This window comes from Myxine glutinosa, chromosome 5 (genome assembly GCF_964187855.1).
Source record: "Myxine glutinosa chromosome 5, kmMyxGlut1.1, whole genome shotgun sequence".
In the NCBI taxonomy this organism is placed as follows: domain Eukaryota; kingdom Metazoa; phylum Chordata; class Myxini; order Myxiniformes; family Myxinidae; genus Myxine; species Myxine glutinosa.
Window position 1 is genome coordinate 103,133,658 of NC_136265.1, and position 144,179 is coordinate 103,277,836.

The window sequence follows — 144,179 nt, forward strand, 5'->3', positions numbered from 1 at the left end:
GAGGTCCTGGGTCGATTCCACCCCGTCTATCTCTATCTCTCCCACCGGCATCCCGTCGCCTTGACCAGCCATGGCGCGATTTCAAAATTCGGGTTTTGCTTTAAAACACAAATTTTCAGCAGCTCGTAATTTTGAGCGCATTAAGCGCACTTCGGGCCTCGTATCTCACTCCCCAACACCAATTTGTTACTGTAATAACACAATTGGTGTCCAAAATTTGGGCTAAATAAATTTAGTCCCAGGTTCGAATCGCACTCCTGACACCAATTTGTTACGGTCCGCGGATTAGATGTTATTTTTACCGAGCGGTGGTGTAACCGCGGCCGAACAGTTATTCCCCGACTAAACCCGATTCAACCCAAACGTTGGCCGTATCGCGCCACAGATACTCAATCTGGAAAACTCTAAAGCGACCGAATGCAAAGAGGAAGAAGACGTACAGAAGAGTAACGGGGTTTATTATTGTCGTGAAAATCAAGCTCAGACACGACTTGACCTCTGGGTAGGTTTAATATCATTTAGATCTGAAGTACATCCTGTAAAAATACATTCATGCAACAGGCATTAAAATCAGAGTATTTCATGAGCAATGGTCGATTCAATATGGCAATGGTCCAATAGAGAGGACAGTCAGCGCAGCATTTAGGGGCGTACATACCATTCAAACTACAGGACTATGTCACAGTGAGTTCCGCTGGAGTGTCCGTGCGCCCCGGTTGTCCCGGGTCTTATAGACGCCCCTTTTGAAGCGAGCACACCCTGGGTTCACCTTGGTATAATTTCACTACATTCTCCCCGCCGTTAGAACTCTGCCGCTCGGCAGGTTGCAAGCAAGCATCAGCAATAATCAAATGGGTCACGTCAATCCACGTCAGTCGGTCCACCCGTAGCGGTCGGGGCGGCGAACTTCCCTGCCAGTTCGTGTTTGGAATCTACCGGGCACGGCGTCCCCAAGCCCGGAGTCCCCCGCGTCGGAATAGCCGCCGGAGGTGGGAGTCGGAGGGGGCGCCCCAGCGCCTTCGGGCACGGGAGTGGGGAACGACGGAAGTAACGGTGGTAGTTCCATAGGGGAAGCTTCGGTAGAGTCCATAGACTCGTAGACGGGTTCGTCGATATCCCTGTCGTCGTCCCCACATGGGGCGAGATGGCGTACGGAGACAGTAGACTCGCGGCCATCCGCCGTTAACACGCGAGCATGCTCGGGATTAGCCTGGAGGACCTGCACCTTGTCAACAAGGGGGTCGTACTTGCTAGCGCGAACCGCTCATTTGAGATTGGCGGGCCCCGGTTCAGCGAGCCAGCTGGGTAAAGATTGGATACTACCGGAGCCTCTAGGGTGGTGGAACAGTCGTTCGTGAGGAGTCTGGTTGGTGGTGGTACATAGGAGAGCCCGGATCGAGTTTAGAGTGGCAGGTAGCGACCACGCCCATTTATCGAGGCCTCGGCCGAGGGTCCGGAGGCTCAGCATGACGGCCCTCCATATAATCCCATTAAAGCGTTCGATCTGCCCATTCGCTTGGGCCGGTACGGGGTGGTGTAGCTCAAAGCGACATTATGCTGGAGCAAGTAGCCCCTCACCTCCTGGGACAGGAACACCGCACCCCGATCGGTATGCACATAGGCCGGATACCCGAACATAGAAAACAAATTCTGCAGGCACCGAATAACCGTGGCAGCCGACATATCCCCGCACGTGTAAGCAAAGGGGAATCGTGAATACTCATCGACGATAGTGAGCAGATAGCGAGAGTTGCTCGACATTGGCAGCGGCCCTTTGAAGTCCATCGCCAAGCGCTCCCACGGTCTAGTAGCCCTAACGAGTGTCCCCATAGGAGGGTTATAAAAACGCGGTTTGAGTTCCGCACAGATCGCGCAATCACGGCAGATGCGGCGGATGTCCTCAATCGAGTACGGCAGATTGCCCTCGCGCACAAAATGCGCGAAGCGCGTTACCCCGGGATGACACATAGTGCTGTGCAAAGTGCGCAGCCCCTCCAAAGTTACAACCCCCGCGCAAGTGGCCGGCCTCGATAAGGCGTCAGCGACCAGGTTATCCTTCCCCGGGCGGTATTTGATGGTGTCGCAGAAGTCGGCGAGTTCGATATGCCAATGGGTGATTTTCTCATTCTTAATGCGCTGAGCATGTAAGGTGTCGTACATAAACGCAATGCTCTGTTGGTCCGTGACGATTTGGAAACACCGCCCAAGCAGATACAGCCGCCATCGCCGAATTGATTCGACGATCGCGTACGCTTCCTTTTCGACAGACGAATGCCTCCGCTCGGCGGAGGTGAGAGTCCGCGAGAAGAAAGCCACAGGGCGGCCCCCTTGGGAGAGAGTCACCGCTATCGCATGATCTGAGGCATCACTCTCCAAAACGAAAGAGGCACTCTCGTCAATCGTCGTGACAGCGGCGCCAGCGATGTCGACTTTAAGGCCCTCGAAGGCCGCCAGGGCGGCCGGGCCCATGGGGAAAGTGTCGCAGGCCACGAGGGGGCGGAGCTTCGCGGAGAAATTTTGCACCCACTTTGAATAGTGGGCGAACAGCCCTAGAGCGCGTTTCAGCGAAGCCCGATCGCTAGGCGGAGCCATATCGAGCAAAGGGCGCAGACGCTCCTTATCCGGAGAGATGGAGCCATGGGTCACGGTGTACCCCAAAAGGTCTACCGTGCGTAGAGAGTATCGACACTTAGCCGCATTCATGGTTAGGCGATATTTCCGCGCGACCTCGAGGAAGCGTTTCAGATTAGCGTCGTGATGCTCCTGGTCATACCCACAAACCGTAAGATTGTCCAGATAGACAAAGACATCGGTCAAATTCTCCTTCGCAACGAGGTCATCCATAGCCCTCTGAAAACAAGAGACTCCGTTAGTTACCCCAAAGGGAAGTCGCGTGAACTGGTACAACCGCTGACCTGATTCAAAGGCTGTAAAGATGCGATCAGCCCTAGAGATGGGGACTTGATGATACGCACTACGCAGATCGAGAGTGCTATAAACGGAATACAGGGCCACCTGGCGTACCAGGGCGTCCATCCCCGGTAAGGGGTAGGCATCCAGCTGTGTAAAACGATTAATCGTCTGCGAATAGTCGATTACCATGCGCCGGCGGTGGGCCTCACTCCGCACCACTAAGACTTGGGCCCGCCACGGTGACCTACTGTGTTCTATAATACCGTCCTTTAAGAGCAGGGCCGTTTCTTCCGCAATGAATTGCGCGTCCGCGCGAGAGTAGCGCCGCGATTTGACGGCTACAGGGGTACAATCAGTGGTCAGGTTGGGGAACAGTGAGAGAGGCTCCATGTCCATTTGAGCGAGGGCGCACACAGCGAGCGTGTCCGGCCCACCAAAGTCTATTTCCAAACGTCCATGCCGCTTAAGGAAATCAAGTCCTAACAGAACGTCAGCGCATAAAGCAGGTAATACCATGAGATACACGTCCGGGAACGTGCGTCCCTTTATCACAAGTTTCAATCGACACGCCCCTTTTGTGCTCAACCGAAGTCCCTGAGAGGCCATGAAGATCCGGCGGGTTGTCCCAAGAACCGGCCACTCATGTTGATGCACGAGTCGCTGATCGATAAAACTATCCGTGGACCCCGTGTCAATCAAAGCTTGCGCAAAAACGCCCGCGACCGTGAGCGGAATGATGGCCTGCGCAAGGCCGGCAGACCCGGCAGGTATTGTACCGGCCGGGCGAGAAGATTGCGCCTCGCGGGTGGATCCCACGCCGGCTGCAATCCTTCGGGCAGCGTCGGCAGGTTGGGCCTCAGCAGGAGCATTGAAGTCAGTTGGCTCATCAGCAGATTCATTTGCTAGAGTGGGTATGTGTAGGTCGTAAGAGCCGCCGCCAGATGGCGCTCGAGTCACGTGAGAAAGATCTCTGCCGTCTGCAGATTCATATGCCAAAGTGAGTGCATGTAATTCGTAAGAGCCGCCGTCAGATGGCGCTCGAGTCACGTGAGAAGGATCTCTGCCGTCTGCAGATTCATATGCCAAAGTGGGTGCATGTAATTCGTGCTGCGTTTGCCGCACATCGAGAGGAGTTTCCACAGCAGTAGCATGTCGCTTGTTTGAAGTAGGCGTTCGAACGCCAGTCAAGGTCGGTCGCACTGCGGCCGGTCGCGTTCGTGCCATTTGTTTCGGCGGCCCGGTGTATCTCACCAAGGTCGGGCGTGCAGCCAGAGGCCCGCGAGAAGGAGAGCGGCTCATCAAAGCCGAGTGAGGCGCCCCCTCCGGCGCTCGATTCGTTGGCTCCGCGATGAGCCCATTCAAGGTCGCGCGGGGACGCGTGCCCCGAGTGGCCTTCCTGCAGACCTTTGCAAAATGGCCCTTGGTGGAGCACAGGTGGCATGTAGCCTCCCGAGCCGGGCATTCAGAGCGAGGGTGCTGCCGATTCCCGCAAAAATAACATTTTGCATACCGGTCAGGCCGTGGCCAGGCAGCGGCGGCAGCAGTGAGGCCGGAAGCGGAGTTCGCTTCAGGAGCACCCGGAGTCTCAGCCGTGATGGTCGGGTCCTCCTCCGTATCCTCGGCGGTAGCCCTCTCCGGTCGCGCGAGTTGAGAGGCCCCCGCCACGACTCGTGGGTGATCGTATGTGTTGGATTGTTCTCGGGCATCTGTATATACGCGCGCCAGCCGTAGTGCTTCCGTAAATGTCAGATCCGCGACCTCCAGGAGTCGGAGCCGCAAGACCCCAGAACTAATTCCGGAGATGAATGAATCTCGGAGCAAGTCGTCCTGCACTTGCTCGTGGGTCCGTACGTCCTGCACGCAGTCCGCCAACAGGTAGCACAACTCCTGCGCGTAGCGATCGATCGATTCAGATGGTTGTTGTCGCCGCTGGGAGAGTTGATGCCGGCCGTGCACAGCGCTCTGTGTTTTTACGTATAAGCGCTTCAGCTCGGCTAGTGCCGTAGCGTACGTCTCAAATCGAGCTATGTTCCGGAACACGGTGTGATAGACCTTCGACTGTAACACGGACAGCTTCATCGCAGCGGTGAGCTCTGTTTCGTGAGCAGCAAAATAATTCTCCAGCGTTTTGAGCCAGTGAGTGAACTCCGATGCTGATCCCTCAGCTTGAGAGTCGGCTCCGAGAATTGGTACCACGATCATCTTGTGGTCAGCCATTCCGGCGATCTAAATGATATTAAATGTCGTGAAAATCAAGCTCAGACACGACTTGACCTCTGGGTAGGTTTAATATCATTTAGATCTGAAGTACATCCTGTAAAAATACATTCATGCAACAGGCATTAAAATCAGAGTATTTCATGAGCAATGGTCGATTCAATATGGCAATGGTCCAATAGAGAGGACAGTCAGCGCAGCATTTAGGGGCGTACATACCATTCAAACTACAGGACTATGTCACAGTGAGTTCCGCTGGAGTGTCCGTGCGCCCCGGTTGTCCCGGGTCTTATAGACGCCCCTTTTGAAGCGAGCACACCCTGGGTTCACCTTGGTATAATTTCACTACAATTATTATTTACACACATAAGCAAAAAGAAAGCAGTCACGTTTATTTTCAGGGGACATGAGACGCAGGTGACACAGTGAATTCCTTATACAAGCTTAATTACCTACCCAGGACAGAACAAACAAAGACACTGACTCACACGGGGAATTGCAGAGTGGATTGGCTGGAAGGGGGTGTGTGGCTGGAGGGGGAGGATGGCACGGAGCTGGCTGGAGCTTGATCCCGCACGGGCCGTCGGGCTGGACCTCGACGGCCACTGATGCCACCGATCCTGTCGTGTGCGCGGGATCACGGGTCGGATCACGGGTCGGATCACGGGTCGGATCACGGTCGGAGCCGACGCGCTGGTGGGGGGTCTGGCGTGACGGGTTCTCTCCTCTCTCTTTCGTTTGTCCAACCACTCTTTCTCCAACGCAACCACTCAACGCAACCACTGACCACCCCTGACGACCAACTCAGCTCTTGTCATGGACCTCTCTTTTCGCCCTTGCTCTGATGACCCAGCTCTTTCCTTTGTACTCGTCTCTCCTCTGTAAAAGCTCATCTCTATGGGGAACGCCCCCGCGGCGGGTTATATAGGCCCCGCCCCTCAACCTTTGCGAACCTCCCCCAAACGCTCTTCCTCCGCCCTCTCAAACCAAACCCCTCGTGCTCGGTTGATTGTTCGGGGCTGGCTCACTCCTCCCCTCTATGACGAGGTGGAGACACGCCTTTCTTCCCCAACCCTGCCTCGTGGCCAATGGTGGTTGAAGAAAACCGCCCAAAATGCAGTTGGCCATTGAAATGAAATGAAAGGGGACCTATTCTTATTTCACTCGGTGCAATGGAGTATTTAAATTAATGGGAGACACAGCCTTACCCTAAGACACATAATAAGATATAAGCTACTGAACAAGGGTTTTATCGGGTCCTGCAATGTGGTGTTTATGGAATAACTACCGAGACGCCCTTTTTATCTTTACACAACTCCGGAGGCAGGAGGCGCAAAATAAACAATAATAATAATAAAGCACACAATAAAAAAAATACAGTCCTCATATCCGCAACAATATATATATATATATATATATATATATATATATATATATACATATATATATATATATATATATATGTATATATATATATATATATATATATATATATATATATATATATATATGTATATATATATATATATATATATATATATATATATATATATATATATATATATATATATATATATATATATATATATATATATATATATATATATATCAACGACATAACAGCGTGACGAGCGCTGTCCCGATCTCCTGTGGACCGAAGTCCTAGACCAAAGCGTCACCTCCGACCCAAAGGGTCTTCTGGAGGCCGCAGCCCGGCCACTCTGTCAACAGACAGAGATTTATTCATTGGTCCCCATTGGCTAAACATCAAGCAGAGCCGCCAATCCAGATTTCGGGCTTATTGACCCTCGTCAGGACGGCATACTGCAAAAAATCTAACCAATGAGGACCAAAATCGTCTTCAGTCCACAGGAGATCGGGACAGCGCTCGTCACGCTGTTATGTCGTTGATTATTATCCCCGCCGATCGCACCGCACCCCCTGGTTTTGGTTTGCACTGGTGGGAACGATGGTCTGTGTGGCAGACAGGCTGTTGGTTCCTTGCGGGTTATGCGGTATTTACCGTGTGAGACATAATTCGTGGCTAGTGCTCACCATTAAAGCTAGGAGGTGCCTTGATCATCTTAATAGACGATTTTGGTCCTCATTGGTTAGATTTTTCGCAGTGTGCCGCCCTGTGGCGACGCGAAAACTGCATGCAAATCGGACCTGGCAGGAGTAATGCCCTGCCGGTGGGGCTTAAGGGTCTCACTCCTATTAAGAGGAGTGGTCCCAATTGTATGACCATGCATTGTGGCCCTTCGGGGGGCATGATGCATGCGTTTGAATGACCATGCGCTTCCCCCTCGGGGTTGAGGCGCATGTGTATTGTTATGGGGACAGCCTTGTTGATGATGTGCCTTGACCATGGGGTCAAGGTGCACGTCCAAGGCTGTTCAAATGTTTGACTTTTTACCTTTTTTCTTTGTAAAAAAGGCAGGCCCTGTCCGGGGCCCTAAAACGGTGTACAAGTACTGCATGGAAATCGGACCTGGCAGGAGTAATTCCCTGCCAGTGGATTAAGGGGTCTCACTCCTATTAAGAGGAGTGGTCCCACCTGTATGACCATGCATTGTGGCCCTCCGGGGCATGATGCATGCGTTTGAATGACCATGCGTTTCCCCCCTCGGGTTGAGGCGCATGTGTATTGTTATGGGGACAGCCTTGTTGACGATGTGCCTTGACCATGGGTCAAGGCGCACGTCCAAGGCTGTTCAAATGTTTGACTTTTTACCTTTTTTCTTGTAAAAAGGCAGGGCTTCCCTGTGGCCCCCCAATACAGGTTCGTAGACCTGCATGCAAGTCGGACCTGGCAGGAGTAATGCCCTGCTGGTGGATTAAAGGGTCTTACTCCTATTAAGAGGAGTGGTCCCAATTGTATGACCATGCATTGTGGCCCTCGGGGGCATGATGCATGCGTTTGAATGACCATGTGCTTCCACCTTGGGGTTGAGGCGCATGTGTAATGTTATTGGGACAGCCTTGTTGGCGTTGCGCCTTGGCCATGGGGTCAAGGTGCACGTCCAAGGCTGTTCAAATGTTTGACTTTTTACCTTTTTCACAAGCAAAAAAGGCAGGCCTTTCCTGTGGCCCCAAAACAGGTCGGTAGACCTGCATGCAAATCGGACCTGGCAGGAGTAATGCCCTGCTGGTGGATTAAGGGGTCTTACTCCTATTAAGAGGAGTGGTCCCAATTGTATGACCATGCATGGTGGCCCTTCGGGGCATGATGCATGTGTTTGAATGACCATGTGTTTCCCCCTCGGGGTTGAGGCGCATGTGTATTGTTATGGGGACAGCCTTGTTGACGTTGTGCCTTGGCCATGGGGTCAAGGTGCACGTCCGAGGCTGTTCGAATGTTTGACTTTTACCTTTTTCACAAGCAAAAAAGGCAGGCCTTGACTGGGGCCCTAAAACAGTCGGTAGACCTGCATGCAAATCGGACCTGGCAGGAGTAATGCCCTGCTGGTGGATTAAGGGGTCTTACTCCTATTAAGAGGAGTGGTCCCAATTGTATGACCATGCATTGTGGCCCTTTGGGGGCATGATGCATGTGTTTGAATGACCATGTGCTTCCCCCTCGGGGTTGAGGCGCATGTGTATTGTTATGGGGACAGCCTCGTTGACGTTGTGCCTTGGCCATGGGGTCAAGGTGCACGTCCGAGGCTGTTCGAATGTTTGACTTTTTACCTTTTTTCACAGGCAAAAAAGGCAGGCCTTGACTGGGGCCCTAAAACAGTCAATAAGCCCGAAATCTGGATTGGCGGCTCTGCTTGATGTTTAGCCAATGGGGACCAATGAATAAATCTCTGTCTGTTGACAGAGTGGCTGGGCTGAGGCCTCCAGAAGACCCTTTGGGTCGGAGGTGACGCTTTGGTCTAGGACTTCGGCCCACAGGAGATTGGGACAGCGCTCGTCACGCTGTTATGTCGTTGATTATTATCCCCGCCGATTGCACCGCACCCCCTGGTTTTGGTTTGCACTGGTGGGAACGATGGTCTGTGTGGCAGACAGGCTGTTGGTTCCTTGCGGGTTATGCGGTATTTACCGTGTGAGACATAATTCGTGGCTGGTGCTCACCATTTTTTTTTTAATTTTTTTTTTTTTGTATACAAGATCGAGGCTCGTGAAAAGAGCATTAAAGCTAGGAGGTGCCTTGATCATATATATATATATATATATATATATATATATATATATATATATATATACATACATATACATATACATACACACACACATATACATATACATATATATTAAGTAATGACTCGGTTGGGATTAAAATTAAATGAATCCGGCTTGAGTTCTCCAACCTTTAATGAGCAAAATAAATAACTGCTCGACGTTTCGATCAGCAACACGGATAAGCGTGCATCCACTGACCTTTCTCAAGAGTAAAGAAAAACAATTCTACACCCCCCTTTATATCAAGGGGAAAAGGGGGTGGGGACACCGAAACCACCAATCAATGCCACTCTGGAACAAACTCGTGCCATTCAAATTTAAACCGTGAATCAAACCAAAAACCATTTATTTAACTGTTGTTTTGACTTAACATCGCAATATGTGGTTTCAGTTGGTTCAACGGTTTTTGGTTTTATTTACGGTGGGGCTTCTCGTTTATGGTTTGATAATTTGCTTCTGTCACGGCTCGGCCTCGAAGGGCCGAGCGATCCATGCGGGGGGTTGGTCGCCTGTATGGGTTATCCATCCGGCATTGACGATCCGAGGGGGGAGGAATTGATGGGCCCAGGTGCCGGGCTCCATCGCTGCGCGGGGTCCTTCGGTCCCACGCACGATGACCCAACCGGCCACGGTCAGAGCACCACAACCGGTAAGGTGCGTGGCTCCAAAAATCCAACCCTCCCCTCGAACCCGGCGAACCGCCCTTGCCGCGGTACGGCGACAACAATACCGTGCGGGTGCCGGAGGTACGAATCGTGCACGCCGGTCCTTGCGAGACCGACGCAGCACCGATTCCCAACGGTCCCCCCGGCACACAACTCACCGGGGGCTCGCGTACGCTACTCATCCCGCTAAGCACTACCCCGGTCTGCGTCGATGCCTGGGCCACGTCATCACACCTCGCGACCCACTCCACTCTCGCACACCCAGGAGCACACGCACACCCCACAACCTCCATCATCGCACACACTGGTGCACACTCTTTCTCCACGCACTCAGTCATCGCACATGCCGGTGCACACTCTTCTTTTGCACACTCAGTCATCGCACATGCCGGTGCACACTCTTCTTTTACACACTCAGTCATCGCACACTCTGGTGCACATTCTTTCTCCACGCACTCAGTCATCGCACACGCCGGTGCACACTCTTCTTTTACACATTCCAGTACGCACTCTCTCTCCATGCACTCCGGTGTGCACTCTCGCTCCACACACTCCGGTTTGCACTCTTTCCACACACTCCGGTATGCTCTCTCTCTCCACACACTCTGGTACGCACTCTCTCTCACACTCCGTACCACTACCAGTCGCACACCTCACAATGGGCCCTTCTCGAACGCCCGGTTCTCGCCCGACCCCCAAGCTCGCCGAGCACCCGTTCGCACCAAACACATTCCCGCCATTGCAACTCACCTCGGGGCTCTCCTACCCCCGCTTCTCCACCAGCACCTGCAAACCTTCCATTTGGTTAGCAAGCATGTCATCAGGGTGCGAACACAAACTTTGCACATGCTCCATAACCTCCTCCCTTAATTCACTCCCTGTCTCTCCTTCCGTCCCTTCAACCCCAATTATTTCTTCCTTTTCCAGGGTTACCTCCTCTAGCTTCTGTTCCACCTCTATTTCCCGTTTCACTACTTTCATAGCCCCAGTCAGTTTGGCCGTGCTCCGCTTTAACCCTCTCTCCACGCGCTCCTCGTACCACTTCACCCCGTCACGTACCACCGCTACTTCCCTGCTCATCCTATGCCCAATCTCGTCCCCCATCTTTTTCAGGTTGCAGTTTGATTCCTCCCTCTGGGTATCCATCCGTTCAGCCATCTTTTTCATATGGCCGTTTGTTTCCTCCCTCATTTCTTTCATTTCACTTCTTGATTTGTCCCCCATCTTTTCCATGTTGCGCCTTGATTCCTCCCCCTGGGTATCCATTTATTCACCCATTTTATTCATTTCTTCACTCGACTTGGCCATGTATGCCCTGATTTGAGTCATGAATAACTGCATATCAAAACCTGCTTGCACAGTGGGCTCGGCTTCCGCCGCCACGTGCGAGGCGCCGCCATTTTCTCTTCCTCCTGCTGCACCCTCATCAACTTCCCCTTCTAACAACTCTTCCTGCTGGTCCTGGGTCATTAATTCTTCCATATTTCCTACTCCCACCGGCACCTGGTCGTTTTGGCCAGCCATTGCACGAACTCAAAAAAAATTGGGTTTTACACTAAATTTTGTACGCTCGTAATTTTGTCATTTTGAGTACGTCAAGCGCACTCCAGGTCCAAATATCCCACTCCCAGACACCAATTTGTTGCGGATCTCGAGCTCGTCGACGTACTGAAGGGGGGTTAAGCCCTGCTCCCCCTCGAGCTTCGAGTCTATGAGGCTGCCCCCACACTATACTCGTGGTGGACGGATTGCTGGGCAATTCCAGCCGCCGAACCCACAGCTAACGCGTGGAAGGGTTAACGGTCACGACCCGAGTACCTTCGACACACGCAGCCGTGAGAACGGGGGCTGAACCTCGCACGAGTCACGCGGGTCTTGAACGCCCGAGCGGTTTGTGCGTCGTGTAACTCGTGCCGTTAACACTATGGAACCCGATCGAGCGGCTTTAACTCGTGCAATGCTAGGCCAATGGTGAAAGGACATAGATGGCCAGGTTGGAAACAAACCACAGGATTTATTCACAAATCTACAATATTCAGAGAAAAGGGACACAGTGGAGAACCTTAACGGCCTTACTTACGTTCCCAGGCAAGGGCCCTCAGACTCGTTCGGGGGAGGGGAGGAAGAGGGGAACGCGCACAAAGCGCGGCCGCTTGGTGCAGTTCACCTGGACGGGTTCGTTTGGCGGATACCCCCAAGGATGTTCGCGGCAGGGGCGTTGATCACAGTCGTGCACGTAACAGGAATCCGAGGAGCGTATCCCAAGGTCAGCGAAGCAGAGCGCATATGCAGGGAGTCCAGGCAGAGGTCGTCAGGGCAGAGAGAGCGTTCAGAGTCCCGGGCCAGAGAGAGAGAGAACGGGGGTCCAGGCCGGGTTTTATATCCCCCTCGGAGCCCCCCTCGAATGTTCCACGGGCCTCCGGCCACTCCCTTCAGCCTCCATTGGCTGTAACTTACTGGCCACTCCCTTTAGCTCTCATTGGCTGTAACTTCCTGGCCACTCCCTTTAGCTCCCATTGGCTGTAACTTACTGGCCACTCCCTTTAGCTCTCATTGGCTGTAACTTACTGGCCACTCCCTTTAGCTCCCTTTGGCTGTTTGCTGCTTACTGGCCACGCCCTCCAGCTCCTCCCTCGAGCCTGCTAGACTTGTCCTAGGCCCATGACACGGCACTTCAGGCTGCAATGAGGCCTACCATTACTCTACCTGCCTCAACGCATACTAACACTGGGAAGGAGACTATACTTCACATTTAATAAGAAATAACTAACTAAGCGAGGCTACATGTTGTGGTGTAACTAACTATAGGAGGGTTGTCTTTATTTACAAAACCGCAACAATATATATATGATCCACCATGCGGTAACCCGGGTTGCCCCGTGATTTTTAATCATTTTACATAATTAATTAATCGATTTAAAATAGATTAATTAATTATGTAAAATGATTAAAAATCACGGGGCAACCTGGGTTACCGCGTGGTGGATCATATATATATATATATGGATATTATTTTTATTTTTTAATAAACAGGAATTAAATTCCTGCATGGGGCTAGCGTGAAAAATTTTGACTTAACCCCGGACTCATTAAAGGTTGGAGAACTCAAGATGGATTCACATATCTACGTATATGCAGTATATAAAACAAAAGGAGAACACTGGCCCTAGAGGGTCATGGCAATGACATCATACACATAAATTATGTGTCAGTGTGATGTCAAATCTTGAATCAGTGTGCTCCTTTTGTTTAATTTGTTATTCCTGACTGCAAACCTCCGAACTGGGGATCAGGAGGACAGAGACAATGTGTCCGTGTGACAGGTGACACTTGTTGCTAACAGGTTGTGCAGCAATTGCTGGGGTGAGACTCAATGTGTGCCTTGCTTCCTAGTCAAGTTAGGGGGTTCAATCTGTGTGTATATATATAATTATCACAACACATGACAATCCACTGATGAAATAGGAGATGTGATGCAAAACATTTAAATATATCTGCCAAAGATACAGCCTCAGCCATCTGTCAACTTCGCATCTTCCATGGTGGAAGCACCCATGCCAGGTACAATACTGTAGCGGCTGCCGCTGGGTTTTCACAATCGCCTTGCACCTATCAAGGACGCGGAGCGATCACCATGCCGGGCTCGTCCAGGACGCCCGGGCAGGCCCGCGCTCAACTTGCCAGGCCTCGGTCGGGACGCCCGGGCATGCCCGGGCATGCCCGGGCAGGCTCGCCCTCAACTTGCCAGGCCGCAGCCAGGACGCTGGGCCACGCCCCCTGGCGCCGGGCCTGGGCAAACGCTCCGGGATAATTGGTATATATATTGCTGCCCGATAAACGGGTTTTCAGTGTGCCTGAGTGTTTGATTTCATTAAAGCAACTCGGATGAATTCTAGCTTTTTGTCGCGTCCATTCTTCCGATCGACGTGGGAGCCCCAGCTCCTTCATTGGTGACCTATCGACATGGACACGGCAGTCGCCCTTAAACTGCCTACCTTCTGGGAGGCTCACGCGGCGGTTTGGTTCGCGCAGGCGGAGTCCCTGTTCGCCCTGCGAGCCGTCACGGCCGACGACACCCGCTTCCACCATGTGGTAGCTGCGCTCGGGTCGGCTACCGCGGCCCGCGCCCTGAGCCTCCTCGAAAGCCCGCCAGCCGCTGACAAATACGGCGCGATTAAGAAGCTGCTCCTCGATGCTTTCGCCCTCCCATCGGCGGAACGCGCACGGCGCCTGCTCGAACTGCCTGAGCTCGGCGACACGCGCCCTTCCGAGCGAATGGACTACATGCTTTCACTGCTCGGCGAGCACTCTCCGGCATTCCTGTTCCGTGAGCTGTTCCTCCGTCAGCTGCCTAACCCGGTACGCCTCGCCCTGGCAAGCACGACGATCACAGATCCCCGGGCCCTTGCCAGAGAAGCCGACAAGATCTCCGCCGCAGGACAGCGCATCGCAGCGGCGACATGGGACCCACCGCCGTCCGACGCAACACCCATGGCGCCCGAGCACCCGGCACGGTCGACGGCCGAACTGCCGACGCAATTGGCGGCCGCTCTACCGAGCCGACCACCTCCAGCACGACGACCGAGGCCTCCACCTGACCAAGCGTGGTGTTACTATCATGCCAGGTTCGGACAGAAGGCCCGGACATGCCGACCCCCGTGCACCTTCGGCAGGCCGGGAAACGGCCGGGCCGGCGTTCATTACCAGCCATGAGCGCCGGCCACACGGGCAACTTACTGTTCATCACGGATAAAGCGTCCGGACGGCGCTTCCTGTGCGACACCGGCGCCCAACTGAGCGTCATACCCGCCTCCGACCAGGACAGGCAATCCGCGGTTTGCGGCCCCTCCTTGGTTGCGGCCAACGGATCGACTATCCGCACCTTCGGCCCGCGCAACGTCACCCTCTGCTTCGGCGGCCAATGCTTTGCTTGGACGTTTGTAACCGCCAACGTGCCCATGGCTCTGCTAGGCGCCGACTTCCTCTGCGCACACGGACTGCTGGTGGACGTCCAACGGCGTCGTTTAATCAACGCTGAAACCTTCAGCTCCCTGGTATGCACATTGAGCAGCTCCGCGCCGACCGAGCTGGCATGCACCGTCCCGGCGGCGAACGAGTTTGCTCGCCTGCTCACGGAGTTCCCGGCCCTCACGCGGCCGACGTTTTCGGCCGTCGCAGTACGGCATGGGATCGAGCACCACATACCAACCACGGGCCCGCCGGTCTACGCCAGGGCCCGCCGCCTCGACCCAGCCAAGCCCGCCGTAGCGAAGGCCGAATTCGACGCGTTGGAGCACCTCGGCATCGTGCGGCGCTCCGATAGCGCGTGGGCCTCGCCACTGCACATCGTGCCAAAGCCGGGGGGTGGATGGCGCCCGTGTGGCGACTACCACCGTCTCAATGACGCTACCACCCCCGACAGGTACCCGATCCCGCATATCCAAGACTTCTCCGCCCGTCTGGCGGGACGGGTCATTTTTTCGAAAATTGATCTCATACGGGGATATCACCAGGTACCTGTCAGGGCGGCCGACGTCCCTAAAACGGCAGTCATCACGCCGTTCGGCTTATTCGAATTCTTGCGGATGCCGTTTGGTCTCAAGAACGCGGCTCAGGCGTTCCAGCGCTTGATGGACGGCGTGCTGCGTGACCTGCCGTTCCTTTTCGTTTACCTGGACGACATCCTCGTCGCCAGCACGTCCCGGGCCGAGCACCTCCTCCACCTCCGAACACTGTTCGGGCGCCTCAGCGAGCACGGCCTCATCGTCAACCCGGCCAAATGCCACTTCGGCACGACGGCCGTTGATTTTTTGGGCCACCACATCACCAAGAACGGGGCCGTGCCGCTGCCAACCAAGGTCGAGGCCATCACCACGTTCCCGCGTCCCCGCACCATAAAGGCCCTGCAGGAATTCCTGGGAATGGTGAATTTTTATCACCGCTTCGTGCCCCGCGCTGCTCAACTCATGCGGCCCCTCTACGAAGCCCTCCGGGGCAAGCCGGCCAAGCACGACATCGCCTGGTCCGCAGCAATGGATGCGGCCTTCCAACGCTCAAAGCGGGCCCTCGCCGACGCAACACTGCTCGCTCACCCGGTGCTCAACGCTCCCATCGCCCTCACCACGGATGCCTCCGACTACGCGGTGGGCGCCGTACATGAGCAATGGGTGAACGGGGTTTGGCAGCCACTCGCTTTTTTCAGCCGGCAGCTCCGGCCGAACGAGCTCAAATACAGCACGTTTGACCGGGAGCTCCTCGGTCTACACCTGGCCGTCCGCCATTTCCGCCACCTCCTGGAGGGCCGACCTTTCACGGCGTTCGTCGACCACAAGCCGTTGGTTTACGCCATGGCCAAGGTCACGGAGCCATGGTCGGCCCGCCAACAGCGCCACCTCTCCGCCGTGTCGGAGTTTACCACGGACATCCGGCACGTCGCCGGCAAAAACAACGCCGTGGCCGACTGTCTTTCCCGGGCCAGCGCGAACGCGGTCCACCTGGGCGTGGATTTTGCGCTTATGGCGGCGGACCAAACCACCGACACCACGGTGCAAGCCCTCCGGGCGGCGGACACGGGCCTCCGCCCGGCCGACATCCCCTGCGCGGACACTGTCCTGCTCTGCGACGTCTCCCAAGGCCAGCCTCGCCCCATCGTGCCCGTCACCTGGCAACGCCGCATCTTCGCCTCCCTCCACGGCCTTTCCCACCCGGGCCGGAAAGCTTCCCAGAAGCTGGTGTCGGCGCGTTTCGTCTGGCACGGCCTTCGTCGGGACGTCCGCGATTGGACCAGCACCTGCACGGCCTGCCAACGGGCCAAGGTCCACCGACACACCCAGGCCCCGCTGGCACCTTTCACCGTGCCCGAACGACGTTTCGACCACGTCAACGTGGATCTGGTGGGCCCCCTCCCCCCGTCACGGGGGTTCACACACCTGCTCACCATGGTGGACAGGACCACCAGGTGGCCGGAGGCCGTTCCCCTCGTCTCCACCACCACCGCCGACGTGGCGCAGGCTTTCATCGCCACCTGGGTCGCCCGCTTCGGCGCACCGGCGGACATCTCGTCAGACCGCGGACCACAGTTCACCTCCGAGCTGTGGGGCGCGGTCGCCCGCAACCTGGGGGTCAAGCTCCACCGTACTACGGCCTACCACCCCCAAGCAAACGGGTTGTGCGAGCGATTCCACCGCTCCATGAAGGCCGCGCTCATGGCCGGCCTTCAAGACGGCGGTTGGGCCGACCGGCTGCCGTGGGTCCTTTTGGGCCTTCGCACGGCCCCCAAGGAGGACCTCCAGGCATCCACCGCCGAGCTTGTCTATGGCCAGGCGCTACGCGTCCCGGGCGAATTCGTGCCCGACGCTACCAGTCCCTGGTCCGCAGCTCACCAGCGCTCGGACCTCCAGGAGGCCGCCCGACGGTTTGCCCCCGTGCCAACATCCCGCCACGGTGACCCCCAGTCCTACGTCCCCCCAGCGCTCCGCACAGCGGAGTATGTTTTTGTGCGTCACGACGCACATCGGTGGCCACTCCAGCCGCCGTACGACGGGCCCTTCCGGGTGCTGCGACGGGACGACAAGTCGTTCGTCATCGACATCGGCGGCAGGTCGGACCGGATTGCGGTGGACCGCCTCAAGCCGGCGCACGTGGACGTCGACCACCCACCACGGGTGGCCCTTCCGCCGCGGCGAGGCCGCCCCCCGTCCACGGTGCCCCCCACTCGACCGCCCACCACCTCACCGGACCCCCTCCCACGACCCGCCAGGGGTCGCTTCGGCCGGGTCATCAGGACCCCCCTCAAATTGACCCTGCCGGTGCAAGTCGATTCTGGGGGGACGTGTGTAGCGGCTGCCGCTGGGTTTTCACAATCGCCTTGCACCTATCAAGGACGCGGAGCGATCACCATGCCGGGCTCGTCCAGGACGCCCGGGCAGGCTCGCCCTCAACTTGCCAGGCCGCAGCCAGGACGCTGGGCCAAGCCCCCTGGCGCCGGGCCTGGGCAAACGCTCCGGGATAATTGGTATATATATTGCTGCCCGATAAACGGGTTTTCAGTGTGCCTGAGTGTTTGATTTCATTAAAGCAACTCGGATGAATTCTAGCTTTTTGTCGCGTCCATTCTTCCGATCGACGTGGGAGCCCCAGCTCCTTCAATACCATCTGCACCTCGCAGCCATTATATATATATACTCTTCATTTCAACACATACCTGATAAAGTTGCAGTAAATACACATGTACCTGAAAGTGCAATTTTCTTCCCCCATAGTATACCCACCTCTTGGATGGCTTTTCATAACTTATTATATTAATTACAAGTTGATACATATCATTTTAATCCTTTAAATGCAGAAGGATATTCAATTCAAACACTGCAGAAACTTTTGAACTTCCACCAACTGATTTTCTCTACTTGAACCTCCATTGGTTTGTATTTTCGTTCTTCCTTCTGGTCCAATCAGGTTCTACGGATGCCTGTAGCAGCTGCGTTTGGTGCTAAATTTACTCTGAAGTTTTTTTTTAATCTTTTACTCCTGACGAATGGTCGGGTGGGACATCAGAGGTGCTCATCCTCGCACATCGCTGCGGAAGCGACACCAGGCCGCAAACCTACCGGCTATCTCAACCTGTGAGTGGAAGTGGATCCATGTTTTCATTTGCTGTTTTCTCATTGGGTGTTTAACTCTTTTTTTTTACCCATAATTAAAATAATGACCAAGGGAAAAGTTTAGGGTCAAAAAGACCATTCGATCCCGGGAATGTTACCAAATGAGATGCAAGTACTAAGTTTTGATTCGACAGCGAAAAATATTTGAATGCAGGCCAAAGGTCCGGAAGTCATTAGTGAAGGACACTCAGTGGATGTCATTGTGGTTAGAGCGTCCCTTCTGGGCCAGGGTGGTTGGCGGTCATACCAAAGACTTTAAATACGGTACGTGCTGCTTCCTGTCCTGACTTTCAGCATTTACAGGATAGAACGTGGATAAACCCCGTCTAGTTGGCATCCTTTGGGGAGGGAGATTTCTCCTTAAAAGGGCCTGCTGACGTCAGAGAGAAAGACTCCGCCCACTCCGTGGCACTGCTGGAACAGTTGTTGTTGTGTAGCCCCGGGCAGTTCTCTCGAACAAGCCCGCGGCACGGAGACAGCCGAACAATCTCGCAGGAGCGACCCAGAGACCCCCCACATCCAAGATGGCGTACGGTACACCGTGTACCCACACTTTCACAAAGTCAGGTCCACGACAAAGTTAAGAGAGTTGGAGAGAAAAAGAAAGAGAGAAAAGAGAGAAAGGGCCGGTCCGACGAATCCGGGCGGCAGGTAAGAATGGGGAGGAGTTGGCCTCCGACTTGTGTTGGGGGGGGTAAAACCACCACGTAGAGGCGTCCCCGATAGTTGTTCTGAGGCAGTGGTTCTCAACTCGTTTCGGTCCACGAACCAACAAGACAATCAAAAAAATGTTCGTGGACCACCTCCTTTTTGAGATATGATAAAAAAAGAATAGACAACAAACATTTTGGTTTGAAAATTGTGGATGGTGATGCGTGTGACTTTGGACAATGTTCCTGTGGACCACCAAAAAGGTCACCATGCACCACCAGTTGTCTATGGACCCAGGGCGGATGAGAGAGGGGGTCAGGCGGGGTCGTTGCCTCGGGACACGGGGTCCATTGAGGGGCCTGAGCTTCTCCTGTAGTTTTTTACATTTTTTTTTAACGTAATTTTTTACGAAAAATTTGGCTCGAGTCTAATGTTTGGGCAGGAATTTGTAATTTGACTAGGGTGCCGGCGATAACTTGCCTACTCTTCGCGAAGGACACCATGGGATCTTTAACGTCCACCAACTAATGTTGATGATGGGACGCCCTGTTTAACGTCCATCAGAGTGACAACACACACATTGATGAATCACCCAGTCTATAAAACACCGGGATGACAGTTTATAGCTGGGTCGGGATTCGAACCCAGATTAGAAAAACAAAAGCAGCACCGAAAGCGGCCGCCCACGCAAACTTCAACTGCGCTCGCTACGCTCGCATCACCACGCGTTACTGCAGAGGCACAGGCTTGTTTTAACTGAGGATAATGACTGTACTTGAGTTGCTGTGTTGTCATGATTTACACCAATCATAATACAAACAATTATTTTGCACAAATGTATTAGTAGTGTTTGTGATATTATTTATTTGTAATATATTTGGAATCAAAAAAGATCCAAGTGGTGTAAAGCTCGAAATGGTTAAAGTTCCAAGCTGTCTAATGGATCTGAAGGGTGTAAGGGGTCTAAATGGTGATAAGGTGTAAAGGGTCAAAAGGTACTTAATGGGTGTAAAGGTTTAAACGGTATAAAAGGTTGGAAGGGTGAAGGGATCTAAAGGTGTCGAAGGTATTGAAAGGGTCTTAAAGGTAAAAGTGGTCTAAAGGGTCTTGGGGGTCTTCAGGATCTTGGGGTCTAAGGGTCTCATGGGTCTTCAGGGTATTTTTGGATTTTTTGGTGTTTTGGATATTTTGGGTCTTCAAGGTCTTTTGGGTCCTCCGTGTCTTCTGGGTGTTCATGGTCTTTTGGGTATTTGGGTGTTCATGGTCTTTTGGGAGTTCGTGATCTTTTGGGTCTTCGGGGTCTTTTAGGGTATTTTTGGGTCTTTGTGGTCTTTTTAGTCTTTAGAGTCTTTTGGATCTTTAGTGTGTTTTGGGTCTTCGGGGTACAGTATTTTGGGCCTTTTGGGGTCTTTGGGGTATTTTGGGTATTTTTGGTATTTTGGGTCTTTGTGGTCTTTTGGGTGTTCATTGTTTTTTGGGGTCTTTTGGGTCTTCGGGGTCTTTTGGGGTATTCTGGGTCTTCATTGTCTTTTAGGTTTTCTGGGTCTCCAGATTATTTTGGGTCCTCTGGGTCTTTTGAGATTTTAAGGGTCTTCTGGGTCTACGTGGTGGTCTTAGGGATCTTGGGTGACTTAAAAGGTCTTCAAATGTCTAAAGAATCTCAGCAGTCTAAAGGGTCGAAAGGTATATTCCAACAATATGTAATTAATAGACGTACATAATTAATAGACGAGATGCAACCGGCGTTCAAACCGTTCGTAATTAATAGACACATTAACACAGCTTAACGGCTTTACTGGGGTCTTCAGGGTCTTTTGTATCTTTGGGGTCTTCTGGTTCTTCGGGGTGTTTGGGTCTTGGTGGCCTTTTTGGGTCTTGGTGGTCTTAAGGGTATTGGTGGACTTAAAAGGTTTTCAAAGATCTAAGGGATCTCAGCAGTCTAAAGGGTTGAAATGTATATTCCAGCAACACGTAATTAATAGACAGGATGAAACCGGCGTTCAAACAATCGGTGTTAGACCACCAGTTGAGAACCACTATTCTAAAGGTCATGTTGGTCATGTTGCGTCTGATGCCAAGTCCTATCGTTTTTCTCACAATCCCACATGTTGTCATTGTTTCTCTTCCCTCGATAAAGACAAACTGATGTTTGGTAATTTCAGAAATGTGTCTGCGGCTTTGTAGTGCCGTGTACAGCCGCTGTGGGCGGGGCTTAGTGAGGCCGCTGTGGGCGGGGCAGAGTGAGGCCGCTGTGGGCGGGGCTGAGTGAGGCCGCTATGGGTGGGGCTGAGTGAGGCCGCTGTGAGCGGGGCCAGAGTGAGGCCGCTGTGGGCGGGGCTTAGTGATGCCGCTGTGGGCGGGGCCGAGTGAGGCCGCTGTGGGTGGGGCTGAGTGAGGCCGCTATGGGTGGGGCCGAGTGAGGCCGCTGTGGGCGGGGCCAGAGTGAGGCCGCTGTGGGCGGGGCTTAGTGATGCCGCTGTGGGCGGGGCCGAGTGAGGCCGCTGTGGGTGGGGCTGAGTGAGGCCGCTATGGGTGGGGCCGAGTGAGGCCGCTGTGGGCGGGGCCGAGTGAGGCCGCTGTGAGCGGGGCCGAGTGAGGCCACTGTGGGCGGGGCCAGAGTGAGGCCGCTGTGGGCGGGGCCAAAGTGAGGCCGCTGTGGGCGGGGCCAGAGTGAGGCCGCTGTGGGCGGGGCCATAGTGAGGCCGCTGTGGGCGGGGCCAGGCCAGAGAGGCCGCTGTGGGCGGGGCCAGAGTGAGGCCGCTGTGGCCGGGGCCAGAGTGAGGCCTGTGTTGCCGTTGCCTGGAATAAAGATGGTGCTTGATCCTATCTGCGTGTCTGCATCTTTAAAACAAAGACATTACAAGCTTAATCACCTGAAATTTATCTCCTTTATTTTTCAGTCGCTGGAATGGCCACCCTGAAACCGCGGGTCCCAGAATAGGATTGACCCCAAAACCTCAGGATCTCGAGCTGGACAGCAGCAACCAGTGCATTTCCACAGGTACCAGGGAACGTACCGAATGGAGACGGACACCAGGGTTGTGGATTTGCAGCACCAAGTGTCACGGAACGTTGAGATCTTGAGAAAGAAAGCACAGGAAGTGGAACGCTTTGTGAATGAAGTTGAAGATGTATTTGTGCAGGTGGAGGTAAACATTTGTGCAGGTGGAGGTAAAATGTTAAATGACCTTTCTAAGTGCCAATTTGTCATCTTTGTGTTGTTGTACACTGCTCCTTTCCTATTCGATCTCCAGGTGCTGCATGACGTCATCGCTGGGCACCGAAGGGGACCCGGCGATGACGTGTGCCGAAAGGGCATACTCAGTTTTCACTCTTAGTTTTCTTGTTTTCTTTCTTGTTTTCGTTCTTGTTTTCTTTCTTATTTTCTTTCTTGTTTGTTTGTCCGGGCGATATCTTAGCCATCCTTTGATTTAGGAAGCTGATATTTGGGCCCAATAGTGAACAAGTGATTTGGTAAAAATGCTTTTTTGTTTTTTGGGGGATTAATTAATTAATTAATTATTTAATTGTTATTGATTTATTAAGTATTTATTTATTTCCTTTCTCATCTGGGCAATATCTCAGGCATCTTTTGAGTTAAGAAGCTGATATTTGGACTTGAGAATATCGAAGCGATTTGGCTGTAAAGGCTATTTTTTTATTTTTTGGATTAATCAATTAATTGATTAATTATTTAGTTATTGTTGATTTATTACGGTAAGTATTTATTTATTTCCTTTCTCATCTGGGCAATATCTCAGGCATCTTTTGAGTTAAGAAGCTGATATTTCGACACGAGAATGTCGAAGCGATTTGGCTGTGAAGGCTATTTTTTTATTTTTTGGATTAATCAATTAATTGATTAATTATTTAGTTATTGTTGATTTATTACGGTAAGTATTTATTTATTTCCTTTCTCATCTGGGCAATATCTCAGGCATCTTTTGAGTTAAGAAGCTGATATTTCGACACGAGAATGTCGAAGCGATTTGGCTGTGAAGGCTATTTTTTTATTTTTTGGATTAATCAATTAATTGATTAATTATTTAGTTATTGTTGATTTATTATGGTAAATATTTATTTATTTCCTTTCTCATCTGGGCAATATCTCAGGCATCTTTTGAGTTAAGAAGCTGATATTTGGACATGAGAATGTCGAAGCGATTTGGCTGTAAAGGCTATTTTTTTATTTTTTGGATTAATCAATTAATTGATTAATTATTTAGTTATTGTTGATTTATTACGGTAAGTATTTATTTATTTCCTTTCTCATCCGGCGAATATCTCAGGCATCTTTTGAGTTAAGAAGCTGATATTTGGACATGAGAATGACCAAGCGATTTGGCTGTAAAGGGTATGTTTTATTTTTTGGATTAATCAATGAATTGATTAATTATTTAGTTATTGTTGATTTATTACGGTAAGTATTTATTTATTTCCTTTCTCACCCGGGCATTATCTCAGGCACCTTTTGAGTTAAGAAGCTGATATTTGGACACGAGAATGACCAAGTGATTTGGCTGTAAAGGCTATTTTTGATTTATTGATTAAGCAATAAATCGATTAATTATTATTTAATTGTTTCGATTATTCACTTAATGAATTAATTAATTTTCCAAAACTTACAGATTCGGATGAAACAGTGGTGGTTTCGGTATACTATTAGCCAATTGATTAATAATATAATTATGTTACGATTATTATTTAATTATTTTAATTACGCAATTGATCAATCGATTATTGTACACCACTCCCTCCCTTTCTCATCTGGGCAATGTGCTGCACGGTGGCACAGCAGATGGCGCACACTGGAGGATATGTTATTTATTTATTTGGCATTGGGGCTGTCGTGAAATTGTGTCTAAGTCTGAACCCAGGTGTCATGCGACTTCTGTCCACTGCGCGGCAGTTATAAAGATCTCAGACATCCAGCGCAGCGATCATACCTGTGACATTTATTGTATGTCACGTAGGTGCATAATTAGATGGTACGTATAACCACCTTGTTCGATGCTTGCTTGTGCTCGATTGTGCACCCATTACTGATCCAGATGAATGCTGAATATTGATATGATGTTCGCTGCAGGTATTGCTAGGGATGTAGCGGCTACCGCTGGGTTTTCACAATCGCCTTGCACCTATAAAGGACGCGGAGCGATCACCATGCCGGGCTCGTCCAGGACGCCCGGGCAGGCCCGCGCTCAACTTGCCAGGCCTCGGTCGGGACGCCCGGGCATGCCCGGGCATGCCCGGGCAGGCTTGCCCTCAACTTGCCAGGCCGCAGCCAGGACGCTGGGCCACGCCCCCTCTCGCCTTTCCTGGGCAAATGCTCCGGGATAATATGTATATATATTGCTGCCCGATAAACGGGCTTTTCAGAGTGCCTGAGTGTTTGGTTTGATTAAAGCAACTCGGATGAATTCCAGCTTTTTGTCGCGTCCATTCTTCCGATCGACGTGGGAGCCCCAGCTCCTTCATTGGTGACCTACCGACATGGACACGGCAGTCGCCCTTAAACTGCCTACCTTCTGGGAGGCTCACGCGGCGGTTTGGTTCGCACAGGCGGATTCCCTGTTCGCCATGCGAGGCATCACGGCCGACGACACCCGCTTCCACCATGTGGTAGCAGCGCTCGGTTCGGCCACCGCGACCCGCGCCCTGAGCCTCCTCGAGAGCCCGCCAGCCACTGACAAATACGGCGCGATTAAGAAGCTTCTCCTCGACGCTTTCGTCCTCCCATCGGCGGAACGCGCACGGCGCCTGCTCGACCTGCCCGAGCTCGGCGACACGCGCCCTTCCGAGCGAATGGACTACATGCTTTCACTGCTCGGCGAGCACTCTCCGGCATTCCTGTTCCGGGAGCTGTTCCTCTGTCAGCTGCCTAACCCGGTACGCCTCGCCCTGGCAAGCACGACGATCACAGATCCCCGGGCCCTTGCCAGAGAAGCCGACAAGATCTCCGCCGCAGGACAGCGCATCGCAGCGGCGACATGGGACCCACCGCCGTCCGACGCAACACCCATGGCGCCCGAGCACCCGGCACGGTCGACGACCGAACTGCCGACGCAATTGGCAGCCGCTACACCGAGCCGACCGCCTCCAGCACGACGACCGGGGCCTCCACCTGACCAAGCGTGGTGTTACTATCATGCCAGGTTCGGACAGAAGGCCCGGACATGCCGACCCCCGTGCACCTTCGGCAGGCCGGGAAACAGCCGGGCCGGCGTTCATTACCAGCCATGAGCGCCGGCCACACGGGCAACTTACTGTTCATCATGGATAAAGCGTCCGGACGGCGCTTCCTGTGCGACACTGGCGCCCAACTGAGCGTCATACCCGCCTCTGACCAGGACAGGCAATCTGCGGTTTGCGGCCCCTCCTTGGTTGCGGCCAACGGATCGACCATCCGCACCTTCGGCCCGTGCAACGTCACCCTCTGCTTCGGCGGCCAACGCTTTGCTTGGACGTTTGTAACCGCAAACGTGCCCATGGCTCTGCTAGGCGCCGACTTCCTCTGCGCACACGGACTGCTGGTGGACGTCCAACGGCATCGTTTAATCAACGCCGAAACCTTCAGCTCCCTGGTATGCACATTGAGCAGCTCCGCGCCGACCGAGCTGGCATGCGCCGTCCCGGCGGTGAACGAGTTTGCTCGCCTGCTCACGGAGTTCCCGGCCCTCACGCGGCCGACGTTTTCGGCCGTCGCAGTACGGCATGGGATCGAGCACCACATACCAACCACGGGCCCGCCGGTCTACACCAGGGCCCGCTGCCTCGACCCAGCCAAGCTCGCCGTGGCGAAGGCCGAATTCGACGCGTTGGAGCACCTCGGCATCGTGCGGTGCTCCGATAGCGCGTGGGCCTCGCCACTGCACATCGTGCCAAAGCCGGGGGGTGGATGGCGCCCGTGTGGCGACTACCGCCGTCTCAATGACGCTACCACCCCCGACAGGTACCCGATCCCGCATATCCAAGACTTCTCCGCCCGTCTGGCGGGACGGGTCATTTTTTCGAAAATTGATCTCATACGGGGATATCACCAGGTACCTGTCAGGGCGGCCGACGTCCCTAAAACGGCAGTCATCACGCCGTTCGGCTTATTCGAATTCTTGCGGATGCCGTTTGGTCTCAAGAACGCAGCTCAGGCGTTCCAGCGCTTGATGGACGGCGTGCTGCGTGACCTGCCGTTCCTTTTCGTTTACCTGGACGACATCCTCGTCGCCAGCACATCCCGGGCCGAGCACCTCCTCCACCTCCGAACACTGTTCGGGCGCCTCAGCGAGCACGGCCTCATCGTCAACCCGGCCAAATGCCACTTCGGCACGACGGCCGTTGATTTTTTGGGCCACCGCATCACCAAGAACGGGGCCGTGCCGCTGCCAACCAAGGTCGAGGCCATCACCACGTTCCCGCGTCCCCGCACCATAAAGGCCCTGCAGGAATTCCTGGGAATGGTGAATTTTTATCACCGCTTCGTGCCCCGCGCTGCTCAACTCATGCGGCCCCTCTACGAAGCCCTCCGGGGCAAGCCGGCCAAGCACGACATCGCCTGGTCCGCAGCAATGGATGCGGCCTTCCAAAGCTCAAAGCGGGCCCTCGCCGACGCAACACTGCTCGCTCACCCGGTGCTCAACGCTCCCATCGCCCTCACCACGGATGCCTCCGACTACGCGGTGGGCGCCGTACATGAGCAACGGGTGAACGGGGTTTGGCAGCCACTCGCTTTTTTCAGCCGGCATACAGCACGTTTGACATACAGCACGTCAGCCGGCATACAGCACGAGCTCAAATACAGCACGTTTGACCGGGAGCTCCTCGGTCTACACCTGGCCGTCCGCCATTTCCGCCACCTCCTGGAGGGCCGACCTTTCACGGCGTTCGTCGACCACAAGCCGTTGGTTTACGCCATGGCCAAGGTCACGGAGCCGTGGTCGGCCCGCCAACAGCGCCACCTCTCCGCCGTGTCGGAGTTTACCACGGACATCCGGCACGTCGCCGGCAAAAACAACGCCGTGGCCGACTGTCTTTCCCGGGCCAGCGCGAACGCGGTCCACCTGGGCGTGGACTTTGTGCTTATGGCGGCAGACCAAACCACCGACACCACGGTGCAAGCCCTCCGGGCGGCGGACACGGGCCTCCGCCTGGCCGACATCCCCTTTGCGGACACTGTCCTGCTCTGCGACGTCTCCCAAGGCCAGCCTCGCCCCATCGTGCCCGTCACCTGGCAACGCCGCATCTTCGCCTCCCTCCACGGCCTTTCCCACCCGGGCCGGAAAGCTTCCCAGAAGCTGGTGTCGGCGCGATTCGTCTGGCACGGCCTTCGTCGGGACGTCCGCGATTGGACCAGCACCTGCACGGCCTGCCAACGGGCCAAGGTCCACCGACACACCCAGGCCCCGCTGGCACCTTTCACCGTGCCCGAACGACGTTTCGACCACGTCAACGTGGATCTGGTGGGCCCCCTCCCCCCGTCACGGGGGTTCACACACCTGCTCACCATGGTGGACAGGACCACCAGGTGGCCGGAGGCCGTTCCCCTCATCTCCACCACCACCGCCGACGTGGCGCAGGCTTTCATCGCCACCTGGGTCGCCCACTTCGGCGCACCGGCAGACATCCCGTCAGACCGCGGACCACAGTTCACCTCCGAGCTGTGGGGCGCGGTCGCCCGCAACCTGGGGGTCAAGCTCCACCGTACTACGGCCTACCACCCCCAAGCAAACGGGTTGTGCGAGCGATTCCACCGCTCCATGAAGGCCGCGCCCATGGCCAGCCTTCAAGACGGCGGTTGGGCCGACCGGCTGCCGTGGGTCCTTTTGGGCCTCCGCACGGCCCCCAAGGAGGACCTCCAGGCATCCACCGCCGAGCTTGTCTATGGCCAGGCGCTACGCGTCCCGGGCGAATTCATGCCCGACGCTACCAGTCCCTGGTCCGCAGCTCACCAGCGCTCAGACCTCCAGGAGGCCGCCCGACGGTTTGCCCCCGTGCCAACATCCCACCACGGTGACCCCCAGTCCTACGTCCCCCCAGCACTTCGCACAGCGGAGTATGATTTTGTGCGTCACGACGCACATCGGGGGCCACTCCGGCCGCCGTACGACGGGCCCTTCCGGGTGCTGCGACGGGACGACAAGTCGTTCGTCATCGACATCGGCGGCAGGTCGGACCGGATTGCGGTGGACCGCCTCAAGCCGGCGCACGTGGACGTCGACCACCCACCACGGGTGGCCCTTCCGCCACGGCGAGGCCGCCCCCCGTCCACGGTGCCCCCCACTCGACCGCCCACCACCACACCGGACCCCCTCCCACGACCCGCCAGGGGTCGCTTCGGCCGGGTCATCAGGACCCCCCTCAAATTGGCCCTGCCGGTGCAAGTCGATTCTGGGGGGACGTGTGTAGCGGCTACCGCTGGGTTTTCACAATCGCCTTGCACCTATCAAGGACGCGGAGCGATCACCATGCCGGGCTCGTCCAGGACGCCCGGGCAGGCCCGCGCTCAACTTGCCAGGCCTCGGTCGGGACGCTGGGCCACGCCCCCTCTCGCCTTTCCTGGGCAAACGCTCCGGGATAATATGTATATATATTGCTGCCCGATAAACGGGCTTTTCAGAGTGCCTGAGTGTTTGGTTTGATTAAAGCAACTCGGATGAATTCCAGCTTTTTGTCGCGTCCATTCTTCCGATCGACGTGGGAGCCCCAGCTCCTTCAGGGATCTATTTCGATTAAACTCACGAACTGAGCCAATGTTGTAACTGATTTTTACAACAGGGGCGCTGTACCATGAGTGTAGCTCTCCTTGTTTCTATTTTATTTATTTTTATCCTTGTGTATGGTCGCGTTTGCTGCATTCAGTTGAACATGCTCTGAGCTCAGTACAACTTTTGTCAGTCTTGAACAGAAGTTGCTCTTTCTTATTGATCTCCTCCATGAGCCCAAGCTTGATAGCTCGGCGGCTAACACAAAAAAAACCGTTCGCATTGCGATACAAACGTGAAACTTGGTAATGATGTTACCAAGAGGTACTCATTAAATCCATTCGATTAGCCAAATAAAAAATCCTACTTGGCGGCCATTTCTTTCAAAATGGCCGCCAACATTGCTAAGAACTGCCATAAACTTTTTTATATTGAATTTAGGACGTACGAGTATCAATACAAAATCACAGAACTACATATTATCTTTAAGAGGTCGTTAAATTTTTCAATTTATCTTAATTAGGTAAATTTTAATTTTAACTCTAATTTTGTGATTTTGTATTGATACTTGTGCATCATAAATTAAATATTTTTAAGTTTATGGCACATTTTCGCAATTTTGGCGGCCATTTTGAAACAAATGGCCGCCATGTTGAATTTTCGAATTGGCTAATCGACTGGATTTAAAGATCATCTATTGATATTGACATAAATAATAAGGTCTCATCTGAGATATTGATGGTCATGGAGCAAACTAATGAATTTCTGTTGTCTTTATCAATTAGACCAGCTTTCGGCAATGTCACATGTTTGAATTGATTGTTGCTAACATCCTTGTTTGTTGATACAGGAGTTTGCCTTGGCCCACAGAAAACGAATACTTGCTGAGCTTGCTAAGCTGTCTGAGCTGTTTGAGGAGAGCTTAGCAAAGTTGTCTCAGACAATAGATTATGAACACAAGGCCCGACTTGAGGCTCTGGAAGCTCAGCAGGTCAAGGTGCACATTGACCTGCAACACATCTCCAAAATGATGGACGAAGCCAGAGCTGCAAGCCAAACAAATGACAAAGTAAAATTTCTGGAGGTTGGTGTCTTCCTCTTAATCCAATCATAATTTCACTCTATTTGTTTGTTTATCTTCACTCGTTGTCTTTACATCCGTGCAGTACATGTGTCGTTAATCCTTTGGATGTACTCCATGGTGGTACATTCAACATACTTTAATAACTCCTTAGTAGGATACACTATATTTGTACAGCTTCAGAAGATGTAACATATTGTTACGTTTATGGGGGTAAGTAAGAGAATACAGAAGGAAAGGTGGAATTGTATAGAATTATTATGGACCCTGTGATGCGTAGGAGCATTTTGATGTACATAAGTAAGGAAAATGTAGCTTAAGGTTGTTTAAATATTCATCATGCGAGGGATGATGACATGTTAATTAGTAGTATGGTTTAAGGTTAATTTCCCCTGTTCGTGATACCCTCTGTCGTCATTCCTAACATTTTTTCCAGTACAGCCTGCTAAGTTATGCACGCTCCATGGACACAGTGCAGCAAAGCCCCGCACAGGAGAGGCGGAGTAACATGTTACGGTGGGCGGGGGACAGGACAGGTAGGCCGCGCCCCTCGAGTGACGTGTGTGTATGACGTAGGGGGTGAGGAAACAGAAGCATGTGGTTGGTCCTGGTGAAGAAGCTTGGCCATTTTGTGTGCTTTTGAGGACAGCGTTATTCTGCGGCGATCATGAGGGAGCTTGGACTGCTGGGCTCTTCGAGGGGCTGTCCTTCCCAAATGGAGGAGTTGCATCGATAAGAAAAGAGGGAGAGAAGAAAGAGGGCCGTCTTCACGACTCACCTCACGCCCATGGTGCCTTCGACGCGCGGCGGCGCCGCCATATTTTTGCCAGGTTTCCCGCCTGGTGGCTGAAGGTTTCAACAGCTGCCGACCTTAACAAAAGGGTCCATTTTGGGGCCGCAGCTAAGTGGCGGTCAGTGAATTATTATTTTGTTATTTTACTCTGTGTGTGTGGTTGTGACTGTGTGGAGGTACCTCACCATCGGATTTTACCTCAGCATTTATTTTCGTTATTTTCATCCGCGTTTATTTTCTTTGAAATCATTATCGTGCAATTTCTATTTGTCGTGTATTTGGTTGGGTTTCGGATGAAACCCGTGTTTTCGTGCAGTCAAACGCTTCGTGTTCCTTCAGTCCCGTGCGCATCAATAACCACCAAAATTGGAGATCGCCTCGGGAGTTAAAGCTGGTCTGGCTCATTCATCCAAGGCTGGTGTTAACTAGCTGCGGTCGCGACTATATATATATATATATATATATATATATATATATATATTGTTGTGGATCTGCCGCCGGCCTTCTCCCCTTACCAAGGGGGGATTAGTCCCCTTGTCTTGACTGACCTGGCGCAACCCGGGACCTATTACGTCCCTTCCGGACAGCGCTAAATAGGGTTGCAGGACCAAATTCGCTGTTACCTAAGTACTAGCGCTGCCCTGGAAGCGAGGAAATAAGCTTCGCACGAACCATGTGTGCTGACGATATGCCGAGCGGTTGCGTACACGTGATCCGCGCCGTTATTACTTACTAGACCCCGATTCAAGCGGTTCTATTCGTAACACGGTTAGTCAATGGCGAAATCACAAAGACGATCGAATTGGAAAGAAAGGAAGAACAAATGGTTTAATTACTATCACACGTATGTACAGTACAGGATGAAGAGATACAGAGCAGCTTATACAGTCTTATTCTTAATACCCAGGACAAACGGGCCCGTCTCACACACACACTCACATGGGGATTGCTGATGGGCAGGTTGATGTTCACCAGCGCGTCCAGGGATTGCTCCCGTGCAGCTCTCTCCGGCCCCCGGCACGTCCCTTGGAGATGGAAGTAGGTGAAAGCAGGAGCTCGCCGTGTGTCGTCTGAACGGAGTGGGTTATCACGGGGTAAATGGTAGGGAGCGGACTTTGGCGCGGCTGGCGGTTATTCACGTGCGGCTATGGCCGCGCTTACTCACGTGGCTGGAAATGCGCTATATGCGTTACCGGCGCGTCTGGCTGCGCCCGCGTACTTGTACGGTTCAACGCCTCTTCTTCTCTCTCTCTGCGCAAGTCCTCAAACAAATCCTTTACGAGCAGGTCCTTTTGCCACTGCCGTGTGCACGCGAGTCCTCTATCAAGCTCCCTTTCTGCAAGTCCTTTGCAACACGCTTATCCTCTGCAAGTCCTTCTCAATCAAGTGTTCCCGCGCTAGTCCTTTCGAGGGCAGCGGGTTATATAGGCACGCCCCGCGAACCTTCTGGAACTCACCAGACGCGCTTCACCACGCCCGCTCACGCCATGCCGCTCGAGCTCTGATTGGCTGGTGGCTCTTACCGTCAACAGGTGGTGGTGTGGAGCAACAGGGAGTAAGAATATTAGAGGTCCATGTGACGAAACCGGACCGGGTGTGTATAGATGAATACTGCATGTATTGTTTTAAGGGGAATTTGATTATGCTGGAGGTTGATACTGCAGCTCAACATGCACAACAACTAGCTTTAAAAAGTAGGATGTTTAGTAAAAAATGGAGAGGGGAACACAGGAAGCGAATTGTATGGCTTCAGAAGATGTAACATATTGTTACGTTTATGGGGGTAGGTAAGAGAATACAGAAGGAAAGGTAGAATTGTATAGAATTAGTATGGACCCTGTGACGCATAGGAGCATTTTGATGTACATAAGTAGGGAAAATGTAGCTTAAGGTTGTTTAAATGTTCATCATGCGAGGGATGACGACATCCAATCGGTGTTGATAAATAAAAGAAACCCAATCGGTGTTGATAGTGTATTGTAGGTGTGTTTGTTCCCTGGTGACAAGCTATCCTTAAGATTATTCTAAATGCGGGAAGACTCGGTCAGGAACACAAGACAAATATGAATGTTGACCATGTAGTGTATCTGTGTCCCTGGTGAAGCGTCGGGAGGCATGGTTCAGGCTGGTCTTGTCTGGTTGGCAGAGATGCCAAGGACGCTTCAGTGCAGGCATACCTTCAGATCCATTTCCACCGATGGCGCATCTTGTCTGGCATGCTGGCATCCCTCTGGTTTCTCCGCATCATCATGGGTGTCCGTGGCTCTCCCTCTCTATGTCTCTGGTGCTTGCACCTATCTGGTTCTCCACGCATCACCACCTTTTATAGCCAGGACCCCTGTTCCCCATCCATTGCTGAGAGGTCATTCCTCCACCATGCCAGTGTCTTGCATGTGGTGAGGTAACACACGTGTCAAAGCCAATTTGCCAAAGCGTATCCGAGGGGTGGTACTTGGCTCATGTGGACCCGCCATTTGAGGTACTGTTGTATGTTGTGAGAGGACAACGGGGTGATTTGAGAATTAAACACAGATGGTAAATGGAGAGGAGAGACCGACACAAAGGTGTACAATCAAATGTGTACAAATCGGGCACAAATGTTATCAGTGTGTGTGGAATTCCCATTGCCCATAAATATATTGAGATTGTTCGTGTTCGGTGAAGAAGACTCATGCTCGCTCTTAACTTTGCTTGCACATGCTCAAGGCCCATTGTTTGCATTATTTAGTAATTATGATGTAAAATGCTATTATATTGCCTTTGTGTAGATGTTGAAGTCTCCTTTTTGTTTTGTTTTTCTAGATCGCTCAAATGCTCAATGACAGGTGAGGTCGTGTGCTTCAGTTGAGATTTTGTTCAATCTACCCCTCAGCATATAATCATGGTCGAACTTCTCACAATAAGAAAAATTACAAACTATGGAAATTAACAAATAAATATTTATTTTAAATGAAAACACCTAATACCCATTACTACATTGTTTGAGCAATGTCACAAAACCCAAGATTCTTTATTAATACGGGACTTTCGAAATGACGAATGAATGCTAAATGAGGCAGGTTGCGCATCCGCTGTGTGAGTTTACACTGATTCGGTTTTGCTCGCCGGGCACTTTTAACCTGCCGTTGCTCGTGTGCAATATGTGATTCAAATCGTCTTTTAAACACAATTTTCAGCATTTAGATGAAAGAGTGGAAGTATAGGAAACAATATAGGATATACATGAAATATCCTTGGACGAGAGGTGTCCGGTTCATACCATTTTTTTTTTTTTTTTTTTTTTTTTTTTTTGTATACAAGATCGAGGCTCGTGAAAGAGCGAACATTAATCACACAGAAAGACAAACAGACACATAAAACAAATAACATCGGGAGCGGTAGACAAGATGGGGAGAGAGGGGGAAGGACACAAACACAACATTTGAGAGCAGGGACCGAGAGACATGGAGACATCGAGAGATCTGTGGGAGGGAGAGGGCTTTGGGGGGGAGGCATGTGAAGGGGGGGAGGCATGTGAAGGGGGGGAGGCATGTGAAGGGGGGGGGGGTGGGAGAGGTATAAACATATGGACACTGCCAGGATTTCCAGGAAATAAGTTGGAATTTCAAACAAGGTGGATCTGGGGTGAATTAGTGGGGGTAGAAAAGATCAAGGTTATGGATGGGGGAAGATAAGAGATGGTGGTGAACAGCTGTTTTAAAGACCTGGAGGGAGGAGAGGGATTGAAGGGAGTGTGGGAGTTTGTTCCACAGGCGGGAGAAAAGAGGAATGAAAGAGTGAAGGTGAGCAGAGAGCCGAGATTTCGGCAGTTTAACCATCAGAGGGTTGCTGGCAGATCTTGTGCGACCTGTAGGAATATTTGGGGGACAGAGCACAGAGAGAGCTGGGGGAGCAAGGCCGGAGAGGAGTCGGTAGAAGACAGAAAGACCACCTACCTGCCTGCGGTGAGTGAGTGAAAGGCCCTCAGAGATAGCTTCATCGCGGGAGATTCCAATGATTTTGAAAGCTTTGGATTCAACAGCGTGAAGCCGAGCCAGGTGTGAGGCAGGAGCACCAGCCCATAGGGGAGAACAGTATTCCATTGAGCTGCGGATGAAAGCCTTGTAAGTGGTGAGGAGCTCAGGTGTGCCGAGGAAGGACTTCGCACGACGGAGGATGCCCAGTCGGCGACTGGCTTTGGAGGCCAGCTTGGAAATGTGGTTTTCCCAAGAAAGATCATGGCAGATAGTGAGACCCAAAAGCTTGAGTGACAGAACTTCTTGGAGAGGATTGTTGAGAAAGTAGATGGGAGGGTTGTCCAGTCGATCTTTTCGGAGAGACATAGTAAGAGAGTGAGATTTGGCAGGATTGAAAGACATGTTCCACTTGTTTGACCAGTCTGTGATTTTGTCCAGGTCTTCAGAGAGTGAGGTACCATTCCCTGTTAATACAAGATAGCAGCGGTAGTGGATGTAACACACACACACACACACACACACACACACAAACACACACACACACACACACACACGTACAGACACACACAAACACACACACACAGAGACACGCACACACACACAAACACACGTACAGACACACACACACACACACAGAGACACACACACAAACACACGTACAGACACACACACACACACACACACACACACACACAGAGACACACACACACAAACACACGTACAGACACACACACACACACACATACACAGCAATATTTAAGGGGTAGGATATATTTTGTTGATTTTGCCATTTTGGTTAATAATTATAAACTTTTCATTAAAATTAGAGCTTCTTCTTCTTCTTCTTAATGTCATATTTTCCTCTAAATTGTAAATGTTTAAGAAACAAATGAATATTATGCAGACAGTACTCTGTTTTTCTTTTCCTGAAAATATGAAGTAATCCGACATACGGAATCACTCTTCCATTCGGTATAACGATCAATATTGAAGAGCGGACAAAGTGGACAAATTCGGTTAAACAAATAAAAACAATCATACACATGTATAGGCCTACATCAACTTATGTGTCTGATGGCATGTCCTGTTTGTTTCCTGTAGGGTGGTTGAAATATTCCAAGAATATCCAAACTGCTTCTCAGAGATGTGCATTTCTGAAGACCTGTCGGAGTTCCTGTTTTCTTTCAAACGATACAAGAAACTGTTCTCCTGTATTACTTCAGTTAAAGGTGAGTTTTTTTTTTTTTTTTACTTTAAGCACTTTTATTTATTTATTTATTTTACTGTAGAAAATTGCTCGTGTAATAAAAAGCAAGACGGCAAAAAGAAAACATAGGGGAAATACCCCTGGCGTTCACCTGGTAGAGTAAACAGTATACTGCACCGACTAAAGGTATTTTAAATAAACCAATCTCAATGATTACTAGAAGATAGGCCAGCATGTAGAATCATACTAACATAATCATAAGACTTTAAATAAACAAACAAAAAAATACCTATTTTGGGGGTCAACCCCTACCCTCCCCCAACCCCATATAACTCCGAAGACCCCGATATTTTTAATGCCAGGAACAAACGTTGGTACATCACGGGTGCTGAAGGTTGTGGTAAAGTTTCATCGGAATTGCGTGTGTAGTTTCTGAGGAAAAAGCAAATTCCCATTTTGGGGGGCAACCCTGGATCCACTTTGACCCCGATCTTTTTTAATGCCGTGAACAAACTTTAGTCACAACACAACAAATATCATTTGTGCCAAATTTGGTTGCAATCCCATCAGCGGTTTCGGAGAAGAAGTTTCAAGTGTTTACGGACGGACTGACGGATGGACTGACGGACTGACGGACTGACGGACGGACTGACGGACTGACAGACTGACGGACGGACTGACGGACAGACTGACGGACTGACGGACTGACGGACGGACTGACGGATGGACGGACAGACTGACGGACAGACTGACGGACTGACGGACGGATGGATGGACGGACGGACTGACGGACTGATGGACTGACGGACTGACGGACTGATGGACCGATGGACAGACGGACGGCTGGATGGACGGACTGACAGACTGATGGACAGATTGATGGACTGACGGACTGACGGACTGACGGACTGATGGACTGATGGACTGATGGATGGATGGATGGACGGACAGACTGATGGACTGATGGATGGACAGATGGACTGACGGACTCACGGACTAATGGACGGACGGACTAATGGACTCACGGACTCACAGACTAAGGGACTGACTGACGGACAGACTGACGACGCGCCATCACATAAGCTCACCTGAACTTCGTTCCAGGTGAGCTAAAAACGTTCACATTGTGATACAGGCATTAGACATGGCAATGATGTTCTTGTATGGATGATATTTAAATCCAGTCAATTAGTCAATTCAAAATTCAAAATGGCGACCAGAAATGCTGAAATGACACAGAACTACATATTATCTTTCAACTGAGGACGTTAAAAATTTCAATATAACTTAATTAGGAAAACTGATAATGGATTAAGACGGAAGCCAAACAGTTCAATCTTGGTTTCATCAGACCACAGAATCTTGTTTCTCACAGTCTGAGAGTCCTTTAGGTGCTTTTATGCAAACTCCAACCAGGCTTTCATGTATCTTTCACTGAGGAGAGGCTTTCGTCTGGCCACTCTGCCATAAAGCCCAGATCGGTGGAGTGTTGCAGTGATGGTTGTCCTTCTGGAAGTTTCTCCCATCTCCACACAGGATCTCTGGCGCTCAGCCAGAGTGACCATCGGGTTCTTGGTCACCTCTATTACCAAGGCCCTTCTCTCCCGATTGCTAAGTTTGGCAGCTTTAGGAAGAGTCCTGGGTGTTCCAAACTTCTTCCATTTAAGAATTATGGAGGCCACTGTGCTCTTGGGAACCTTCAATGCAGCAGAAATTTTTTGACGGCTTCCCCAGATCTGTGCCTCGACACAATCCTGTCTCTGAGCTCTGCAGGCAGTTCCTTTGACCTCATGGCTTGGTTTTTGCTCTGATATGCATTGTCAGCTGTGAGACCTTATTTACACAGGTGTGTGCCTTTCCAAATCATGTCCAATCAATTGAATTTACCACACGTGGACTCCAATCAAGGTGTAGAAACATCTCAAAGATGATCAAGAGAAATGGGAGGCACCTGAGCTAAATTTCAAGTGTCATAGCAAAGGGTCTGAATACTTATGTCAATGTGATATTTCAGTGTTTTCTTTTTAATAAATTTGCAAATCTTTCTAAAATCCTGTTTTCTCTTTGTCATTATGGGGTGTTGAGTGGAGATTGATGAGGGAAAAAATGAATTTAAACGATTTCAGCAAAAGGCTGCAACATAACAAAATGTGAAAAAAGTGAAGGGGTCTGAATACTTTCTGAATGCACTGTATGTTACCATGGCAACCATCTCAGTAACTTGGCTCATGCACACGATATTTCAAAAAATGTTTAAGATTTAGCTTTCATATTACAGATATCTATTCCTCCTACCACCCAAAAGGGGGACCGAGAGTATCAGTTCCTTGTTCATGTAATTTTTGTCCGCTTTTTCAAAAGGCTGATATGTCTATAAAACATCAATGGAGGCAGTCACTCGTGTTTTTTCCCCCATTTATTCCTCTATTCCAACTTTCACATTACCTCCAGTTCCTGATGCTCCATTCCTAAGACCGCAGGAGGTAGGAGGCCGAACCAGCAGCAGTTTCAATGTCCGCTGGGCGGTGTCACCTCTTGACACAGTCCTGGGTTTCCAGGTGGCCTGGAGAGCAAATGATGCAGGTGTCACAGGTATTGTAGAAAATCATTTGAAACATGTGGATTTTTTTCCCAACACCTCACCACATTCTATGCAAACAACTCCATATCTGACAAGCAAGAGTCGACATTTGTGGAAGGTTATGGCACTAAAGGTGCATGTGCTGTATTTTTGTGTTAACAGGTGTGTATTTCAAGATTTGAAGGATGTCATTATCAGGTTGTTTAAAATAACAGTTTTCAGCAATGTTGCTGAATATTAAATTGATGGATTAATTTGATATGGAGAGGATGTGGTAATGGAAGTAAGAGGTTTGGAATACCATATACAGCGAGAGCAGAAGTAGTAAAAAATACCACGATAAAAATAAATAAATAGGAAGCTTTTGTTTTTGTGCTCGATTGGTGAAAGAGCTCGAAAATGGGAGGTTATATATTTAACAGCAAAGAAAAAAAAAATTTCCGAGAGCAATCGAGGAAGCGTTCGGCTACCTATACACCGCCCGGGTTCAATTTTTTTCTGTGATTGAAAAAATTGTTATTTCCCCGTAGTTTTGGATTAATCTGAAGCAACTTTTACCTAATATATTTTTCTTTCCGACGAGAGTTTCCGTGTTTTAGGATGGGACAGACAGACAGATCCGTCAGCCCGGATTTTGAAACTTTAACCAGAAGGGGGTTTTCTGGAGGAATATGTACCTGCAAGAATGTGTACCTTCTGGAGTCGTTGGGTAGAGTCAGAGAGCTGAGAGAGAAAAGAGTGCTTAACCAGGGGAGAGGGGATAAAACTACCTGCGATATGAGAGCAGCAGACGCTTTTACTATTTTGTTGAATATATTCTGGTGAATGTGTCGTTCATCACGTTTCTGAGTAAAGTGTGAGCCGATCAGGAAGAAGAAGAAGCCTTACCACCAACTTCGTACACTTCCGGAATTGTTCGATTTTTTTGTGTTCAAATGTCTGGTGATTGTTTTCTATTTATTTATGCGAATGTGTACTTGTGTATAACTGTCTTTAATCAAAAACACTGTGGTAGACGCTGTGGATCCCGCATTGGACAATACAGGCATCACACAACAAACAATGCTTAGTGAGCACACCATTATTGGTCCAAGTCTCCCCCTATTTTGTCCAAGTCTCCCCCTATTTCGTCCAAGTCTCCCCCTATCTCGTCCAAGTCTCCCCCTATTTCGTCCAAGTCTCCCCCTATCTCGTCCAAGTCTCCCCCTATTTCGTCCAAGTCTCCCCCTATTTTGTCAAAGTCTCCCCCTATTTTGTGCATGTCTCCCCCTATTTTGTGCAAGTCTCCCCCTATTTTGTGCAAGTCTCCCCATATTTTGTCCAAGTCTCCCCCTATTTTGTCCAAGTCTCCCCCTATTTTGTCCAAGTCTCCCCCTATTTTGTCCAAGTCTCCCCCTATTTTGTCCAAGTCTCCCCCTATTTTGTCCAAGTCTCCCCCTATTTTGTCCAAGTCTCCCCCTATTTTGTCCAGGTCTCCCCCTATTTTTTCCAAGTCTCCCCCTATTTTGTCCAAGTCTCCCCCTATTTCGTCCAAGTCTCCCCCTATTTCGTCCAAGTCTCCCCCTATTTTGTCCAAGTCTCCCTCTATTTTGTGCAAGTCTCCCCCTATTTTGTCCAAGTCTCCCCCTATTTTGTCCAAGTCTCCCCCTATTTTGTCCAAGTCTCCCCCTATTTTGTCCGAGTCTCCCCCTATTTTGTCCAAGTCTCCCCCTATTTTGTCCAAGTCTCTCCCTATTTTGTCCAAGTCTCCTCCTCTTTTGTCCAAGTCTCCCCCTATTTTGTCCAAGTCTCCCCCTATTTTGTCCAAGTCTCCCTCTATTTTGTCCAAGTCTCCCCCTATTTTGTCCAGGTCTCCCCCTATTTTGTCCAAGTCTCCCCCTATTTTGTCCAAGTCTCCCCCTATTTTGTCCAAGTCTCCCCCTATTTTGTCCAAGTCTCCCCCTATTTTGTCCAAGTCTCCCCCTATTTTGTCCAAGTCTCCCCCTATTTTGTCCAAGTCTCCCCCTATTTTGTCCAAGTCTCCCCCTATTTTGTCCAACTCTCCCCCTATTTTGTCCAAGTCTCCCCCTATTTTGTCCAAGTCTCCCCCTATTTTGTCCAAGTCTCCCCCTATTTTGTCCAAGTCTCCCCCTATTTTGTCCAAGTCTCGCCATATTTTGTCCAAGTCTCCCCCTATTTTATCCAAGTCTCCCCCTATTTTGTCCAAGTCTCCCCCTATTTTGTCCAAGTCTCCCCCTATTTTGTCCAAGTCTCCCCCTATTTTGTCCAAGTCTCCCCCTATTTTGTCCAAGTCTCCCCCTATTTTGTGCAAGTCTCCCCCTATTTTGTCCAAGTCTCCCCCTATTTTGTCCAAGTCTCCCCCTCTTTTGTCAAAGTCTCCCTCTATTTTGTCCAAGTCTCCCCCTATTTTGTCCAAGTCTCCCCCTTTTTCGTCCAAGTCTCCCCCTATTTCGTCCAAGTCTCCCCCTATTTCGTCCAAGTCTCGCCCTATTTCGTCCAAGTCTCCCCCTATTTCGTCCAAGTCTCGCCCTATTTCGTCCAAGTCTCGCCCTATTTCGTCCAAGTCTCGCCCTATTTCGTCCAAGTCTCCCCCTATTTTGTCCAAGTCTCGCCCTATTTTGTCCAAGTCTCCCCCTATTTTGTCCAAGTCTCCCCCTATTTTGTGCAAATCTCCCCCTATTTTGTGCAAGTCTCCCCCTATTTTGTCCAAGTCTCCCCCTATTTTGTGCAAGTCTCCCCCTATTTTGTGCAAGTCTCCCCCTATTTTGTCCAAGTCTCCCCCTATTTTGTCCAAGTCTCCCCCTATTTTGTCCAAGTCTCCCCCTATTTTGTCCAAGTCTCCCCCTATTTTGTGCAAGTCTCCCCCTATTTTGTCCAAGTCCCCCCCTATTTTGTCCAAGTCTCCCCCTCTTTTGTCCAAGTCTCCCCCTATTTTGTCCAAGTCTCCCCCTATTTTGTCCAAGTCTCCCCCTATTTTGACCAAGTCTCCCCCTAGTTTGTCCAAGTCTCCCCCTCTTTTGTCCAAGTCTCCCCCTATTTTGTCCAAGTCTCGCCCTATTTTGTCCAAGTCTCGCCCTATTTTGTCCAAGTCTCGCCCTATTTTGTCCAAGTCTCGCCCTATTTTGTTCAAGTCTCGCCCTATTTTGTCCAAGTCTCGCCCTATTTTGTCCAAGTCTCGCCCTATTTTGTCCAAGTCTCGCCCTATTTTGTCCAAGTCTCCCCCTATTTTGTCCAAGTCTCCCCCTATTTTGTCCGTCTCCCCCTATTTTGTCCGTCTCCCCCTATTTTGTCCAAGTCTCCCCCTATTTTGTCCAAGTCTCCCCCTCTTTTGTCCAAGTCTCCCCCTCTTTTGTCCAAGTCTCCCCCTATTTTGTCCAAGTCTCCCCCTATTTTGTCCAAGTCTCCCCCTATTTTGTCCAAGTCTCCCCCTATTTTGTCCAAGTCTCCCCCTCTTTTGTCCAAGTCTCCCCCTCTTTTGTCCAAGTCTCCCCCTATTTTGTGCGTCTCCCCCTATTTTGTGCAAGTGTCCCCCTATTTTGTGCAAGTGTCCCCCTATTTTGTCCAAGTCTCCCCCTATTTTGTCCAAGTCTCCCCCTATTTTGTCCAAGTCTCCCCCTATTTTGTCCAAGTCTCCCCCTATTTTGTCCAGGTCTCCCCCTATTTTGTCCAAGTCTCCCCCTCTTTTGTCCAAGTCTCCCCCTATTTTGTCCAAGTCTCCCCCTATTTTGTCCAAGTCTCCCTCTATTTTGTCCAAGTCTCCCCCTATTTTGTCCAAGTCTCCCCCTTTTTCGTCCAAGTCTCCCCCTATTTCGTCCAAGTCTCCCCCTATTTCGTCCAAGTCTCGCCCTATTTCGTCCAAGTCTCCCCCTATTTCGTCCAAGTCTCGCCCTATTTCGTCCAAGTCTCGCCCTATTTCGTCCAAGTCTCGCCCTATTTCGTCCAAGTCTCCCCCTATTTTGTCCAAGTCTCGCCCTATTTTGTCCAAGTCTCCCCCTATTTTGTCCAAGTCTCCCCCTATTTTGTGCAAATCTCCCCCTATTTTGTGCAAGTCTCCCCCTATTTTGTCCAAGTCTCCCCCTATTTTGTGCAAGTCTCCCCCTATTTTGTGCAAGTCTCCCCCTATTTTGTCCAAGTCTCCCCCTATTTTGTCCAAGTCTCCCCCTATTTTGTCCAAGTCTCCCCCTATTTTGTCCAAGTCTCCCCCTATTTTGTGCAAGTCTCCCCCTATTTTGTCCAAGTCCCCCCCTATTTTGTCCAAGTCTCCCCCTCTTTTGTCCAAGTCTCCCCCTATTTTGTCCAAGTCTCCCCCTATTTTGTCCAAGTCTCCCCCTATTTTGACCAAGTCTCCCCCTAGTTTGTCCAAGTCTCCCCCTCTTTTGTCCAAGTCTCCCCCTATTTTGTCCAAGTCTCGCCCTATTTTGTCCAAGTCTCGCCCTATTTTGTCCAAGTCTCGCCCTATTTTGTCCAAGTCTCGCCCTATTTTGTTCAAGTCTCGCCCTATTTTGTCCAAGTCTCGCCCTATTTTGTCCAAGTCTCGCCCTATTTTGTCCAAGTCTCGCCCTATTTTGTCCAAGTCTCCCCCTATTTTGTCCAAGTCTCCCCCTATTTTGTCCGTCTCCCCCTATTTTGTCCGTCTCCCCCTATTTTGTCCAAGTCTCCCCCTATTTTGTCCAAGTCTCCCCCTCTTTTGTCCAAGTCTCCCCCTCTTTTGTCCAAGTCTCCCCCTATTTTGTCCAAGTCTCCCCCTATTTTGTCCAAGTCTCCCCCTATTTTGTCCAAGTCTCCCCCTATTTTGTCCAAGTCTCCCCCTCTTTTGTCCAAGTCTCCCCCTCTTTTGTCCAAGTCTCCCCCTATTTTGTGCGTCTCCCCCTATTTTGTGCAAGTGTCCCCCTATTTTGTGCAAGTGTCCCCCTATTTTGTCCAAGTCTCCCCCTATTTTGTCCAAGTCTCCCCCTATTTTGTCCAAGTCTCCCCCTATTTTGTCCAAGTCTCCCCCTATTTTGTCCAGGTCTCCCCCTATTTTGTCCAAGTCTCCCCCTCTTTTGTCCAAGTCTCCCCCTATTTTGTCCAAGTCTCCCCCTATTTTGTCCAAGTCTCCCCCTATTTTGTCCAAGTCTCCCCCTATTTTGTCCAAGTCTCCCCCTCTTTTGTCCAAGTCTCCCCCTCTTTTGTCCAAGTCTCCCCCTATTTTGTGCGTCTCCCCCTATTTTGTGCAAGTGTCCCCCTATTTTGTGCAAGTGTCCCCCTATTTTGTCCAAGTCTCCCCCTATTTTGTCCAAGTCTCCCCCTATTTTGTCCAAGTCTCCCCCTATTTTGTCCAAGTCTCCCCCTATTTTGTCCAGGTCTCCCCCTATTTTGTCCAAGTCTCCCCCTATTTTGTGCAAGTCTCCCACTATTTTGTCCAAGTCTCCCGCTATTTTGTCCAAGTCTCCCCCTCTTTTGTCCAAGTCTCCCCCTCTTTTGTCCAAGTCTCCCCCTCTTTTGTCCAAGTCTCCCCCTCTTTTGTCCAAGTCTCCCCCTATTTTGTCCAAGTCTCCCCCTATTTTGTGCAAGTCTCCCCCTATTTTGTGCAAGTCTCCCCCTATTTTGTGCAAGTCTCCCCCTATTTTGTGCAAGTCTCCCCCTATTTTGTGCAAGTCTCCCCCTATTTTGTGCAAGTCTCCCCCTATTTTGTGCAAGTCTCCCCCTATTTTGTGCAAGTCTCCCCCTATTTTGTGCAAGTCTCCCCCTATTTTGTGCAAGTCTCCCCCTATTTTGTCCAAGTCTCCCCCTATTTTGTCCAAGTCTCCCCCTATTTTGTCCAAGTCTCCCCCTATTTTGTCCAAGTCTCCCCCTCTTTTGTCCAAGTCTCCCCCTATTTTGTGCAAGTCTCCCCCTATTTTGTGCAAGTCTCCCCCTATTTTGTGCAAGTCTCCCCCTATTTTGTCCAAGTCTCCCCCTCTTTTGTCCAAGTCTCCCCCTATTTTGTCCAAGTCTCCCCCTATTTTGTGCAAGTCTCCCCCTATTTTGTCCAAGTCTCCCCCTATTTTGTCCAAGTCTCCCCCTATTTTGTCCAAGTCTCCCCCTCTTTTGTCCAAGTCTCCCCCTCTTTTGTCCAAGTCTCCCCCTATTTTGTCCAAGTCTCCCCCTATTTTGTGCAAGTCGCCCCCTATTTTGTGCAAGTCGCCCCCTATTTTGTGCAAGTCTCCCCCTATTTTGTGCAAGTGTCCCCCTATTTTGTCCAAGTGTCCCCCTATTTTGTCCAAGTCTCCCCCTATTTTGTCCAAGTCTCCCCCTCTTTTGTCCAAGTCTCCCCATATTTTGTCCAAGTCTCCCCCTATTTTGTGCAAGTCTCCCCCTATTTTGTCCAAGTCTCCCCCTATTTTGTCCAAGTCTCCCCCTATTTTGTCCAAGTCTTGCCCTATTTTGTCCAAGTCTCCCCCTCTTTTGTCCAAGTCTCCCCCTCTTTTGTCCAAGTCTCCCCCTATTTTGTCCAAGTCTCCCCCTATTTTGTGCAAGTCTCCCCCTCTTTTGTCCAAGTCTCCCCCTCTTTTGTCCAAGTCTCCCCCTATTTTGTCCAAGTCTCCCCCTATTTTGTCCAAGTCTCCCCCTATTTTGTGCAAGTCTCCCCCTATTTTGTGCAAGTCTCCCCCTATTTTGTGCAAGTGTCCCCCTATTTTGTCCAAGTCTCCCCCTATTTTGTCCAAGTCTCCCCCTATTTTGTCCAAGTCTCCCCCTATTTTGTCCAAGTCTCCCCCTATTTTGTCCAAGTCTCCCCCTCTTTCGTCCAAGTCTCCCCCTATTTTGTCCAAGTCTCCCCCTATTTTGTGCAAGTCTCCCCCTATTTTGTGCAAGTCTCCCCCTATTTTGTCCAAGTCTCCCCCTCTTTTGTCCAAGTCTCCCCCTCTTTTGTCCAAGTCTCCCCCTATTTTGTCCAAGTCTCCCCCTCTTTTGTCCAAGTCTCCCCCTATTTTGTCCAAGTCTCGCCCTATTTTGTCCAAGTCTCGCCCTATTTTGTCCAAGTCTCGCCCTATTTTGTCCAAGTCTCGCCCTATTTTGTCCAAGTCTCCCCCTCTTTTGTCCAACTCTCCCCCTCTTTTGTCCAAGTCTCCCCCTCTTTTGTCCAAGTCTCCCCCTATTTTGTCCAAGTCTCCCCCTATTTTGTCCAAGTCTCCCCCTATTTTGTCCAAGTCTCCCCCTCTTTTGTCCAAGTGCCCTCTTTTGTCCAAGTCTCCCCCTATTTTGTCCAAGTCTCCCCCTCTTTTGTCCAAGTCTCCCCCTATTTTGTCCAAGTCTCGCCCTATTTTGTCCAAGTCTCCCCCTATTTTGTCCAAGTCTCCCCCTATTTTGTCCAAGTCTCCCCCTATTTTGTCCAAGCCTCCTCCTCTTTTGTCCAAGTCTCCCCCTATTTTGTCCAAGTCTCCCCCTATTTTGTGCAAGTCTCCCCCTATTTTGTGCAAGTCTCCCCCTCTTTTGTCCAAGTCTCCCACTCTTTTGTCCAAGTCTCCCCCTATTTTGTCCAAGTCTCCCCCTATTTTGTCCAAGTCTCCCCCTATTTTGTCCAAGTCTCCCCCTATTTTGTCCAAGTCTCCCCCTCTTTTGTCCAAGTCTCCCCCTCTTTTGTCCAAGTCTCCCCCTATTTTGTCCAAGTCTCCCCCTCTTTTGTCCAAGTCTCCCCCTCTTTTGTCCAAGTCTCCCCCTATTTTGTCCAAGTCTCCCCCTATTTTGTCCAAGTCTCCCCCTCTTTGTCCAAGTCTCCCCCTCTTTTGTCCAAGTCTCCCCCTCTTTTGTCCAAGTCTCCCCCTATTTTGTCCAAGTCTCCCCCTATTTTGTGCAAGTCTCCCCCTATTTTGTGCAAGTCTCCCCCTCTTTTGTCCAAGTCTCCCCCTCTTTTGTCCAAGTCTCCCCCTATTTTGTCCAAGTCTCCCCCTATTTTGTGCAAGTCTCCCCCTATTTTGTGCAAGTCTCCCCCTATTTTGTGCAAGTGTCCCCCTATTTTGTCCAAGTGTCCCCCTATTTTGTCCAAGTTTCCCCCTATTTTGTCCAAGTCTCCCCCTCTTTTGTCCAAGTCTCCCCCTATTTTGTCCAAGTCTCCCCCTATTTTGTGCAAGTCTCCCCCTATTTTGTCCAAGTCTCCCCCTATTTTGTCCAAGTCTCCCCCTATTTTGTCCAAGTCTTCCCCTCTTTTGTCCAAGTCTCCCCCTATTTTGTCCAAGTCTCCTCCTCTTTTGTCCAAGTCTCCCCCTCTTTTGTCCAAGTCTCCCCCTATTTTGTCCAAGTCTCGCCCTATTTTGTGCAAGTCTCGCCCTATTTTGTCCAAGTCTCACCCTATTTTGTCCAAGTCTCACCCTATTTTGTCCAAGTCTCCCCCTATTTTGTCCAAGTCTCCCCCTATTTTGTCCAAGTCTCCCCCTCTTTTGTCCAAGTCTCCCCCTATTTTGTGCAAGTCTCCCCCTATTTTGTCCAAGTCTCCCCCTATTTTGTCCAAGTCTCCCCCTATTATGTCCAAGTCTCCCCCTATTTTGTCCAAGTCTCCCCCTATTTTGTCCAAGTCTCCCTCTCTTTTGTCCAAGTCTCCCTCTCTTTTGTCCAAGTCTCCCCCTCTTTTGTCCAAGTCTCCCCATATTTTGTGCAAGTGTCCCCATATTTTGTGCAAGTGTCCCCCTGTTTTGTCCAAGTCTCCCCCTATTTTGTCCAAGTCTCCCCCTGTTTTGTCCAAGTCTCCCCCTATTTTGTCCAAGTCTCCCCTTATTTTGTGCAAGTCTCCCCCTATTTTGTGCAAGTCTCCCCCTATTTTGTCCAAGTCTCCCCCTATTTTGTCCAAGTCTCCCCCTATTTTGTCCAAGTCTCCCCCTATTTTGTCCAAGTCTCCCCCTCTTTTGTCCAAGTCTCCCCCTCTTTTGTCCAAGTCTCCCCCTATTTTGTCCAAGTCTCCCCCTCTTTTGTCCAAGTCTCCCCCTATTTTGTCCAAGTCTCGCCCTATTTTGTCCAAGTCTCCCCCTATTTTGTGCAAGTCTCCCCCTATTTTGTGCAAGTCTCCCCCTATTTTGTGCATGTCTCCCCCTATTTTGTGCAAGTCTCCCCCTATTTTGTCCAAGTCTCCCCCTATTTTGTCCAAGTCTCCCCCTATTTTGTCCAAGTCTCCCCCTCTTTTGTCCAAGTCTCCCCCTATTTTGTCCAAGTCTCGCCCTATTTTGTCCAAGTCTCGCCCTATTTTGTCCAAGTCTCCCCCTATTTTGTCCAAGTCTCCCCCTATTTTGTCCAAGTCTCCCCCTCTTTTGTCCAAGTCTCCCCCTCTTTTGTCCAAGTCTCCCCCTATTTTGTCCAAGTCTCCCCCTATTTTGTCCAAGTCTCCCCCTCTTTTGTCCAAGTCTCCCCCTCTTTTGTCCAAGTCTCGCCCTATTTTGTCCAAGTCTCCCCCTATTTTGTCCAAGTCTCCCCCTATTTTGTCCAAGTCTCCCCCTCTTTTGTCCAAGTCTCCCCCTCTTTTGTCCAAGTCTCCCCCTATTTTGTCCAAGTCTCCCCCTATTTTGTGCAAGTCTCCCCCTCTTTTGTCCAAGTCTCCGCCTCTTTTGTCCAAGTCTCCTCCTATTTTGTCCAAGTCTCCCCCTATTTTGTGCAAGTCTCCCCCTATTTTGTGCAAGTCTCCCCCTATTTTGTCCAAGTCTCCCCCTATTTTGTCCAAGTCTCCCCCTCTTTTGTCCAAGTCTCCCCCTCTTTTGTCCAAGTCTCCCCCTATTTTGTCCAAGTCTCCCCCTCTTTTGTCCAAGTCTCCCCCTATTTTGTCCAAGTCTCGCCCTATTTTGTCCAAGTCTCCCCCTCTTTTGTCCAAGTCTCCCCCTCTTTTGTCCAAGTCTCCCCCTATTTTGTCCAAGTCTCCCCCTATTTTGTGCAAGTCTCCCCCTATTTTGTGGAAGTCTCCCCCTCTTTTGTCCAAGTCTCCCCCTCTTTTGTCCAAGTCTCCCCCTATTTTGTCCAAGTCTCCCCCTATTTTGTGCAAGTCTCCCCCTATTTTGTGCAAGTCTCCCCCTATTTTGTGCAAGTGTCCCCCTATTTTGTCCAAGTGTCCCCCTATTTTGTCCAAGTCTCCCCCTATTTTGTCCAAGTCTCCCCCTCTTTTGTCCAAGTCTCCCCCTATTTTGTCCAAGTCTCCCCCTATTTTGTGCAAGTCTCCCCCTATTTTGTCCAAGTCTCCCCCTATTTTGTCCAAGTCTCCCCCTCTTTTGTCCAAGTCTCCCCCTCTTTTGTCCAAGTCTCCCCCTCTTTTGTCCAAGTCTCCCCCTATTTTGTCCAAGTCTCCCCCTCTTTTGTCCAAGTCTCCCCCTATTTTGTCCAAGTCTCCCCCTATTTTGTCCAAGTCTCCCCCTATTTTGTGCAAGTCTCCCCCTATTTTGTCCAAGTCTCACCCTATTTTGTCCAAGTCTCCCCCTATTTTGTCCAAGTCTCCCCCTATTTTGTCCAAGTCTCCCCCTATTTTGTCCAAGTCTCCCCCTCTTTTGTCCAAGTCTCCCCCTATTTTGTGCAAGTCTCCCCCTATTTTGTCCAAGTCTCCCCCTATTTTGTCCAAGTCTCCCCCTATTTTGTCCAAGTCTCCCCCTATTTTGTCCAAGTCTCCCCCTCTTTTGTCCAAGTCTCCCCCTCTTTTGTCCAAGTCTCCCCCTATTTTGTCCAAGTCTCCCCCTCTTTTGTCCAAGTCTCCCCCTATTTTGTCCAAGTCTCACCCTATTTTGTCCAAGTCTCCCCCTATTTTGTCCAAGTCTCCCCCTATTTTGTCCAAGTCTCCCCCTATTTTGTCCAAGTCTCCCCCTCTTTTGTCCAAGTCTCCCCCTCTTTTGTCCAAGTCTCCCCCTATTTTGTGCAAGTCTCCCCCTATTTTGTCCAAGTCTCCCCCTCTTTTGTCCAAGTCTCCCCCTATTTTGTCCAAGTCTCCCCCTATTTTGTCCAAGTCTCCCCCTATTTTGTGCAAGTCTCCCCCTATTTTGTGCAAGTCTCCCCCTATTTTGTGCAAGTCTCCCCCTATTTTGTGCAAGTCTCCCCCTATTTTGTGCAAGTCTCCCCCTATTTTGTCCAAGTCTCCCCCTATTTTGTCCAAGTCTCCCCCTATTTTGTCCAAGTCTCCCCCTCTTTTGTCCAAGTCTCCCCCTATTTTGTGCAAGTCTCCCCCTATTTTGTCCAAGTCTCCCCCTATTTTGTCCAAGTCTCCCCCTATTTTGTCCAAGTCTCCCCCTATTTTGTCCAAGTCTCCCCCTATTTTGTCCAAGTCTCCCCCTATTTTGTCCAAGTCTCCCCCTCTTTTGTCCAAGTCTCCCCCTCTTTTGTCCAAGTCTCCCCCTATTTTGTCCAAGTCTCCCCCTATTTTGTCCAAGTCTCCCCCTATTTTGTCCAAGTCTCGCCCTATTTTGTCCAAATCTCCCCCTATTTTGTGCAAGTCTCCCCCTATTTTGTCCAAGTCTCGCCCTATTTTGGCCAAGTCTCCCCCTCTTTTGTCCAAGTCTCCTCCTATTTTGTCCAAGTCTCCCCCTCTTTTGTCCAAGTCTCCCCCTCTTTTGTCCAAGTCTCCCCCTATTTTGTCCAAGTCTCGCCCTATTTTGTCCAAGTCTCCCCCTATTTTGTGCAAGTCTCCCCCTATTTTGTGCAAGTCTCCCCCTATTTTGTGCATGTCTCCCCCTATTTTGTGCAAGTCTCCCCCTATTTTGTGCGTGTCCCCCTGTTTTGTGAAAGTCTCCCCCTATTTTGTCCAAGTCTCCCCCTATTTCGTCCAAGTCTCCCCCTATTTCGTCCAAGTCTCCCCCTGGTGTGTCATCACAGGGCAGTGAACGTTGTAACCATGACAGGTACATTTCAAAGTCACATGTCGTGTTTCTTTCCACACTAAATGACATGTTAATCAGTTCATGTATGTTTGGTCCTCCATGCTTGTAGAGCGCAGTGCTCATTTGGGAGAGACATATTTTTTCACCATCGACGGACTCGGTGCAGACACGGAATACTCCGTATGGGTGGCAGCTTTCACCAATGCTGGTTTGGGTCCTTGGAGTGACCCAGAGGTCTACCTTACAGGTATATAACACTGGCACACAATGTGGACCGATGTTATTGTACCGGTGTTCAGAATGCATTGCTTTCACTCTTGGTAACATCTATTATAGTAACTCTGAACCTCCGGACAGGAATGCGGTCTTGCGTTGACATCGTCCCCTGGATCTTTGGTGATGTTGGAACAATTTAACAAACATCGGAGCAGCACTAACATTGAAGATAAATCTGTGTGTGTCGAGAATCCATTGGTAACGTTTTGTTATCAAACAGGACGAATGTTATGTCCACTATTTCAGTAAAAGTGATTTACAGTAGTTTGTGCAAACAACAACCTTTTTGTGTTTGTGTGAGATGTTCATTTGGAGTTGTTGGGTAGAAGAGTTTTTGTAACAATTCCACAACTAATGCTCCACCAACCAACTAACATCTCAGTAAAGGTGGTGTGTGTACAGACGTAGTTTATACCAACCAAGTAAACGTTACCAAGTGAAGATAATCTTAGTAAGGGAAAGAAAGTTAACACTGAATGTTAGCTAAACCTGAGTGACAGCACAACTCAAACGACGCACTCCTGAGATGTTTTTCTCTTGTTGACCCTGTACACCTTGGGGCCTTGTACTAACATCATCGTTGTGGTCTTTCTTCTCACTCTCCCCTCCTCTCACTCTCGCCTCCTCTCACTCTCCCCTCCTCTCACTCTCCCTTCCTCTCACTCTCCCCTCCTCTCACTCTCCCTTCCTCTCACTCTCCCCTCCTCTCACTCTCCCCTCCTCTCACTCTCCCCTCCTCTCACTCTCCCCTCCTCTCACTCTCCCCTCCTCTCACTCTCCCTTCCTCTCACTCTCCCCTCCTCTCACTCTCCCCTCCTCTCACTCTCCCCTCCTCTCACTCTCCCCTCCTCTTTCTGCCCTCCTCTCATTCTCCCCTCCTCTCACTCTCCTTTCCTCTCACTCTCCCCTCCTCTCACTCTCCCCTCCTCGCACTCTCCCCTCCTCTCATTCTCCCCTCCTCTCACTCTCCCCTCCTCTCACTCTCCCCTCCTCTCACTCTCCCCTCCTCTCACTCTCCCCTCTACTCACTCTCCCCTCCTCTTTCTGCCCTCCTCTCATTCTCCCCTCCTCTCACTCTCCCCTCCTCTCACTCTCCCCTCCTCTCACTCTCCCCTCCTCCCACTCTCCCCTCCTCCCACTCTCCCCTCCTCTCACTCTCCCCTCCTCTCACTCTCCCCTCCTCTCACTCTCCCCTCCTCTCACTCTCCCCTCCTCTCACTCTCCCCTCCTTTCACTCTCCTCTCCTCTCACTCTCCCCTCTACTCACTCTCCCCTCCTCTCACTCTCCCCTCCTCTCACTCTCCCCTCCTCTCACTCTCCCCTCCTCTTACTCTCCCCTCCTCTTTCTGCCCTCCTCTCATTCTCCCCTCCTCTCACTCTCCCCTCCTCTCACTCTCCCCTCCTCTCACTCTCCCCTCCTCTTTCTGCCCTCCTCTCATTCTCCCCTCCTCTCACTCTCCCCTCCTCTCACTCTCCCCTCCTCTCACTCTCCCCTCCTCGCACTCTCCCCTCCTCTCATTCTCCCCTCCTCTCACTCTCCCCTCCTCTCACTCTCCCCTCCTCTCACTCTCCCCTCTACTCACTCTCCCCTCCTCTTTCTGCCCTCCTCTCATTCTCCCCTCCTCTCACTCTCCCCTCCTCTCACTCTCCCCTCCTCTCACTCTCCCCTCCTCTCACTCTCCCCTCCTTTCACTCTCCCCTCCTCTCACTCTCCCCTCTACTCACTCTTCCCTCCTCTCACTCTCCCCTCCTCTCACTCTCCCCTCCTCTCACTCTCCCCTCCTCTCACTCTCCCATCCTTTCACTCTCCCCTCCTCTCACTCTCCCCTCCTCTCACTCTCCCCTCCTTTCACTCTCCCCGCCTCTCACCCTCCCCTCCTCTCACTCTCCCCTTCTCTCACTCTCCCCTCCTCTCACTCTCCGCTCCTCTTTTTGCCATCCTCTCTCTCTCCCCTCCTCTCACTCTCCCCTCCTCTCACTCTCCCCTCCTCTCACTCTCCCCTCCTCTCACTCTCCCCTTTTCTCACTCTCTCCTCCTCTCACTCTCCTCTCTCTGCCCTCCTCTCATTCTCCCCTCCTCTCACTCTCCCCTCCTCTCACTCTCCCCTCCTCTCACACTCCCCTCTACGCACTTTCCCCTCTACTCACTCTCCCCTCCTCTCACTCTCCCCTCCTCTTTCAGCCCTCCTCTCATTCTCCCCTCCTCTCACTCTCCCCTCCTCTCACTCTCCCCTCCTCCTACTCTCCCCTCCTCTCACTCTCCCCTCTACTCACTCTCCCCTCCTCCCACTCTCCCCTCCTCTCACTCTCCCCTCCTCTCACTCTCCCCTCCTTTCACTCTCCCCTCCTCTCACTCTCCCCTCCTCCTACTCTCCCCTCCTCTCACTCTCCCCTCTACTCACTCTCCCCTCCTCCCACTCTCCCCTCCTCTCACTCTCCCCTCTACTCACTCTTCCCTCCTCTCACTCTTCCCTCCTCTCACTCTCCCCTCCTCTCACTCTCCCCTCCTTTCACTCTCTCCTCCTCTCACTCTCCCCTCTTCTCACTCTCCCCTCCTCTCACTCTCCCCTCCTTTCACTCTCCCCTCCTTTCACTCTCCCCTCCTTTCACTCTCCCCTCCTCTCACTCTCCTTTCCTCTCACTCTCCCCTCCTCTCACTCTCCCCTCTACTCACTCTCCCCTCCTCTCACTCTCCCCTCCTCTCACTCTCCCCTCCTCTCACTCTCCCCTCCTCTCACTCTCCCCTCTACTCACTCTTCCCTCCTCTCACTCTCCCTCCTCTCACTCTCCCCTCCTCTCACTCTCCCCTCCTCTCACTCTCCCATCCTTTCACTCTCCCCTCCTCTCACTCTCCCCTCCTCTCACTCTCCCCTCCTTTCACTCTCCCCGCCTCTCACCCTCCCCTCCTCTCACTCTCCCCTTCTCTCACTCTCCCCTCCTCTCACTCTCCGCTCCTCTTTTTGCCCTCCTCTCTCTCTCCCCTCCTCTCACTCTCCCCTCCTCTCACTCTCCCCTCCTCTCACTCTCCCCTCCTCTCACTCTCCCCTCCTCTCACTCTCCCCTTTTCTCACTCTCTCCTCCTCTCACTCTCCTCTCTCTGCCCTCCTCTCATTCTCCCCTCCTCTCACTCTCCCCTCCTCTCACTCTCCCCTCCTCTCACACTCCCCTCTACGCACTTTCCCCTCTACTCACTCTCCCCTCCTCTCACTCTCCCCTCCTCTTTCAGCCCTCCTCTCATTCTCCCCTCCTCTCACTCTCCCCTCCTCTCACTCTCCCCTCCTCCTACTCTCCCCTCCTCTCACTCTCCCCTCTACTCACTCTCCCCTCCTCCCACTCTCCCCTCCTCTCACTCTCCCCTCCTCTCACTCTCCCCTCCTTTCACTCTCCCCTCCTCTCACTCTCCCCTCCTCCTACTCTCCCCTCCTCTCACTCTCCCCTCTACTCACTCTCCCCTCCTCCCACTCTCCCCTCCTCTCACTCTCCCCTCTACTCACTCTTCCCTCCTCTCACTCTTCCCTCCTCTCACTCTCCCCTCCTCTCACTCTCCCCTCCTTTCACTCTCTCCTCCTCTCACTCTCCCCTCTTCTCACTCTCCCCTCCTCTCACTCTCCCCTCCTTTCACTCTCCCCTCCTTTCACTCTCCCCTCCTTTCACTCTCCCCTCCTCTCACTCTCCTTTCCTCTCACTCTCCCCTCCTCTCACTCTCCCCTCTACTCACTCTCCCCTCCTCTCACTCTCCCCTCCTCTCACTCTCCCCTTCTCTCACTCTCCCCTCCTCTCACTCTCCGCTCCTCTTTTTGCCCTCCTCTCTCTCTCCCATCCTCTCACTCTCCTCTCCTCTTTCTGCCCTCCTCTCATTCTCCTTTCCTCTCACTCTCCCCTCCTCTCACTCTCCCCTCCTCTCACTCTCCCCTCTACTCACTTTCCCCTCTACTCACTCTCCCCTCCTGTCACTCTCCCCTCCTCTTTCTGCCCTCCTCTCTCTCTCACCTCCTCTTTCTCCCTCCCTCTCTCTCCCCTCCTCTCACTCTCCCCTCCTCTCACTCTCCCCTCTACTCACTTTCCCCTCTACTCACTCTCCCCTCCTCTTTCTGCCCTCCTCTCTCTCTCTCCCCTCCTCTCTCTCTCTCCTTCTCTTTCTCCCCTCCTCTCATTCTCCCCTCCTCTCTCTCTATTGTATCACTTCCCCTCTCTCTATTACCCCACTTCCTCCCCCCTTCCTTCCCTCTTTCTCTTCCCCCTCTCTTCCTACCAAAGTGAAGGCTAATAGATGAATCGACAGGTCAACAGATTGAAAGAGAGCAGAGGGGAAGAGGTGAATAAAGACTCACAGGTACCCTGGTGTCAGTAGTGGTGTGGCAGTGAGGATGTGATCATAATGATGATGTTAACCCAAGGCCCCAAAGGGTACAGGGTCATCAAGAGAAAAACAGATGATTAGGAGTGCGTAGTTTGACATTCGCTGTCATTCAGATTTAGCCAACATTCAGTGGTAACTTCCTTCCCTTAAACAGACGAATGGTGTATTCAAGTGGAACTTGTTAACTGGTGTTATCCAAAGGTCATGGCCTGTGCACCATGCCATCATCAAAGGAGAGGAAGAAATAGATTTTTTTCAAAATGGGGGGTCGATCACGCGCTGCACAAGTTAATTATAAAATGGGACATGATGATTACACAAAAATGCAAACTGAGAAAACAATAATCCAGACACCGCGGAACAGTAACATCAGACACTAATACTAAAATGAGAATCTGGATATGATAAACGAGGAACTGGACATCACAAAAGAGGAAGTGGCCACGGCAACCAGATGCTGTGGCAAGACAGTGTGGAAATGGGATCCCAATTACAGGAATCTAGTATTGGGCAGTTTGGACTACCAGGCCTTGCATTTCCTCCCACAAATGGTTGGTTTCTCTGAAGGCCTACATCAGTTAGGCTGCTTTGCACTCCAGCTCTCTGACATGGGCTTCCTGCAGCTGAATAGTTATTGTGTCGTCTACGCTATTATCCGAGAAATTCTGTGTGGTTGAGGTGCCCAGGTTGGTCACATGTGCATCGGATAGCCGTTTTGGTCCCATCAACCTAAATGTTTCTTGAAGAGATCAGTGTTCACTTTGGGTGATGATCCACCTGGCAGTTGCTCTCTTGCATATTTGGCATCCTCGGAATACTGTTCTCTTGCCGCACGTGCCCCAGGTTCGTCAGAATCTTCCTCCAAGTGAGTTGGCTGAACGAGTGTGCCACAGAAATGTCCACCAACATATCAGTTGCAAAGAGAGGCGACAACATCTCAGCAGATATAGTAAAGCTCAGTGGTCGGAATAAGAGAGTCGATGAGGATTGGACAGAGGTAAGAAAGCAAGAAAAGTAAAACCTGAACGGAGCTAGCAAAAGACAGCGAGGTCACCAACCTGCCTCCTTCAAGGTAGACGCACACCCGGGGACTCGACTTCTGTTGTGAGATACCAATTAGATGGAGGTCCTTTGATTCCAGCATCTCAATTGGAGACGTTGTAAAGCAAGAGCAACTTGCAGTACATCCACAAGGAATACTATATTCCATGTCACTTCAAATGAAGGCCTTGTACAGAATTATAAGCTCAGGATGGCAGACGAAGGAACTAGCCTTGATGTGGGTAGCGACATCTGTAGATATGATCCACCGAAGACAGATTGTATTTGATGATGAAGCCTAAGGCCTCCAGAAACTTTACCTCTCCTGGAGCGTGACACAGGAAAATATTGCTTGATTTGCCAAATCGCCCTTATGGAGTTAAGATGATAATATTGGTCTTTCTTGCATGTTGAGAATACTCCAGGTTGATGACCTTGTTGAGAGGGATTTTGCACCGGCTTGTGTATCAGAAGGTTGAGGTCAAGGACGTGTCACACAGCAAGATGATGGAGCAACGGGCTGGGATGCGAGTTGAATTGCTCCGTGCAGCGTAAAAAACAGGTTTTCGACCGTTCAGAAACCTCTAACAGGCAACTTCCTTGTGCGAAAAGTGTTCCCCAATAGAAAAACCGTGTTACAGCGAAAATAACTCCATTCTGTGAAACTGTGTTAAGCAGGAATTACTGGGTACACCAATTGGTTCCAGAACATTCTCTTGAAGGACGCCAGACTCCAGAGATGAAACATAGGAGAGAACGTTATCCAAAGGTAACCAGCTGCTTGTGAGTACAAAGGAAATCTGCTATCCAGTCTATGAGGGATCAACCAACAGACTGTTGCACGGATCGACGCATTAAACATGGAGGATCACCACGTTAACGGCACCGAAATATCAACAGAATGTAGAACATCTCAAAACAACGTTTTAAACTATTGTTGACAAATACTTGTACATGTCCGAGAGGCGTACGATTAACAGCAACACCTGAAATCGTGTCACGAGCTTCTTTAACTGCTCAATGCACACAACTATCGGGGATGCCTCTTTGTGGTGGTTGCACTACCCAATGCAAGTCAGGGGCCAAATCTTCCCCACTCTTCTTGCTGCCCGGATTTGTCAGGGCAGCGCGGTCATGGTCAGAGTGCGAATCGGTCGCCATGGACCGGCCCTTTCCCTCGTCTCTCCCACTTTCTCCGACTCTGTCGGTGCCATGGACCGTCCCTTTCCCTCTTATCTCTCCCTCTTTCTCTAACTCTGTCGTCGTCATGAACCATCCCTTTCCCTCTTATCTCTCCCTCTTTCTCTAACTCTGTCGTCGCCATTGACTGGCCCTTTCCCTCTTATCTTTCCCTCTTTCTCTAACTCTGTCGTCGCCATGGACCGTCCCTTTCCCTCTTGTCTCTCCCTCTTTCTCGAACTCTGTCGTCGCCATGGACCGTCCCTTTCCCTCTGGTCTCTCCCTCTTTCTCTAACTCTGTCGTTGCCATGGATCGGCCCTTTCCCTCTGGTCTCTCCCTCTTTCTCTAACTCTGTCATCGCCAAGGACCGTCCCTTTCCCTCTTGTCTCTCCCTCTCCCTCTTTCTCTATCTCTGTCGTCACCATGGACCGTCCCTTTCCCCCTTGTCTCTCCATCTTTCTCTAACTTTCTTTCTTGCCATGATCTTTCTTGGGAAAACCACATTTCCAAGCTGGCCTCCAAAGCCAGTCGCCGACTGGGCATCCTCCGTCGTGCGAAGTCCTTCCTCGGCACACCTGAGCTCCTCACCACATACAAGGCTTTCATCCGCAGCTCAATGGAATACTGTTCTCCCCTATGGGCTGGTGCTCCTGCCTCACACCTAGCTCGGCTTCACGCTGTTGAAACCAAAGCTTTCAGAATTATTGGAATCTCCCGCGATGAAGCTATCTCTGAGGGCCTTTCACTCACTCACCGCAGGCAGGTAGGTGGTCTTTCTATCTTCTACCGACTCCTCTCCGGTCTTGCACCCCTAGCTCTCTCTGTGCTCTGTCCCCCAAATATTCCTACAGGTCGCACAAGATCTGCCAGCAAACCTCTGATGGTTAAACTGCCGAAATCTCGGCTCTCTGCTCACCTTCACTCTTTCATTCCTCTTTTCTCCCGCCTCTGGAACAAACTCCCTCACTCCCTTCAATCCCACTCCTCCCTCCAGGTCTTTAAAACAGCTGTTCACCACCATCTCTTATCTTCCCCCATCCAAAACCTTGATCTTTTCTACCCCCGCTAATTCACCCCAGATCCACCTTGTTTGAAATTCCAACTTCTTTCCTGGAAGTCCTGGCAGTGTCCATATGTTTTATACCTCTCCCACCGCCCCCTTCCCATGCCCCCCCCCCAAAGCCCTCGCCCTCTCTTAGATCTCTCGATGTCTCCATGTCTCTCGGTCCCTGCTCTCAAATGTTGTGTTTGTGTCCTTCCCCCTCTCTCCCCATCTTGTCTACCGCTCCCGATGTTATATGTTTTATGTGTCGGTTTGTCTTTCTGTGTGATTAATGTTCGCTCTTTCACGAGCCTCGATCTTGTATACAAAAAAAAACAAAAAAAAAACTGTCATCGCCATGGATCGTCCCTTTCCCTCTTGTCTCTCCCTCTTTCTCTAACTCTGTCGTCGCCACGGATCGGCCCTTTTCCTCTTTCTCTATCTCTGTCATCGCCATGGATCGGCCCTTTCCCTCTGGTCTTTCCCTCTGTCATCGCCATGGACCGGCCCTTTTCCTCTTTCTCTATCTCTGTCATCGCCATGGATCGGCCCTTTCCCTCTGGTCTTTCCCTCTGTCATCGCCATGGACCGGCCCTTTTCCTCTTTCTCTATCTCTGTCATCGCCATGGATCGGCCCTTTCCCTCTCGTCTTTCCCTCTGTCATCGCCATGGACCGGCCCTTTTCCTCTTTCTCTATCTCTGTCATCGCCATGGATCGGCCCTTTCCCTCTCGTCTTTCCCTCTGTCATCGCCATGGATCGGCCCTTTCCCTCTCATCTCTCCCTCTGTCATCGCCATGGATCGGCCCTTTCCCTCTCGTCTTTCCCTCTGTCATCGCCATGGACCGGCCCTTTTCCTCTTTCTCTATCTCTGTCATCGCCATGGATCGGCCCTTTCCCTCTCGTCTTTCCCTCTGTCATCGCCATGGACCGGCCCTTTCCCTCTCATCTCTCCCTCTGTCATCGCCATGGATCGGCCCTTTTCCTCTTTCTCTATCTCTGTCATCGCCATGGATCGGCCCTTTCCCTCTCGTCTTTCCCTCTGTCATCGCCATGGACCGGCCCTTTCCCTCTCATCTCTCCCTCTGTCATCGCCATGGACCGGCCCTTTCCCTGTCATCTCTTCCTCTTTCTCTAACTCTGTCGTCGCCATGGTCAGGCCCTTTCCCTCTCGTCTTTCCCTCTGTCATCGCCATGGACCGGCCCTTTCCCTCTCATCTCTCCCTCTGTCATCGCCATGGACCGGCCCTTTCCCTCTCATCTCTCCCTCTGTCATCGCCATGGACCGGCCCTTTCCCTCTCATCTCTCCCTCTGTCATCGCCATGGACCGGCCCTTTCCCTCTCATCTCTTCCTCTTTCTCTAACTCTGTCGTCGCCATGGTCAGGCCCTTTCCCTCTCGTCTTTCCCTCTGTCATCGCCATGGACCGGCCCTTTCCCTCTCATCTCTCCCTCTGTCATCGCCATGGACCGGCCCTTTCCCTCTCATCTCTCCCTCTGTCATCGCCATGGACCGGCCCTTTCCCTCTCATCTCTCCCTCTGTCATCGCCATGGACCGGCCTTTTCCCTCTCGTCTCTCCCTCTTTCTCTAACTCTTTTGTTGCCCTGACTTCGTGAAGGTGTGGGCACACCATTCCAGATGTGGGGGAGCTCTTGGTCGTTCCTGCAAGATCGATCGGCTGTCTCTGTGCCTTAGGCTTGTACGAGAGAACTGTCCGGGGCTGTACAACAACAACAACAACAACAACAACAGCGACTCAAAACATATTTCGTTTTTTCATTGAAACCCTGAAACAAACTTGGAAGCTGTGCTATTGAAACACAAGTGATGACCACCACCAAATTAGTTTAGCACCCAACCATCAGCCGGAAAGATGGTGGCCTCTTCTCCTTGTGAAGAAATTAAATGAAAATGTAGTTCTCTGAAAACGCAGAAATCGGAGTCAATATTTGTGCAATACAATCCAATCGCCAACTGACGCTCTCCAAATTATTTTGTTTTCTTATCATATGTGCTACCTGTGTATTTTAGTGAAAGCCGCCCCTAAAAGGTTTAGCACACAACTCCTCGTAGATTGTAAATTATGGCTTTGTAGGTTATGGAACCCCAGGCCAATAAGACGCGTCTTATTCAGGACTCGTTTGGCAGAAGCTGTAGATTCAAAACTATTTGGGGTTTTTCATCCATTTTTAGTTAAAACTACAAATTCCACTGTATGAATGACTAATTTTTGTTAATAATAATCACCAGGTCCACTGCCACCCACTGTGAAAGTGTCAGAGAGCGGATGGTGTAATGACGGGGCAAAGATCTGCTGGGAGCCAATGCCCGGATATTCAAGTCAACCTCTCAGCTACTCACTGGAGTTCGACTCGCTGCAGAAAGCAAACATGGGAGCGACACTCAAGTACAGTAGGAGCAGACAATATGGCGGCTAAGCTCAGCAGGGGACTTTATTTTATTCACTTTTTGATAAGTCAGATGTTTACCTATTGATGAGTTATGATTCACATTGTAAGTACGTGAATGAATTATAAATGTATCCACGTAAAAGGGTGCCAACGTTTCTGTGTCATTCTGCTCACACATAATGCTTAGAGAGTCAGCTCTGAGTCCGGGAGGTCGGTGGCTCGAACCCCGACCGAGTCCTACCAAAGGCTTCCTCGTTTGATGCTCAGCATTTTAAAAGGATAAGAGCAACCTCTCGTCTCTCTATGGACAGTCCCTTTCCCTCTGGTCTCTCCCTCTTTCTCAAACTCTGTCGTCGCCATGCACCAGCCCTTTCCCTCTGGTCTCTCCCTCTTTCTCTAACTCTGTCGTCGCCATGCACCAGCCCTTTCCCTCTTGTCTCTCCCTCTTTCTCTAACTCTGTCGTCGCCATGCACCAGCCCTTTCCCTCTTGTCTCTCCCTCTTTCTCTAACTCTGTCGTTGCCATGCACCAGCCCTTTTCCTCTGGTCTCTCCCTCTTTCTCTAACTCTGTCATCGCCATGCACCAGCCCTTTCCCTCTTGTCTCTCCCTCTTTTCCTATCTCTGTCGTCGCCATGCACCAGCCCTTTCCCTCTTGTCTCTCCCTCTTTCTCTAACTCTGTCATCGCCATGCACCAGCCCTTTCCCTCTTGTCTCTCCCTCTTTTCCTATCTCTGTCGTCGCCATGCACCAGCCCTTTCCCTCTTGTCTCTCCCTCTTTCTCTAACTCTGTCGTCGCCATGCACCAGCCCTTTCCCTCTTGTCTCTCCCTCTTTTCCTATCTCTGTCGTCGCCATGCACCAGCCCTTTCCCTCTTGTCTCTCCCTCTTTTCCTATCTCTGTCGTCGCCATGCACCGTCCCTTTCCCTCTGGTCTCTCCCTCTTTCTCTAGCTCTGTTGTCGCCATGCACCAGCCCTTTCCCTCTTGTCTCTCCCTCTTTCTCTATCTCTGTTGTTGCTATGGACTGGCCCTTTCCCTCTCATCTCTCCCTCTTTCTCTAATTCTGCCATCGCTATGGACCGGCCCTTTCCCTCTCCTCTCTCCCTCTTTCTCTAACTCTGTCGTCGCCATGAACTGTCCTTTCCCTCTTGTCTCTCCCTCTTTCTCTATCTCTGTTGTCGCTATGGACCAGTCCTTTCCCTCTCATCTCTCCCTCATTCTTTATCTCTGTCGTCGCTATGGGCTGGCCCTTTCCCTCTCATCTCTCCCTCTTTCTCTAACTCTGTCGTCGCCATGGACTGTCCCTTTCCCTCTTGTCTCTCCCTCTTTCCCTAACTCTGCCATCGCTATGGACCGGCCCTTTCCCTCTTGTCTCTCCCTCTTTCTCTAACTCTGTCGTCGCTATGGACCGGCCCTTTCCCTCTCATCGCTCCCTCTCCCTCTTTCTCTATCTCTGTCGTCGCTATGGACCGGCCCTTTCCCTGTCATCTCTCCCTCTTTTTCTATCTCTGTCGTCGCTATGGACCATCCCTTTCCCTCTCATCTCTCCCTCTTTCTCTAACTCTGTCGTCGCCATTCACCGTCCCTTTCCCTTTCATCTCTCCCTCTTTCTCTAACTCTGTCGTCGCCATTCACCGTCCCTTTCCCTTTCATCTCTCCCTCTTTCTCTATCTCTGTTGTCGCTATGGGCCGTCCCTTTCCCTCTGGTGTTGGCTTAGCGGTTGGGGTGCTGGCTTGGGATCCTAGGATCCTGGATTCGAATCCTGGTCGATCACTGAATTAACGCCAGGGGAGTTGACTCAGTCTGTCATCCTTCCGAGGTCGGCAAATTGAGTACCAGTTCACTGGTAATTCCCTGTGTGTCGCAAGAGTTGACCACAGGGTTGGTTGTAGGAAAGGCATCCGGCCATAAAATATTGCTTCAAAAAGGGGTCCACGGTGCCCGAAAAAGGCAAACCCCCGCCTTGCGGGGGAAAATGGCCTCTAAAGGTGGTTCTTCTATAACTGTAAACTGTGAAATAAAAATCTCAATGAAAATTTACGTAAAAACCATAAACGCATCCGTAAAATAAATAAATAAATCACCTAAATTGATATCTATCGGCAGGTTGGTGATGCTTGCCTATAATCATAATGCTTCTATTTATTATGTACATACAAACAAAGCACGGTTTGTTATTGCTTACACAATGTGTAGCATACCCCACTGGTATATATATATATATATATATATATATATATATATATATATATATATATATATATATATATATATATATATCTTCCAGCTGTATAGTAATTGCATATGGAGTCCCATGACGGGTCACCCACCACATGGACGCGTTGCTTTTTGCATTACCATAAAACAGTCTGAAAGCTATGATATGCAGTTGGGAAATAAAAGAACAAAAGTCAGTTCTCCAACCGGAGCGTCACGATGACGTCACCACCAGCATTGAGTTTACTTGTGACAATACCTGGGCACCTGTAGCCGTACGGGCTAAACCTCGTTTTTCTCAGCAACCATATGTCCGATTGAGACAAAACTTTCAAGGAAGGAGTGACACCCATGCAGAATGTTTTTATGATAATTGTGATGTCATAGGTCACGTGGTATGGCAGCCATCTTGGATTAAAAGCAAAGAATTCAAAAATTAGTTCTCAGAAACCACTGAATGGAAAAATTTTAAACTTGGCACATTGTCAAGTACTCCCAATGGGGAATAAAAGCATGATAATGATGAAATCATAGGTGAAGTGGTATACCAGCCAAAATATCGGAAATTGCATGCACATGATCTATGACCCATTTGTATGGACCGGCCCTATCTCTGAAACCGCTCACTCTAGTGATGCGAAATTTTACAAATATCATCTAACACCATTGTTGCATATAGTTTGAAAATGATGATGTCATCGGTCACGTGGTTTGGCAGCCATCTTGGATTGAAGGAAAATATGAAATAATTATATCTCTGAAACCGCTCACCCTATCGATACGAAATTTTACAAATATCTAACGGCATTATTGCATATAGTTTGTAAATGATGATGTCATAGGTCACGTGGTTTGGCAGCCATCTTGGATAGAAAAATGAACCTTATCCGATCAACACGAAACTTCACAAACGTGATCCCCTACCCATACGTATGCAGATTGATGGCATCTACCTGTTGTGTGACTTTGCGTAGGCATATTGGCGACACGGTTGCATTGTTCTAGTTGTTGTTTTTTCTAAGCCATGTCGGTGGGGTTATTTTGCCACATGCAATGGTGTCACGTGTCTGTGTGGTATAAGCGCAACTCTGAGCATGTTTCACCCTCTTTGTATCTTTCATCCTCAGCACTATGTCGTGTCTTCTACCTTCTTGCTTTAACGTGAACATCCAGAAGGTATCGTCTGATCCTCAAAAATAACCCAGGTGCTGCGTGCATCTGCATTTCTTTCCTTCAAAGGTCTGTGAAGGGGATTGGGTCTTGTGAATTCACCATCCCCCTTGAACCACGTGACACTTACCTGATATATGTGAGGTCAGAGAATAAGGGAGGCCTAAGTGCACGCAGTGATCCCTTCTTTCTGCAATGCCCAGGTGAGGAAGATACCTTTATAATTATTTTGTCTATCTTTGATATAAATAAGTATGTGAATGCTGTTGCTCTATTGCAGTTTATAATTACCCATGTTAAGTTGCCTTGAAATATGTTGAAGAGTCAACCCTGGAACATGAAATGATGCCACCTGCAGAACTTCCCAGGTCGGACAGGCAGGCTACCTGCTCTTCGAACGTCTTGGGTGCCAGATGTTAGGGCTGTGAGGGTTATCGTTAGTTGACGTTAGTTAATTATCATATTGACTATCTGATACTAACATAGCGAATCTCCTGAGACTCACTTTACTTCCAGAAGCTTCGAAGCCAAATTCTTAAGAGATTCTGACTTTGGCCAGATTTGAACCCTTTCTCGTATCGCGACGTCATGTTTTGTAACACACTGAAGTCTGCGTTAGATTTATTGTTTTGGATTTATTGTGTCCATGTTTCTTTGGCTGCATGTTTCTCTTTCACCTTCCTTAAATCTGCAAACTTGATTTCAAAAATCTGTTGGTAAGTTTTCCCTGTTTTTCAGCTGGGAGGAGTTAACTAGTCTGCTTCGAGACAACAGTGCCCCAACCACCATTTTTGGTAGACTTCCGGCCAAGGCCAACGAGTACCACCCACCCGGGTTTGAAATCAGAGTTGTCCTTCTCCTTGGCAGATTGCCGACCAAGACTAACAAGTGCCACCCACCCGGGTTTGAGATGAGAGTTGTCCTTCTCCTTGGCAGATTGCCGACCAAGGCTAACGAGTACCACCCACCCGGGTTTGAGATCAGAGTGGTCCTTCTCCTCGGCAGATTGCCGACCAAGGCTAACGAGTAACACCCACCCGGGTTTGAGATCAGAGTTGTCCTTCTCATTGGCAGATTGCCGACCAAGGCCAACGAGTATCACCAACCCGGGTTTGAAATCAGAGTGATCCTTCTCCTTTGCAGATTGCCGACCAAGGCTAACGAGTACCACCCACCCGGGTTTGAAATCAGAGTGGTCCTTCTCCTTTGCAGATTGCCGACCAAGGCTAACGAGTATCACCCACCCGGTTTTGAGATCAGAGTTGTCCTTCTCCTTGGCAGATTGCCGATCAAGGCTAACGAGTACCACCCACCCGGGTTTGAAATCAGAGTGGTCCTTCTCCTTTGCAGATTGCCGACCAAGGCTAACGAGTACCACCCACCCGGGTTTGAGATCAGAGTGGTCCTTCTCCTTGGCAGATTGCCGACCAAGGCTAACGAGTACCACCCACCCGGGTTTGAAATCAGAGTTGTCCTTCTCCTTGGCAGATTGCCGACCAAGGCTAACGAGTACCACCCACCCGGGTTTGAAATCAGAGTGGTCCTTCTCCTTGGCAGATTGCCGACCAAGGCTAACGAGTACCACCCACCCGGGTTTGAAATCAGAGTGGTCCTTCTCCTTTGCAGATTGCCGACCAAGGCTAACGAGTACCACCCACCCGGGTTTGAGATCAGAGTGGTCCTTCTCCTTGGCAGATTGCCGACCAAGGCTAACGAGTACCACCTACCCGGGTTTGAAATCAGAGTTGTCCTTCTCCTTGGCAGATTGCCGACCAAGACTAACGAGTACCACCCACCCGGGTTTGAGATCAGCGTTGTCCTTCTCCTTGGCAGATTGCCGACCAAGGCTAACGAGTACCACCCACCCGGGTTTGAGATCAGAGTTGTCCTTCTCCTTGGCAGATTGCCGACCAAGGCTACCGAGTATCACCCACCCAGGTTTGAGATCAGAGTGGTCCTTCTCCTTGGCAGATTGCCGACCAAGGCTAACGAGTACCACCCACCCGGGTTTGAGATCAGCGTTGTCCTTCTCCTTGGCAGATTGCCGACCAAGGCTAACGAGTACCACCCACCCGGGTTTGAGATCAGCGTTGTCCTTCTCATTGGCAGATTGCCGACCAAGGCTACCGAGTATCACCCACCCGGGTTTGAGATCAGAGTGGTCCTTCTCTTTGGCAGATTGCCGACCAAGGCTAACGAGTACCACCCTCCCGGGTTTGAGATCAGAGTTGTCCTTCTCCTTGGCAGATTGCCGATCAAGAGTAACGAGTACCACCCACCTGGGTTTGAGATCAGAGTTGTCCTTCTCCTTGGCAGATTGCCGGCAAAGGCTAACAAGTTCCACCTACTCTGAGCAAGCCTGGTTTTAAGGCGCCAGACAACCACCTTTCACACCTCCGCATTTAGTTAAAAACAGGGGTCGGCATGAGAAGCCATGCAGTAGTAGTTTGATTAGGAGAGGGTATCTGATTGCAATTTCAGATTTTTGGGATAAGGAATTCAATTAAAACATTTTTGTCTGGTGTACCACTTCACCATTGATGACATCATTATCATGCTTTTGTTCCCCATTGGAAGTACTTGACAATGTGCCAAGTTTCAAATTTTTGCATTCAGCGGTTTCCAAGAAATATTTTTTTTATTCTTTTGCGTTTCATTCAAGATGACTGCCATACCACGTGATCCATGACGTCACAATTATTTTTAAAAACATTCTGCATGGATGTCACTCCTACCCTGAAAGTTCGCCTCAATCGGACATATGGTTGCTGAGAAAAACGAGGTTTAGCCCGTAAGTACGGACGGACAACCCGAAAACATAATGCCTCCGGCCACCTTCAAAATAAAATATTATGACTACTGAGCATCCAAGAGGAAATCCACTTCTTTACAAGAGGAGGGAAGACTGGGGGCTAGGGTGGAGCCCCTCAGGGGATGCGTGACTATGGCAACGCCCATGTGTGTGTGTGTGTGTGTGTGTGTGTGTGTGTGTGTGTGTGTGTGTGTGTGCATCGATATATTTTCGCTTTCAGAATGTTCTCTGCAACAGCATGTCTGATCGATGCAAAACTTTAAACATATTAAGGACTCCCCATGGAGAATATTGTATTGATAACTCTGACATCATAGGTCACATTGTATGGCAGCCATATTGGATTAAAGGAAAAATTTGGACATTCTCTCCAAAACCACTCAACAAAAATAATTGAAACTTGGCATACGTCATCATCTCTCCATGGGGTATATCGGGTGTTAACGGTGATGTCATCGGAGAAGTGGTATTCCAGCCATATTTGGTTGAATAGAAATCCTTATCCGAAAAATCTGAAGCTTCATACATCTTATCTACATGTTGTGTGGGTCATGTGTCATCGGTCATGTAGTCTGGTGGTCATATTGGATTGAAAATAAAAACGTTTAAAAAAAACCTTCTCCAGAACCGCTTAACAGAGCGATGCAAAACTTCATACATATGATCGACGAGCCATGGGGAATGTATCGTTTGAATTATTTTTCATATTCACCTTCACTGATGCAATTTAGCCTTAACGAACACAAAAGTGGTTGTTAAATAGCCTAATTAATTAATCAATAAATCTGTGGATAATGGCGATGTATATGGCATAATAGGGTACATGGATGATGTCGTATATGGAGAATAATAATAGTGGCATGTTCAGTTAATGATGGTATTTTTGTTCAGAATGAGTGGGCGAGGTGAGACTATATGCACTCCATGAGTGCCGTTCTGGTTCTTTCATTGCAATCTCTTACAAAGTTATGATGTTTTTTGAATATGGGATATCGAGACCTTCTTCATCCATGCATGATTCTAGAGAGTGTTATTATTATTATTATTTTTTTGTATACTGAATCGAGGCTCGTGAAAGAGCTGACATTTATTTCACAAACAAATCAACCAGACAAACAAAATATATAAAAAGAGGGAGCGGAAGACAAGAGAAGGGGAAACACACAAACACTTGAGGGCACACAACATTTAAGAGCAGGGAGATGTGTGGGAGGGAGAGGGCTTGGGGGGAGGGGGGTGGCAGAAGTATCGGACACCAAGGACTTCCAGGACAGAAGTTGGTATTTCAAAAAAGTGGAATTGGGGTGAAATTAGCAGGGATAGAAAAGATCAAGGTTTTGGATGGGGGAGGATAAGAGATGGTGGTGAACAGCTGTTTTAAAGACCTGGAGGGTGGAGTGGGATTGAAGAGAGTGAGGGAGTTTGTTCCAGAGGCGGGAGAAAAGAGGAATGAAGGAGTGAAGGTGAGCAGGGAGTCTTGATTTTGGCAGTTTAACCATAAGAGGGTTGCAGGCAGATCTTGTGCGACCTGTAGGAATATTTGGGGGACAGAGCCCAGAGGGAGCTGGGGGAGCAAGGCCGGAGAGGAGTCGGTAGAAGACGGAAAGACCACCAACCTGCCTGCGGTGAGTGAGTGAGAGGCCCTTGGAGTTAGCTTCATCGCGGGAGATTCCAATGATTCTGAACGCTTTGGTTTCAACAGCGTGAAGACGAGCCAGGTGTGAGGCAGGAGCACCAGCCCAGAGGGGAGAGCAGTATTCCATTGAGCTGCGGATGAAAGCCTTGTATGTGGTGAGGAGCTCAGGTGTGCCAAGGAAGGACTTCGCACGACGGAGGCTGCCCAGTCGGCGACTGGCTTTGGAGGCCAGATTTGAAATGTGGTTTTCCCAGGAAAGATCATGGCAGATAGTGAGACCCAAAAGCTTGAGTGACAGAACTTCTTGGAGAGGATTATTCAGAAAGTGGATGGGAGGGTTGTCCAGTCGGTCTTTTCGGAGAGACATCGTAAGAGTGTGAGATTTGTCAGGATTGGAAGACATACATTTCACTAAATTTATTTTTTCACCAAATTTCACCAAATTATTCAAATTTATTTATTTCCTTGCATTTCCACCTCCTCCCCGGGAGTCAGACCCCAGGGGTTACACGTTTCCTCATGCATCCCATTTACCTGAACACGTAATATGTAGATGGTCCATTAGTGATCCATTATCTTATTCACAGCTGGTGACGTCATCATTGATGAAACTTCCGCTCACTTACTCCAACTATCTGATGACCGGAGAACCATTACTTTATCTACTGCAGCTTGGGGACAAGACAATGATCAGGGCGGAACCCACGTTTGGCAATTTACAAGGTGAGATATTGATCCAATTCACTGCAGGTGTGGATTATGAGCAGGTCACCACATTATCATGCTGTTGAGTTTTAGTTGTTAGATTATTACATGTTGTGTTTTATTTAATTTCCAACAATCTAAGCAGGTATTGTCACTCACCAAATGTGCACCTTTGTCAAGATTGATACACCAAACAAAGTTTAACGTTGATCCTCACCTTCCCTCATTTCTGTACTGAACTTCATGGAATTTAATTGGAGTGATAAATACAGCATTTGGGGCATGAACCCTCATACTGTACCCACACACAATCCAAACAAACTGCAACTCTTTGCTGACTTCCCACTTACCCCACTTCCTTTTTTCCTTCTTCCTCCTCCCAGCCTTCCTTGATAAGGTCCGAACACCATGATCACGATACCTGTACTCATCCTTACCTTTATCATACATCTATTTGCTAATTGAATGAGCCTTATACACACCTCTTCTTCTTTAAATGGACCTTAGACACCTCTTCTCCATTGAATGAGTCATATACACCTCTTTTGCTCACAAATTTACATTTCCAGCTTTGGCTTCAAAACAAATTTACATTTCCAGCTTTGGCTTCAAAACAAATTTACATTTCCAGCTTTGATGCAAAACGTCTCCCTCACTACATGGCCTAAATTCACATTCATTCCACCCCTCCTCCATCGTTCTGAATCGGATCGCTAACTTGAAAATCACAACAAACCCAATTTGTTATCAATGTTCGTCTTTCATTAATCATCCACTTTCGAAACTCCCCTCTTGCCCCTCCCCTCCAAATCCCCCCCCCCCCTTGCACCTACACTCCTAAACTCCCCCCTTGCCCCTACACTCCTAAAATCCCCCCTTGCCCCTCCACTCCTAAACTCCCCCCTTGCCCCTCCACTCCTGAACTCCCTCCTTGCCCTTCCCCTCCTAAACTCCCCCCTTGCCCCTCCCCTCCAAATCTCCCCCTTGCCCCTACACTCCTAAACTCCCCCTTGCCCCTCCACTCCTAAACTCCCCCCTTGCCCCTCCCCTCCTAAACTCCCCCCTCACTCCTCCCCTTCAAAACTCCCCCCCAACCCCTCCCATTCAAATCTCCCCCCATACCATTCCTCTCCAATTCTCCCTCCTCCCCCCATCCTCCTCAAAGCTGCCTCCTCCCCACTTCGTCTCCCTTCTATCTCATACCTCCACCCCGCCCCCCCAACCTTCTACTTTCCTCTGCCCCCCCTCAAACAACCCCTCACTGTGCCTCATCCCTTCACCATCAAACCTTTCATCCTCCTCATCCTTCCCTTTCTTGGAACTCTTCTGTAATCTCTGACACACTATCAACTGCTCTCCCTACCTCCCCCTCTCATCCTTCATCTTACCCTACTACCCCCCCTCCCCTGTCCTGTACCCGATGCTCCCCCTCTCTCTTCATTAACGGTATGGACCTCAAACATCCGGGGCCTTCGCTCAAACCTGACTGATCTCTCCATACAGGTTGCTTCTGACAATCCAGACTTGTTCTGCTTAACAGAGACTTTCCTCCCTCAAGATGTCTCTGATTCCTTAATATCTCTTCCTGGTTACTCCCTCCTCCGGTATGATAGACCTGAGCCTCGTCCTGGTGGTGGGGTGTCTATCTTTATCAAAAACTCTCTTCCTCACTCAAATTGCACTGCCCTCTCTCCTCCTCACCCCCAGGAGTACCTCTGGCTACGGCTTCCTCTCCGCTCCCACCTTTTGTTCATATGTGTTCTGTACCGTCCTCCAAACAGTGATGACTCCATTTACATTTCACTGTCTGACAACATGGACCAACTTCTATCCACTCATCCCAACTCTCTCTTCCTCATATGTGGTGACTTCAACTGTCATCATGCCAGCTGGTTGGGTGTGGGTTCCTCTCTCACCAGTCATGGCACCTCAGCAAAGGACTTCTGTGACTCACTGGGATTGACACAATCTGTCAATTTCCCGACCCGGATCTCAGCCAATGGAGTATCTTCTCTTCTAGACTTGGTTATGACAAACTTCCCTGCTAATGTCTGCTGCTCTTCTTCTGCTCCAATCGGTTCTTCTGATCATGTGCTTGTCAAAGTGGACATCTCTCTGGCCATTCTCAGAGAGCCTCCTCAGCGTCGACGAGTCTGACATTTCACTCAGGCCGACTGGGACGGTCTTCAAGCAGCCATCAATCGTCTGGATTGGTCTCCCATCTCCACTGCCTCTGACATCAATTCTTCCTGGGAATTCTTCCAAAGCAAACTGCTCTCTCTCATGCACAGATTTATCCCATCTCGTCTTCAGTTGTCTTACCCTTCCTCCCGTCCATGGTACACCGAATCTTGTGGTGAGGCAGTTGCCCTGAAACAACTTGCCTTTGCCTCTTGGAAGGCAAATCCAACTGAAGGCAATCTCAGTTCCTTCCACCAAGCTCAGAACAAGTGTGTTTCTACCCTCAGGAGTGCCAGGAAGCACTATCTCTCCACACTCAAGAATGAATTCTCAAACCTGTCTCCTTCCTAAGAAATCCTGGTGGCGTCTGGTCAAATCTGTTTCTGGTGTTTGTTCCCCCTCCATCCCCTCCCTTACCTCAAATGGCCACACAGTTGACATTGCACGTGACAAAGCCGAATGCCTCAACTCTGTGTTTGCCTCAAAATCTTGTGTCCCAAACCCATCTCTCTCTGTTCCCACCCTTCCCAGTCGAACCCAACTGCTCCTGGACTCTGTGTCCTTCTCTCCTGACATGGTGGAGGAGTTTTTGTCTAACCTCGACTCTGATTCTGCAACTGGACCAGACGGCATCAGCCCACAGGTCCTAAAATCCTGCTCTGCTGCTCTATCTCACCCTCTCTCTGTCCTTTTCACCCTCTCTTTTGCTCAAGGTCATCTGCCAGCATCCTGGAAATCAGCAAACATTACCGCTTTACACAAAAAAGGTGCAAAAACAGATCCTTGCAACTACAGACCAATCAGCCTGCTCCCAATTAATCAGCAAAGTCATGGAATCCATCATTGCTTCGGATATGAAATCTTTCCTCTTCTCCAACGGCTTGATCTCTGATCATCAATTTGGTTTCAGACCAGGTCACTCTACTCTGGACATGCTGCTTCTGCTGTCTCAACAATGGATGGAGGTCCTCAATGCCAAACAGGAAATCAGAGCTGTCTCCCTCGACATATCACGTGCCTTCGATACGGTCTGGCACCCAGCTCTGCTCACCAAACTCTCCTCCTATGGTATCCATGGAAATCTCCATGCATGGCTTGCGGACTTCCTCTCTGGTCGTAGTCAACGTGTGGCCCTGAATGGATTTCTCTCAACTCCCCTTCCTGTTCAGGCTGGAGTTCCCCAAGGCAGTGTTCTGGGCCCTGTGCTTTTTCTGGTCTTCATCAATGATCTCTCCGACTCTCTGGAAAATCCTCTCTATCTTTTTGCTGATGACTCCACTCTCTGCCGCTCCATTCCTCTGCCCTCAGATCGGCAGTCTGCAGCCTCCTCACTCTCTGAAGACTTGGACAAAATCACAGACTGGTCAAACAAGTGGAACATGTCTTTCAATCCTGACAAATCTCACACTCTTACTATGTCTCTCCGAAAAGATCGACTGGACAACCCTCCCATCTACTTTCTCAACAATCCTCTCCAAGAAGTTCTGTCGCTCAAGCTTTTGGGTCTCACTATCTGCCATGATCTTTCTTGGGAAAACCACATTTCCAAACTGGCCTCCAAAGCCAGTCGCCGACTGGGCATCCTCCGTCGTGCGAAGTCCTTCCTCGGCACACCTGAGCTCCTCACCACATACAAGGCTTTCATCCGCAGCTCAATGGAATACTGTTCTCCCCTATGGGCCGGTGCTCCTGCCTCACACCTAGCTCGGCTTCACGCTGTCGAAACCAAAGCTTTCAGAATTATTGGAATCTCCCGCGATGAAGCTATATCTGAGGGCCTTTCACTCACTCACCGCAGGCAGGTAGGTGGTCTTTCTGTCTTCTACCGACTCCTCTCCGGCCTTGCACCCCCAGCTCTCTCTGTGCTCTGTCCCCCAAATATTCCTACAGGTCGCACAAGATCTGCCAGCAACCCTCTGATGGTTAAACTGCCGAAATCTCGGCTCTCTGCTCACCTTCACTCTTTCATTCCTCTTTTCTCCCGCCCCTGGAACAAACTCCCTCACTCCCTTCAATCCCACTCGTCCCTCCAGGTCTTTAAAACAGCTGTTCACCACCATCTCTTATCTTCCCCCATCCAAAACCTTGATCTTTTCTACCCCCGCTAATTCACCCCAGATCCACCTTGTTTGAAATTCCAACTTCTTTCCTGGAAGTCCTGGCAGTGTCCATATGTTTTATACCTCTCCCACCCCCCCCCCCCTTCCCATGCCCCACCCCCAATGCCCTCTCCCTCTCACAGATCTCTCGATGTCTCCATGTCTCTCGGTCCCTGCTCTCAAAATAATGTTGTGTTTGTGTCCTTCCTCCTCTCTCCCCATCTTGTCTACCGCTCCCGATGTTATATGTTTTATGTGTCGGTTTATCTTTCTGTGTGATTAATGTTCGCTCTTTCACGAGCCTCGATCTTGTATACAAAAAAAAAAAAAAAAAAATTTTTTTTTTTACATTTCCAGCTTTGATGCAAAACAAATGTACATTTCCAGCTTTCATGCAAACCAAATTCACATTTCCAGCTTTGATGCAAAACAAATTTATATTTCCGGGTCTGGCTGCAAAACAATTTACATTTCCAACTTTGATGCAAAACAAATTCACATTTCCAGCTTTGGATGCAAAACAAATTTACATTTCCGGCTTTGGATGCAAAACAAATTTACATTTCCAGCTTTGGATGCAAAACAAATTTACATTTCCGGCTTTGGATGCAAAACAAATTTACATTTCCAGCTTTGATGCAAAACAAATTTACATTTCCAGCTTTGGATGCAAAACAAATTTACATTTCTGGCTTTAGCTGCAAAACAATTTACATTTCCAACTTTGATGCAAAACAAATTTACATTTCCAGCTTTGGATACAAAACAAATTTACATTTCCAACTTTGATGCAAAACAAATTTATATTTGCGGGTCTGTCTGCAAAACAATTTACATTTCCAGCTTTGATGCAAAACAAATTTACATTTCTGGCTTTGGCTGCAAAACAAATTTACATTTCCAACTTTGATGCAAAACAAATTTACATTTCTGGCTTTGGCTGCAAAACAAATTTACATTTCCAACTTTGATGCAAAACAAATTTATATTTCTAGGTCTGGCTGCAAAACAATTTACATTTCCAACTTTGATGCAAAATAAATTCACATTTCCAGCTTTGGATGCAAAACAAATTTACATTTCCGGCTTTGGATGCAAAACAAATTTACATTTCCGGCTTTGGATGCAAAACAAATTTACATTTCCAGCTTTGGATGCAAAACAAATTTACATTTCCGGCTTTGGATGCAAAACAAATTTACATTTCCAACTTTGATGCAAAACAAATTTACATTTCCAGCTTTGGATGCAAAACAAATTTACATTTCTGGCTTTAGCTGCAAAACAATTTACATTTCCAACTTTGATGCAAAATAAATTCACATTTCCAGCTTTGGATGCAAAACAAATTTACATTTCCGGCTTTGGATGCAAAACAAATTTACATTTCCGGCTTTGGATGCAAAACAAATTTACATTTCCAGCTTTGGATGCAAAACAAATTTACATTTCCGGCTTTGGATGCAAAACAAATTTACATTTCCAACTTTGATGCAAAACAAATTTACATTTCCAGCTTTGGATGCAAAACAAATTTACATTTCTGGCTTTAGCTGCAAAACAATTTACATTTCCAACTTTGATGCAAAACAAATTTACATTTCCAGCTTTGGATACAAAACAAATTTACATTTCCAACTTTGATGCAAAACAAATTTATATTTGCGGGTCTGTCTGCAAAACAATTTACATTTCCAGCTTTGGATGCAAAACAAATTTACATTTCTGGCTTTGGCTGCAAAACAAATTTACATTTCCAACTTTGATGCAAAACAAATTTACATTTCTGGCTTTGGCTGCAAAACAAATTTACATTTCCAACTTTGATGCAAAACAAATTTACATTTCTGGCTTTGGCTGCAAAACAAATTTACATTTCCAACTTTGATGCAAAACAAATTTACATTTCTGGCTTTGGCTGCAAAACAAATTTACATTCCAACTTTGATGCAAAACAAATTTATATTTCCGGGTCTGGCTGCAAAACAATTTACATTTCCAACTTTGATGCAAAACAAATTCACATTTCCAGCTTTGGATGCAAAACAAATTTACATTTCCGGCTTTGGATGCAAAACAAATTTACATTTCCAGCTTTGGATGCAAAACAAATTTACATTTCTGGCTTTGGATGCAAAACAAATTTACATTTCCAACTTTGATGCAAAACAAATTTACATTTCCAGCTTTGGATGCAAAACAAATTTACATTTCTGGCTTTAGCTGCAAAACAATTTACATTTCCAACTTTGATGCAAAACAAATTTACATTTCCAGCTTTGGATACAAAACAAATTTACATTTCCAACTTTGATGCAAAACAAATTTATATTTGCGGGTCTGTCTGCAAAACAATTTACATTTCCAGCTTTGATGCAAAACAAATTTACATTTCTGGCTTTGGCTGCAAAACAAATTTACATTTCCAACTTTGATGCAAAACAAATTTACATTTCTGGCTTTGGCTGCAAAACAAATTTACATTTCCAACTTTGATGCAAAACAAATTTATATTTCCGGGTCTGGCTGCAAAACAATTTACATTTCCAACTTTGATGCAAAACAAATTCACATATTCCAGCTTTGGATGCAAAACAAATTTACATTTCCGGCTTTGGATGCAAAACAAATTTACATTTCCAGCTTTGGATGCAAAACAAATTTACATTTCTGGCTTTGGATGCAAAACAAATTTACATTTCCAGCTTTGGGTGCAAAATAAATTTACATTTTGAGACAGTGAGTTATGGGTGGGTTAATTTTATGAATAACCTTGCTGCCCACTGTGCTCTTCAGATGTCCCAGGGTGTTTGGTCGTGCACTCACCAGTCATGCCAACTGGCAGCTTGATGTTCGGCAAGCCAAGGATTACTTTGTGGGTCTTGTACACCTGGACATGCCTGATGCAAGTTCTCCCTCTGTTCCCGATTCTTATTGGATAGTCAGACGTGTTTCTTCTCATGCGTCTGCTTCTTCTTCTTCTTCTTCTTCTTCTTCTTCTGCGTGAGTATCAAATTCTTATCTATATTGCTTTAGTGTATTGAGATGTTGTTTTTTAAAGTGATACTTGAAGGTGGTTAGAGATGTCACTTTTTTACACGATGACCGCTAAGGTATGACACACTTGTCATTGTGCCTGGAAAAAAAATACAAAGTCAAGGCTCATGGAAGAGCTAGAACACTGAATGGGTGCACCAGAATAAAAGGAACAGGAGAAAGAGAGAGGAAAACAACAACAAATAGGGTCGAAGGACAAAGTAGAGGGAGACTTGAACAAATAATGGATAGAAGGAAGAATGAGGGGTAAGGAAGCATGCACACAAGTGGACAAGGTGGAGACAGAAGCAGATTCTCAAGGAAGGAAAAACTGGAAATTTGGAAGGAGATGGGCTTGGGGGGGTGGGGGGGGGGGGGGAGTTAACGTTCACGCATGGCTTGCGGACTTCCTCTCTAGTCGTAGGCAACGTGTGGCCCTGAATGGGTTTCTCTCATCTCCTCTTCCTGTTCAGGCTGGAGTTCCCCAGGGTAATGTTCTGGGCCCTGTGGTATTTCTGGTCTTCATCAATGATCTCTCTGACTCTCTGGAAAATCCTCTCTATCTCTTTGCTGATGACTCCACTCTCTGCCGCTCCATTCCTCATCCCTCAGATCGGCAGTCTGCAGCCTCCTCACTCTCTGCAGACCTGGACAAAATCACAGACTGGGCAAACAAGTGGAACATGTCTTTCAATCCTGACAAATCTCACACTCTTACAATGTCTCTCTGAAAAGACCGTCTGGAAAACCCTCCCATCCACTTTCTGAATAATCCTCTTCAAGAAGTTCTGTCGCTCAAGCTTTTGGGTCTCACTATCTGACATGATCTTTCCTGGGAAAACCACATTTCAAATCTGGCCTCCAAAGCCAGTCGCCGACTGGGCATCCTCCGTCGTGCGAGGTCTTTCCTTGGCACACCTGAGCTCCTCACCACATACAAGGCTTTCATCCACAGCTCAATGGAATACTGTTCCCCCCTCTGGGCCGGTGCTCCTGCCTCACACCTAGCTCGTCTTCACGCTGTTGAAACCAAAGCTTTCAGAATCATTGGAATCTCCCGTGATGAAGCTACCTCCGAGGGCCTTTCACTCACTCACCGCAGGCAGGTTGGTGGTCTTTCTGTCTTCTACCGACTCCTCTCCGGCCTTGCTCCCCCTGCTCTGTCTGTACTTTGTCCCCCAAATATTATGCATAAATAAATAAATGTCCCTATTCTCTTCAATTGTTGTGCTTGTGTGCTTCCCTCTCTCTCCCCATCTTGTCTCCCGCTCCCTTTATCTTATGTTTTACGTGTCAGTTTGTCTTTTAGTGATCAATGTTAGCTCTTACATGAGCCTCGATTCTGTATTATAGAATAAAACGGGGTTAGAAAAGATCATGGTTTGGATGAGGGATGATCTGAGATGGCGATGAAAAGGTGGGAGAAAATAGAGACGAATACGTGGAGGTGAGCAGTGATTCTGGATTTTGGGAGTTTCACCGGAAGAGGGCTGCTGGTGGACCATGTGCACCCTGTAGGAACTCTGGGGAACAAGCACGGAAACAGCAGAGGGTGCAAGACCAGAAAGGTGGTGGTAAAATATATATAAACCACCGACCAGTTCATTGTCATCACCGGAGATTCCAATAATCTTGAAGGCCTTGGTTTCCACGGCGTCAAACTGAGCAATGTGTGAGTCAGGGGCCCCAGCCCAGAGGGGAGAGCAGTACTCCATCAATATTCTTTGGAGATTTAGTTAATGAACAATACATCCATTATGAGGCTGGGCAGGCTGGATTGGATAGTGGTTATAGGTAGTGAGCGGCTATCCTCACTAGCGCTCGACATCTTGACTTGGTTGACAAAATGTAAGCATCATTAGTACACAAATGTGATAATGGCAGCTTCCCCATGCACCATCCTCCCCTTAGTCGACCACACTTTTGCTAGAACTGGTGAATAACGCACATTCCCTGCCATTTTGGCTGTTTCTGATTCTTCTTCTTTTTCTCCTTCTTCTTTGGGATGCTGCACATGGCTGCAGGTGGCATCATTATCTAGTTTGGAGCTGGGTCGAATGTTTGCCACATGCGAGTATTTAAGGCACAGACAAACGCTGATGAGTGGCCTACCCAGGAGGCCATATATGGTCGTACCACAGGATTCTTGAAATCTGGATGGAGGAGGAATGAGGGGTAGGGAAGGATGCATCCTCTTCCCTCTCCATGCCTTGTCCCCAAAGATCCTGCAGGGCGCACACAGTCCACCAGCAACACTCTTCTGGTGAAACCCCCAAAATCCAGGATAAATGCTCACCTCCACTCATTCTTTCCTCTTTTTCCCCAACTTGTGGGACCAACCTCCACATTCGACAACTATTGGGGATGCCTCTTCATGGTGCATGTACCCCCCAATGCAAGCCGGGGGCCAAATCTTCCCCATTCTTCCCTGCTGCCCGGATTCATCAGCCGCGGGTGATGAAGTACTGCAGGCTTTTTCCAGAATGGTCTATACAACAACAACAACAACAACAGCAACAACAATAACAATAACAACTTCCGCATTCTCTTCCATCTCATATCCTTCCCTACAGGTTTTCCTCCCCTACCCCTCATTCTTATCCACATCCATTATTTGTCCAAGTCTCATTCTATATTGTCCTTCATCCCTGCTGTTGATGTGTTTCCCCTTTTCTTTCTCCTGTTCCTTTTGTTTTGTTGCTTCCTGATCCGTTCTGTGTTCTAGCTCTTCCAGGAGCCTTAACTTTGTAGACAAAAAAAGCCTCAAAAGAGTTGAGTTTAACATGTTATATTCTTAATAAAAATTACTTTTTTTTGACTATTCATGAAGTGAGCATTCCGCATGGTCCCTCACCCTTTCTTCTTGTACACCCTGTGTGCACGCAGGTGCAAGTTTGAATTCTGGGACAGTGGCACACACGTTGATCTCTACCTATCTGTGCCGCCAAAACATGTCGGCCTCTCTTTCGACCGATCAACGAAACAATTCTCCATCGTCAATGCTGAAACCCAGCAGCTCTTAATAAGCACGTGTGTGCGAGGTGCTCACCTGTTCCAACCTGTATTTGGCCTCCAAGTACCTGGGAAGTTGTGTCTTGGTGAAGATACTGCTGTTTCTCTTCCAACATGATGCGTTTCAAAAATTGTTTTTTGTTGTTGTTGTTGTTGTTGTTGCAATCAAGCTGGAATATCTCAATATGAAGAGAGATAATTAGGCATCAACATCAAATTAGGCAAAAAATCTCATCAAAATGATTGCTTGACTTATCAAAAAGGACATCGGAAGGGTCTTTTAAACTCTTGCCTTGCGTTTCCAACCAAGATGTATATTTTCCACCATTTTTGATTTTCCACCTACAAGCCGCCATTTCGGATTTTCCGCCTACAAGCCGCCATTTTATCGGAATCTCGGTATTCCGCAACGTTGAGAGTGAGTGGCAAATTTGATTGGTCGAGACGAGAGTAAAATGGCGTAATATTTTGTCTGCTAAACTGCCGGTTTTTGAAAGTGGCAAGAAGGCGATTTGTTTTCGGCAATGTTCAAGAACCGAATTCAATTGAAACTAGAAGGGCACTCTGTAGAGCGCATACCTACGCCTGGTGAACAGTTTGTTTTGTATCCACCGATAGGCCGGATCAGGATTTGAATCTGAACCAAAATCAAATCGGCTAGTTCTCGTCACCAAACCAACTCGTCCACCAAGTTTCGTCCAAATCCGGCCATAACTTTTTGAGATATCCTGCTGCATATAGTTTTGGCCCCGATCTCTCAATGGTGAAGAATCACTTAGAAAATTCTCGTAGCCGGATCCGAATCTAGATCTGCACCAAAATCTAATCATTTCGTCCTTGTCACATCCGCTACATCTCCGCCAAATTTAGTCCAAATCCGTCCATAACTTTTTGAGATATCCTGCTATGTATCGTTTTTGGCCCTGTCTCCCATTGGTGAAGAATCACTTTAAAAACTAGAACGCCACTCAGTAGAGCGCATACTCCCGCCGTGGGTCAAGTTGGAATAGTACGATTTCACAAAAGTTTTAGGGAGTAGTTCAATGACAACACAAGACAAGACAACACGAGACAGACACTGCACAGATATATATTTAGAATATATAGAAGATAATGTTAAAAAAACAAGGCAATTTCACTTACATTTTCGGATTCAGCGTTCAATTCTATATAAGTGAGTGTATGTTGAGGCATGTGTGACTTCAAATAAAATTGTAAGCCAAGAAAACGTTCGTTTCATTCCTTAGGGATACAACATGTAAAACTGGCCCAAACGTGAAAACAAAACTCGCTCATTTTAAGTCGTACAAGCTAATGCGACCACTCATTCTTCTGGGAAGAATCCCGTGCACATGCTTGTCACACTTATAACTCACCTAAGTCTTTATAAGTTCATCAAATACTGACACCGCGATTGACATTCGCTGAGGTAAATGTTGATATCTCTTCTGAGGTAAAAACAAAAACAAAACAAAAAACAGTTTTAAAGCATTATACGTATCAAGCGATACATTTTATGAAACGGGGAAACCTAATACACACTGTGGTGGTTTTAAAATGACAGAATATGTCTTTATTAGAAACAAACAAAAAATAACCTTGAAGACGACGTTGCGGACAAAATACACCGCTCTAACGCATAACCACGAGTTTAAACTACATTTACAACAAATATGAAAACTATTTTCATATCACAATGTTAAATCTATATATATAAAACACAGTTTGTGTGTGTGTGTGTGTGTGTGTGTGTGTGTGTGTGTAATGTTACTGATAGACTCCTAAACGGAGAGGCTCACGTGCTTGATATTTGGCATAGACATGGCCATTGAGCCTGGGAAGGACATGGCCTACCTCAAAATATTTGACGAGATCCATATTTTTTATTCATATTTACCTCAGCGCATTTCAGCGAAGAATATTATACACGGAATCTGAGCCGGTGGCAGAGCAGCGCGCTGATTCGCTCAGAGCGATCACGTGATGTTCCATCCCCGCCGCCAGACCATTGAACATAAAACAAAGTTTGTGTGTGTGTAATGTTACCGATAGACTCCTAAACGGAGAGGCTCACGTACTTGATATTTGGCACAGACATGGCCATTGAGCCTGGGAACTACATGGCCTACCTAAAAATATTTGACGAGATCCATATTTTTAATTCATATTTACCTCAGCGCATTTCAGTGAGGAACATTATACACGAAATCTCAGCCGGTGCCAGAGCAGCTCGCTGATTCGCTCAGAGCGATCACGTGATGTTCCATCCCCGCCGCCAGACCATTGAACGGAAAATATATCGAATCAATGACCATTGCCATTCACACCACATAGGTGGAGATGCAGCTACCGGGCGCCATCTTGGTTGGCACTCGATGCTGGGCGATGGTGATTTCCGTCACACGTTTGCACGTAATTCAGAGCGAAAAGCGATTGCGTTTTTTCACCTTTTGTGTGATCGTGTTTTGTGTCGATTTTGTGCGATATGAATTAAACGTCTTTGAAACAGCTGTGAAACGTCTTTCCACAACCCTTTCGTAACCGATTGGAGCCGTTTATTGCCGCTCAAAATGGCATTTTAACAGTTGTCTGGCTTTTAAAATCTGGGACACGTTCAAAACAAACGAGATCCGCGAAGCGAGTTTGTCGAGTCGTGCTAACCAAGATGGAGACACGGCGGCTACACTTTTCATGGAGTATGAGCGTTCTATATATTTTCAATTCAGTGCGCCAGACTCGCTCATGTACTTGATTTGTGGCATAGACATGGCAATTGGGCCTTCACGGTGTAATTTGTGCGAGGCTTTTGTCCGAGTGAGCTTGAGTCGAGAGGGTGAATGTACGGGTTGGGAATGTACGGGTCTCCCTTCCCCCGCCCGGCAACGCCGGTACTGGAGGACGTCACAGGATCGGTGAGTCTCCAAAATCCGCTTCGTGCTGTTGTCGCGAAGATGCTGGACGATGTCGCGATTGTTGTGCTGCTCTCCTACCATGAGAACTGCAACGTCATTGTTGACTGGCCCTCCCCTTCCTCCCCTCCCCCTCCCCTCTCTTCCCCCTCCCCCCTCTCCCCCTCTTCCCCCTCCCCCCTCTCCCCCCTCTTCCCCCTCCCCCCCTCTCCTTCCCCTCCCCCTCCCCTACCCCTCTCCTCCCCTCCCCCCCCCTCCATCCTCCCCCCTATCCCTCCCCTCCCCCCTCCATCCTCCCCTTCCCCCCCTTCCCCTTCCCCCCCTTCCCCTTCCCCCTCCACCCTACCCCCTCCACCCTACCCCCTCCATTCCCCCTCCACCCTACCCTTCCCCTCCCCCTTCCCCACTTACCCCCCCACCTCCCCTCCCCCTCGTTCCCCTCCCCTTCCCTTCCCTTCCCCCTCCCCCGCCCGGCAATGCCGGGTACTTCTCTGGTATAGAATATATAGAAGATAATGTTAAACAAAAATGAGCCCTATCTTCCAATGGTAAACAATCCTTCAAAAAATTCCTGGATCGGGAATAATATCCTGAGCTTCACCAAAAACTAATCAATTCTCCCTTATCCCTAGGGCAATCATCCCACCAACTTTCATCCAAATCCGTTCAGAACTGTTCCAGATATCTTGTTCACAAACACACGAACACACACACACACGCACACACGGACACACACGGACACGATCGAATGCATTACTCCCTATAATTCTCATATCCAAATCCATATTCAGATCTTCACCAAAATTGAATCGATTCTTCCTTGTCAGACACCCAATCGGTCCAACAAGTTTCGTCAAAATCCGTCCATAATGTTTTGAGATATCCTGCTATGTATCGTTTTTGGCCATAACTCCCAATGGTGAAGAATCACTTTAAAAATTAAACGAACCGGATCCGAATCCAGATCTTCACCAAAATCTAATCATTTCGTCCTTGTCAATGCGCTCCATCTGCGCCAAATTTCATCCGAATCCGTCCACAGCCTTTTGAGATATCTTGTTCTCAGACAAACAGACATGGGTGAAAACATAACCTCCATCCACCTTCCGTGGAGGAAATAAAGGAAATAAAGGAAATGTTTTAAATATTGTAGGGAAAAAAAAATCTTTTTTTTGACGTTTACCGCCGATGACGCACCGCCTTTTACACCACTTTATTTAGCACATTGATTTAGTTATTGGCCGCTGTTGTTTGTGTCCTTTATGGTGTCCCTATGAAAAGTAAGTTTCCTGTTTGGAATGATTTTTAAATGTGTTTTGATGACCAGACAACCTTACTTACTCCTATCTGCGCATGCGCGATCGGGACAAGATTCCAAACAATTTGCCCAATTCAGAGGCAAACGTTCGTGTTCCGATCACGTTCCGAGCCGTGTTCAAAATAAAACATTCAATTGAAATCAAGTTGTTCCTCGATCATAAAGTGACGTTTGTGGACGGACGGACAGTCGTGCTAACCAGTTCACACAAAGTGAACCGATTGATTAATCCCACTTTTTCTTTTTCTTTTTGTCACACTGAGGTTGTCACACATGGAGGTTGTCACACATGGAGGTTGTCACACATGGAGGTTGTCACACTGGGAGGTTGTCACACAGGGAGGTTGTCACACATGGAGGTTGTCACACATGGAGGTTGTCACACTGGGAGGTTGTCACACATGGAGGTTGTCACACTGGGAGGTTGTCACACAGGGAGGTTGTCACACATGGAGGTTGTCACACTGGGAGGTTGTCACACATGGAGGTTGTCACACTGGGAGGTTGTCACACAGGGAGGTTGTCACACAGGGAGGTTGTCACACATGGAGGTTGTCACACATGGAGGTTGTCACACTGGAAGGTTGTCACACTGGGAGGTTGTCACACTGGGAGGTTGTCACACATGGAGGTTGTCACACTGGGAGGTTGTCACACTGGGAGGTTGTCACACATGGAGGTTGTCACACTGGAAGGTTGTCACACTGGAAGGTTGTCACACTGAGAGGTTGTCACACAGGGAGGTTGTCACACAGGGAGGTTGTCACACTGAGAGGTTGTCACACATGGAGGTTGTCACACTGGGAGGTTGTCACACAGGGAGGTTGTCACACTGGGAGGTTGTCACACTGGGAGGTTGTCACACTGAGAGGTTGTCACACTGGGAGGTTGTCACGCTGGGAGGTTGTCACACTGGGAGGTTGTCACATATGGAGGTTGTCACACTGGGAGGTTGTCACACAGGGAGGTTGTCAGACTGAGAGGTTGTCACACAGGGAGGTTGTCACACTGAGAGGTTGTCACACTGGGAGGTTGTCACACATGGAGGTTGTCACACTGGAAGGTTGTCACACTGGAAGGTTGTCACACTGAGAGGTTGTCACACAGGGAGGTTGTCACACAGGGAGGTTGTCACACTGAGAGGTTGTCACACATGGAGGTTGTCACACTGGGAGGTTGTCACACAGGGAGGTTGTCACACTGAGAGGTTGTCACACTGGGAGGTTGTCACACTGGGAGGTTGTCACACTGGGAGGTTGTCACACTGGGAGGTTGTCATACAGGGAGGTTGTCATACAGGGAGGTTGGCACACTGGGAGGTTGTCATACAGGGAGGTTGTCACACTGGAAGGTTGTCATACAGGGAGGTTGTCACACATGGAGGTTGTCACACTGAGAGGTTGTCATACAGGGAGGTTGTCACTCTGGGGGGTTGTCATACAGGGAGGTTGTCACATTGAGAGGTTGTCATACAGGGAGGTTGTCACCCTGAGAGGTTGTCAAACAGGAAGGTTGTCATACAGGGAGGTTGTCACTCTGGGAGGTTGTCAGTCTGGGAGGCTGTCATACAGGGAGGTTGTCACCCTGAGAGGTTGTCAAACAGGAAGGTTGTCACACAGGGAGGTTGTCACACTGGGAGGTTGTCACACTGAGAGGTTGTCATACAGGGAGGTTGTCACACATGGAGGTTGTCACACTAGGAGGTTGTTACGCAGGGAGGTTGTCACACAGGGAGGTTGTCACACTGGGAGGTTGTCACACTGTGAGGTTGTCACACAGGGAGGTTGTCACACTGAGAGGTTGTCACACTGGGAGGTTGTCACACAGGGAGGTTGTCACACTGGGAGGTTGTCACACAGGGAGGTTGTCACACTGAGAGGTTGTCACACAGGGAGGTTGTCACACTGGGAGGTTGTCACACAAGGAGGTTGTCACACTGGGAGGTTGTCACACTGGGAGGTTGTCACGTTGGGAGGGCCTTTTCACATCCACAACTTGTCCACAAAAGTTAGTCCGAATTTGTCCACAACTTTTTGGGATATCATGCTCATGGACAGGCAGACAGCGGTGAAAACATAAACTCCAGCTACCTTGGGTAGTGGGTACAGAAAAATAGTAGACCTCGGTCGAGCACATACCTCCGGCAGGCTGAAGAGTTTACATTTTGTATTCCACTGATTGGCCAGATCTGGATCTCGATCAGAAGAAGAAGAAGAAGACCACTCTTTTTGCATCTTCAAATTTTTATGGCTGCCATCGCAGTTTAAAGGCTATTGGGCACAATCCTGGACAGGTAACCACTCCGACACAGGATACTCGAATGGCTCATTCATCCCAAGAAGCAGGTACTCATTTTTCACACCTCAGAAGGATGACAGGCCGAGTCAACCCACCTGGTGTTAATTCAACGTCATGACAGGGGCTTGAACTTAGGACTTTGCGATCTTAAGCCGGCTATCTTAACCGTTAAAACAACACCATGCTTATCTGGACCTTTTCTGGAATCGAAAAGGCTTCTGGTTGTCAAACACCCAATTAATCCATTAATTATCTTCAGTAAAACAAAGGAAGAAGTCCCCTTTATGTTGTCATAGTTACGGTAAGCAATGGTATTGTCCTCCTGGCACAATCAAACAACACCAATGTTTTTTTGTGTTTTTTTTTTTGTGAACCACATTCCTCGTGTTGCAATCGAAGAAAGTACAGAACAGAAACTGCTGCGTCACATTGGAAAGTTGCGCTTTGTGACATTTTTACTGAAATGTTGTTTCTAAAAGTCTAAAACGACCTTTTCCGTGAAGGTAAAGGTGAGGGTAATTTATGGGATTGTGCGTCCAACGTGCTCCGTGGGATTTGAAAAATGAATGTGGAGGAAGTGGGTTCCATGTTTCGATTTGGTGTAAATTGTTGTTGTTATGAGTCACGTGACTGTGACATGCGCGAGGATGATGCTTGTTTTCTGTCGCATTTGGAAGCTGCTGCTGGACGATGATGGACCCTGAACACCAAGTGAGACTCTTCCTTTCACCGTGAACACCAAGTGAGACTCTTCCTTTCACCATGAACACCAAGTGAGACTCTTCCTTTCATCCTGAACACCAAGTGAGACTCTTCCTTTCATCCTGAACACCAAGTGAGACTCTTCCTTTCATCCTGAACACCAAGTGAGACTCTTCCTTTCATCCTGAACACCAAGTGAGACTCTTCCTTTCATCCTGAACACCAAGTGAGACTCTTCCTTTCATCCTGAACACCAAGTGAGACTCTTCCTTTCATCCTGAACACCAAGTGAGACTCTTCCTTTCACCGTGAACACCAAGTGAGACTCTTCCTTTCATCCTGAACACCAAGTGAGACTCTTCCTTTCATCCTGAACACCAAGTGAGACTCTTCCTTTCATCCTGAACACCAAGTGAGAATCTTCCTTTCATCCTGAACACCAAGTGAGACTCTTCCTTTCACCGTGAACACCAAGTGAGACTCTTCCTTTCACCGTGAACACCAAGTGAGACTTTTCCTTTCACCGTGAATACCAAGTGAGACTCTTCCTTTCACCGTGAACACAAAGTGAGACTCTTCCTTTCATCCTGAACACCAAGTGAGACTCTTCCTTTCACCGTGAACACAAAGTGAGACTCTTCCTTTCACCGTGAACACAAAGTGAGACTCTTCCTTTCACCGTGAACACCAAGTGAGACTCTTCCTTTCATCCTGAACACCAAGTGAGACTCTTCCTTTCATCCTGAACACCAAGTGAGACTCTTCCTTTCACCGTGAACACCAAGTGAGACTCTTCCTTTCATCAATAACTTGAACATCTGTTGGCAAAACATCATGGAACTCTTCCTGATTCCTTGCCTGGTTTTATCCTCACTCGTTCTTCATGTTGGTAAGTTTTCCTCGTTTTCTTCGAGGAGTCTGAGTTGACGTGAGTTTGAAGAGCTGATTCTGTGTCAATGGTTTAACCTTTTACAGGAATAATCGAAATTCTTCTTTGCTCAAAGTTAAAAAAGGTAAAACGATTGAAATTTTCTTCCTTCATTCATAAATACCGGTACAGACCAAACAAAGTTGCGAGTTTGGGGTTTTTCGGATGACACTTTGAGAGCAGGTGTCTTGCAAAATAAGGACATAAACACTAAAGGTAAATTGTAATCGACCAACCTACCTGCAATACCTTCGTCTTATTTGTTTTCTTTCATCCTCAAAATTATTCACACTTTGCGGGATTAGTCTTGGAGGGGAACAGTTCTGGATTGTGTGTTTCGGATCCCGTTGGCCAAGGCTGACGATCGCCAACAGAAGGTGATTTTGGTATAAATTTGTCATTTTTACAGTTTGTCGCCGATAACTCACCGACTCTATCCAAAAGATCCCGTGACATCTTTAACGTGCGCTGAACAGGTGGTCCTCCGGTGTAACGGTGTTACCTGTCCTGCCGACCTTATGTGTAATATGTTCCGCAGAGGCAGATTTCAGGTGTTTCAAATGTCCGTTACCTGGCACTTGTGTGATCCATTTTCTGGTTAACATGTGTGTGAAACGTATGGAAAGGGACCACGTGTTCATTTCCGAGAACTCTTGTTTCGATTTTAATATCCTTAAGGCAAAAACTTTGTTTAACTGGAAGGAAATTCCACTAATTTTCCTGTGAGGCATTTTACATGATGTTCAAATTTCACATTATTCTGGGTTTTTTTAACCTTTGTTATGGAAGGAAGGTAGATGGAGGGTATCTATGGATTCAGCCCTCCTTGTTTGTTTACCTGTATGTGAGCAGGTTATCTCAAAAACTTATGGACTGATTCAGATGAAACTTGGTGGAGAGGCTGGGTGAGTGACAAGGAGGAACTGATTCGATTTTGGTGAAGATCTGAATATGGATTCGGATATGAGAATTATTTAATTTTTTAAGTGATTCTTCACCATTGGAAGAAAGGGGCCAAATACGATACATAGCAGGATATCTCAAAAACTTGTGGACTGATTCAGATGAAACTTGGTGGAGAGGCTGGGTGAGTGACAAGGAGGAATTGATTCGATTTTGGTGAAGATCTGAATAAGGATTCGGATATGAGAATTATTTAATTTTTTAAGTGATTCTTCACCATTGGAAGAAAGTGGCCAAATACGATACATAGCAGGATATCTCAACAACTTGTGGACTGATTCAGATGAAACTTGATGGACAGGCTGGGTGAGTGACGAGGAGGAATTGATTCGATTTTGGTGAAGATCTGAATAAGGATTCGGATATGAGAATTATTTAATTTTTTAAGTGATTCTTCACCATTGGAAGAAAGGGGCCAAATACGATACATAGCAGGACATCTCAACAACTTGTGGACTGATTCAGATGAAACTTGATGGACAGGCTGGGTGAGTGACGAGGAGGAATTGATTCGATTTTGGTGAAGATCTGAATATGGATTCGGATATGAGAATTATTTAATTTTTTAAGTGATTCTTCACCATTGGAAGAAAGGGGCCAAATACGATACATAGCAGGATATCTCAAAAACTTGTGGACTGATTCAGATGAAACTTGGTGGAGAGGCTGGGTGAATGACAAGGAGGAACTGATTCAATTTTGGTGAAGATCTGAATATGGATTCGGATATGAGAATTATTTAATTTTTTAAGTGATTCTTCACCATTGGAAGAAAGGGCCCAAATACGATACATAGCAGGATATCTCAAAAACTTGTGGACTGATTCAGATGAAACTTGGTGGAGAGGCTGGGTGAGTGACAAGGAGGAATTGATTCGATTTTGGTGAAGATCTGAATAAGGATTCGGATATGAGAATTATTTAATTTTTTAAGTGATTCTTCACCATTGGGAGAAAGTGGCCAAATACGATACATAGCAGGATATCTCAAAAACGTGTGGACTGATTCAGATGAAACTTGGTGGAGAGGCTGGGTGAATGACAAGGAGGAACTGATTCAATTTTGGTGAAGATCTGAATATGGATTCGGATATGAGAATTATTTAATTTTTAAAGTGATTCTTCACCATTGGGAGATAGGGCGAACAACGATACATAGCAAGATATCTCAAAAAGTTATGAACTGATTATTACAAAACTAGGTGGATGTGTTGAGTGTCTGACAAGGACAAATAGATTCGATTTTGGTGAAGATCTGAATATGGATTCGGATATGAGAATTATTTAATTTCTTAAGTGATTCTTCACCATTGGGAGATCGGGCCAAAAACGATACAACAACAACACAACATGCATTTTAAGGCCATGTTCCCTGCTAGAGCGGGGGTTAGCCTTGCGGTCCCCATGACAATCTTCTCCATTTTGCCCTATTTTCTGCATCTCTCCTTGTTAACCCCCTTGCCCGCATTTCTTCTTCCACCATCTTTAGCCAAGTCTTTCTCGGTCTTCCCCGTCCTCTACTTCCTTCTACATTAACTTCCACCACTCTTCTCAACCAGTCACTTTCATCCTTCCTCAATACATGACCAAACCATCTCAACCTGTTCCTCTTCACAGCATCAATCACAGGCAATATTCCCATCATCTTTCGCAATTCATCATTTGTCTTCCTCTTTCTCAACGATACTCCGCACATCCATCGAACCATTCGCATTTCCACCCTTTCCAGCCTTCGTTGCTGCTCTACGTTCATTACCCATGTCTCGCTCCCATAAATCATAACACTTCTCACACATGCAGCATACACCTTTCCCTTCAGCTTCAGCGACACTCTCCTCCTCATCAGCACGCCACTCAGTTCCCGAAACTTCTTCCATGCACATCTCACTCGAGCAACCGTTGCCGAGTCTGATCCACCTTCTCCATTCAGCATGTCTCCGAGGTAGCAAAATGTTTTCACACCTTCCAGCTTCACGCCGTCTCCAAGATCCAACTCAACATTTCCTCCATCTGCAGCTCCCTCTGTGCACACCTTACATTTGAATGTAGCTGCCACACTGGTTAATGACCCTCTCAGACCACTACATTTTTGATGAACCCACTCAGCACACATTGTACATTGAATGGAGTTCACCCCGACACCCTTCCTACACACAGCACACGGCCACTTCCCAGTTCTTTCCACCTCACCACATGCTTTACCACTTGCCATCACCTTTGTCTTTCCGATATTCACCTTCAGACCTTTTGTCTCCATACATTCCTTCCACTTGTTCATCTTTTCCTTCAGTCCATCCATACTTTCCGCAATCAACACCAGATCATCTGCATACAACAACTCCCATGGTAAACCCTCCTTTACGGTCTGAGCCAGCACCTCCATCACAGCTACAAATAGTAGTGGACTTAGTACCGACCCCTGATGCACTCCCACCTTCACCTCAAACTCACCACTGTTCCCGTCCTTCGTCCTTACAGCTGTGCATGCTCTTTTGTACATTGCCATCACTACTCTGATCAACCATTCCTCCACTCCTAACTTCCTCAATGCCCATGTCAATACTTTGCGTGGAACCCTATCGAATGCTTTCTCCAGATCAACAAACCCAAAAAACAACTTCTTCCTCTTATCCATGTACTTCTCCTGCAACTGCCTCACAATGAAAAGCGCATCTGTCGTTCCTCTTCCTGGCATAAATCCAAACTGCATTTCGTCGATCTTCACTTTCTTCCTTATCCTCCTCTCCAACACCCTTTCCAATACCTTCATTCCATGCTCCAATAACTTTATCGCTCGGTACGAGCCACACTCCAGAGGGTCACCTTTCCCCTTGTATAGAGGGACGAGGGTACTCACTTCCCAATCCACTGGAATGCGGCCTTCTTTCACCACCAAATTACAGATCTCTGTCATTCTCTTCACACCCCAACTTCCTGCTGCCTTCAACATATCTCACACAACTCCCGTCGGCCCTCCCGCTTTTCCACTCTTCATTGCTTTTATCGCTTCCTCAACTTCCTTCTCAGTTATCTTCTCTGCCGGTCCTAAAACTGGGTTACTCTCTATGTTGCCATCCCATTCATTCTCTGTATTCAACAGCATTTCCATATATCTTTTCCATCTTCCTTTAATTCCATCTGGGTCGACAACGATTTGTCCCACTTCATCCTTCAAGCAACTCACCCCCATCACATCACACCTCTCTTTCGCTATCTGCTTTGCAATCCTGAAAAAACGATACATAGCAGGATATCTCAAAAGGTTGTGGACTGATTCAGATGAAACTTGGTGGAGAGGCTGGGTGAGTGAGAAGGACGAATTGATTCGATTTTGGTGAAATCTGAATATGGATTCGGATATGAGAATTATTTAATTTTTTAAGTGATTCTTCACCATTGGGAGATCGGGCGAACAACGATACATAGCAGGATATCTCAAAAAGTTACAAACTGATTATTACAAAACTAGGTGGATGTGTTGGGTGTCTGACAAGGACAAATAGATTCGATTTTGGCGAAGATCTGAATATGGATTCGGATATGAGAATTTTTTTTTTTTTAAAGTGATTCTTCACCATTGGGAGATCGGGCGAACAACGATACATAGCAGGATATCTCAAAAAGTTATGAACTGATTATTACAAAACTAGGTGGATCGGTTGAGTGTCTGACAAGGACAAACAGATTCGATTTTGGTGAAGATCTGAATATGGATTCGGATATGAGAATTATTTAATTTCTTAAGTGATTCTTCACCATTGGGAGATCGGGCCAAAAACGATGCATAGCTGGATATCTCAAAAAGGTGTGGACTGATTCAGATGAAACTTGATGGACAGGCTGGGTGAGTGAGAAGGACGAATTGATTAGATTTTGGTGAAGATCTGAATATGGATTCGGATATGAGAATTATTTAATTTTTTAAGTGATTCTTCACCATTGGGAGAAAGTGGCGAAATACGATACATAGCAGGATATCTCAAAAACTTGTGGACTAATTCAAATGAAACTTGGTGGAGAGGCTGGGTGAGTGACAAGGAGGAATTGATTCGATTTTGGTGAAGATCTGAATATGGATTCGGATATGAGAATTATTTAATTTTTTAAGTGATTCTTCACCATTGGGAGAAAGTGGCCAAATACGATACATCGCAAGATATCTCAAAAAGTTACGAACTGATTATTACAAAACTTGGTGGATGTGTTGGTTACGTGACGAGAACAAGCCGATTCGATTTTGGTTCAGGTCCGAATCCAGATCCAACCTATCAGTGGGATGCAAAATGTCAAATGTTCACCGGGTGGAGGAACGAGCTCTGCCGAGTTCCGATCTAGTTCTAAACTTGTGTCTTGGTTTCCTTTTTGATGTTTTCAGTTTTGTTCGACTTTGCATTTCTTCTTTTTAATAACTTGATGTTTAATCTTCATGATTGTAAGATAGTCCCTGCCCTCCATTTTGTCCATCTTGGCCAGATCATGAATGTTAAGACATTCCAAAGGATTCAAGGCAGGAATCTGGTTAAATAAGTTGATTTTTTTTCTTTTTAATAGGATATATCTGATTTATACAAACTGCCATTTTGGACCTCCACAGGCAGGGAATTGCACAATAAAGCACAGCATCCTTTAATCATGGATGCCTGCTGCTCAAATTTTAATTGTTAACATTAAGTATCCCATTGTCATCTTTCAAATGGTTGCCATAGCAATTTAACTCAGCCAATCACAGCCGTGATCCAATCAGGTTGAGATGATGTCATGAGGAACAGAAATCTGTAATACGAGAGCTAAATGTTGAACGGTTTTTCAAATATCTCATACACAAAGTACAGGGACGGATGATCGGTCGGTCAGACGGACATCATTTTAGTGTTCCCCTGTCTCGAACCTTGATGGAGGGATGGATGTGGGACAAAAAGGATCTCGTGGTTGGTATTCTGGAAAGGTCACCAAACTCCTCCATACCTGAAACTCTGCGCAGGCCAATACATAACATCCAATTATTAACATAGTGGTGGCTTTAATTATCATCACAACTGACATAAAGTGTTTTCTTTTATGAAATGGCCATGATCTCTGGTCCTGCATTTAGACTTGGTCCCAGGCACTCAATTTTGGAGAATCCACAACTTCTCTCTCAACAATGAATGGAGGCCTTGAATCGAAACCAGTTTTGTGTCTCTGGACATAACTCGATCTTTCGACTCAGTCTCGCAACCCGCTCTATTTGGCAAGCTAGCTTTCTACCTGTGGCATCCATGGTCACCTTCAGTCCTGGCTCATTCACTTCCTCCAGTCAGCACTGATTACCTTCGCAAAAGCGGAAGGTTATGTTTTGATCGCTGTGTATTTATTTGTATGTCTGTGTGTGTGTGTGTGTGTGTATGTTATTCGCATAACTCAAAAAGTATTCAACCGAATTGCATGAAATTTGGTGGGATGATTGGTTATTATACGGGACACATTTGATTAGATTTTGGGAGCAATCGGGTCAAAGGTCAAGGTCAAGGTCACGAAAAGGTCAAAATCGTATTTTTACCATAGCGCGGTCAATTTTTATCCAATTGGCATGCAACTAATGCCAAAATGTTCAGAATTCAATGCCCGATCTTGTGATATACGACATGACCCAGTGAAGACATTACCCTTGTTAGCGGTTGGGGGTCAAAGGTCAGGGGGTCACGACCTTGCAAAATGTGCGTTTTTTGTCATAACTCGGTCAATTCTTATCCGATTTGCATGAAATCAGCACCAAACTGTTCACTGTTCTGTTCCCTACACTCCCATGCCAAGTACAGAACAGTAGCTGCGGCGAAGGTATGCGCTCTACCGAGTGCCCGTTCTAGTTGTTATTATTATTATTTTTTTGTATACAGAATCGATGCCCGTGTAAGAGCTAACACACTGAACATGAAAACATGAACAGACACATAAAATATACAATGAAGGGAGCAGGAGACAAGAGGGGGAGAGAGGAAAGCACACAAGCACAGCAACAGGAGAGAACAGGGACGTCGGTAGATCTGTGGAAGGGTTGGGGAAGGAGGGAGGGGTACACGGTTTAAAGCAAACAAACACTTCTAAGAATTTCACTTCTAGGAATTTCAGGAAAGAAGTTGTGGATTTAAAGAGGCGGATTTGGGTGTTTTAACAGGGTAGAAAAGATCAAGGTTTTGGAAGGGGGAAGATAAAAGATGGTGGTGAACAGCTGTTTTGAAGACCTGGAGGGAGGAATGGGATTGAAGAGAGTGAGAGAGTTTGTTCCAGAGGTGGGAGAAAAGAGGAATGAAAGAGTGAAGGTGAGCAGAGAGTCTTGATTTTGGCAGTTTCACCATAAGAGGGTTGCTGGCAGATTTTGTGTGTCCTACAGGAATATTTTGGGGACAGAGCACAGACAGCAGGGGGAGCTAGGTCGGAGAGGAGTCGGTAGAAGACAAAGACCACCTACCTACATGCCGTGAGAGAGAGAGAGAAAGGCCTTCAGAAACTGCTTCATCGTGGGGGATTCCAATGATTCTGAAAGCTTTGGTTTCAACCGCGTGAAGCCGAGCTAGGTGTGAGGCAGGAGCACCGGCCCAGAGGGGACAACAGTATTCCAATGAGATGCGGATGAAAGCCTTGCATGTGGTGAGGAGCTCAGAAGTGCCTAGAAAGGACTTTGCACGACTGAGGATTCCCAATTGACGACTGGCTTTGGAGGCCAGCTTGGAAATGTGGTTTTCCCAGGAAAGATCATGGCAGATAGTGAGACCCAAAAGCTTGAGTGACAGAACATCTTCAAGAGGATTGTTGAGAAAGTAGATGGGAGGGTTGTCCAGATGGTCTTTTCGGAGAGACAAAGTGAGAGTGTGAGATTTGTCAGGATTGAAAGACATGTTCCACTTGTTTGACCAGTTTGATATTTTGTCCAGGTCTCCGGAGAGTGAGGGGGCTGCACACTGCTGATCTGAGGATTGAGAGATAGAGAGGCAGAGCGTGGAGTCATCAGCAAAGAGATAGAGAGGATTTTCAAGAGAGTCGGAGAGTTCATGAATGAAGACCAAAAAAAGCACAGGGCCCAGAACACTGCATTGAGGAACTCCAGCCTCGACAGGAATGGAAGATGAGAGAAACCCATTCAGGGCCACACGTTGACTGCGACCAGAGAGGAAGTCAGCAAGCCATGCATGGAGGTTTCCATGGATACCTTAGGAGGAGAGTTTGGCGAGCAGAGCTGGGTGCCAGACCATATCGAAGGCACGTGATATGTCAAGGGAGACAGCTCTGATTTCCTGTTTTGCATTGAGGACCTCCATCCATTGTTGAGACAGTAGAAGCAACATGTCCAGACTAGGGTGACCTGGTCTGAAACAAAATTGATGATCAGAGATCAAGCCATTGGAGAAGAGGAAGGATTTGATATCAGAAGCAATGATGGATTCTATGACTTTGCTGATAATTGGAAGCAGGCTGATTGGTCTGTAGTTACAAGGATCTGTTTTTGCACCATTTTTGTGTAAAGCGGTAATGTTTGCTGATTTCCAAGCTGATGGCAGATGACCTTGAGCAAAACAGAGGGTGAAAAGAACAGAGAGAGGGTGAGATGGAGCGGCAGAGCAGGATTTTAGGACCTGTGGGCTGATGCCGTCTGGTCCAGTTGCAGAATCAGAGTCGAGGTTTGACAGAAACTTCTCCACCTTGTCAGGAGAGCAGGACACAGAGTCCAGGAGCAGCTGGGTATGAATGGGTAAGGTGGGTACAGAGAGCGATGGGTTTGGGACAAAAGATTTTGAGGCAAACACAGAGTTGAGGCGTTCGGCTTTTTCACGTGCGGAGTGAGCTGTGTAGCCATTTGAGGTAAGGGAGGGGATGGAGGGGGAACAAACACCAGAAACAGATTTGACCAGACACCACCAGGATTTGGAGGAGGGAGAAAGGTTTGAGAGTTCAGTCTTGAGAGTGGAGAGATAGTGCTTCCTGACTCTCCTGAGGGTCGACACACACTTGATCCGATCTTTGTGAAAGGAACTGAGATTGCGTTCAGTTGGATTAGCCTTCCAAGAGGCAAAGGCTAATTGTTTCTGGGCAACTGCCTCACCACAAGCTTCAGTGTACCATGGACGGGAGGAAGGGTATGAAAACTGAAGACTAGATGGGATAAATATGTGCATGAGAGAGAGCAGTTTACTTTGGAAGAACTCCCAGGAAGAGATTATGTCAGAGGCAGTAGAGATGGGAGACCAGTCCAGATAATTGATGGCTGCTTGCAGACCGTGCCAGTCGGCCTGAGTGAAATGCCAGACTCGTCGGCGCTGAGGAGGCTCTCTGAGAATGGCCAGAGAGATGTCCACTTTAACAAGCACATGATCAGAAGAACCGATTGGAGCAGAAGAAGAGCAGCAGACATTTGCAGGGAAGTTAGTCATAACCAAGTCCAGAAGAGAAGATACTCCATTGACTGAGATCCGGTCGGGAAATTGACAGATTGTGTCAGTCCCAATGAGTCGCAGATGTCCTTTGCTGAGGTGCAATGACTGGCGAGAGATGTACCCACACCCAGCCAGCTGGCATGATGACAGCTGAAGTTGCCACATATGCGGAAGAGAGAGTTGGGATGAGTTGATAGAAGTTGGTCCATGTTGTCAGGCAGCGAGATGTAGATGGAGTCCTCACTGTTTGGAGGACGGTAGAAAACACATGAGCAAAAGGTGGGAGCAGTGAGGAAGCCATAACCAGAGGTACTCTTGGGGTGGGTGGAGTGAGGACAGTGCAAGGAGAGTGAGGAAGAGAGTTTTTGATAAAGATAGCAACCCAACTTCCAGGACGAGGCTCAGGTCTATCGTACCGGAGGAGGGAGTAACCCGGGAGAGATATTAAGGAATAAGAGACATCTTGAAGGAGGAAAGTTTCTGTTCAGATTTCAGATTAAGTCTGGTTTGTCAGAAGCAACCTGTATGGAGAGAACAGAATCCTTCTATCTTCTCCGTCATTATCGCCCATGATCTTTCATGGGACAAACATGTGACAAACCCGGCAACAAAGGATAGTCACTGCATGGGTCTTCTGTGAACAGATCAGGTACCAATGTTATGATGGTGTATAAGGCCTTCATAAGAAGCTCCAGGGAGTGTAGCTCCCAACTATGGCCTGGCACAAGGAGTGTGGCTCCTCAATTCGGCCTGGCACAAGGAGTGTAATGTGACTCCTCATTTCGGTCTGGCACAAGGAGAGTGGCTCCCCACTTTGGCCTGGCACAAGGAATGTGGCTCCCCACTGCGGCCTGGCACAAGGAGTGTGGCTCCTCACTGCGGCCTGGCACAAGGAGTGTGGCTCGAGTGTGGCCCCTGCGTGCATGCGTCCGTCCATCCATGATAGGTTTTCGTTCCCGCAATAACTTGGGAGTGGCTGAAGGAATCTAAGTAAAACTTAGTCACATTAGTATGTATTATGATGCAAAGATGGACTGATTAGATTTTAGAGTCAAAGGTCATGTCAGATAAAAAGGTGATACTTGAGAACAGCTGAAGGGATGTAAGTCAAACTTGGTACAAGTATGTATCATGACGTAATAATGCGTAATAATGCCATTAAATATGGAATGTTATATTAAAGTGTTGTTTGAGTTATTTAAAAAATAAAAGGTTTTGCGTATTTTTAAAACCCACAACTATAATATTCCGACATTTGCTCTTCACAGGATCACAGGTTCAGGATGCGAACATCTGCACAACCGATGGATGGAAGAAAATGTGTGTCCGCCAATTGGTGATCGCCCTGCAGGGCGAGACCGTAACTCTTCCTTGCCAGTTTACTTATGATGATGCATTAGTCATAAAAGAACGGAAACTGATCATTTCCAGACATCAGACTCAACAAGGAGACGTCATTCTCTACGACAGCGACACAAATTACAGAAAGGAAGAATTCAAGAATAGGCTTCAACCTATTGGAGACCCTAAAGAAGGCAATGGGTCGGTGAAGATCAGTGACCTGAGACTGGAGGATGAAGGGACTTACACCTTCCAATTTGAGTACTATGAATTGAAGTGGGGTGTTATCTGGAATTATGTCTCTTTCCAAACAAAGATGGGAAAGGGAACAAAGCTTCAAGTTCACGGTAGGTTTCCATTGTTAAAAACTTACTTTCACATTGGTAAAATCATTTCATGAATGTGTGAGTCATCGGCTGATGAGGGAGACATTCCGCATACTCAAAACGTCTCTTTCTATTCCTCTCTCACTGTGTGATTTGATGACCTTTCGACATAACCAGAGTTGTTTCCCTATTGTTCGGAGTGCACCCTCACAGGAGTAACAACAGGATTGGGAGTTCCTTGCATCAGGATGAAAAAAAATAAATCCTGAAGCTCCTAAAATGTGGACCGCAGTGGCATTTGGAAATTCTCACAATGTCATCAATTTTGGTTCTTGAATCTCTCCTAAAACCTGAACCTCTTTAAGGTTTTCCCTGAATTATTACTTTTCTTGCTTTGTAAAGCTTTGTAAAGTTATTTATTCATTACTAGCGGAGATTTGTTTGTTTGTTTTTTTTCTTTTGTATACAGAATCGAGGCTCGTGAAAGAGCTAACATTTATTTCACAAACAAATCAAACAGACAAACAAAATATATAAAAAGAGGGAGCGGAAGACAAGATGGGGAGAGAAGGGGAAGCACACAAACACAACATTTGAGAGCAGGGAGATGTGTGGGAGGGAGAGGGCTTGGGGGGAGGAGGCATGGGAAGGGAGGGGGGGCATTCTATCCCTCTCACCACGATATAACCTTTCACTATTTATCAACATTTATCTACATTCTATCCCTCACACCATGATATAACCTTTCACTATTTATCAACATTTATCCACATTCTATACCGGTGCAACACACGGGTGGGAGGCCGGAATCTCAAACAAAAAGAGTCGAGAAGTTTTATGAAAACTTCCACCCACATTAGGACACGTGCAGTCGTACAGGGACCTCCAAAAGCTGCCCAGAAAATTTGGTGGGACTGGCCCCAAAACTGGGAGTAGTGTGTAAAATCAATTTACCTTCAATGATGAAACTGATATTACCGAACCGGCGAATGTTTCCACATGCGGAAAATGGTGAAACTGCAATGCCTAACTTGTGAATGGCTTTACATGCGGAGAGAGAAGCTTCCTTTTGGTGGAAATTCTAAAAAAGAAATTGTATTGAGAAATTTATGAAACCTCCCACCTAGCTTAGGACACCCGCTGGGACCCCAAAAGGTTTCACAGAAAGTTATAAATAAACAAAATAAACAATTATAGTTGCTATTGAGCTGACAGGATGGCCGATAGGTATGCACGCTCGCCTATAGGCCGTCTAGCCTGGGTTGGAATCCCGACCCAGCTGTAAACTGCCATCCTGGTGTTTCACTGGCAGGGTGAATCATCAATGTGTGTGCCGTCCCCGAGATGGACGCCAAACGGACTTCCCGTCTGCTAGAATTCGTTGGTGGATGTTAAGAATCCACCGGCGTCCTTCGTGAAGAGTAGGCGAGCTACCGCCGGCACCCTAAACAAATCACTAATTCCTGCCCTGACCAGCAGTGGGCGGTGCATCAGCGTCATAGCCACGCCCACAATGATGCTACTCCGCAGGCGACCATGTGCTGCATACAAATGGAGAATAGTTGTAATTCTCATGAATGATTATTTGTGGTGCAACGGTTCAGACTTGCGAGTGTCCTCTCTGAGTCAGCGATTCGAACCCCGAGTCATACCAAAGAATAAAAATGGTACGTGCTGCTTCCTTGCTTGACATTCATAATGTAAAATGATAGAACACAAGCAAGCAACCATATGTTGGGAATAACGCAGGCTGTGATGGGCCTAATGGCCTCCTCCTACGTTGAAGTTCCTTGTAAGGAACTCGTATTATTATTCAAGTTGGGTTACACGATCAAGATAGGTTATTTAGACTTTAACAAAACATCAAGAAGATTTATGTTTAAATCTGCAATAAAACATTTAGGTGGGAATACACCATGGGAATGGTGGGCCAAATGACCTAATTTCCTCATAAGTCAGCTCCCAACCAATGCAAGAGGGGTTGTGCCCATGACCTGACCCTCGGTGCCCACAGCACTTATGCAAAGGATTTGTATAGAAATCAAAGAAAAGTCTTCACACACACACACACACACACACACACACACACACACACACACACACACACACACACACTCCCTTTATGGGGCTGACATTTGGCGGACCCGAATGGGAGGGTGGCGGTAATTTGGCGGACTCGAGTGGGAGGGTCACTGAGATTTGGCGGACCTGAGTGGGAGGGAAGGGTGTGATTTGGCGGACCTGAGTTGGAGGGGGCCTGAGATTTGGCGGAACTGAGTGGGAGGGGAGGCTGTGATTTGGCGGACCTGAGTGGGAGGGTGGCTGCGATTTGGCAGACCTGAGTGTGAGGGGAGGTTGTGATTTGGCAGTCGTGAGTGGGAGGGGAGGCTGTGATTTGGCAGACCTGAGTGGGATGGTGGCTGTGATTTGGCAGACCTGAGTGTGAGGGGAGGCTGTGATTTGGCAGACCTGAGTGTGAGGGGAAGCTGTGATTTGGTGGTCGTGAGTGGGAGGGGAGGCTGTGATTTGGCGGACCTGAGTGGGATGGTGGCTGTGATTTGGCAGACCTGAGTGTGAGGGGAGGCTGTGATTTGGCGGTCGTGAGTGTGAGGGGAGGCTGTGATTTGGCGGACTCGAGTGGGAGGGTGGCTGTGATTTGGCGGACCGAGTGGGAGGGGAGGCTGTGATTTGGCGGATCAGAGTGGGAGGGGGGCCTGAGATTTGGCGGACCTGAGTGCGAGGGGAGGCTGTGATTAGGCGGACCTGAGTGGGAGGGGAGGCTGTGATTTGGCGGACCTGAGTGTGAGGGGAGGCTGTGATTAGGCCGACCTGAGTGGGAGGAGAGGTTGTGATTTGACGGACCTGAGTGGGAGTTGAGGCTGTGATTTGGTGGACCTGAGTGGGAGGGGAGGCTGTGATTTGGTGGACCTGAGTGGGAGGGGAGGCTGTGATTTGGCGGACCTGAGTGGGAGGGGGGCCTGAGATTTGGTGGACCTGAGTGGGAGGGGGGGTCTGTGATTTGGTGGACCAGAGTGGTAGGGGGGTCTGTGATTTGGCAGACCTGAGTGGGAGGGGAGGCTGTGATTTGGCAGACCTGAGTGGGAGGGGAAGCTGTGATTTGGCGGACCTGAGTGGGAGGGGAGGCTGTGATTTGGTGGACCTGAGTGGGAGGGGAGGCTGTGATTTGGTGGACCTGAGTGGGAGGGGGGTCTGTGATTTGGCGGAAAAAGAGTGGTGGGGGGGCCTGAGAATGATCATGGTGGCAGTAACGCATGCATGCACACCCACATGAACACTCACACATGTGCATAGGTCGTGATTTGCACGTACACATGCAGGATGATTCACATGTTTGCTTTTGGTTTTGCTTTGGCATGTCTTGTATTGTTTTGCATGACATCATGTGCTGTGTACTGTATGCACACATATTATTTTTTCTGTTATATACACATATACATATTGTTGTGCACATGTATTGAAAACACATGTTATGTTTTAATATTATTTATTACATTTTTTATTTTTTATATTAAAAAAGGGTGTCTCGACAGAGATGATGGCATTGATCCAGAAATGTGCTTGTGGATTGATTCCCTGGCCTCCCAGAGAGGATGTGGGTCGAATGGAGACAGGGACGTGGGGGTTGTACTATGTAACGGTACAAGGTACAATCCGTGGTCGGTTGTACCTGTTGTTGCTGCACTTGAGCATGGGGAGTAACTGTTGCAATCGATATTTCTGGGTTCTTCCAGACTTCTTTATTCTTTGTTCCTTTCACACTTGTTTCTACTTTTCCACATTTCTCTTTATTCAATCGAATTCTTGCATTTTCTTTCTTTCTTTCTTTCTTTCTTTTCTCTTTTTCGTGTTTGTCCAAAGAGAAGTGAATTCTTGTATAATTATTTTCTGAAAGGTTCACTTGGCTGCACCTGCATGAGTTTTAGGGTTGTGGAGTTGTGTCTCAAACCTAAATCCTATCCAGGTCCCTCCTGATGACTCCATCTTCACTCTTTACTTCTTCAGGTTCCTTTTGATGACTCCGTCTTTACTTTTTACTTCTTCTGGTTCCTTCTGATGACTCCATCTTTACTCTTTACTTCTTCCGGTTCCTTCTGATGACTATCTTTACTCTTTACTTCTTCCGGTTCCTTCTGATGACTCCATCTTTACTCTTTACTCCTTCCGGTTCCTTCTGATGACTCCATCTTTGCTCTTTACTTCTTCCGGTTTCTTCTGATGACTCTATCTTTACTCTTTACGTCTTCCGGTTCCTTCTGATGGCTATCTTTACTCTTTACTTCTTCCGGTTCCTTCTGATGACTCCATCTTTACTTTTTACTTCTTCAGGTTCCTTCTGATGACTCCATCTTTACACTTTACTCCTTCCGGTTCTTTCTGATGACTCCATCTTTACTCTTTACTTCTTCCGGTTTCTTCTGATGACTCCAATGCAGTATTTGGTCTTCCAGTTGATTTTAATCCAGATTGAAAAGGGTTTGAGAAGAGTATCCCAGTACAGTACAAGTATTTCAGAAGCCGATTCATAATAGAATCCTCCAGAAGCTTGGAAATAAAAGGTAAACGAGAAGCAGGACTATGATTTTGAAGGTTGAAGGAGCTGTGCTCCCACGTAGTCGGAAGAATGGACGCGACAAAAAGCTGGAATTCGTCTGAGTTTCTTTATTGTCACAAAACAACTCGGGTACTCTGAAAAACCCGTTTATCGGGCAGCAATATATATACACACATTATCCCGGAGCGTTTGCCCGGGAAAGGCGAGAGGGGGCGTGGCCGGGCGTCCTGGCCGCGGCCTGGCAAGTCGAGGGCGGGCATGCCCGGGCATGCCCGGGCGTCCCGGCCGAGGCCTGGCAAGTTGAGCACGGGCCTGCCCGGGCGTCCTGGACGAGCCCGGCATGGTGATCACTCCGCATCCTTGGTAGGTGCAAGGCGATTGTGTAAACCCAGCGGTAGCCGCTACAGGTCGTTTTTGTGTCCAGTGATGGTTTGTTCAAGGTATCAATTGGTATGGCTTGTTTAAACAAGGATGGAATTATATAGACATGCGTTGCAAATATCCTATGTGCATTATAACTGGAGATGGAACAAAAAGTGAGGAAGGAAGGAACATGATCAGGTAAGATACTGATGTTTTTTTTGTTTGTTTTTTTCTTTTTTCTTTGAGATACCGATGATTACCTGGACAGCACCAGTCAACAGTTCTGACAGGTAAGAGGTGATTGAAACAGAAGGACGTATTACAAGATGACTCGCACTGTTTTGCAGAAAACCCTCCCCTTTTTGGGTGGTGTATAGGCAACGAAGCGCTGCCTCACATGCTCCGGGAAGTTTATGTTTTAGCAATGGAAAGGTAGGGCACGGCGATTGTGAATGCGACAGGTTTAACGATGTGCTCGGCCTGAACTGCAGGAAAATCAAAATGCCAGTGGGGGGGAGTCAGCTTTCCTACTAATGACGTCATTGTGGGTGGAGTCAAGTCAGCTGTCCAACCAATGGGCGGAAAGAGAGAAACAGACGGACAGAAAACTGCCGCTACTTTAATATATAGATGTAGAAAGTGCATTACAAACACATCGTATTGTCGTGTGCTCTGTACGATTGGCTGACGCTACATTACCAAACGTGTGGCCTGGCGTTTATTACAACGCAGGCAATTCTGCGCACATCTTTTGCCCATTAAACCTGTGACTTTCAAAGTCATGAAAGTCTTGTCTCATATCTATTAATTTAATTGTTCATTTTGATATTTAAATTTAAGCACTTCTTTTTTTGCAGTCTACAAGAGATAGTTGTTGTTCTTGTTGTTGTGGTTCTTGTTGGGGTCGATTTTTGAAATGTGCACCCATTGGTTGGACAGCTGCCAGAACCCACTCACATTTGTTGGTTGACTCCACCCACCATGACTCCCAGACGAAATAAGATGACCACCATCTTGGTTTTCTGGTGGGCCTAAGACATCAGGCCTGTAGGCCTCTGCTGATTTTGCATTGCCCGGGTTTGTTGCGTTAGATTTCCATTGGCTTTGTTTTTGGTCAATTGTTGATTTGAAGGGTGGAAGGGTCTATTCAAGTGTTACGTAATATCTTAGGAGGTGTGAAACCAGACCTGGCTGTCTGACTCGTAATTGATATTGAACCAAACTATAAATACCTCCGAGATCAATTGTATAATACCTTCGACAGCAAGAATGAGGTAGTTGGGTCGACAGAGGAGGTGAAAATATATGTATTTTTTGTCGCAGGTTGTGTTTGCCCTATATTTTTAAAGTTTGAACACTGGCTATCATGTCGCCCAAGAGTTGCATTTTACCACTTAACAAAACTAGTTTTGTGTTTAAACCTCTATTTTTAAGCATGCGATGTGTTGCGGTAAATTTTGATTACAACCTATTCGTCGATCCTCGTATCACAGTGTTTAAGTGTGGACGTGTGGTCCTACAGTGCGTCCGAATATCCGGCGGGTGTGGAAGGAGTTTGACAAATCCGGCACGCCTGACCTGCTCAAGTGTGAGGCCGAGGCGAAGCCCGAGCCCAACATCTCCTGGCTCAACCCACAGGGCCGGCTCGTCGATTCCGGTGACCTGCTAAATCACAGAGAACCAAATGGCCTCATAACAAAAATCAGTAGCTTGAACATCATGGGAGAAGAACAAGATGGAGTATACATCTGCATGGTGGAGAATAAGTATGCCAAGGTGCAGAAACATTTGATTGTTGAAGGTCCTCAAAAGAGCAACAACACAGCACACTCCAGCAACAAAAGCAATCTGTGGTTCATCGTCGGCGGGGTGGCTGCAGCGATTATCCCATTGGTCCTGCTATTGGTTGTCTACAAGTGGAGATGTCGATCAAGCCGAGAAGGTTGAAATCTATTTCCCTTTGTTGTGTTTATGATCAAGTTTTGCTGTTGTTGTTGTTGTTGTTGTTGTTGTTGTTGTTGTTGTTGTTGTTGTTGTTGTTGTTGTTGTTGTTGTTGTTGTTGTTGTTGTTGTTGTTGTTGTTGTTGTTGTTGTTGTTGTTGTTGTTGTTGTTGTTGTTGTTGTTGTTGTTGTTGTTGTTGTTGTTGTTGTTGTTGTTGTTGTTGTTGTTGTTGTTGTTGTTGTTGTTGTTGTTGTTGTTGTTGTTGTTGTTGTTGTTGTTGTTGTTGTTGTTGTTGTTGTTGTTGTTGTTGTTGTTGTTGTTGTTGTTGTTGTTGTTGTTGTTGTTGTTGTTGTTGTTGTTGTTGTTGTTGTTGTTGTTGTTGTTGTTGTTGTTGTTGTTGTTGTTGTTGTTGTTGTTGTTGTTGTTGTTGTTGTTGTTGTTGTTGTTGTTGTTGTTGTTGTTGTTGTTGTTGTTGTTGTTGTTGTTGTTGTTGTTGTTGTTGTTGTTGTTGTTGTTGTTGTTGTTGTTGTTGTTGTTGTTGTTGTTGTTGTTGTTGTTGTTGTTGTTGTTGTTGTTGTTGTTGTTGTTGTTGTTGTTTTTTTTTTTTTTTTGCTAACTCAGCACACGCTCACTGAAAGCAAATCCTTACTCCAAGTGTGTTTCATAAGATTTAAATCTGGAGTCTTCATATCACTCTTCAGTTTGTTGTAATGTCTATTCAAACTCTTCCAATCTAGAAATTGATATGCTGAAGTAGGCCAATGCCTGAAGGTTGCTACCTCATGCAATTTAAGATGTCGTCACTTCATCATAAGGTTTATGCCTTCATTAAACTCCTTGTCCCATCCCATTACTCCAGACCCTCTCAACCTTCTCCTCCACCTTCTGGAAATGCATCTGTTTAAATGTGGTGACAAAGACTGAAAATGCGCATCTCTTATATTTCTCAGGTAACGTGGCTCGTGCTGAAGCAATTCTTCAAGAACTGGTGAGTCAACATCATTTCATTATTTAATACATTTAATACATGAGTAAACCCGCTCACAAAGGGAGGGGCAGGAAGGGTCATTCCTCTTTGGGGTATGTAGATTACAGTCGATCTATGGTCGGGTCTCAAGAACATTGGGTGTGTGTTCATTTACCAAGTTTCTTGTGGAGAGATCGCCAAGTGGTTTAAGCATTCAAGCAAGCACTCCATTCAAAACCGTTAAGGAACGGCTGGCTTGGCAAGCGCTAGCTAGCTGCTTGGTAAAGGAGCACAACCCGGGCTTCCTCCCTTTCAGTTTCGTGTTAAACAACAGGAGCAAGTTTCAAAAGTTTGCTACGAAAAATGCCACGGTAGCGGCAGAAAGGGCCATGTTATAAACCCAACATTTGTGGGTTATATAAGATTACAGTAGATCTTCGCTCAGTTCTGCAAGTAACCCTTACTTCATGGATGGCGGGATTCCTCCAAATTTCTTCATTTGGTGTTATAAAGAGCATTAGCAACGTTTAAAAAGCTAAGCATACGTGTTTGTGGTTTATAGTATTTTTACTTCCTGTAGAAGCCTGGTGTTGGCTTAGCGGTTAGGGTGCCGGCTTGGGATCCTAGGATCCTGGGTTTGAATCCCGGTCGATCGCTGAATTAACGCCACGGGGGTCGACTCAGCCTGTCATCCTTCCGAGGTCGGCAAATTGAGTACCAGCTTGCTGGGATGAATGATCCCGGTGTGTACCCTGGTTTAGAATAGGTACACCGTATCCCTGCGCATCGTAAGCGCATGACCAAGGGTTGGCATCAGGAAGGGCATCCGGCCATAAAAAAAAACAAAAAACATTGCCTCAAACAGGGAACGATGATTGTCATGGGGCCCGCAAGGCTAACCCCCGCTCTAGCGGGGAAAATGGCCTTAAAACGATCATTCATTCATTCATTGTAGAAGCCATTGCTCCCACGGAAACGCCATTATCACTATAAGCTATTTATACACGTTATCACTGCAGGAAAAACGCCTTGGGGAAGTGGGACATTATTAGTATTAATATTGTTTTGTAATAACATTAACAATATGCGATTATCATTAATTTTGTTATTAATCGCGTCTTTAGAAAAACGCCACGATAAATCTTCTGCTTTGGACAAATGCCACGATAAAGCTAATGTAACATTTATATACACCTCAACACGCAACGCCATTGACGGCAATGGTGGGGAAAACCCGCTCGGTGGAGAAAACTCCCTCGGGGAGGGGGAAAAATGAATGCGCTACAACCTTCATTGTGTTACCCTTCGTTATCCTGTCAAGTTTGGTTGAGATTGGATAAGTAACGACGGAATGTATTGGTGTCAAAATTTCATCGGACAGACGCCAAATGGCATATTTTAGTATGATGATAGTATACTATTTCAAAGCTCTATTGGATGTGTTATTCAGCAAGTTCTGGCAGGTTTATCAAATTTTAGTGAAGAAGCCACACAAGGTTTAAGGTCTTGGAAGACCGGAGAAACAGAGGATACCGAAGGTTAACCTGACAACAGTAAGGTGAGGAACAGGTGGACACAGAACAAGAAATTCGAGGAACAAATAGGAAATGGAGGTTTTCAGTGCGCGGAGTGTTAATGGGGGTAGATAGGGACAGCAGAAGGTGCAAGATGCCAATTGAAGACAAATGTGGTTCTGAGGGAAGAATGGATTTTGATTGTCTCTAGGGGCTTTACAAGTACAAAAAGGAGGAACAACGGACTGGAAGTGAGCAATAAGCCTGGATTTAACGTTTACAAAGAAAGGGTTACAAGAAGAAGACATTCGTCTTGGAGTAACGGCAGCGGGCTGGAAGCAGGAAGAGAAAGACTAAAACTGAGGAATTGGAAAACTTGACAGTTTCTCTCTATATCAACCTTGTCACATCCCTTATTTGTCCAACTCTTCCTCTCTTTTGACCTTCAACTCACCTGTTTATGGTTTCCTCTCTCTTTCTACTGTTCCTTCATTGTGTTCTGATCTGTCCTCTTCCACGAGCCTTTGCTTTGTAAGCCACAACATCCCATTTGAAAGCAAGTTTGTGGTTTTGGTACTTGTTGTTTTGGAACAGTTTCCTATCACCATGGCAACTGCCAATCTTGTTTTCCAATTTTTAATATATAATAAATCCTAATTTTGACTTCTTACTTTACTTACATAATTCAAGAAGTGCAGATTACATGTTTTTATCACATTTTGGTGATGAACTCTGCATATGTTGCGGTCTGTCTGACAGGAAGATGATGTGGGCAACACCTACTTGGCTCCAGGGAAGGATCGATGCGAGGAATCGGAGATTCCATTGTACGAGACATTGCAAATTGAAAACATTTCCATGCTTCCGATTCCGCCTTCTGCCGAGAGTGAAACGAATGTGTCACAAGATGACATGCCTCGGGGGTCGGGTATGGAGGAGGTTGTTGATTAACAAAAGCACATTCAAGAGTGGACACCAGGGATGAGAGGGAGGAAGCTGGACGTTAATGTAGTCAAAGTGAAGAAATAAAAGGGAAGGACATTGAGAGGAAATGGGAAGAGAAAGGAGGGACATGAATGGAACGTGTGGGGAAATGTGGGGGTGTATCGAAAAGTTTCACCGAGCTTGTCTACCGACTGGTATGGATGACCCTGGAGAGACGACTACATCCGTACAACCTTATTCCAGTCCCTTCGAGAATTTGCGATCACGCCAGCCCATTATCAACTGAAGATTTGGGAATATTTGAGTCATGGAAGTGACATGATGTGGCAGACTTTGAACATTTTATAGCAGGACTCATCTCAGAATGAGTCAGGATTTGCCTTCTTTGTTTCCCGTAAAGCGTACTTTCTAACTTGCTGGCATTTACTATTCTGTATCATAACCGAATTTGCTGAATAATACCAAAGATGCATCATTATCAAATCATTTCTTTAGCAAACTCGTACCGGTATGTCATGGTGAAGATGGCCATTTTGTTAGCCATCTTGTGTCAACTGTCCTGACATTGCTGTCTCTGGCAGATTAATCAAGTCTGTGTTGTCTGTCTGTCTGTCTCTCTCTTTGTCTGTCTCTCTCTGTCTGTCTCTCTCTGTCTGTCTCTCTCTGTCTGTCTCTCTCTGTCTGTCTCTCTCTCTCTGTGTCTGTCTGTCTGGGGGTGGGTGTTTAGTTGAAGACGTGAATGTGGTCTCTTTTTGTTTTGTTTTATTTTATTTTTTTCTGCATGATATTGTATATGCACATCAACCAATCTGTTTTAACATTATCAGTTCTTGGTATCATTTGAGTTGCTGCCGTGAGTTAAGCGAGGGACAATGGTGTAAACGCATTTGCTTTTTTTATACTTTGTCATTTCTGCTTTGCTGATTTTTTTATCTTTTCAATGCTGTTTGTCTTTTCTTTCTTCCCTTTATTTGCTCATTGGTGCTTTTGGTACATGTTGAATGGCCACGAGTACCCTTCATACATTTGATTTGATTATCCAAGAATCATATCTTCCGTCCAACAGTAACACTCCCATCTAACATCCACAGTCACTTTCTTGGCAGAGAGTACACTCTGTTATGTTGTAATTTGATTACCTGTTCACAGCTGTGCTAGTTATTGTCAACCTTTGCACAACTCATATAATCTCGTGCCGGTTGCCTGTCATTACCTTGAACTGCCACCTCTTGTGGTTGGAAGTATTTTAATCACAAAACACGTTTTAGTTGAACAGCTCAACTTGGTTTTCTGGTATATCCTGAGTTTCTTGTGCTTATTGTATCCGAGCTGGTGAACATCCGTACGTGTTCATTCCTTAAGAATTATGCCTCGTTCATTAATCTCTCTCTCTCTCTCTCTGTCTCTCGCTGTCTCTCTCTGTCTCTCGCTGTCTCTCTCTGTCTCTCTGTCTCTGTCTGTCTGTCTGTCTGTCTGTCTGTCTCTCTGTCTGTCTGTCTCTCTCTGTCTGTCTGTGTCTCTCTCTCTGTCTGTCTGTGTCTCTCTCTCTGTCTCTCTCTCGCTCTCTCTTAATCTGTTTCTTCCTGCTGCAAATTTACATCAATCCTGGAACTTATTCCACAAAGACCCGTGTAACTGTTGTTTAAGCAAATATTATTATAATAACTTCCTGTGGTGGCTGGGCGCTGTATTAGCATACTTGCACTTCCGCCTTCTTCCCGCCATACCGTTTTGTCCGCGACGAACGAAAGAATTGATCGGCTCCATTTTTGATTTAAAACCCGACCGTTGGATAGAGATAAGCTGAATCTCAATTTATTGAACCTCTTGAAGTAACTTTAGGCAGATTATTGTATTGTGTGGATGCAAATGTATCGTAGTAGGTTTTGTGTAAATCGTACAGCAAGTTCGTTATGCCGCCATGATTAACGGCATGTACTGAATGGCTGTATTTTTCTTTTTTCAATTTTTACGTTAATTAAAAACATGATTTTGAAACCAAGACGTCTCATGACCTCTGAAGATTATAGACATAAAGTGTGATAACCGCCACAACCCGCTATAGATCGCGTTACCTACCCCACGTGAGCGAAGCGAAAAGCGGGGTTAAGCAATTTGATCATTTTGTTTGTCTGTCTACAAATGTCGGTGTATGATCGAGGAACAACTTGTTTTAAATTGAATGTTTTATTTTGAACACGAATTGGAACATGATTCAGAAAACAAACCTGTGGTTTAGCAGTACTTTGGCTCTTAATTCGTCCCAACCACACGCGCAGGGAGGAGCGAGGCAAAATTTTTACTCTTTGTCTGTCTGGCAATCAAACAAAATTTAAAATCATTCCAAACAAGAAACTTACTGTTTTAGCAACGTCATAAATGACACAAACAACAGGCACGAACAACTAATGTAACGTGTTACATAAGATGGTGTAAAAGACGCTGCATCATTGGCGGTAAACATCCGAATTTTTTTTTCTTCTTCAACTTTTAAAATTATTTTATTTCAATTGAATTATATACTTGAACATTGAAGAACACAAATCCCCTTTTAGGTATTTTCAAAAACATTCCACTTGGCAGTATCTGGACGGAATATTACGGAATTTTCCATAAATCGTCTCCACCAATCAAATTTGTTGCTTGAAGACGCTGCCCATGTCCTTCTTTCTCAAAACTCCATGGGGTAAGGTGTTCTATTTTTATTTTTTTTGCATATAAGATCGAGGCTCGTGTAAGAGCTAACATCAATCACAAAAAGAACAAGCATTCTGAGTATTGCGCTGCAATACATGTCCCCTACCGGCAGTCTGTCGTCCGGAAAACTGTTGAGGAAATGACCAAAGTTCAAAGTGCCATAACTTTGTCAAAAATGATCGAAACGTCGTGAAGTTCGAACTTGATCTGTAACTTATCATGACGAAACAATGTACCAAGTTTGAAATCATTAGCATTAAGAGTTTAGAAAAAAAGTCCGGAAAACTGTTCTTTGCGTGACGGACTGACAGACGGAGGGATGGAGCGCAAACCTATAGTCCCCTCTGGTGTACACCGGTAGGGGACTAATAATAATAATAAACGGACACACAAAACATACAGTAAAGGGAGCGGGAGACGAGATGGGGAGAGAGGGAAGCACACAAGTACAACAGCAGAGAACAGGGACAACGGAACATCTGTGGGAGGGAGATGGCTTGGGTGGAGGAGGCATGGGAAGGGGAGGGGGAGGCATGGGAAGGGGAGGAGGAGGCATGGGAAGGGGGTGGGAGGAGGCAAGGGAAGGGGGGGGGGGAGGTGGGAGAGGCATAAAACATGTGGACACTGCTAGGACCTCCAGGAAAGAAGTTGGTATTTCAAAAAAGTGGATCTGGGTGAATTAACGGGGGTAGAAAAGATCAAGGTTTTGGATGGGGGAAGACAAGAGATGGTGGTGAACACCTGATTTAAAGACCTGGAGGGAGGAGTGGGATTGAAGAGAGTGAGGGAGTTTGTTCCAGAGGCGGGAGAAAAGAGGAAGGAAGGAGTGAAGTTGAGCAGAGAGCCGAGATTTTGGCAGTTTAACCATAAGAGGGTTGCTGGCAGATCTTGTGCGACCTGTAGGAATATTTGGGGGACAGAGCACAGATAGAGCTGGGGGATCAAGGCCGGAGAGGAGTCGATAGAAGACTATGAATTAGTTCCTTCACATCTTGAACTCTCCACCTCAATGTCCCATCACAGGTATACATCCCAGCTAACGTGCAATGTTCCTGCAACATTCCCAGGACATTTTAAACATTGCTGTGATGTTTAGCAGCGTTGTATAAATATTGCGTGTTAGCTGGGATGGAATCGTACATTGAGGTTATCGCCAAATAAGCATCTAGCTTCTCCTTTTTGAAAGTCTATCCCTCTGATAAAAACAAGAACGACCTCATTGTGGTCACAACCTGCGACAAAATCCGGTTGCAGTCCGACGTGCTTTATTACCGAGTGTGCCGACGATCTTGGTTAAACCTTACTAATAATTTTTATTCGATATTGATTAGATTTTTTGGGGTCACTCATCGTAACATTCGACCCAAACAAGGCCAACGGGAATCTAACGCAACAAACCTGGGCAGTGCATAATCAGCAGAGGACTACAGGCCTGAAGTCTTTGGCCCACCAGAAATCAGAAAACCAAGATGGCTGCCATATTATTTCATCTGGGTGTCATGGTGGGTGGAGTCAAGTGACAAATGTGGGTGGGGCCTGGTAGCTATTTGACCAATGGGTGTACATTTCAAAAATTTAGCCTGCACAAGACCCACAACAACAACAACAACAACAACAACCACAACAACAACCATGCAGAACCTCAACAACAACCATGTCACTAGTTTTGTCAAAAGTAGTCCACCACTTTTTAAAGTATCTTGCTATATATCATTTTTGAACTTATTCCTCAATGGTGAAGAATCACTTTGGAGAGAGAGAAAGGGGACAGACAAAGAAGGGGAGAGAGAAGGGGGGAGAGAGAGAAGGGGGGAGAGAGAGAAGGGGGGAGAGAGAGAAGGGGGGAGAGAGAAGGGGGGAGAGAGAAGGGGGGAGAGTGTAGGGGGAGAGAGATAGGGAAAGAGAGAGAGGGGGCGAGAGAGAGAGAGAGAGAGGAGGGAGGAGAGAGAGAGAAGGAGAAAGAGGAGGAGGAGGAGGAGAGAGGGGGAACGAGAGAGAAGCAGTGGAGAGAGAAGGGGGGAGAGAGGTAGGGAAAGAGAGAGAAGGGGAGGGAGGGAGAGAAAGACAAGGAGAGAGAGAGGGGGGGAGCGAGAGAGAGAAGGGGGGAGAGTGTAGGGGGAGAGAGATAGGGAAAGAGAGAGAGGGGGCGAGAGAGAGAAAGAGAGAGAGAGGAGGGAGGAGAGAGAGAGAAGGAGAAAGAGGAGGAGGAGGAGGAGAGAGGGGGAACGAGAGAGAAGTAGTGGAGAGAGAAGGGGGGAGAGAGGTAGGGAAAGAGAGAGAATGGGAGGGAGGGAGAGAAAGACAAGGAGAGAGAGAGGGGGGGAGCGAGAGAGTGAAGGGGGGAGAAAGACAAGGAGAGAGAGAGGGGGGGAGCGAGAGAGTGAAGGGGGGAGAAAGACAAGGGGAGAGAGAGAAGGGAAAGAGAGAGAAGCAGTGGAGATAGAAGGGGGGGGGGGGGCGGGCAGAGTAAAGAGGGAGAGAGAAGAGAAAGAGGGGAGCAGAGATAGAGAGAGAGTGACAGAGAGAGAGTGGTTTTTTGGATTGTTTCAAGAAACGTGTTTGACTGTATCATGGTTTAACCTTTACACATGGTTCACCTTTACGCATGATGCACCTTTACGTCTGGTTGACCTTCATAAATGTTTCACCTTTACGTGTGGTTCAACTTTAGGCATGATTCCCCTTTACGTGTGGTTCACCTTTACATATGATTCACCTTTACACATGATTCACCTTCACACATGGTTCACCTTTACGCATGGTTCACCTAAATGCATGATTCACCTTTACACATAATTCACCTTCATGCATGGTTCACCTTACACACCTGTGAATCTGTAAATCAGAGCGTTTGGACATTTACCAGTTACCTTTGATAATTATTTTGTCACAGATTGACATAACATTTGCCGATTACAATCCGCATGAAATCTACTGCCTCTGTAACTGAATCGTGCATGTTCATCTCTTCCTGTTGGTAACGAAACTTGTATTTAAAAATCGAGTGATTATAAATAACACTTACAATGAATAAACATTCACATTTTACATCCACTCGTCAAAATTTCTGCTTCCACAGATTAGGACCCTGGAGAATGGAACGTTCAAACGAGAGGACGTTACAATTGATGAATTGATCCTTTACAAACTCAAGACCATATGTTGATGATTGGCTATGAAAGAAAGTCTTATTATTGCACTGGTTGAAATGGCTAAAAATTGGAGGTTATATATTTAATAACAGCAAAAAAAAAAAAAATTCAGGAGCGATCGAGGCAGTGGTCTGTTGCCTATACACTGCCTGGGTTCAATAATTTGGCTGATTGAAAAGATTTTAATTTTCCAATAGTTTTTGATTCATCTGAAGCAACTGTTACTGACCATTTCTTTCTTTCCCAGAAGCATTTCCATGGTTCAGGGTGGGACAGACAGACAGATAGATGGCATTAGGCTATTATATACAAGTATATAGGCCTATAGATTAAGCAAAGGGGTTAAATACTTGCGCAACTGAGAATCATCTCATGATCTGAAAATTAATTCAACTTATTCACATTTTCTCTGCATCTTTCAGCTTTATCACTTTGGAGTAGTTTGTGAAGACTCGATATATTAAGTTGAATTTGAAAGCATCATGAAAGAAGCTCAGGTGGAAACAAAATGTTAAAACTTTGGAGGGGGTGAATACTTTTGTTGGCCACTATATCGTGTGTGTGAGATAAGGATTGTTACTTAAAATGGCTCACGGAGTTTCTAAGAGGACCTGAGAGAAAGGACTGTCCCTCTGCACAACGAAAGATTTGGGAAGCTTTCTCAGCTCGCCGAGCAGGCAGCTGCTCGTACTGCAAACTCCTCACCATGTGGACTAGTGCAAGGCCCGAGTGGACAGCGGGTGTGTGCTACACAAACTCCTGATGGATCATAACCGGTGAATGGACCTTGAACCTTGTGGGAATGCCTTCTGTGAACATGGTAGGGAACTCTGTAGTGCTATTAAAAATTAGGGGCGCCAATTGTAGAAACAAACCCGACAACATCCATAAGCGTTCCCCTATGCTGTGGGGGAAGCTTAAAAATGGGACGTCTCACGCGGTGGGGCGAACAAGGGATATTTATAATCACTATGACTTTGCCCTTTCACATTTTTCCCCAATTTTTAATTTTCTCCGTATTCTCATAATAAAGGTTTGTTGAAAAATTAATGACAAAAGGTCAAAGGGTAAAAACGTTATGGCATGGACACACACACACACACACACACACACACACACACACACACACACACACACACACACACACACACACACACACGGATATTCGAGATCTGGGAGGGCTCTGTTCCACCTTCTGATATTACATTTTTATAAACTATAATTTAGGTTGAAAAAAGAATATCAATTCATAAAAGAACCCCTTACATACGGGGCACGTACATACATACGTACATACGGGAGTAGTAGGTGCAGACTGGAGGTTTGGGACGATTACACCTTTTCCCCTGTTCACGTAACTCGTGGTTGTCCCTCTAGGCCCTCTCCCCGTTGGTATTTTTGTGAATATAAGATTGTTCTTCACGGTTCTGTTTAAATATGTTTAAACTTTCCCCTGCAGTGTTTTATTGAGTGGTATATTACAACACGCTGTTTTTCTTCCTATTTAAAAGGCTCTTTTCAATTTCCTCTTCAACTCATTCCACATCAAAAAAATATTCAATCTCTTCCAATTCTTTCTCACTACATGCTCTAAATTCTCATTCATTCCACCCCTCCTCCATCGTTCTTAAACGGATCTCTAACTTGAAAATCGCAACAAACCCAATTTGTTATAAATGTTCATCTTTCTTTAATCATCCACTTTCTAAACTCCCCCCTTGCCCCTCCCCTCCAAATCTTCCCCCTTGCCCCTCCCCTCCAAATCTCCCCCCTCCCCCATTGCCCCTCCCCTCCTAAACTCCCCCCTTGCCCCTCCCCTCCTAAACTCCCCCCTGGCCCTCTCCTCCAAATCTTCCCCCTTGCCCCTCCCCTCCAAATCTCCCCCCTTGCCCCTCCCCTCCAAATCTCCCCCCTTGCCCCTCCCCTCCTAAACTCCCCCCTTGCCCCTCCCCTCCAAATCTCCCCCCTTGCCCCTCCCCTCCTAAACTCCCCCTTTGCCCCTCCCATTCAAAACTCCCCCCCAACCCCTCCCCTTCAAATCTCCCCCCCAACCATCCCTCCAAAATTCTCCCCCCTCCCACCTCCTCATCAAAGCTGCCACCTCCCCACTTCGTCTCCCTTCTGTCTCATACCTCCACCTTCCCCAACCTTCTACTTTCCTCTGCCCCCCCTCAAACAACCCCTCACTGTGCCTCATCCCATCACCATCAAACCTTTCGTCCTCCTCATTCTTCCCTTTCTTGTAACTCTTCTGTAATCTCTGCCACACTATCAACTGCTCTCCCTACCTCCCCCTCGCATCCTACATCTGACCCTACCCCTCCTCTCCACTCTCCTGCACCCGATGCTCCCCCTCTCTCCTCATTAACGGTATGGTCCTCAAACATCCGGGGCCTTCGCTCAAACCTGACTGATCTCTCCATACAGGTTGCTTCTGACAATCCAGACTTGATCTGCTTAACAGAAACTATCCTCCTTCAAGATGTCTCTGATTCCTTAATATCTCTTCCTGGTTACTCACTCCTCCGGTATGATAGACCTGAGCCTTGTCCTGGTGGTGGGGTGGCCATCTTTATCAAAAACTCTCTTCCTCGCTCTCCTTGCACTGCCCTCTCTCCACCCCACCCCCAGGAGTACCTCTGGCTACGGCTTCCTCTCTGCTCCCACCTTTTGTTCATACGTGTTCTGTACCATCCTCCAAACAGTGATGACTCCATTTACATTTCGCTGTCAGACAACATGGACCAACTTCTATCTGCTCATCCCAACTCTCTCTTCCTCATATGTGGCAACTTTAGCTGTCATCATGCCAGCTGGCTGGGTGTGGGTACCGCTCTCTCGCCAGTCATTGCACCTCAGCAAAGGACTCCTGAGACTCACTGGGACTGACACAATCTGTCAATTTCCCGACCCGGATCTCAGTCAATGGAGCATCTTCTCTTCTAGACTTGGTTATGACAAACTTCCCTGCAAATGTCTGCTGCTCTTCTTCTGCTCCTGGACGCACACAGTCGTCTAGAATGTCATTGCATGCTGTTGCGTTAAGATTTCCCTTCACTGGAACTAAGGGGCCTAGCCCAGTCCATGAAAAACAGCCACAGACTATTCCTCATCCACCAGAAAATTATTTCTCCTCCACCAAACTTTACAGTTCACACTATGCAGTCGGGTAGGTAGCGTTCTCTTGGCATCCCCCAAACCCAGATTCGTCCGTCGGACTGCCAGATGGTGAAGCGTGATTCTTCACTCCAGAGAACGCATTTCCACTGCTCCAGAGTCCAATTACGTGGTGGTGAGGTGTTTTAATTTCGTGGTGGTGATGCGTTTTTAATTACATGGTGGTGAGGTTTTAATTTCGTGGTGGTGAGGTTTTAATTTCGTGGTGGTGAGGTGTTTTTAATTACGTGGTGGTGAGGTGTTTTTAATTTTGTGGTGGTGAGGTGTTTTTAATTACGTGGTGGTGAGGTGTTTTAATCACGTGGTGGTGAGGTTTTTAAATTTTGTGGTGGTGAGGTGTTTTTAATTATGTGGTGGTGAGGTGTTTTTAATTACGTGGTGGTGAGGTGTTTTCAATTATGTGGTGGTGAGGAGTTTTGAATTTCGTGGTGGTGGGGTGTTTTAATTACGTGGTGGTGAGGTGTTTTAATTTCGTGCTGGTGAGGTGTTTTAATCACGTGGTGGTGAGGTTTTTTAAATTTTGTGGTGGTGAGGTGTTTTTAATTACGTGGTGGTGAGGTGTTTTAATTTCGTGCTGGTGAGGTGTTTTTAATTACGTGGTGGTGAGGTGTTTTTAATTACGTGGTGGTGAGGTGTTTTTAATTACGTGGTGGTGAGGTGTTTTTAATTACGTGGTGGTGATGTTTTTAATTATGTGATGGTGATGTGTTTTTAATTACGTGGTGGTGAGGTGTTTTAATTTCGTGGTGGTGATGCATTTTAATTACATGGTGGTGAGGTTTTAATTTCGTGGTGGTGAGGTGTTTTAATCACATGGTGGTGAGGTTTTTTAATTTCGTGGTGGTGAGGTGTTTTTAATTACGTGGTGGTGAGGTGTTTTTAATTACATGGTGGCGAGGTGTTTTAATTTCGTGGTGATGTGTTTTTAATTACGTGGTGGTGAGGTGTTTTTAATTACGTGGTGGTGAGGTGTTTTGAATTTCATGGTGGTGAGGTGTTTTAATTTCGTGGTGGTGAGGTGTTTTTAATTACATGGTGGTGAGGTGTTTTAATTTCATGGTGGTGAGGCGTTTTTAATTTTGTGGTGGTGATGTTTTTAATTTTGTGGTGGTGATGTTTTTAATTTCGTGGTGGTGATGTTTTTAATTTCGTGGTGGTGATGTGTTTTTAATTTCGTGGTGGTGATGTGTTTTTAATTTCGTGGTGGTGATGTGTTTTTAATTTCGTGGTGGTGAGGTGTTTTTAAGTTTGTGGTGGTGATTTGTTTTTAATTTCGTGGTGGTGAGGCGTTTTTAATTTTGTGGTGGTGATGTGTTTTTATTTTTTTGGTGGTGATGTGTTTTTAATTACGTGGTGGTGTGTTTTTAATTTTGTAGTGGTGAGGTGTTTTTAATTTTGTGGTGGTGATGTGTTTTTAATATCGTGGTGGTGATGTTTTTAATTTCGTGGTGGTGAGGTGTTTTTTATTTTGTGGTGGTGATGTGTTTTTAATTTTGTGGTGGTGGGGTGTTTTTAATTTTGTGGTGGTGATGTGTTTTTAATTTCGTGGTGGTGAGGCTTTTTCTATTTTGTGGTGGTGATGTGTTTTAAATTTTGTGGTGGTGAGGTGTTTTGAATTACATGGTGGTGAGGTGTTTTGAATTACTTGGTGGTGAGGTGTTTTTTAATTACATGTTGGTGAGGTGTTTTGAATTACTTGATGGTGAGGTGTTTTTTAATTACATGTTGGTGAGGTGTTTTTAATTACTTGGTGGTGAGGTGTTTTAAATTACGTTGTGGTGAGGTGTTTTGAATTACGTGGTGGTGAGGTGTTTTTAATTACTTGGTGGTGAGGTGTTTTTAATTTCATGTTGGTGAGGTGTTTTGAATTAGGTGGTGGTGAGGTGTTTTTAATTACTTGGTGGTGAGGTGTTTTTAATTACTTGGTGGTGAGGTGTTTTGAATTACGTTGTGGTGAGGTGTTTTGAATTACGTGGTGGTGAGGTGTTTTGAATTACGTGGTGGTGAGGTGTTTTGAATTACGTGGTGGTGAGGTGTTTTTAATTACGTGGTGGTGAGGTGTTTTGAATTAGGTGGTGGTGAGGTGTTTTGAATTAGAGGGTGGTGAGGTGTTTTGAATTACGTGGTGGTGAGGTGTTTTGAATTACGTGGTGGTGAGGTGTTTTGAATTACGTGGTGGTGAGGTGTTTTTAATTACGTGAGGTGTTTTGAATTACGTGGTGGTGAGGTGTTTTTAATTATGTGAGGTGTTTTGAATGACGTGGTGGTGAGGTGTTTTGAATTACGTTGTGGTGAGGTGTTTTGAATTACGTGGTGGTGAGGTGTTTTTAATTACGTGAGGTGTTTTGAATTACGTGGTGGTGAGGTGTTTTTAATTACGTGAGGTGTTTTGAATTACTTGGTGGTGAGGTGTTTTGAATTACGTGGTGGTGAGGTGTTTTGAATTACGTTGTGGTGAGGTGTTTTGAATTACGTGGTGGTGAGGTGTTTTGAATTACGTGAGGTGTTTTGAATTACGTGGTGGTGAGGTGTTTTGAATTACGTTGTGGTGAGGTGTTTTTAATTACGTGAGGTGTTTTGAATTACGTGGTGGTGAGGTGTTTTGAATTACATGAGGTGTTTTGAATTACGTGGTGGTGAGGTGTTTTGAATTACGTGGTGGTGAGGTGTTTTGAATTACGTGGTGGTGATGTGTTTTGAATTACGTGGTGGTGAGGTGTTTTGAATTACGTTGTGGTGAGGTGCTTTGAATTACGTTGTGGTGAGGTGTTTTGAATTACGTTGTGGTGAGGTGTTTTGAATTACGTGGTGGTGAGGTGTTTTTAATTACGTGAGGTGTTTTGAATTACGTGGTGGTGAGGTGTAATCATCCCAAACTTCCAGTCTGCACCTACCCCCTCCCCGAGGTATGTGCTGAAGGGATATTTTTTTAATTGTTTTTTTTTCAACCTGAATCTTCAACATAAATTGCCTATAAAAATGTAATATCACAAACACGACAAATAAATTTGTGCAAAATAATTGTTTGTATTATGATTGGTGTAAATCATGATAACACAGCAACTCAGGTGCAGTCATTATCCTCAGCTAAAACAAGCCCGTTCCTCTGTAATGACGCGTGGTGAGGCGAGCTAGGATATATATCCATATACTGTATATGTATAAATGAATATGAACTGAAAAATAGAATCTGAGCTGATTTTGAAGATTGTTTGCATTTACTTGTTTCTTTGCACAAGTTGAGCTGGCAGTGCCCATCTGTCTATCTTCCTTTCTTGTTTGCAGGTTTAGCGCAAGTGTGCAGTGTGGAATTTGGCCAAGGTATGAGCACGCGATGGCTTTCTCTTTATACTGTAATCTTTCGCATTCACAATTCCATCTTCTGCAAACAATCATGTCCCTCCCTCTGGTCGCAGTCCAGGATCCTTGTTGCACCTTTGCCATTTCATCACACATGTTGTCCTTTAGTGCCTAGCTTGCACTTATGGTACCTGATTGACTTTCAAATGAAAACTATTGTTTCCTGTCATCCAATTGTTGTGCAATTTCAAAATCTAGCAATCCAAAGTTTTTCCATAATTATCTGCTGAACATATTTATTCTTTCATTGAGTTTCAGGAATTGGTTGCCTGTGAGAATGCTCAAGAACTCTCACCAAATTGCACCTTTGGAACATACAACATGAAGAGCATGTATCACCAAATCATGCATTCCTCTATGGCTTCAATGGGTTTCATGCTTATATCATCATACTAAAATACACCATTTCGTGTCTGTCTGTCTGTCTGATAAATTTTTGACGCCAATACATTCTGTCCTTACTTATCCAATCTCAACCAAACTTGACAGGATGACGAAGGGTTACATAATGAAGGTTGTCGCGCATTCATTTGCCACCCTCGCCAAGGGGGTTTTCTCCCCCCAAGCGAGTTTGCCCGCCGTTGTCGTCAACGGCGTTGCGTGTTGAGGTGTATATTAATTTTAAATTAGCTTTATCGTGGCATTTGTCCAAAGAAGAACATTTATCGTGGCGTTTTTCCAAAGACGCTTTTAATAAGAAAATTAATGATAGCCGGCGAAGCCGGTGTTGTCAATAAACGCGTACGTATTATGTCGAAAACCAGATTATGCTGTATCCCTTGGCTTGAGAATTCCGAAGCGCAATGGAGGCCGCCATCTTGCGGATGCGGAAGTATGCATAACAAATTGAAAAACGTTCAATAGGAGTTTCTTTCACCCGTCTTTGTTTGATTCACATTCTTATGCACCTCCAATTCATTATTAAAATACTTTAAGACCAACCTCGGCCCGCACGGGCCTGGTTATCTTCAACGAAAAGCGTCACCAAACACCGGAACCAATGAGATTCGAGCATTTGAAAAAATGTTTATAAAACCAAATCACGCAATGGAGGCCGCCATCGACCGGATACGGAAGTTTGCATAAAACAATTGCGAAAAAGTTCAATAGGAGTTTGTTTCACCCGTCTTTGTTTGATTCACAATCTAATGCACCTCTAATTTGTAATTAAAATACGTTAAGACCAACCTCGTTATCTTCAATGAAAATCATCACCAAACACCGGAACCAATGAGATTCGAGCATTTGAAAAATATTTTTTAAAAGCTTATTACGCATTTCGGAGGGTGAAAACAGCGTCAAATATTCTAAAATTGACGAAGAATTATTTTTTTAGAAATTTCGCGGCCGTCGGGGATAGTTTTTCACGGCCAGAAATATCCGAAGTTGAGACGGAATTCACCGAATTAATCAAGCAGTAAATTTTATCAATTTTAATCTCATCCAGAATGCAAATGGTACCTACGACACCTACTACACCTACTACACCTACTACACCGACGGTACCTACTACACCTTCCTTAGGGTGGTCCAAAAATGCAAAAAAAATCACTTTTTTATCTGGATTTTGATGCTCTATTGGATTATTGTTAGAAATGGTCTAAATCATTCACCCAAAAAATATTTTGCATCTGAGTCATCTATAAACTCATACACACTCAACATATAAATTTGTCATTTTGGTCAATTTTAATGAAAATCGTCCATGTTGAGAGGCTTACAAAGACTTTAGAAATATTTTTTCCCTAAATAATGTCATTGATGGTACATACCCCTGTGAAGTCCTCATGGTCGAAACATGAGTCAGACATGTATGAACATGTTTCAAGCATGTTTCAAGCATTGTCAAACATGTTTCGACCATGATGATTTCACACTCACAGGCGCAATGCGCATGCAAAAAGTCATGAACCACAAAATGGCTTAGTACATGTACTTTTTGTACTTTTTGTACTAAAGTGCATGTACTTTTTCCACCTAGGTTGCTATTGGATTGTTCTCATTTAGCAAAATTTGGTGAAAAACGCCATATTTCAATTGAAGTGTGTATGGGTTTCGAAATGGAATTGAGCGAAAATATTTGGTGGGTGAATGTTTTAGACCATTTCTAACAATAATCCAGTAGAGCATCAAAATCGGAGAGATCGATGTTTTTTGGACCACCCTAACCTACCTACTACCAACTACCTAACCTACTGATGCCACAGTGATGGGTAAAATAGTGGCAAGAGGCTTTGGCTTGGCCGGCTCATTGCGGCTTTGCAGTTGGATACTAGTAATCGCATATTGTTAATGTTATTACAAAACAATATTGATAATAATAATGTCCCAGTTCCCCAAGGCGTTTTTCCTGCAGTGATAACGTGTATAAATAGCTTATAGTTATAATGGCGTTTCCGTGGGAGCAACGGCTTCTACAGGAAGTAAAAATATTATAAACCACAAACACGTATGATTAGCTTTTTAAACAGTCACTAATGCTCTTTATAACACTAAATGAAGAAATTTGGAGGAATCCCGACATCTGTGAAGTAAGGTTTACTTGCAGAACTGAGCGACGATCTACTGTACTCTATATAACCCACAAATGTTGGGTTAATAACATGGCCCTTTTTGCTGCCAACGTAGCATTTTTCATCACGAACTTTTGAAACTCGCTCCTGCTGTTTCATATGAAACTGAAAGGGAGGAAGACCGAGGTGTGCTCATTTACCAAGCAGCTAGCTAGCGCTTGCCAAGCCAGCCATTTCCTAACGGTTTTGAATGGAGTGCTTGCCTGAATGCTAAAACCGCTTGGCGATCTCTCCACAAGAAACTTGGTAAATGAACACACACCCAATGTTCTTGAGATCCGACCATAGATCGACTGTAATCTACATACCCCAAAGAGGAATGACCCTTCTTGCCGCTCCCGTAGTGAGCGGGTGTACTAGGCCTTTACAAATAAGCCAATTCTACACTTCTGCTCCGCAACATATGCGGCCATGTTGTCACCATCTCAGTTTTAACCAGAATGCTTTGAGCAGAGTTGGTGGTACTTCCTGTACAATTTCCTCTGTCTGGGTAGACAATTTCCTTGCACATAATTTTAGATTTTAACTCTTACTTGTACGTGTTTCTATTACAAGATAAAGTTCATATGAACCTTGAGACTTCCGTCGTGACCTTTTGGTCACTCATTTCCACATTCTGCCTCCAACTGCCTTTTCTTTCTACTTTGCTCAGTAATGGACCTTTGCCGCAGTAGGTTATCCTTTGATGTTAACCCTAATCAGGCCAGGTTAATTTGGACCTTCTCAAAGCCGAGGGGAGTGGGGGGGATTCTGTCCCCTCCTGGGGTCTCAGCCGTAAAGCGACAAAATAAAACCAAATTTGGCACACATGTAGATTATATCAAGGTGAACATGTCTGTGAAGTTTCATTATCATACACTCAAGACACACACACACACACACACACACACATGCATACACACTCACAACACAATATTGAGTGCCAAATTTGGTTGTATGAACATGTAATAACACGCCGCATTTTCAGTGAAAGGGGGAATAATTTGATGACCTTGACCTTGACCTAATGTGACCATGACTTGATTACATTGGGGCATGTAGAGGAGCATTAGATAATGACATAGAGAAAGTGTGATTATGACAAATTGAAATATATTGATTGCAGCATATAATTTCCTTTGCAAAGATACCTGTATGTGTGCTGTGTAAAGCGAATGGCAAAATAACCGGTTTATGGTGCGTAGTGCCAAATAATAACGCACTGCGCGACAACTGTAGGTCCGATTTTTATAAATCTAGTATCAAAATGTGCGCAAGGCTTGGTCAGAAAAAGTCATGAAAGCTCAGCACGAGAAAAAAAAAAAAAAGGCGAAAATATGGCGAAAATATTGGAGGGAGCCCTCCGGCCTGATTAGGGTCAACTCAGGAAGCTGTTACTCAGAGGCGAGGAGTAGAGTACACCAGGTAAATGTTGAATCAAGCTTGGCGTGCCAGGTGCAAAAATGTCCTATTGGAGAGGAAGCATGAACAGGACGCTGCGTGATGCACTTCGTTTACTCAAGATCACTGAAAAAAGGGAGGCAAACAGTGAGGTCATGACTCAAGTTCGCCAAACAATCCACAAACGCACATTTCGAGAAAACTGAAAGTTCCCTTTTGATACTTTCTCCACAGGGGCACAAATAAATCTTTGACGGGATGCTACCTGTTGATCGGAAAATTTTGTGATTAGTACGTCTGGTCTCCAAGCCTTGTAATAGACAAAGGCCTATTCTTTCAGACTCTATAACAACAACAACATGTTGCATATTTGAATTATCTTGCTTTGATGCAAAACTCTAAACCGCCCTGATACTCGTTTACTCATTTATTTATTTTTGTTTCAACCTTTGCCAGAGGTTATTTCTGAATAGTGCATTGATTGGGCACCATTTTTTCAAAGAACAGTCATTGAGATTGGATAGGTTGAGGGAGCAAGGTATATGATGATATACATTTTATTATTAAACCATACATATTGTTACGTTTGTAGGGGGTAGGCAGTGATTATCTTCGAGCCAGGTAGAGTGCATAGGTAGTATGCTCCGACTGTCGTGAAGAAGGACAAGCCCCATGTAATAAGTAGGAAATTTGTGTCGACCGGATGTCGGGTAAGCTTGTATCTTCGTCCCCATGAGAGGGGTGGGGTTTGTTAATTAGCGAGGGATTATAGGTAATTCATCCCCTGTATGTAATTGCCTCTGTAATCTTTTCCTGTGTTCCTTATGACACTGCACTACAGACACCTAGTAAGAAATCGGCCATTAACCACACCAATTAAAAACCAACCGGAAACCAGGCATCAAGCACTATCACTGATAACACCGACTTGGTGAGCGCACAGGCACAGGCAGGGCCATGAGCCACGCCCCGAAGAGCAGTGATTGGACCGGGATTTGATTGGCACAAGGACTGGTAAGATGAGACTGGTTGATAGGAATGGTGACGTCATTACGTGCGCTCATTAAGCTGGAGAACTGAAATTATATTTAGATATATATATATATAATATACATATACAGTATATATATATATTTATATATATATATATATATATATATATATATATATTGCGGGCAGCGATCAGCCCCCCCCCCCCCCCCGGTCCCCCTTGACCCCAAGAAGAACCCCTAGAAGCATTTGGAACTGTGGTACAAGAGGTTTATTATAGAAATTATGAATTAACGTGCACGGAATATTTTCAGTCCAGGCACCAAGATGGCAGCTCCCGGTGCATGGCAGCACGACCCACATTAGCAAGAAGCAAGTCGTGATGCGTACAATGCACAAGGAAGCGCCCCGAGGCCATCCACCGAAAATCTTAGAGTTCTCACCGTCAAGCCGGTTATTATACATGGTTCCCCCCTCAGGGGGAGGAGCCTCAGGGGGTTGGGGGGGGGCAAGGCCACAGGGAGGACATAATATTTCATTTTTAGGGTGCAAGGAATCCAATGTACCGACCTTGGCAGCGATAGATCTCCCAGGGAGGTCTTTTGGTGGGAAATGGAATTATCATGTGTGGTCTTCAACTGCCCTCAAGAGGTTTGGGAGGGTATAGCGGGGGTCCAATACTCAATATACTAATGTAGAAGGTGGGGATATTTGGGTGCCCCTAATCATTGCCACGACACACACACACACACACACACACACACACACACACACACACACACACACACACACACACACACATATGCAAAGCGTTTTACTAATCCATGGATTTTCACAAAGAAAAAATAACTTTCCCCCAGTGTGTTTTGGTTTTATTATTAAACCATCTTATCAGACATTTCGTACCAGAGGCGGCCACACCCTGTGACCCGCACACCACCGTGGTCGACCCTGACTCTCCGCTGGCCAAGCGTTATCTGTCACGTCTACACCAACGTCACCATTTGCAGCAATGATTTTTTTTCTTAGAAAGAATGCGTCGATAATTCAGTGGCCTTTGCCAGCAACAATTAAAAGCTTTAAAACACCTTCAAAAATGCAATTTACCTCCACATGATAAATGGGGAAAAGTGTGGCCATCACTTCATTAGGTTTCTTGTGTCACCAAAAATCAAATATTCGATCAGTAATCACCGGGAAGTTTTTTTTCATTAAAATGAGCTCACATTGTTAACATTATATTAATAAATAATTATTGCAGTTGTGACTTCTCCATTGGATAAGTTAAAAAAAAACTTTTAAATCGTGATCAATCATACGTGTGAGTTGTGATTACATTGGTGGTAGATATTTTTGGCCCTATCCACAGATATTTGGTGTCATTCGTTAAATTAATGTCTTGAAGAAGTTCACAGCTCTCGGTGTTCTCTTCCGAAGTTTCGCCGAAATGACCAATTTTCAGAAATCCAAATCCAAAAGCTTGGCTGTCAATGTGCTCATGTGATCTTTATTATTATTAAAAGCATATTCTAAACTCAATGGCAGGATGTTGAGTTAGTAGATATCACCAAGTCTGACGTGTAGTCATCGTTTATCATCTAGGCTCTAGGGACTCGAGGCCATAGTTTAATACCCTGCGCTCGCGAAGCGAAAAGCGGGGTTAAGCATTCATGTGCGTATGTATGCCGTACGTGTCTGCATTTAAAAAATTCTTTTTTCTCGGCAACCGTTGCTCGAATGACATGAAATTTACACCGTAGAAGGGCCTCCTCCTGTAGAATATTTTAATGATTATTATGACGTCATAGGTCACGTGGTACAGGCGCCATCTTGGGAAAAATTTGCATCTCTATATCTCTGAAACCACTCCATGGAAAAAATTGAGACCTGGCTCATTGTCAACTACTCCCCATGGGGAATAACATATGTTTATGATGATGTCATCGGTGCCTTCGTTATGACGTGATATTTCGACAAATACAAATCCGATCATTATGATTTTTTTTTCAGCAACTGTTGGTCTGATGGACACGAAATTTTCACCATTGGAGCGCCTCCTCCTTTGAATATTTTAATGATAATCATGACGTCATCGGTCATGTGGTACAGGCACCATCTTGCAAAAAACGAAAAATGTTGCACCTCTATATCTCCGAAACCGCTCTATGGAAAAAATTGAAACATGGCTCATTGTAAAGAACTCCATATGGGGAATAGGTGTTGTTAACGATGACATCATTGGTGCCATAATTAAGACGTCATAATTCGACAGGGACAACGCTTACTCTGATCAGTTTGAAATGTATTGAGTGTGATCTATGCAACAATTATATTAGAGAATATAAATTTTTGATGTCATCGCTCACGTGCTCTGGCAGCCATATTGGATCAAAGCAAAAAAATGTTCAAAAACAGAACAGATGGCTCGCAACAAGTTGACTGCGCAGGGTAAGTATTCTATGAATACCATCAAGTTGACTATGTGGATGAAGTGTCATATTTTTAAGGGAGATCAAAATATTCCAACCCCCTTTTCACCCTATGTGTGTGTGTGTATATATATATATATATATATATATATATATATATATATATGTAGCGGCTGCCGCTGGGGTTACACAATCGCCTTGCACCTATCAAGGACGCGGAGCGATCACCAGGCCGGGCTCGTCCAGGACGCCCGGGCAGGCCCGCGCTCGACTTGCCAGGCCTCGGTCGGGACGCCCGGGCAGGCTCGCCCTCAACTTGCCAGGCCGCAGCCGGGACGCGGGGCCACGCCCCCTGGCGCCAGGCCTGGGCAAACCCCCTGGCGGAATAGATATATATTGCTGACCGTAAAACGTTTTTCCCAGAGTGCCTGAGTGTTTGATTCGAATAAAGCAGCTCAGATGAATTCAAGCTTTTTGTCGCGTCCATTCTTTCGATCGACGTGGGAGCCACAGCTCCTTCATTGGTGACCTACCGACATGGACACGGCAGTGACGCTTAAACTGCCTACCTTCTGGGAGGCTCACGCGGCTGTTTGGTTCGCTCAGGCGGACTCTCAGTTCGCCCTGCGAGGCATCACCGCGGACGACACCCGCTTCCACCATGTTGTGGCGGCGCTTGGTTCCGCCACCGCGGCCCGCGCCTTGAGCCTCCTCGAGCACCCGCCGGCTGCTGACAAATACGGCGCGATTAAGAAGCTTCTCCTCGATGCTTTCGCCCTCCCAGCGGCGGAACGCGCACGGCGCCTGCTCGATTTGCCTGAGCTCGGCGACACGCGCCCTTCCGAGCGAATGGACTACATGCTTTCGCTGCTCGGCGAGCACTCTCCGGCATTCCTGTTCCGGGAGCTGTTCCTCCGTCTGCTGCCTAACCCGGTACGCCTCGCCCTGGCAAGCACGACGATCACAGATCCCCGGGCCCTTGCCAGAGAAGCCGACAAAATCTCCGCCGCGGGACAGCGCATCGCAGCGGCGACATGGGACCCGCCGCCGCCTGATGCACCATCCATGGCGCCCGAGCACCCGGCGCGTTCGACGGCCGAACTGCCGACGCAATTGGCGGCCGCTATACCGAGCCGACCACGTCCAGCACGACGTCCGAAGCCTCCACCCGACCGAGCGTGGTGTTCCTATCATGCCAGGTTCGGACAGAAGGCCCGGACATGCCGACCCCCGTGCACCTTCGGCGGGTCGGGAAACGGCCAGGCCGGCGTTCATTACCTGCCATGAGCGCCGGCCACAGTCACACGGGCAACTTACTGTTCATCACGGACAAAGCGTCCGGACGGCGCTTCCTGTGCGACACCGGCGCCCAACTGAGCGTCATGCCCGCCTCTGACCAGGACAGGCAATCCGCGGTTTGCGGCCCCTCCTTGGTTGCGGCCAACGGATCGACTATCCGCACCTTCGGCCCGCGCAACGTCACCCTCTGCTTCGGCGGCCAACGCTTTGCTTGGACGTTTGTAACCGCCAACGTGCCCATGGCTCTGCTAGGCGCCGACTTCCTCTGCGCACACGGACTGCTGGTGGACGTCCAACGGCGTCGTTTAATCAACGCTGAAACCTTCAGCTCCCTGGTATGCACATTAAGCAGCTCCGCGCCGACCGAGCTGGCATGCGCCGTCCCGGCGGCGAACGAGTTTGCTCGCCTGCTCGCGGAGTTCCCGGCCCTCACGCGGCCGACGTTTTCGGCCGTCGCAGTACGGCATGGGATCGAGCACCACATACCAACCACGGGCCCGCCGGTCTACGCCAGGGCCCGCCGCCTCGACCCAGCCAAGCTCGCCGTTGCGAAGGCCGAATTCGACGCGTTGGAGCACCTCGGCATCGTGCGGCGCTCCGATAGCGCGTGGGCCTCGCCACTGCACATCGTGCCAAAGCCGGGGGGTGGATGGCGCCCGTGTGGCGACTACCGCCGTCTTAATGACGCTACAACACCCGACAGGTACCCGATCCCGCATATCCAAGACTTCTCCGCCCGTCTGGCGGGACGGGTCATTTTTTCGAAAATTGATCTCATACGGGGATATCACCAGGTACCTGTCAGGGCGGCCGACGTCCCTAAAACGGCAGTCATCACGCCGTTCGGCTTATTCGAGTTCTTGCGGATGCCGTTTGGTCTCAAGAACGCGGCTCAGGCGTTCCAGCGCTTGATGGACGGCGTGCTGCGTGACCTGCCGTTCCTTTTCGTTTACCTGGACGACATCCTCGTCGCCAGCACGTCCCGGGCCGAGCACCTCCTCCACCTCCGAACACTGTTCGGGCGCCTCAGCGAGCACGGCCTCATCGTCAACCCGGCCAAATGCCACTTCGGCACGACGGCCGTTGATTTTTTGGGCCACCACATCACCAAGAACGGGGCTGTGCCGCTGCCAACCAAGGTCGAGGCCATCACCACTTTCCCGCGTCCCCGCACCATAAAGGCCCTGCAGGAATTCCTGGGAATGGTGAATTTTTATCACCGCTTCGTGCCCCGCGCTGCTCAACTCATGCGGCCCCTCTACGAAGCCCTCCGGGGCAAGCCGGCCAAGCACGACATCGCCTGGTCCGCAGCAATGGATGCGGCCTTCCAAAGCTCAAAGCGGGCCCTCGCCGACGCAACACTGCTCGCTCACCCGGTGCTCAACGCTCCCATCGCCCTCACCACGGATGCCTCCGACTACGCGGTGGGCGCCGTACATGAGCAATGGGTGAACGGGGTTTGGCAGCCACTCGCTTTTTTCAGCCGGCAGCTCCGGCCGAACGAGCTCAAATACAGCACGTTTGACCGGGAGCTCCTCGGTCTACACCTGGCCGTCCGCCATTTCCGCCACCTCCTGGAGGGCCGACCTTTCACGGCGTTCGTCGACCACAAGCCGTTGGTTTACGCCATGGCCAAGGTCACGGAGCCATGGTCGGCCCGCCAACAGCGCCACCTCTCCGCCGTGTCGGAGTTTACCACGGACATCCGGCACGTCGCCGGCAAAAACAACGCCGTGGCCGACTGTCTTTCCCGGGCCAGCGCGAACGCGGTCCACCTGGGCGTGGATTTTGCGCTTATGGCGGCGGACCAAACCACCGACACCACGGTGCAAGCCCTCCGGGCGGCGGACACGGGCCTCCGCCTGGCCGACATCCCCTGCGCGGACACTGTCCTGCTCTGCGACGTCTCCCAAGGCCGGCCTCGCCCCATCGTGCCCGTCACCTGGCAACGCCGCATCTTCGCCTCCCTCCACGGCCTTTCCCACCCGGGCCGGAAAGCTTCCCAGAAGCTGGTGTCGGCGCGTTTCGTCTGGCACGGCCTTCGTCGGGACGTCCGCGATTGGACCAGCGCCTGCACCGCCTGCCAACGGGCCAAGGTCCACCGACACACCCAGGCCCCGCTGGCACCTTTCACCGTGCCCGAACGACGTTTCGACCACGTCAACGTGGATCTGGTGGGCCCCCTTCCCCCATCACGAGGGTTCACACACCTGCTCACCATGGTGGACAGGACCACCAGGTGGCCGGAGGCCGTTCCCCTCGTCTCCACCACCACCGCCGACGTGGCGCAGGCCTTCATCGCCACCTGGGTCGCCCGCTTCGGCGCACCGGCGGACATCTCGTCAGACCGCGGACCACAGTTCACCTCCGAGCTGTGGGGCGCGGTCGCCCGCAACCTGGGGGTCAAGCTCCACCGTACTACGGCCTACCACCCCCAAGCAAACGGGTTGTGCGAGCGATTCCACCGCTCCATGAAGGCCGCGCTCATGGCCGGCCTTCAAGACGGCGGTTGGGCCGACCGGCTGCCGTGGGTCCTTTTGGGCCTTCGCACGGCCCCCAAGGAGGACCTCCAGGCATCCACCGCCGAGCTGGTCTATGGCCAGGTGCTACGCGTCCCGGGCGAATTCGTGCCCGACGCTACCAGCCCCTGGTCCGCAGCTCGCCAGCGCTCGGACCTCCAGGAGGCCGCCCGACGGTTTGCCCCCGTGCCGACATCCCACCACGGTGACCCCCAGTCCTACGTCCCCCCAGCACTCCGCACCGCGGAGTATGTTTTTGTGCGTCACGACGCACATCGGCGGCCACTCCAGCCGCCGTACGACGGGCCCTTCCGGGTGCTGCGACGGGACGACAAGTCGTTCGTCATCGACATCGGCGGCAGGTCGGACCGGATTGCAGTGGACCGCCTCAAGCCGGCGCACGTGGACGTCGACCACCCACCACGGGTGGCCCTCCCGCCGCGGCGAGGCCGCCCCCCGTCCACGGTGCCCCCCACTCGACCGCCCACCACCTCACCGGACCCCCTCCCACGACCCGCCAGGGGTCGCTTCGGCCGGGTCATCAGGACCCCCCTCAAGTTGACCCTGCCGGTGCAAGTCGATTCTGGGGGGACGTGTGTAGCGGCTGCCGCTGGGGTTACACAATCGCCTTGCACCTATCAAGGACGCGGAGCGATTACCAGGCCGGGCTCGTCCAGGACGCCCGGGCAGGCCCGCGCTCGACTTGCCAGGCCTCGGTCGGGACGCCCGGGCAGGCTCGCCCTCAACTTGCCAGGCCGCAGCCGGGACGCGGGGCCACGCCCCCTGGCGCCAGGCCTGGGCAAACCCCCTGGCGGAATAGATATATATTGCTGACCGTAAAACGTTTTTCCCAGAGTGCCTGAGTGTTTGATTCGAATAAAGCAGCTCAGATGAATTCAAGCTTTTTGTCGCGTCCATTCTTTCGATCGACGTGGGAGCCACAGCTCCTTCATATATATATATATATATATATATATATATATATATATATATATATATATATATATATATATATATACATACATATACATACACACACACACACACATGTATGTAAGTTTGGCCATTTGTTCTCTATTCGTGCCTGTGTTAGTTTCCATCTCAGAACAAAAGTCTTGGATGAGCAAACAACCAAGTGGGAGTGTCTTGTCGCAGGTGCCAGCGTGTCCGATATACGAGATGTGGGTGCAAGATCTCATGGCGGAGTGCTCTGTGAACAGGTACTGCTCAGGACTATCCAAGGATATTCCTTGCTGTGCGCATCCTCTGATTGCAGGACAGAAAGCACCAGGGAAGCTCATGAATGAGGGGAAGTCGGAGGAGATCCATCGACTCGAGGATCAGAAATGTTCTCGAAGAGAACGGGTGCGAAGGCCGATGAACGCGTTCATGGTGTGGGCACAATGTGAGCGCAGACACCTAGCAAAGCAACACCCAGAGCTACATAACGCCGAACTCAGCAAGATACTGGGTACGCCTATATTTTCCCTTATTCATTTTATTTTTTTACCCTCAATGAGGGTAAAGTGTGTGTCTTTACATTTATGTGCATGTTTACAGTATTCTATTTCTGCATCTTTTGTGCAATTCCAATTGTAAGCGCACACACTATTCCTCGGTCGATTCCTGCAGGTACAACAACAACAGGCTGATGGAGAAAAGGGGGTTGCATACTGACATCAGAGTGGTAGAGAACAGGTGGTGCATTTGATTTAGACAGGGTAGAGCAAATCATAGGTATGCAGGATCGTTGAAAGGAGATGATGGTGATTGGCTTTTGATGGCAATAATGAGAAGCTCGGTGTTGTTGCTGTGGCCTGGTGGTGGTTTGTATGGAGCATGTGGTTGCTTGGTTATCCCTGTTCTCTATTGTTGTTGTGCTTCCCTCTCTCTCCCCCTCTTGTCTCCCATTCCCTTTATTATATGTTCCATGTGTTAGCTCTTACACGAGCCTCGACTGAGTATAGAAAAAAACCCATCTTCAACATTTTCAGGATCAATTTGTGAAGGTAAAACCAATTTTGATGTCGCTCTCAACATATTTCCGTTTGTTTTCTGGACATGTTCAACAATTAATTTAATTCTCATGATACCTTTCTTTCCTGCTGAAATTAATTGGAGCTGCGTTGTGTAGCTCATAAGTCAGAGATGAGATAAATAATACGCCCAAAGTCGACTGATGAGCACGGCGCACGGGCAGCGAGAAAGCTGAAATCCTGTCCAGGTATTATAACGTCACACTCGGCTAATACAGCAGAGCTTTGGCTAAGTCGCCGGTGACCTCACAATTTTGACCGCGATACATTTGGTCTTTACTTCTCCAATCTCAAGGAAACTTGCCAGAAGGATTAAAGGTCACATGACCCCAAAATGGGGTCGTTCAAAAATTACGTAACACTATTTTTTTATTTAAAAACTGGGCTTGATTAAACCTTACTAATTTTTTTATGGTCCCTCATTGTGAGCAACACTCGATCCAAACAAAGCCAATGGAAATCTGACACAACAAACCCAGGCAGGGTATAAGCAACAGGTCAGCTAAAGTATTAGGCTCAGCAGAAAATCAAGATGGCGGCCATATTATTTGGTCTGGTTGTGTGGGGACCATGTTATTTGGGGACCATGGCCATGATGGGTGGAGTCAAGCGACAAAGGTGAGTGGGGTCCGACAGCTGTTGCTGACCAGTGGGTGCACATTTTAAAAAATCGACCCCCAAAAAGAACCACAACAACAACAACAACCACAGGAGCTCTTGTGCGACTTTAGTGAGCGGGTGTACTCCTTGAAGAAAGTCAGGAAGTATGTAATGGCCATCTGTGTCGAGAGCAGCTGATAGGTCTAAAAGTATTGGGATATTTGCTGATCCTTAGTCTGCTTTGTACAAAATACAACAAGCAAGGATATGTTGCTCTACCCTGTCTTTGTACTTTGTACAAAAACTAGCCGGGAATGGTCCGAAAAAACAATTCTGTGCAAGTATTCCAGAAGCTGATTGGAGTGAGCACATTCCAAAATCTTGAATTGTCAGGAATCTTTCGGGTCTTACAGGGTCTGTGATCTTTCGGGGTTTTATGGGTCTTGGGTTTAAAGGGTTTTAACGGTTAAAAGGTCTTCTTAAAAAAAAGAAACAAGATTGTCATTTGAAGATATTTTGTATCCAGTTGGGGTTTCTTCAAGATGGGAATTGATCTGGCTCGGTTAAAACTGAAAGTAAGGAAACAACCAAAGATATTGGTACTTGAGCCAGTTAAGAGGTTTTTGACCATGTTTATTTTCCCCAATAATTAACCCAATACCAAACCCATTAACCCAACCCAATAATTCCACCAAATAACTTACGACCTAATGCCTTAACTTCAATCTTCACTCTTCTCAGGTCGAATCTGGCGGAATATGAATCCAAGTCTTAAACGCCCATTTATGGATGAAGCTGAACGCCTGAGACGACTTCATCGGCATCAACACCCAGACTACAAGTACCGGCCACGTCACAGACACAGCCGGAGAAACAACTGTGACGTTTCCCATAGTCTCTGCCAACTCAAATCCTTTGCATTGCTCTCCAGCCCCTGCACTACTGAAGGAGCCTCAACTCAAAGTCAGCACCAAACCTCCAGAATCTTCACTTGCGACCCTCACCTCGAAACATTGAGCTGTTTCTCTAATTCTCAACATCTGGAGATGCCTGATGCTCCTGCATTTTCTGATTTAATAGAATCAGAAAATCACGCACATCAACTATGCTCTCATTCTGCATCCCATCAACTATTCTCGCATTCACTCTGTGAAGACTCTTCCTGGAATCAGTGGGATGCCTGTTCCTCCACTCCGAATCGTCACTCCCATTACCATGCCACCCAAACCCGTCCGGATGATCTAACCTGGAGTCAAGACCCAGCTCGTGTTCCTCCACAGCAAGTCTTGGGCTGCCTGCATCCTGACTACCCACCATGTATGGGACCTTTGGGTGCGGAGAGTCAAACAAGCTTCCTTTCTTTGTTGGCAGATGCCACTGCACCTGTATATAACATGTGGAGTTACGCTTAGGTCATCAGCATGTTCCTTGGACTCGACACATTTTATCCAATATCGCAGCTTTGTATGAAATGGTCTAGTAAGTTTCAACTTGTGTGTTCTGCACCTCTAAGCGCAGTCACAATTTGCGTTCATTATTTCTGTTCATTTGCAGAAATAAACGTGAATTGATGCTCCTAGATTGCCGGCTCAGTGACAGAAGATGGCATTTACTTTTTTCCCGTGCCCATTCCCACCCCGTTTACAATCGCATGCGGGTACGGGCAACTTGCTAATGAGAGCAAAAGAGTGCTGAATAATGTGACATCAGCCGCACCTTATATCCTCAAGCAGTAAATATTCTACTAAAGAAAATAAGGCAATGTCTGTGGATTTGTATGTCTGTTCCATATCGGATCGGAAACAGCTTGGTCGACCGCCACCAAATTTTGCATTCGTGCTCGGGATACCCAGAGTCAGGTCACGGACATTAAATAAATCAAGGGGTTGAATGTGGGGAAACTGCTTGCGATGTTCCCCTGTAGCTACAACTGGAATAGTCCATCCAAGTGGTTGAAGCACTGCCCCCTGAAGGAGGGATGGGGTATGGCAGGTGGTAAACCATGACAATTCTTGATATCACGAGAAATATTTTAATCGTTAAAATGCGTTGTGCATTTAATCGAAGGAAGTTTCATTTAAATGCATAAATAATTGGAACTATACTGTTTTGTGGACTTGTCTGAAGTGTCGTGTCTGTGTTGATGCGGAAGATCAGCCGAGACGATTAGTCAGGTTCACTATGTTAACAAATAAAATTTCGTTCAAAATTTTGGGAGATTAGCAAACCTGTACATTTTTTGAATCATCAGAGCATGGAGAATCCGAAAATCAATGTTGGCATTTGCACAGACACCTGCATGGCCGCCATTTTGGATTTTGAAAATGGCCGCCATAAAATACATATTGTTGCACTATCTCGGCTTCTAGTCAACCTAGAAACTTAATTAAATATGCTAATCCTATGTTTTCTGGGTCAAGGAATCCAATAAAGGCCTCAAAATAGTGCTCAGGATTATAGAAAAGCAACAAACAAAGGTGATTGAAAACCATTGTCTTTATATTTGAGATATAACTGTATTACATAATACATGATATTGCAAGTCCTTTGAAGTTATAGGTATGGGTTTATAAAGCAAGAAAGCAGCCTTGTTAGTATCAGATTGAACTATAAGTCCGATACACAGGATCTACTAGGTCTATGCCGTTCAGGAATATGCTTTTACAGATCTTCATCACTGTCCTGAGTGTCATCTGGAAAGTCCTAAAAGTGAAGCAAGTGTTAGGATTAGAAGTCTAATGATCCCACCAATGGTTTTCTTGACCCAGAAAACATAGGATTAGCATATTTAAATAAGATTCTAGGTTGACAAGAAGCCGAGATAGCACAAATTATGTATTTTATGGCGGCCATTTTGAAAATCCAAAATGGCGGCCATGCAGGTGTCTACGCAAATGCCAACATTAATTTTTGGATTCCTCATGCTCTGAGTATTCCAAAAATGTATAGTTTTGCTAATCTCCAAAAAATGTGAACGAAAAAACATCGTGAACCTGACTAGGAGGGCGACCCGCCGAAGAAGACGGTTATTTTTGGCACTGGGAATGAAGGAATGCAAGACGTTTAGCTGAACGGAACACACGGGTTTATTCCAAAACCACAAACAAGTAAACAGGACAATAAAATGCACCACATAACGATTTAATAACAACAAAATAAATCGCGATCGGAAATATTGGTTGATTAAAACTAAATTCCCTACGGTGAGGATCCTCCACACACTCTCAACCATACACACAGGGGAAAATAAAATGAAAAAAAAATCTTCCCCTTTTCCTGCACTTAGCTCTGCCCAAAATGAATCCTTTTAGGCAGTGGGTGGCTGTTGGAGTTTGATGCCACACACGCGGGAACTTGGCAAGGTGACGATGGCCGACGAAAGGCCAACGCGTTGAAGCGCCCAAAAATGGCGGCAGCACCACGCGTCAAATGCCCAGATGTGAGGCAAGTAGCCAGGATGGCCTCCTTCAGATTCCTCTGGTGTCTGGGGAAGCACAACGTGGCCTCAAACTCCTTGGTGAGTCCAACAATCACACGCCTCCTTCAAATGCTGCACAAAACGTTCCCCTCACAAGCGCACAAAAATGGCGAGCTTCTTGTTCGTCCCGACCACCAAGTGCACTCTTCCTCTTCACTCTCTCGAGCCAATCACCGAACGGGTGTGCACTCGATTCAACTGCGTGAGGACGCAAAACCAGTTATCCATGCACCAAGGCGTGTGCCTTTTGCCTGCAGGGAGAAGCTCCGAGCAGAGCTTGACAGACAAGAGCAAGAAGGATTTATCAAGAAGGTCAGTGAGCCTACAGAGTGGGTAAACTCACTTGTCATAATGTAAAAGGTGAATGGGAAAATAAGATTGTGCATTGACCCCAAAATCTTGAATGAAGAGATTCAAAGAGAGCACCTCCAGATGCCCACCAAGGAGGAAATCTTGAGTGAGCTTGCGGGAGCTCAGTTCTTCACGAAGATGGATGCAGCAGCATCGTTCCATCAAATCAAATTAGATGAGCACTTATCCAAATTGACAAACTTCAATACTCCATGTGGGCGATATCGTTATCTTCGCATGCCTATGGGTATCTCGTCTGCTCCAGAAGTGTTTCACAAGAAACTTTGCCAGCTACTGGAAGATTTGCCAGGTTGTCGAGTGTTCATAGATGATTTGATTGTGTGGGGATACACAGTTGAGGAACATGATGCACGGTTGGAGGCAGTACTGGATCGCTTCGTGGAGGTGGGACTTCACCTCAACCTGGATAAGTGTTATTTCAGGCAGACTGAGATTATGTATCTTGGAGATCAAATAACAGTGCAGGGAGTGCAACCGGATCCAGCTAAGGTGGAGGTGATCCCCAAGATGCCCACACCCTCTGACAGAGATGCATTGTGAAGAGCACTTGGGATGGTGACATACGTCGGTAGGTTCTTGCCTAACCTGTCAGCCCGCACCACCGCTCTCAGATCGTTGTTGGAACAAGATACAGATTGGCAGTGGAACCACGAGCATGCCAAGGAATGGTAAGACATTAAACAGCTATTGACAAAGGACCTGTGGTGCAGTACTATGATCCACAAAGGCCAATCAACGTGTCGACGGATGCCAGTAAGAATGGGTTAGGAGCGGTACTTCTGCAGGAGAAAGAGGGACATTGGCTACCCGCTGCCTATGCGTTAAGGTCAATGACTGTGGCAGAGACTAATTACGCACAGATTGAAAAAGAAATGCTTGGCGTTGTGTATGGTTGTGAACAATTCCATGCATACATTTATGGCCAGAAAGTCATTGCAGAAACAGATCATAAGCCTCTCATTGCAATAGAAGGCAAACCTCTTGGGGGAGCGCCGCCTCGCCTTCAAAGTCTTCTCCTACGTTTGCAAAAAGTATGAACTGCAGTGGCAATATACACCGGGAAAACACCTGGTGGTTGCAGATGCACTGAGTCGTGCCTGCTCAACAGAGGCAGTGAGCAGGAAGAATGAAACAGATGTAGAAGTTCATGTCTGCATGGTCCGAGAGAATCTTCCAGTTTCTGGGGCTAAGTGGGCTGAGCTAGCAGCAGTAACTGCAGAGGATACCGTCTTGCAACAGGTGATCAGCTACATCAAAGACCCGAGTATGCGGTGTCCGAAGCCTTACACCACATTTCAGGATGAACTGAGTGAAGTTGATGGAGTTCTTCTGAAAGGCCAGCGAATCGTTATTCCTTTCAGCCCGTGCAGTGGCATGCTTGGCAGGATTCATGAGGGTCACCTGGGTAAGGAAAAGTGTAAACGATGGGCACAGAAGGCCATTTATTGGCCAGGCATGAATGGTCAGATTGATGACTATGTGAGCCGCTGTGATGTGTGTTTGAAACACCGCAGTGCTCAGTGTGCAGAACCACAGCAGCCACATGAAAGGCCGAATAAAGCCTGGGTCAAGGTGGGGTGTGACATATCTTACTATGCCAGTAAGCCATATCTGCTGGTGATGGACTATTTCTCTAACTACCCAGAGGTAGCCTTGCTAACATCAGAGACTAGCAGGGAGGTCATCATCCACCTCAAGTCTATCTTTGGACATCAAGGGATCCCAAGCCAAGTGGTGAGTGATGGAGGACCAGAATTTGCTCGTGCTGAATTCAAGAAGTTCTCACTAAATTGGCAGTTTGAGCACATCGTGTCAAGCCCTTACTGTCCCCAATCAAAAGGTATGGCTGAGAGTGGAGTCAAGATTGTGAAGAGACCTCTTAAGAAAGCTGGAGAGCGAGGAGAGGATCCATATTTAGCTCTGTTAGCCTACCGAGATGCCCCGTTAGAAAACGGATGGTCACCGGTGGAACTACTCATGGGAAGGAAGCTCCGAACCCACCTTCCAACAATAACTTGGAAGCCAGAGTTGCAGCGCCCCGAGCCTCGATCAATGAAAGGAAAGGAGCTGTCAGAACTAAAAGAAAAGGAAACCATACGTGTGAGGAACACCGGCCGTTGGGATGACCGAGGCCGAATAGTGTGGATGGTGGGTCCCAGATCATATGAGGTGGAGGAGCTTGATGATGGACGAATCTTTCGAAGAAACAGGCGACATCTCTTGGCTACCAAGGAGTGTTTCCCAGCGCATGCTAGGTGGCCTGTGATTGAGGAAAAAGTTGACGACTGATGAGGAGCTGGAGCAGCGACCACCGCAAGGAGAGATTGCCATATTGTTTCATCATAGTTCTTGTTTACCTTTGATATCCCAGCAATATTTGCTAAAAGGGAAAGATGTGTTGATACCGGATCATATGTCATGATCCTGGGGCCAGCTTCCTGTGTTGTACTCTTTTCCTACTCTCGCGAGATTCAATAAAACGGCAGTGAGACTTGGCACGATCATGGGGTAGGGTCACTGAATACGATTGCAACATCGAGGACAACTGTTTTTCATGTATATTTATTGAAGAGGTTAATATGTTACTTTATTAACAAACCTAAAAATGACACAACTCATTTTGCCGACATCTGAAGGATTACAGGTGTTATGACCGAGTCAACCCACCTGGTGTTACTTCAACGGTTAGAACTGAAGACCCTAAGATCTTCATGTATTTATTCAGCTTATTCTGGATTTTTTCTACTTGAGGAATCTCGGTGTCACGACTCACTATCTTTATTATAATAGAGCAAACGTATATGGTTCGCTCCGGGCCAGGTATGGTCCACCTGCACCCCCCCCACAACTCTCCGACCCTGGGTTTTTCTGAACCATTGGGGTGTCCTGGGGTGGAAATCAACTGGTAACAGTAAATAAACTTGGACTCACTACCCATTTGGTACCTATATTGGATGGTACCCTCAAAACAGCATATTTTTAAATCCGCGTTGCGCCATATTCGACACACGTGTTCTTTTGGTATTTGTGCCTGCTAATATTAACTCAGAATAAAAAGTTATATACCAAAAGAAAGCTGTTCATCTACTGATCATCATAGAATATTGACACATTACTTATAATGGTACCTTAATGGTCATAACTAGTGCTGAATAGCAGTACCCCACTTTAACGTAACATAATTCGGTATCGACCGTACTATTTCATCTTACACACATAATATGAACACATTACACCTGATATGCTTACATATATATTTTATTGGCTTTCTCCTGTATATCAGCTTTAATTTGATACCAGATACATCCCCATAGCTTCAATTCTCTTTTTTATACAGCGTGTCAAAGATACTACCGGTATGGGGTGATATTGTAGGCGATGCTGCATTTGTCAATTTACAAATGCTGCCACGTATATCATGTACATATATGTTGGACACATGACAAAATCTATGTATTGTTAATATGTGTTACTTAATATATTGTTGTATTGATGTATCACTGTAGTTTATTGCAGGAATTTTGACGAAAATGGCATGCAGATCCTTCCATGTTTGTATCCTGCGTAAATTGAGATCATCAGATTGTACAATTATGTTATTTAAGTGTCTCTTACAGCGACAGAACGAGTCAATTAGTTAAGTTAAACACCTTTTTTTACATAGTTAAGTATGCAATATAAGATATTTTTTATAATTAAGATGCAATTTATAATAATTATTCAGCTTGGTACTTACCAATATTTTGATGTGTTTTGCAGGTGAAGTAACAACGCTAATATGGAACATCCGGCGCGAGCGAAACGTACACGTGAGAGTGAACAACCACCCATTCTGTGCATAACTCATGTAAAGGGACTGAGCTATGGAGAGTTGCACTTGTTATCTGGACTCAAAAATTCTGAGAAGAAATTGGCCAAGCTGCAGGAGGTCAAAGAAAGACGCCTTGCACAACCCCCACAGTCTCCGCATATGATGAAGGACACATGTGATTTGGTCCCTGAATCTCTGGCCGAACACCATGGTTTCCACTGGGAGTGTTACAAGCGTTTCACGATGAACTTAGACAGACTGAACCCTCCTACTGCAGGTACATCTGAAACAACTGGTGCCACAACTCAGCGGATGGCCCGTACTAGTTCTGGTGACAAGATCATATTTAAGCCAGACTGTATCTTCTGTTCTTCGGAAAGTCGTAAAAAAGTGAAAGTGCATGGCAGTTGGACTACCCAGGGGATGAGCCAGTTCGAGTATGAAGGCTGGAAGCCGGTACTGGAGATGGCTGAAATGAAGCAAGATGAAACGCTCTTAATGAGGATCTGAGGCCATGATCTTTTTGCCTCTGAGGCAAAGTTCCACAAAACTTGCCGTATGAAATATATGCAAAAGCCAGAGAAATGGCGCAGTACTGACGAAGAGGCACAGCACCATCAAGGAGAATTAGAAGAAGCCCACAGACAGGCATTCGATGTGGTATGTGATGCCATTGAAAGGGATGTGTTAATGGCCAAGAAGATAATGAAACTATCCGAACTGAGGCAAATGTATGTCATTAACCTGCAAACCAGCAAATATGCGAATCCTGACTACCGAGCCAGCAAACTAAAACTGAAGCTTGAAAACCACGAGCCTTTCAGGGAGAGACTATCATTCTGTGATCTGGGAAAGTCCTACATAATATTCAGCACTGCAATTGACGTCCAGACAGCAGTGAAACAAGCCTTCAAATTGGGATCAAGAGATATGATTGAGAGTGCAGGTAGCCATTTACGACTGTCAATTCTGGATGATTTCTCGAATGCCCCAGAACTGAAATGGCCACCAAGTCCTTCTGATCTCCAACAAATGGACGATGTTATACCAGATTCACTCAAGAAGCTGCTATGCTACATCATAACTGGAACAACATCAGCAAGGTCACAACGAAGCCAGCGATTAGTTCAATCAATCGGCCAAGATATCTGTCGCGCTGCCACCAAAGGCTCTTGGAAGCTTCCAAAACACATCATCATGTGCACGTCCCTGAGACATCTATACAGAAGTGA

General features: G+C 47.7%; 3 protein-coding genes across 8 annotated transcripts; all 3 read left to right on the forward strand.

Annotated features, from left to right (window-relative positions):
* Positions 1 to 18,479: 18,479 nt before the first annotated feature.
* Positions 18,480 to 82,091, forward strand: LOC137427305 (fibronectin type III and SPRY domain-containing protein 2-like). Of its 5 annotated transcripts, none has more exons than XM_068116714.2 (12): positions 18,501 to 18,604; positions 22,195 to 22,443; positions 29,840 to 30,073; positions 33,666 to 33,688; positions 35,921 to 36,048; positions 38,478 to 38,618; positions 50,509 to 50,646; positions 60,549 to 60,705; positions 64,166 to 64,299; positions 69,132 to 69,267; positions 76,326 to 76,532; positions 79,452 to 82,091. In XM_068116714.2, exons 2-12 carry the CDS (start codon positions 22,315 to 22,317, stop codon positions 79,693 to 79,695), a joined length of 1,671 nt encoding a protein of 556 aa, XP_067972815.2. In that variant the 5' UTR covers positions 18,501 to 18,604; positions 22,195 to 22,314; the 3' UTR covers positions 79,696 to 82,091. The 5 variants fall into 5 exon arrangements, with proteins under 5 accessions (XP_078634573.1, XP_067972815.2, XP_078634572.1 ...); XM_078778446.1 differs by having other exon boundaries at positions 29,860 to 30,073; XM_078778445.1 differs by lacking the exon at positions 18,501 to 18,604 and adding an exon at positions 18,826 to 18,907.
* Positions 82,092 to 86,559: 4,468 nt separating this feature from the next.
* LOC137427304 (CD276 antigen homolog) lies at positions 86,560 to 111,076 on the forward strand. Of its 2 annotated transcripts, XR_013623527.1 has the most exons (6): positions 86,769 to 87,693; positions 98,372 to 98,791; positions 105,229 to 105,648; positions 106,599 to 106,636; positions 108,889 to 109,793; positions 110,404 to 111,076. XR_013623527.1 is itself a non-coding variant. In XM_068116713.2 (5 exons), exons 1-5 carry the CDS (start codon positions 87,639 to 87,641, stop codon positions 109,078 to 109,080), a joined length of 1,125 nt encoding a protein of 374 aa, XP_067972814.2. In that variant the 5' UTR covers positions 86,560 to 87,638; the 3' UTR covers positions 109,081 to 111,076. The 2 variants fall into 2 exon arrangements, 1 of the variants encoding a protein (XP_067972814.2); XM_068116713.2 differs by having other exon boundaries at positions 86,560 to 87,693; positions 108,889 to 111,076.
* Positions 111,077 to 133,769: 22,693 nt separating this feature from the next.
* On the forward strand, positions 133,770 to 136,867 carry LOC137427314 (uncharacterized). The gene is made up of 2 exons (XM_068116728.2): positions 133,770 to 134,121; positions 136,028 to 136,867. Exons 1-2 carry the CDS (start codon positions 133,770 to 133,772, stop codon positions 136,696 to 136,698), a joined length of 1,023 nt encoding a protein of 340 aa, XP_067972829.2. The 3' UTR covers positions 136,699 to 136,867.
* The last annotated feature ends 7,312 nt before the right edge of the window (positions 136,868 to 144,179 follow it).

Excerpts from the sequence above, each read along its gene's own strand:
- LOC137427305 (XM_068116714.2), top strand. The coding sequence starts at position 22,315 with ATGGAGACGGACACCAGGGTTGTGGATTTGCAGCACCAAGTGTCACGG. Across the intron at positions 64,300-69,131 it reads CTTCTTTCTGCAATGCCCAG|CTGGTGACGTCATCATTGAT; the intron begins GTGAGGAAGATA and ends TCTTATTCACAG. Across the intron at positions 76,533-79,451 it reads TCTTCTTCTTCTTCTTCTGC|GTGCAAGTTTGAATTCTGGG; the intron begins GTGAGTATCAAA and ends GTGTGCACGCAG.
- LOC137427304 (XM_068116713.2), top strand. The coding sequence starts at position 87,639 with ATGGAACTCTTCCTGATTCCTTGCCTGGTTTTATCCTCACTCGTTCTT. Across the intron at positions 105,649-106,598 it reads ATGTCGATCAAGCCGAGAAG|GTAACGTGGCTCGTGCTGAA; the intron begins GTTGAAATCTAT and ends TATATTTCTCAG. Across the intron at positions 106,637-108,888 it reads AAGCAATTCTTCAAGAACTG|GAAGATGATGTGGGCAACAC; the intron begins GTGAGTCAACAT and ends TCTGTCTGACAG.
- LOC137427314 (XM_068116728.2), top strand. The coding sequence starts at position 133,770 with ATGAGCAAACAACCAAGTGGGAGTGTCTTGTCGCAGGTGCCAGCGTGT. Across the intron at positions 134,122-136,027 it reads CGAACTCAGCAAGATACTGG|GTCGAATCTGGCGGAATATG; the intron begins GTACGCCTATAT and ends CACTCTTCTCAG.